Here is a 144,179-nt window from a genome sequence, read left to right as displayed (position 1 = left end):
CACCATGAATTTCCCAAAACTTGGCTGTTTAGAGGCTCCCTCCACCATGAATTGGTCCAAACTGGGCTGGTTAGAGGCTCCCTCCACCATTAATTGGTCCAAACTGGGCTGTTTAGAGGCTCCCTCCACCATGAATTTGCCCAAACTGGGCTGGTTAGAGGCTCCCTCCACCATGAATTGGTCCAAACTGGGCTGGTTAGAGGCTCCCTCCACCATGAATTTCCCAAAACTTGGCTGTTTAGAGGCTCCCTCCACCATTAATTGGTCCAAACTGGGCTGGTTAGAGGCTCCCTCCACCATGAATTTGCCCAAACTGGGCTGTTTAGAGGCTCCCTCCACCATGAATTGGTCCAAACTGGGTTTTTTAGAGGCTCCCTCCACCATGAATTGGTCCAAGCTGGGTTTTTTAGAGGCTCCCTCCACCATGAATTTGCCCAAACTGGGCTGGTTAGAGGCTCCCTCCACCATGAATTGGTCCAAACTGGGCTGGTTAGAGGCTCCCTCCACCATTAATTGGTCCAAACTGGGCTGTTTAGAGGCTCCCTCCACCATTAATTTGTCCAAACTGGGCTGGTTAGAGGCTCCCTCCACCATGAATTGGTCCAAACTGGGCTGGTTAGAGGCTCCCTCCACCATGAATTTGCCCAAACTGGGCTGGTTAGAGGCTCCCTCCACCATGAATTGGTCCAAACTGGGTTTTTTAGAGGCTCCCTCCACCATGAATTGGTCCAAACTTGGCTGTTTAGAGGCTCCCTCCACCATTAATTGGTCCAAACTGGGCTGGTTAGAGGCTCCCTCCACCATGAATTGGTCCAAACTGGGTTTTTTAGAGGCTCCCTCCACCATGAATTTGCCCAAACTGGGCTGGTTAGAGGCTCCCTCCACCATGAATTGGTCCAAACTGGGCTGGTTAGAGGCTCCCTCCACCATTAATTGGTCCAAACTGGGCTGTTTAGAGGCTCCCTCCACCATGAATTTGCCCAAACTGGGCTGGTTAGAGGCTCCCTCCACCATGAATTGGTCCAAACTGGGGTTTTTAGGGGCTCCCTCCACCATGAATTTCCCAAAACTTGGCTGTTTAGAGGCTCCCTCCACCATTAATTGGTCCAAACTGGGCTAGTTAGAGGCTCCCTCCACCATGAATTTGCCCAAACTGGGCTGTTTAGAGGCTCCCTCCACCATGAATTGGTCCAAACTGGGTTTTTTAGAGGCTCCCTCCACCATGAATTTGCCCAAACTGGGCTGTTTAGAGGCTCCCTCCACCATGAATTTGCCCAAACTGGGCTGGTTAGAGGCTCCCTCCACCATGAATTGGTCCAAACTGGGCTGGTTAGAGGCTCCCTCCACCATTAATTGGTCCAAACTGGGCTGTTTAGAGGCTCCCTCCACCATTAATTTGTCCAAACTGGGCTGGTTAGAGGCTCCCTCCACCATGAATTGGTCCAAACTGGGCTGGTTAGAGGCTCCCTCCACCATGAATTTGCCCAAACTGGGCTGGTTAGAGGCTCCCTCCACCATGAATTGGTCCAAACTGGGTTTTTTAGAGGCTCCCTCCACCATGAATTGGTCCAAACTTGGCTGTTTAGAGGCTCCCTCCACCATTAATTGGTCCAAACTGGGCTGGTTAGAGGCTCCCTCCACCATGAATTGGTCCAAACTGGGTTTTTTAGAGGCTCCCTCCACCATGAATTTGCCCAAACTGGGCTGGTTAGAGGCTCCCTCCACCATGAATTGGTCCAAACTGGGCTGGTTAGAGGCTCCCTCCACCATTAATTGGTCCAAACTGGGCTGTTTAGAGGCTCCCTCCACCATGAATTTGCCCAAACTGGGCTGGTTAGAGGCTCCCTCCACCATGAATTGGTCCAAACTGGGGTTTTTAGGGGCTCCCTCCACCATGAATTTCCCAAAACTTGGCTGTTTAGAGGCTCCCTCCACCATTAATTGGTCCAAACTGGGCTAGTTAGAGGCTCCCTCCACCATGAATTTGCCCAAACTGGGCTGTTTAGAGGCTCCCTCCACCATGAATTGGTCCAAACTGGGTTTTTTAGAGGCTCCCTCCACCATGAATTTGCCCAAACTGGGCTGTTTAGAGGCTCCCTCCACCATGAATTTGCCCAAACTGGGCTGGTTAGAGGCTCCCTCCACCATGAATTGGTCCAAGCTGGGTTTTTTAGAGGCTCCCTCCACCATGAATTTGCCCAAACTGGGCTGGTTAGAGGCTCCCTCCACCATGAATTGGTCCAAACTGGGCTGGTTAGAGGCTCCCTCCACCATTAATTGGTCCAAACTGGGCTGTTTAGAGGCTCCCTCCACCATGAATTTGCCCAAACTGGGCTGGTTAGAGGCTCCCTCCACCATGAATTGGTCCAAACTGGGCTGGTTAGAGGCTCCCTCCACCATGAATTTCCCAAAACTTGGCTGTTTAGAGGCTCCCTCCACCATGAATTTGCCCAAACTGGGCTGTTTAGAGGCTCCCTCCACCATGAATTTGCCCAAACTGGGCTGGTTAGAGGCTCCCTCCACCATGAATTGGTCCAAACTGGGCTGGTTAGAGGCTCCCTCCACCATGAATTTCCCAAAACTTGGCTGTTTAAAGGCTCCCTCCACCATTAATTGGTCCAAACTGGGCTGGTTAGAGGCTCCCTCCACCATGAATTTGCCCAAACTGGGCTGTTTAGAGGCTCCCTCCACCATGAATTGGTCCAAACTGGGTTTTTTAGAGGCTCCCTCCACCATGAATTGGTCCAAACTGGGCTGTTTAGAGGCTCCCTCCACCATGAATTTGCCCAAACTGGGCTGGTTAGAGGCTCCCTCCACCATTAATTGGTCCAAACTGGGTTTTTTAGAGGCTCCCTCCACCATGAATTTGCCCAAACTGGGCTGTTTAGAGGCTCCCTCCACCATGAATTGATCCAAACTGGGGGTTTTAGGGGCTCCCTCCACCATGAATTTCCCAAAACTTGGCTGTTTAGAGGCTCCCTCCACCATTAATTGGTCCAAACTGGGCTGGTTAGAGGCTCCCTCCACCATGAATTTGCCCAAACTGGGCTGTTTAGAGGCTCCCTCCACCATGAATTGGTCCAAACTGGGCTTTTTAGAGGCTCCCTCCACCATGAATTGGTCCAAACTGGGCTGTTTAGAGGCTCCCTCCACCATGAATTTGCCCAAACTGGGCTGTTTAGAGGCTCCCTCCACCATGAATTTGCCCAAACTGGGCTGGTTAGAGGCTCCCTCCACCATGAATTGGTCCAAGCTGGGTTTTTTAGAGGCTCCCTCCACCATGAATTTGCCCAAACTGGGCTGGCTAGAGGCTCCCTCCACCATGAATTGGTCCAAACTGGGCTGGTTAGAGGCTCCCTCCACCATTAATTGGTCCAAACTGGGCTGGTTAGAGGCTCCCTCCACCATGAATTTGCCCAAACTGGGCTGGTTAGAGGCTCCCTCCACCATGAATTGGTCCAAACTGGGGTTTTTAGGGGCTCCCTCCACCATGAATTTCCCAAAACTTGGCTGTTTAGAGGCTCCCTCCACCATTAATTGGTCCAAACTGGGCTGGTTAGAGGCTCCCTCCACCATGAATTTGCCCAAACTGGGCTGTTTAGAGGCTCCCTCCACCATGAATTGGTCCAAACTAGGTTTTTTAGAGGCTCCCTCCACCATGAATTGGTCCAAACTGGGCTGTTTAGAGGCTCCCTCCACCATGAATTTACCCAAACTGGGCTGTTTAGAGGCTCCCTCCACCATGAATTTGCCCAAACTGGGCTGGTTAGAGGCTCCCTCCACCATGAATTGGTCCAAGCTGGGTTTTTTAGAGGCTCCCTCCACCATGAATTTGCCCAAACTGGGCTGTTTAGAGGCTCCCTCCACCATGAATTGGTCCAAACTGGGTTTTTTAGAGGCTCCCTCCACCATGAATTGGTCCAAACTGGGCTGTTTAGAGGCTCCCTCCACCATGAATTTGCCCAAACTGGGCTGGTTAGAGGCTCCCTCCACCATGAATTTGCCCAAACTGGGCTGGTTAGAGGCTCCCTCCACCATGAATTGGTCCAAACTGGGTTTTTTAGAGGCTCCCTCCACCATGAATTTGCCCAAACTGGGCTGGTTAGAGGCTCCCTCCACCATGAATTGGTCCAAACTGTGGTTTTTAGAGGCTCCCTCCACCATGAATTTGCCCAAACTGGGCTGGTTAGAGGCTCCCTCCACCATGAATTGGTCCAAACTGGGTTTTTTAGAGGCTCCCTCCACCATGAATTGGTCCAAACTTGGCTGTTTAGAGGCTCCCTCCACCATTAATTGGTCCAAACTGGGCTGGTTAGAGGCTCCCTCCACCATGAATTGGTCCAAACGGGGTTTTTTAGAGGCTCCCTCCACCATGAATTTGCCCAAACTGGGCTGTTTAGAGGCTCCCTCCACCATGAATTGGTCCAAACTGGGGTTTTTAGGGGCTCCCTCCACCATGAATTTCCCAAAACTTGGCTGTTTAGAGGCTCCCTCCACCATTAATTGGTCCAAACTGGGCTGGTTAGAGGCTCCCTCCACCATGAATTTGCCCAAACTGGGCTGTTTAGAGGCTCCCTCCACCATGAATTTGCCCAAACTGGACTGGTTAGAGGCTCCCTCCACCATGAATTGGTCCAAGCTGGGTTTTTTAGAGGCTCCCTCCACCATGAATTTGCCCAAACTGGGCTGGTTAGAGGCTCCCTCCACCATTAATTGGTCCAAACTGGGCTGTTTAGAGGCTCCCTCCACCATGAATTTGCCCAAACTGGGCTGGTTAGAGGCTCCCTCCACCATGAATTGGTCCAAACTGGGCTGGTTAGAGGCTCCCTCCACCATGAATTTCCCAAAACTTGGCTGTTTAGAGGCTCCCTCCACCATTAATTGGTCCAAACTGGGCTGGTTAGAGGCTCCCTCCACCATGAATTTGCCCAAACTGGGCTGTTTAGAGGCTCCCTCCACCATGAATTGGTCCAAACTGGGTTTTTTAGAGTCTCCCTCCACCATGAATTGGTCCAAACTTGGCTGTTTAGAGGCTCCCTCCACCATTAATTGGTCCAAACTGGGCTGGTTAGAGGCTCCCTCCACCATGAATTTGCCCAAACTGGGCTGTTTAGAGGCTCCCTCCACCATGAATTGGTCCAAACTGGGTTTTTAGAGGCTCCCTCCACCATGAATTTGCCCAAACTGGGCTGTTTAGAGGCTCCCTCCACCATGAATTGGTCCAAACTGGGCTGTTTAGAGGCTCCCTCCACCATGAATTTGCCCAAACTGGGCTGGTTAGAGGCTCCCTCCACCATGAATTGGTCCAAACTGGGCTGGTTAGAGGCTCCCTCCACCATGAATTGGTCCAAACTGGGGTTTTTAGAGGCTCCCTCCACCATGAATTTGCCCAAACTGGGCTGGTTAGAGGCTCCCTCCACCATGAATTTGCCCACACTGGGCTGGTTAGAGGCTCCCTCCACCATGAATTGGTCCAAACTGGGGTTTTTAGAGGCTCCCTCCACCATGAATTTGCCCAAACTGGGGTGTTTAGAGGCTCCCTCCACCATGAATTTGCCCAAACTCTGCTGGTTAGAGGCTCCCTCCACCATGAATTGGTCCAAGCTGGGTTTTTTAGAGGCTCCCTCCACCATGAATTTGCCCAAACTGGGCTGGTTAGAGGCTCCCTCCACCATGAATTGGTCCAAACTGGGCTGGTTAGAGGCTCCCTCCACCATTAATTGGTCCAAACTGGGCTGTTTAGAGGCTCCCTCCACCATGAATTTGCCCAAACTGGGCTGGTTAGAGGCTCCCTCCACCATGAATTGGTCCAAACTGGGCTGGTTAGAGGCTCCCTCCACCATGAATTTCCCAAAACTTGGCTGTTTAGAGGCTCCCTCCACCATGAATTTGCCCAAACTGGGCTGTTTAGAGGCTCCCTCCACCATGAATTTGTCCAAACTGGGCTGGTTAGAGGCTCCCTCCACCATGAATTGGCCCAAACTGGGCTGGTTAGAGGCTCCCTCCACCATGAATTTCCCAAAACTTGGCTGTTTAAAGGCTCCCTCCACCATTAATTGGTCCAAACTGGGCTGGTTAGAGGCTCCCTTCACCATGAATTTGCCCAAACTGGGCTGTTTAGAGGCTCCCTCCACCATGAATTGGTCCAAACTGGGTTTTTTAGAGGCTCCCTCCACCATGAATTGGTCCAAACTGGGCTGTTTAGAGGCTCCCTCCACCATGAATTTGCCCAAACTGGGCTGGTTAGAGGCTCCCTCCACCATTAATTGGTCCAAACTGGGTTTTTTAGAGGCTCCCTCCACCATGAATTTGCCCAAACTGGGCTGTTTAGAGGCTCCCTCCACCATGAATTGGTCCAAACTGGGGGTTTTAGGGGCTCCCTCCACCATGAATTTCCCAAAACTTGGCTGTTTAGAGGCTCCCTCCACCATTAATTGGTCCAAACTGGGCTGGTTAGAGGCTCCCTCCACCATGAATTTGCCCAAACTGGGCTGTTTAGAGGCTCCCTCCACCATGAATTGGTCCAAACTGGGCTTTTTAGAGGCTCCCTCCACCATGAATTGGTCCAAACTGGGCTGTTTAGAGGCTCCCTCCACCATGAATTTGCCCAAACTGGGCTGTTTAGAGGCTCCCTCCACCATGAATTTGCCCAAACTGGGCTGGTTAGAGGCTCCCTCCACCATGAATTGGTCCAAGCTGGGTTTTTTAGAGGCTCCCTCCACCATGAATTTGCCCAAACTGGGCTGGTTAGAGGCTCCCTCCACCATGAATTGGTCCAAACTGGGCTGGTTAGAGGCTCCCTCCACCATTAATTGGTCCAAACTGGGCTGGTTAGAGGCTCCCTCCACCATGAATTTGCCCAAACTGGGCTGGTTAGAGGCTCCCTCCACCATGAATTGGTCCAAACTGGGGTTTTTAGGGGCTCCCTCCACCATGAATTTCCCAAAACTTGGCTGTTTAGAGGCTCCCTCCACCATTAATTGGTCCAAACTGGGCTGGTTAGAGGCTCCCTCCACCATGAATTTGCCCAAACTGGGCTGTTTAGAGGCTCCCTCCACCATGAATTGGTCCAAACTGGGTTTTTTAGAGGCTCCCTCCACCATGAATTGGTCCAAACTGGGCTGTTTAGAGGCTCCCTCCACCATGAATTTGCCCAAACTGGGCTGTTTAGAGGCTCCCTCCACCATGAATTTGCCCAAACTGGGCTGGTTAGAGGCTCCCTCCACCATGAATTGGTCCAAGCTGGGTTTTTTAGAGGCTCCCTCCACCATGAATTTGCCCAAACTGGGCTGGTTAGAGGCTCCCTCCACCATGAATTGGTCCAAACTGGGCTGGTTAGAGGCTCCCTCCACCATTAATTGGTCCAAACTGGGCTGTTTAGAGGCTCCCTCCACCATGAATTTGCCCAAACTGGGCTGGTTAGAGGCTCCCTCCACCATGAATTGGTCCAAACTGGGTTTTTTAGAGGCTCCCTCCACCATGAATTTGCCCAAACTGGGCTGGTTAGAGGCTCCCTCCACCATGAATTGGTCCAAACTGTGGTTTTTAGAGGCTCCCTCCACCATGAATTTGCCCAAACTGGGCTGGTTAGAGGCTCCCTCCACCATGAATTGGTCCAAACTGGGTTTTTTAGAGGCTCCCTCCACCATGAATTGGTCCAAACTTGGCTGTTTAGAGGCTCCCTCCACCATTAATTGGTCCAAACTGGGCTGGTTAGAGGCTCCCTCCACCATGAATTGGTCCAAACGGGGTTTTTTAGAGGCTCCCTCCACCATGAATTTGCCCAAACTGGGCTGTTTAGAGGCTCCCTCCACCATGAATTGGTCCAAACTGGGGTTTTTAGGGGCTCCCTCCACCATGAATTTCCCAAAACTTGGCTGTTTAGAGGCTCCCTCCACCATTAATTGGTCCAAACTGGGCTGGTTAGAGGCTCCCTCCACCATGAATTTGCCCAAACTGGGCTGTTTAGAGGCTCCCTCCACCATGAATTGGTCCAAACTGGGTTTTTTAGAGGCTCCCTCCACCATGAATTGGTCCAAACTGGGCTGTTTAGAGGCTCCCTCCACCATGAATTTGCCCAAACTGGGCTGTTTAGAGGCTCCCTCCACCATGAATTTGCCCAAACTGGACTGGTTAGAGGCTCCCTCCACCATGAATTGGTCCAAGCTGGGTTTTTTAGAGGCTCCCTCCACCATGAATTTGCCCAAACTGGGCTGGTTAGAGGCTCCCTCCACTATTAATTGGTCCAAACTGGGCTGTTTAGAGGCTCCCTCCACCATGAATTTGCCCAAACTGGGCTGTTTAGAGGCTCCCTCCACCATGAATTGGTCCAAACTGGGCTGGTTAGAGGCTCCCTCCACCATGAATTTCCCAAAACTTGGCTGTTTAGAGGCTCCCTCCACCATTAATTGGTCCAAACTGGGCTGGTTAGAGGCTCCCTCCACCATGAATTTGCCCAAACTGGGCTGTTTAGAGGCTCCCTCCACCATGAATTGGTCCAAACTGGGTTTTTTAGAGTCTCCCTCCACCATGAATTGGTCCAAACTTGGCTGTTTAGAGGCTCCCTCCACCATTAATTGGTCCAAACTGGGCTGGTTAGAGGCTCCCTCCACCATGAATTTGCCCAAACTGGGCTGTTTAGAGGCTCCCTCCACCATGAATTGGTCCAAACTGGGTTTTTAGAGGCTCCCTCCACCATGAATTTGCCCAAACTGGGCTGTTTAGAGGCTCCCTCCACCATGAATTGGTCCAAACTGGGCTGTTTAGAGGCTCCCTCCACCATGAATTTGCCCAAACTGGGCTGGTTAGAGGCTCCCTCCACCATGAATTGGTCCAAACTGGGCTGGTTAGAGGCTCCCTCCACCATGAATTGGTCCAAACTGGGGTTTTTAGAGGCTCCCTCCACCATGAATTTGCCCAAACTGGGCTGGTTAGAGGCTCCCTCCACCATGAATTTGCCCACACTGGGCTGGTTAGAGGCTCCCTCCACCATGAATTGGTCCAAACTGGGGTTTTTAGAGGCTCCCTCCACCATGAATTTGCCCAAACTGGGGTGTTTAGAGGCTCCCTCCACCATGAATTTGCCCAAACTCTGCTGGTTAGAGGCTCAATCCACCCTGATTTTCAAAACAAATGTTGGTGCCAACCTCAACTTACTACAAGGGCCAAATTCACTGCTGGTGACAAGCTCTCCTCACTGCAAGTGCCAAATACACATGTTTCAAGGTGTTTTCCTACTGTCAGAGAGGTGGTATTGAGTGTGTAAAGTGTGTAGTTGTTAGGCTGTGATGTTGGGGTAATAGAGGGTCTTTGGTGTGTTAGATGCCCCCAGACATGCTTCCCCTGCTGTCCCAGTGTCATTCCAGAGGTGTTGGCATCATTTCCTGGGGTGTCATAGTGGACTTGGTGACCCTCCAGACACGGATTTGGGTTTCCCCCTTAACGAGTATCTGTTCCCCATAGACTATAATGGGGTTCGAAACCCATTCGAACACACGAACATTGAGCGGCTGTTCGAATCGAATTTCGAACCTCGAACATTTTAGTGTTCGCTCATCTCTAAAAATGATTAAGATTAATAGGAGTGCCCAAACTTTTTTAAGGACTGTATATATATATATATATATATATATATATATATATATATATATATACTGTCCCTATATATCGGGAGGGCACCATGTACAGCTTCTGCATCAGCTAATGAGGGCCCCTGTGTGTTGAGGCAAAAGCATTGCTCAGGATCCCGTTCGGGCCCCTGAACAATGCATCTGCTGTGGCTAAATGAGGAATTAACAGTCAGGGGTCGGGGCCCACAGGGGGGATTCACCGGTTCTCCGGTGGGCCAGTCCGACTCTGGCCCCGACTGGTGGAGGGCTGCAGTGATAGTTGTCTTTGTGGAACTTTCTCCCATCTCCCTACTGCATCTCTGGAGCTCGGCCACAGTGACCTTTGGGTTCTTCATTACCTCTCTCACCAAGGCTCTTCTCCCACGATTGCTTAGTTTGGCTGGATGGACAGGTCTAGGAAGAGTTCTGGTCCTCTCAAACTGCTTCCATTTAAGGATTATGGAGGTCACTGTGCTCTTAGAAACATTGAGTCCTACACACAGCTAAAATAACAAAGGAGTAGTTTGGGAACAACTAAGTGACCATTCTTGACCGGCCCAGCCAGAGCCCTGACCTAAACCCAATGGAGCATCTCTGGAGAGACCTGAAAATGGCGTCCATGAACGTTCACCATCCAACCTGATGGAACTGGAGAGGATCTGCAAGGAAGAATGGCAGAGGATCCCCAAATCCAGATGTGAAAAACTTGTTACATCATTGTACGAGCTCAAAAGGGGCAAATACTCAATACTGAGCAAAGGCTCTGAGTATGGGGCTGAGTGTCCATTACTGAGAAATAAAATGAACTTTTTTTATTTTAGCAATGAAACAAAGCGTGAAAAATGTGAAGGGGTCTGAATACTTTTCATACCCACTGTATATTCCCTGCACTGGCAGAGGGTGCTCAGACGTCGAATCCCATGCTCCTGCACTAAAATATACACTGTTTATGGCCTGTATACAAATGAGTGATCATTTACACCATTAAACTAGTACAAATGACCCTAAATCCAGCTGAATCAGGGCATAAATGATCATCAATCTGGTAGCCCTGCTCTGGAAACTGTAGCCAGAAAAAGTTGCAATTTTGTTGCACAAAAACCCGAACTGTGACTTTTTTGTGCCCTGAAAACTGTCGTACACGTCATAATAAATCTGCCACTTCTACTGCCCATAGCCCAGATACATATAAGCTCAGCAGTGCCCATTGGAGTGCTCTTGGCGCCCTGATACCTCCGTGTGCACGAGGCTCTCATCAGTATTGTGTTACGTTAACACGCGGACTCGTCAAACCTCTCGCCTAAGTACGGCTGATAAAAGTAAACGTTCTGCTTTTAGTGCATATTTGTATGTGCGCTCAATATTAAAGGATAATAATGAATAAAACATTTGCGGGGAGATGTTTTGTGTTTGTCTATACTCAATTAGAAGAGAAATTGAACAAACAATGGAAAGAACTTGTGCAATTTACCATGGGCCGAACGTTAGGAAAGATAATGAGCTTATTATTCACAGCAACGTATAGGTCCATTGTCTACCTGAAGTGAAGCAAGACGTGACTCCGACGCATCCTGCCAGGCACTTGTTTCATTCTCAACAACATTAATCTGCAAAAAAATAGCCAGATTGGAGCATTATTTATACATGAGAACAGTAAGCCACTTAACGTCCAACACAGTGTAACAAAGCCTGGAGAGGGCCGCTCTATTACAGCAGAGGAGGAGAATTAACTAGACTATTAGAATAATAAACCACCATACACTGCATTCATCTTTGTGATTCTCCTTTGTTCTGACTACTCTTCAGGTTACTCTACTGTTCACAATCTCTTTGGTGACTGACTGTGTCATCAAGCCGATCTGGCTTAGGGTTACACTCAAGGGTATTGTTTATGTGGGTCCCCTGATTTTTCACCCTTTAACCCCTGTACAAGGATCTGGGTTTAGCTCAAGGGAGAACACCAGATTCGTACATTTTGGAGATAGTTGACCAGGCAGGTCAGAGATTATGGTTTAGTGTACCGAGGGATCAGGTAAAATCAGAGAGTGAACCCAGTCCAAGGTCAGGGCTGGCAGCACAGGTGTGGTGGTCAGGAATAGCCTGGAGGTCAATGCTAGGCAGGTCAGGGACTATGGTTCAGTGCAATGAAGGATCAGGGAAAAGAGAATATGAACATCATCCAAGGCAAGGGCTGGAAGAAAAGGTGTCATGGTCAGGAACAGGCTGGTGGTCAATGCTTGTGCTGCTATGGGTCAGTGAACTGAGGAATCGGGCAAAAGAAGAGATTGAGTACAGTCCAAAGTCACGGTTGGTAGCACAGGTATGGTGGTTAGGAACAGGCTGGAGGTCAATGCTAGGCAGGTCCGGGACAATGGTTCAGTGCACTGAAGGATCAGGCAAAAGAAGAATATGAACCTAATCCAAGGTAAGGGCGGGCAGAAAAGGTGTCATGGTCAGGAACAGGCTGGAGGTCAATGCCAGGCAGGTGAGGGACAAAGGTTCAGTGCACTTAAGGATCAGGCAAAAGCAGAGTTTAAATACAGTCCAAGGTCATGGATATTAGCACTAGTGTGGTGGTCAGGAACAAGCTGGAAGTTAATATCAGACAGGTCAGGAACTATGGTCCAGTGCACCAAGGGATCTGGTAAAAGCAGAATATGAACCTAGTCCAAGGTCAGGACTGGCAGACAAGGTGTTGTGGTCTGGAAAAGGCTTGTGGTCAATGCTTGCACTAGTATGGATCAGTGCACTGAGGAATTAGGCAAAAGCAGAGTTTGAATACAGTCCAATGTCACGGCTGGTGCAGTGGTCAGGAACAAGCTAAAAGTTAATACCAGGCAGATCAGAGGCTATGATTTAGTGCACCAAGGGATCAGGAAAAGCAGAGTCTGAATACAAGGTCAGGGCTGGCAGCAAAGGTGTGGTAGTCAAGAACAGACCAGGTCAAGAACAGATAGTTAGATTTGTGTTACAGTTCAGTAAACTGGGAACAAAGACCGGAACATAACCTGGGGCAGTTACACAGAAAATGAAGCTCCTTTGCTCAGGCAGGGTGTGACAGGCGAAGTAGACTTTTATACCTGCAGACTCACACACAATAGCTTATGTTGCATTCTGTGATAAGTTATGACATTGTAGCAAGTTATTAATGTCAAAATGAAGTTTCCAACATATGTACAGAAGTAGCAAAGTGCAACTTGACATTGATAGGACAGAAGACAACAAAAACTAAGGAAAAACAGTATCTCTCTAACAGTATATCTACTGTATGTATTATAACAATACTATATGTGTGTATGCTTGTTACGGTTCTGTGTATATATATATATATATATATATATATATATATATATATATATATATAAAAATATTTTTTTGAACAACAGCTGCAAGAAACTGCAGCGAGGTCCACAGGCCCAATGGTGGGCGGTGGTATGTCTGAACTCAATGTGAACTATTGCAAAGACACTGCAGTGCGGTACTTGATGTGAACAGTGTGTACTGTGCGACACTCCATGTAAACAAGGTGCAACTAAAACCCTGCCAGTTTAGCTCACTGGCCAAGTGCACCAGTACAAGTGAAACACACACGGCTGCCAAGGGTTAACACTCACCCCAGGCCAGCAAACACACACACTTACCCCTGCGACAGCTAGGGGCCACCATGGAAGTTTAGAACATTCTCCTGCACACAGCTTGGAGTTACCAGGGGAGTTTGCATGCTCTGCACACAGCTTGGAGCCATCAAACACCCATGCTCCCGCACACAGCTAGGAGCCATACATGAAGTCACACAGTACACATAGGCTATCTCAGAGACCATACCTGCTGCAGATCTACAAGCTGGAACGGCGTCTACCGCTCCTAGCCCTGGTGTAGATCTAACAGTTCAGGGCTTACAGGTCCTACCTAACAGCACCCAGGAGAAGCAGAGGAAACCCATGCAGAGGCCTAGTCTGAAACCTACCTGACTACTGGAGCCTATCCCTGCAAACTACTGTCATTCACTCCGTGGACTTGAGGAGATCTTAGTCAGTGTGAACACCCGGCGGGCGTCGGCTCACACTATTTAAAGGGAAGTCCCTGCCCAATAGGGGCGGTGGCCATGACCTCACTGCTCATGCTCAGTTGGGGGGAAATGGCACTTAGCTTAGAGCAGCTCCAATCCGTCTGAGCATGCTCAGTAAGGTGAAAGCTGGATGGTTAGACTGGTGGCACTGGGCACTATGATAGCAACCTGCAGGACAATGGTATAATGTATGGTATATTTTATGGAGGAGACAAATTTAGGCCTGGGTATGTGTCTTGGCGTGGGTCTGTCTGGTATTATAAGGGCTTTGGATGGGTCTTTGTAGTAAAATTTAACATGACGCATACTATAATGAGTTGAACAGTTACAGAAAACTTTTACTTGACCATTTCAATGGCTTTTGTTGTGAGTCATATTCATTTTTGCTATTTCTGTACAAAAAACAGTGCAAAGACTTCCCGAATAATATTTTCTTACTGCGATGTCGTTTCGTGCCAATTTTCTTGACTAGGACTCATTTCTTTGGATCACATAAGAATTAAATATATTCTACGCAGGGCAAATGGGCAAAGCCAAAGTACTGTTAAAAAGTCATTGTAACCTTGCAAAAAATTGGCTACTTATCAAAATCGCCATAATCATAGCTATTTATGCGTTTTGTTCCCCCACTACTCTGCCGGCATTACATTCAAATTATTTTATTGTAAAACACAATATAGTTGAGAAATTCCTAAAAAAAAAAAAAAATCCAAATCCTTCGGAGGTTACCCGTCATGTATGGAGACTGACAACGCAGAATGAGATGCTATACTGTAGCACTCAACAATACAATGCACTAAGCAAAGTCATGTTAGTCAATAGCAGTGGATTTGTGCTGTGCTGACCATAAAGCAAGACCATGAAATCTGTCCCAAGGCCCCCGGAGAGAGGGGGGCCAAGGGTTAAATGTCACCTAAAAAGACTCCCTAAACAACCAGGAGTTACAATGGAAATAGACAGCACAAATAGGCTAACTCTGAGACCAAACCTGCTGGCAGCACCACAGGCTGGAACAAAGACCATTTCTCCAAGCCCTAGTGTAGAGCTGACAGTTCAGGAGATTACTGGTCCTGACTAACAGTGCCCAGATAGACAGAGGTATCCCCACACAGAGGCCTAGTCTGGCAACCTGCCTGAATACTGGAACCTAGCCCTGAACTACTGTCATTAACCAATTTTCAGTCAAAGTGTGAGCACCGGGGGGGCGTCGGCTCACACTATATAAAGGCTAGTCCCCGCCCAACAGAGTGGTGGCCAAGACATCACCAATCAAGCTCAGTATGGGCAAAATGGGACTTAGCCTCTGAGCGGCTCCAAAATGTCTGAGCATGCTCAATAGGGAACGAATGGCACTTGGCCTCTGAGCGGCTCCAAAATGTCTGAGCATGCTCAGTAGGGAACGAATGGCACTTGGCCTCTGAGCGGCTCCAAAATGTCTGAGCATGCTCAATAGGGAACGAATGGCACTTGGCCTCTGAGTGGCTCCAAAATGTCTGAGCATGCTCAGTGGGCCAAAAGTTGGACTTAGACTCTAGACACCTCACTGCACGACACCGAGGGCGAGGGTTGGATTGGCCTGCAGGTGGCGCTATGCGCTGGACGGGAAGCCTGCGGGACCCCATCCTAACACCCACAATGACAGAAGGCATTCATAGTTACCATTGATATCAATAGGCTATCCACCCTCCAAAGCAATAGATGCTCCCCGTAGCCCCTCTCATTCTGGTAATGGATGAGGGTCCTGATCGAGTCTTTAATTATTTGAAAATGTTTTTCTGAACCAGACGACATTGAGGCTACATTAGGGTTGAGCCGATCTTGAGATTTCAGGATCGATTTTAAAATCCGATTTCCCAGCCGATCCCGATCCCAATCGTGAAATTTGCCTGATTGACGATGGGGATCCCATCTTTCCTGATCCCAATCGCTCAACACTATTCATGATATATACATGAATAGGGTTGAGCCGATCTTGAGATAACCTCTGACCTTGATCCTGCCGGAAAAGATCGGGATTGGAATTCCGATCGCGATCGTGAAATTTACTCGATCGCCAATCGGAATCCAATCTTTTCCGATCCCGATGGCTCAACCCTAGGCTACATTCATATATGTTGAAGTCTACATTTCAAGTCCCTGGAACAGACTCTATCAAAAATCCTGGACAAAAAAATTCCTGTAAGTCCAACTTTTTTCATTTGGTGATGTTATCACAGTGGTCCATACTAGATAAATCTGATGCCCCTTTAGACACATTGGGGGAAATTTATCAATCTCTCTGGGCTTGTTTTCTGACATAGAGGAATGATATTGTGGTGCACGTTTAGGCCAAGGCTTTTCTTGCATCAAATGCTTTCAGCAACTGCTATTTGGCCCCTCGCTCACCACATTGTGTGAATATGAGCAGGTCAGGGCACAAAATCACAACAAAACTACATCTGACTTTGTTCTCTAGGCAGTAGTGCTCCACGTGGCCTTGTGATCCCACTGATACATTCTCCTTGATCTAGGCCCAGTATCACCATTGTCCCTCTAGATCACATTTTCTGAGACTTTGTTCTTGGTTGATGATTTACATCAAAAACCTTTCCAATATTTAAGAAGTGTTCTTTTGACTCATACTGCCATGTTACTTGTCTCAGTCCTTGTGTGGGGACTCTTCACTTCAGATACCAAGGAGACTTGTGCTAGGATGGATTACCCACAGTCACTAGCAGGAGACCTCAAAGAACCCAGAGATGGCGCAGTAAAGTAAGCAGTTGTCATTTGTGATTGGTTAGTTTACATCACATGGTCAGTGTTAGGACTTGTGCGGCAGGTGCGGCCAAAGTATCGGGGTCGCAGCCTGTTCCACAGTAAGGATCAATCTAGCATACATGGGCTTAATTCCCTTGCAGCCGATGGGCGTGGTCAGTCTACTGACTGACAGTGGTGTCAGCCAATCGGCACCTGGCTTGGGCACTTGGGCTGGCTGATCAGGCCCGCTTTCCCTCCATTTAAGGAGGCAGGTTTGGGCCATCCGGTGCCCTAGCCTTAAATGCCATATGTGCATGTCCATGCAAGACACTAGTTTTGCAGCTATCTGCCCCAGTTAGGTAGGAAGAGAGAATCTCCACCTTTTTGGTTAAAACTGTGGGAAACCATTCCCTTAGAGTTGTGGGAATCTCTCCTTTATTTAGAATTGTGGAATCTCCTACCTTAGGCAGGATGCTACCTGTGGCAGGTGGCTGTGGTGGGTACGGCCCAGTAAGCTACTGGGAGCACACAGTCAAGTTTGTGTTTTTCTTGCAGTGCAGTAACTGCAAGACTTTATTATTCATTAGCAGCTGCTCTGAACTACAAGAGCTTTATCTGAGAAGCTATCAGAGAAGCACTCAGTCGGGCCTTGTTCACACCAGGGTGCCCTGCGGTTCAGAGTCCAGTTGGGCTCCACAGGATATTATTATTTAGGTTTTTTTTTAAATATTCTGCTGACCGTAACAGTCAGCGTTAGCTCAGTTCATGGAACTAAATGATGTAAACTAACTAGTCTTAGCTTAGAGCCGCCACTGCTTAGTTTACAGCACCAGTTGACATTGTGATTTCTGTACTGGAGCCAAAACTGGTGAGTATAATAAATATTGGGGTGTAAGTCTACTTATTTGGGTTTTTTTTGTTATCATTATTTTTTTTGACAGGCTAGATGGTTGGACAACTCCTGATTTGTCGGACTACTTCAATGACAGCCATTCTTTATTTTTCATAAAATGGTTAATAAACGACAGATTGGAGGCATTATTTCAATAAAAATATTTTTCACATATGCCTTAGTAATGCCCACTGTTTGATTGACATTACTAAGGTAGGGCTTAGTAGTAGCCAGTAAAAAGGCTAACACTAAACTCCTAATACGCTGGTGACTTCTCCAGGGGTACCAGGAAGAGCTGGGTATGATCCAGTAAATTACCATTAAGTGATGATCAGATACTCAGGTGACTAGAGATGAGTGAATACTATTTGAAACGGCAGTTTCGAATAGCACACTCCCATAGGAATGAATGGATGCAGCCAGCGCGCAGTGGATTAAGCGGCAGGCGCCGGCTGCGTCCATTCATTCCTATGGGAGCATGCTATTCGAAACTGCCATTTCAAATAGTATTCACTCATCTCTACAGGTGACCAAGCTGGTATTATTAGGGTAGCAATACCCAGAAACCGTGGCCCTTCCCTCTCTGGTTATTATTGTTTTATAACTGTATATTTGACTGGTTAAGAAAAATTGGGGGGCAGCAAATTATTGGGGGGTATCTCCATTATGGGGGTCTCTCCATTTTTCATGTTGTGTATAGCTTTCTGTGCTACTCATATTAAAGGGTTATTCCCATCCTGATATATCGCTCCTAAATTCCTACCCCTAGGATGGGACTCTTAGAGACACTAGAGCAGGGCTATATCTTGTATAGGGGTGAACGGGAGTTGCAAAAACAGTGTAACAGAGCAAGATTATAAAAATACAAGAAAAGTAAAACCACCTTTTTATAGAAACAAGAGACTAGACTCCCCTTTATACATGACTTTGTGATTCTCTTCCAACGAATGGGAGAAGGAGGGTTATATTTCTGTGATATTGGGTCGAGACTGGAGTACCCCTTTAAAAGCTGAAACAGCCAAATCATGACTCCTGTAGAAGAGAATGGAGAGAACCAAGTCCATGCGTGTGGCCCCCAATCTATTCATTCTGCGCTGCATCACCGGGTGGTACAAGGGATCTTAGGGGAGAACTCGGAAGTGGAACATTAATGGAATATTCTATGGATATGTCTTAATCTCTAGGTGAATACCTCTTCAAAAATACATTACAGCAGCAAACACATCAAACGATACCCGACACAAGAAGAGCCAAATACATCAATCCGCCTAAGACTGCAGCTAATTTTGACAACCAAGGAGTTAATAATTTCTTTCCACCCTTTCATTAATATATGTAATCTCGCCCTTCCACCATGCTAATGCGCCTTGTTCAGTAGGTATAAGGTCTTCTCCGTTACAGAGCGTTCAGTCTGGAGAGGTGGGGAACAAAACCTCTCGCCAGCATCAAAGGAAAAAAAAAAATCCATTTGAGAAAAGCATCACAAATTGCCTCCTTTAATAATTAAGCAACCATTAAACAATGAAGGCAATGTGCTATGTGGTTGAAGGCTTTTATTTTTCATCTCCAGAACATGTGAGTGAGAACTCCCCATTACAGGTACAAATCCTCAGCAATACCTCCCCTAGATGAATCAAATGCCAGTGATTACCGTCATAAATATCCGTGTCCCTAAGTGGTCGACTCCAGCGCCGCAAGGAGCCATTGTGTTTACTGCCATTAAGGACAGCGCAGAGAACTTCTACGTGCAGCAGAATTCAGGTTGCAGCATAAACATTATTTTTTTTGAGCAGAACATTATGAAATGCACTTTGATTCGATATTACAGGAAAAGCAATGATGGATGAGACAGGAGGATCATGATGAATGAGCCCTTGACACAGTCAATACCCCGGGATGATTGTCACAATGTACAGATGTATCACACCCTTTGATTCCTAGAGCCTTCCAAAGCCTTGCTAAGTTCTAAGAAGAAGCAATGAGGCATTTGCACTTGATTGATGTGTTTGCAAACTGTTCATTAGGGCGAATTCCGTGCAGAAATTTTCTACAGCTGACAATCTGTTTCATATATGTTAATGAGGATGTTGGGGGGCAAAGCACATGAATGTCTGCGTATTGCGGAATACGATGGTCATGGAATTTTCTGCAAAATATTGGACTTGGTTGAATGGAGCCTTAGAGGGGTTATTCACTTTCTAAGATTGATGCACTATCCTTAGGATAGGTCATCAATATTAGACCTGTAAGTGTAAATCTCCAGCTCCGGCACAGTATTGCTCCCGGTCATGTTTACAAAGTGTAGTGGCGACTTTGGGTACTGCAGTGCGGTTCCATAGACTTCGATTGGAAGTCTGTAGATAGTGGGGTTCCCAACATGTAGACGCTACCAGGAGCCAAGCTGTCCTGCAGCAGCTAATCTGCAGGGGTCCTGGGTGTCAGACCTTTGCTGTTCTAATATTAAGGATATCTAAAGATAGTCCTTCAATATTAGAAAGTGGATAAACCCTTTGAAGGAGTTTCCAGGGATAAGGGTTTTTAGGATACAGTTGGCCATCAATATATAATCAGTGGTGGTCCCCACAGATTAGCTAGTTGAAGAGGCCACAGCAGTGTCTACAACCAGCTGATCGGTGGGGGTCCCAGGATAGTTTATCAATATCTAAGAGTCATAAGTCCCACTTTCTTACAAATATAGTTCCACCCCCTTCACAGGTTGTGTATGGTATTGCAGCTCAATGGAGATGAAGTCAAAGACTAGACAACAAAGGACAATGCTTGTATAATCATGGAGAGCCCCAGCTGTCTAATTGGGCACCAGGCACTGGTGAAAGATGATTCTCCATTGTATGTGACATGCGCCCTAATTGTTAACGTACTCCGTTAGCCATGTGATCTAATAGGTAGGTTAGGTTGTGTCCCTCATGCCTTCTAGAACGAATAAAGCTTCACAAGATATATGACATGTTAACCCTTTATACATTTTTTTTACATTTCTACCTTTGGTTTAAAGGGGTATTTCAAAATAAATAAAATTTGGGACAAGAAGGGGCGGATGTCAAAATTCATAAATCTCTAATTATTGATCTGAGGCCAGTGATTGAGGCCAGTGAATGGTTGAGGACTGGGATTGGCTTAGGCCAGTGATTTGTTGAGGTCAGTGATTGGTTGAGGCCAGGGATTGGTTGAGATCAGTGATTGGTTGAGGCCAGGGATTGGTTGAGGTCAGTGATTGGTTGAGGCCAGGGATTGGTTGAGGTCAGTGATTGGTTGAGGTCAGTGATTGGTTGAGGCCAGGGATTGGTTGAGGTCAGTGACTGGTTGAGGTTAGTGAATGGTTGGTGCAAGTGATTGGTTGAGGCAAGTGATTGGTTGAGGCCAGTAATTGGTTGAGGTCAATGAATGGTTGAGGCTAGTTATTGGTTGAAGTCAGTGATTGGTTGAGGTCAATGATTGGTTGAGGCCAGTGATTGGTTGAAGTCAGTGATTGGTTGAGGTTAGTGAATGGATGAGGCCAGTGATTGGTTGAGGCCAGTGATTGGTTGAGGACAGGGAATGGCTGAGGACAGTGATTGGTTGAGGCCAGGGATTGGTTGAGGTCAGTGATTGGTTGAGGCCTGGGATTGGTTGAGGTCAGTGATTGGTTGAGGCCAGGGATTGGTTGAGGTCAGTGACTGGTTGAGGTTAGTGATTGGTTGAGGTCAGTGACTGGTTGAGGTCAATAAATGGTTGAGGCCAGTGATTGGATGAGGCCAGTGAATGGTTGAGGCCAGGGATTGGCTGAGGTCAGTGACTAGCTGAGGCCAGTGATTGGCTGAGGTCAGTGACTAGCCGAGGCCAGTGATTGGTTGAGGTAAGTGATTGGCTGAGGCCAGTGACTGGTTAAGGCCAGTGATTGGTTGAAGTAAGTGATTGGCTGAGGTCAATGATTGCTTGAGGTTAGTGATTGCTTGAGGTCAGTGATTGGTTCAGACCAGTAAGTAACTGCAGCACTCATGTGGGTAGTTGGTAGAGCCAGATTTGTTGCAAAATTTCCAAAATATTGGGTTTAGCCAAACCAAAATGTTACAGGTTTGTCACCCACACATCATTATTATACTCTGGGATCTGTTCAGACACTAAAGTATAATAATCATACGTCCTGGAAAGTTGCAGAAAAAAACCTCATACTCAACTTCCTCACCTTTCCTCACAGCAGTATCAGTTCTCCTTTCCCGGACGTCCCTGACGTCTTCTGGCCTCCTCTGTAATATCATTGAAGCCTGTGATTGGGGGACATCAACATCATGACCTTTTCATCAAAAGGAAGACATGACATCATAGCAGAGTCTAGGAAAGGTAAGTAATAGTGATCGTGATAGGTAAACCTTGCAAGGTCTGTCTGTAACTAGTAGTTGGAAACATCATTGTTTAATTGTTTGTTTATGTTATTTTGTTGCAACAATGTGACCATGTGACCTCTGCAGTCAATCACTGGCTTGGTCAGGGCACCTCTGAGGCTAGCGATTGGCTGTAGCAGCCAATTTCGTAGTCAGGAATCTCATCACTGCTGCTCAGACTGGTGAGGACTTGGGACGTTGACATGTTGGGACATATATTATTTATGGTCTCTTCTGCCCCTTACCTAATTTTTTTTATTATCTCGGAAAACCCCTTTAAATGGCGGAGCAGTTTACGTATAAATTCCCATCCTACGTGGGCTGTTATCCTGATCGTTCTGCTCGGGGACTTGAGGTATATAAGATTAATGAGTTGTGTAATGAGAAGGCGATATTTACTACCGCGAGATCAAGGAGGTGAGCGCAGCCCTGTCCCCTCATTAAGTGAAGGCGACAGGAGAAATTGAGAGGACTGGAGACAAGGAGGAATGAATTTCTATGAATTAAGACAACACCGAACACCAAAAATCATTGTTTTCTCTCGGCAGGGATGTCAGATTCATATCTTAGAAAGGACTGAATGTATAAATTTGCAGCATGGAAGGTATTGGTGACTCAGACAGAAGCTACATGTATCCTGCACAAGTGCACTGACAAAGCGGGATGTTTCCTGATAAGTCGTCTACACAAGAGCATCCATTAAAAGATTAAAGGAGTCCTTCATGTAAAGTAGCATTGAGTGAGTGCAATGTCTGCTAAGAAGATGAGCCTCGTATAGTCCTCGCGGTTTATCATAATTAAAGGGAATTGCAACGTACCGGGGCTAGCAGTGAGAAGAGGCCGGGCAAGAAGTGGCTACTCTCACTTATTTGTGTTATGGTGGCTTTGGGCCAAATCCTCTTGCAGACCCTGGGACAGCACAGTATGGTGGGGTTGACACTTGTGTGTCTGCTGATATTTTCCCCGGAGCGCTCCCTGCAGTCGGCCTCATGGGTTTCAGGCTACAAGGTTATGCCCATGGCAGTTCAGTTACAAGTATCATAAAGGTACAGGTCTCTTAAGGCAAACAGTGTCCAGACTCTACAACACTTTCCTCTAGTAGTCTTTTGGCCCTTTCCACTGTCAGGACTATGGGGCGACCCCAGGACCTTGTGTTTCCGCCACTACTAGGGTAATGCAGAACACATTTTGGCCATAGATACCAGGTTTCCTCACTAATAAGTAGTGGTGATGTGCTCTCAGCAATACAAGGGTTTCTTCTGCGAGCCGTAGGACTTGATGGCTTGGGGCAGCTTGTCTTGGCTAGGTTTGAGCAATCGGGATTGGAAAAGATCGGATCCTGATCGGATTTGTTCTAAAAATGTCTCAGTCTCGACTCCAACTCCACAGCCCTTGGCTCATACTTGCCTTGGCTCTGCTGTAGTGTCTGGTCTTTTCCTCCTGGGTGACTTTAGAGTTTGGGGGGGGGGGGGGATGATGAAGTCTGTGATTGGATGCCACTGGTCCTGTGGGATGTGTCAACCAAATTTTTGAGGAACCTCAATTTTGAGCTCGAACAAAGCCACAATTTTTTTTGAAAAACATTAAACAAACCCGTCTTCTTAGGATTCAGTTCGTCCTTTCCTAATCTAATCCTCTTTTCAAGTTTTTAGGCAAGTTGCCCTTTAAGAGGGGTTTGGTGTAATGAGATCCTCAGTGATTACACGGCTTTATAAACCATTAGCTCTTACACCCGGCATCTCGCAGGACTGCGGCTTTCCCTCTAAGCCACAACAACACTTCGTACATTCTGTTATATTGTATCTGACTTCTGTTTTTCTGGCTAATCCTTCCTCTTCCCGAACCTCGGGCGTCCTCTCATTAAGCCCTCTAAGAACATGTTGTTCTGACACCATATTGTTCTGACACCATATTGTTCTGCTGCCATATTGTTCTGATACCATATTGTTTTGACACCATATTGTTCTGCTGCCATATTGTTCTGATACCATATTGTTCTGACACCATATTGTTCTGACACCATATTGTTCTGCTGCCATATTGTTCTGACACCATATTGTTCTGACACCATATTGTTCTGCTGCCATATTGTTCTGATACCATATTGTTTTGACACCATATTGTTCTGCTGCCATATTGTTCTAATACCATATTGTTCTGACACCATATTGTTCTGACACCATATTGTTCTGCTGCCATATTGTTCTGACACCATATTGTTCTGCTGCCATATTGTTCTGACACCATATTGTTCTGCTGCCATATTGTTCTGACACCATATTGTTCTGCTGCCATATTGTTCTGACACCATATTGTTCTGCTGCCATATTGTTCTGACACCATATTGTTCTGCTGCCATATTGTTCTGACACCATATTGTTCTGCTGCCATATTGTTCTGATACCATATTGTTCTGCTGCCATATTGTTCTGACACCATATTGTTCTGACACCATATTGTTCTGCTGCCATATTGTTCTGATACCATATTGTTTTGACACCATATTGTTCTGCTGCCATATTGTTCTGATACCATATTGTTCTGACACCATATTGTTCTGACACCATATTGTTCTGCTGCCATATTGTTCTGATACCATATTGTTCTGACACCATATTGTTCTGACACCATATTGTTCTAACACCATATTGTTTTTACACCATATTGTTCGGACACCATATTGTTCTGCTGCCATATTGTTCTGCTGCCATATTGTTCTGAAGCCATATTGTTCTGACACCATATTGTTCTGCTGCCATATTGTTCTTACACCATATTCTTCTGACACCCTATCTGTACAATTCTCTATCCAATGGTTTGGGGACATATATTTTCTGTATGACTCTTTATCTCTTGATGCCTCTAGTGAAAGGACTTTCATTTGTGTTAAGTAAAATTACTCTTAAAGGGGTTGTCTGGTCCAAAATTGATTTCGCAGAGTGGTGACTTGTTCAGAGAATAGGTCTCCAATATGTGAGCTGTGGAGGTCTGAAACCCGAACCCCATACAGATCAGCTGTACCAGCATCCTCCAGTGGCCAGTTGAGTGCAAGCAGGGTGGCTCCTATTTAAATAATAGAGGCGGAGGTGCAGCCCTGTCCACTGTATAGTGGTAGCTACAGGGAATGCAGCACTCTTCCTATTAGGAACGTTGCACGCACTTTCCACCTACTAGCACCAGGACCCAGAGACTGTTGGAACAGCTGATCTGTATGGGGTCCCCCACATATCACATGCTATACTATGGGGCCAGCAAAGCCCTTTCACAGGGCAAATTTATGAATACCAGCATGCTCTAAAGCAACATGGCAGTGTGTAGTAAGTAATGATGGTGACTCTATATGGTGGCTTGGCACAGACACTGAGCTCCGCCATGTTGTACTGGGGTATTCACACCAACATCTCTACATGGCAAGTGGAAGAAACTTTAGTAAATAACCGCAGAGTAAAATCTGAGCAAGTTGCATGAATGACATCCCCAACATCGTGCCAGGAGACTGGAGAGACTGCATGAATAAGTCGTGTCCACAATAAGGTCTTAACTAGAGATGAGCGAACAGTGTTCTATCGAACACATGTTCGATCGGATATCAGGCTGTTCGATGTGTTCGATTCGAATCGAACATCACGTGGCAAACTCCAAAAAAATTAGATTCCCCTCCCACCTTCCCTAGCGCTTTTTTTGCACCAATAACAGCACATGGGAGGTGGGACAGGAACTACGACAACGGGGGCATCGAAAAAAATCGGAAAAAGTCATTGGCTGCCGAAATCAGGTGACCTCCATTTTAGACGAATAGTGGATTTCAAATCCGGGTCATATGAGAATGTGAACTTTGTGACTATGAGACAGGGATAGCTGTACAGGCAGGGATAGCTAGGGATAACCTTTATTTAGGTAGGAATGTTATTAAAAATAACTTTTTGGGGCTCTATCGGGTGTGTAATTGTGATTTTTGTGAGATAAACTTTTTCCCATAGGAATGCATTGGACAGCGCTGATTGGCCAGAGTACGGAATTCGACCAATCAGCGCTGGCTCTGCTGGAGGAGGCAGAGTCTAAGATCGCTCCACACCAGTCTCCATTCAAGTCCGACCTTAGACTCCGCCTCCTCCGGCAGAGCCAGCGCTGATTGGCCGAAGGCTTGCCAATGCATTCCTATGGGAATGCAGAGACTTAGCAGTGCTGAGCCAGTTCTGCTCAACTACACCGTGTGCCGGTCAGCCCATCTGATATAGCAGAGCCGAGTGTGCACACTCGGCTCTGCTACATCAGATGTAGCAGAGCCGAGGGTGCACTAGAACCCTTATGCACACTCGGCTCTGCTATATCAGATGGGCTGACTGGCACACGGTGTAGTTGAGCAGAACTGGCTCAGCACTGCTACCAATAGGAATGCATTGGCCAGCCTTCGGCCAATCAGCGCTGGCTCTGCCGGAGGAGGCGGAGTCTAAGGTCGGACCTGAATGGAGACTGGTGTGGAGCGATCTTAGACTCCGCCTCCTCCAGCAGAACCAGGGCTGATTGGTCGAATTCTGTACTCCTCCAGCACTGGCCAATGCATTCCTATGGATTCCTATATCCACACTCGGCTCTGCTACATCACACACTCGGCTCTGCTATATCAGATGGGCTGACTGGCCCATCAGATGTAGCAGAGCCGAGTGTGCACATCTGATGTGCCGGTCAGCCCATCTGATATAGCAGAGCCGAGTGTGCACACTCGGCTCTGCTATATCAGATGTAGCAGAGCTGAGTGTGCACACTCGGCACTGCTACATCTGATGTAGCAGAGCCGAGTGTGCACACTCGGCTCTGCTATATCAGATGGGCTGACCGGCACACTCGGCTCTGCTACATCTGATGTAGCAGAGACGAGTGTGCACACTCGGCTCTGCTACATCTGATGTTTCAGAGCCGAGTGTGCACACTCGGCACTGCTACATCTGATGTAGCAGATCCAAGTGTGCACACTTGGCTCTGCTATATCAGATGGGCTGACCGACAGGGTGTAGTTGAGCAGAACTGGCTCAGGACTGCTACCAATAGGAATGCATTGGCCAGCCTTCGGCCAATCAGCGCTGGCTCTGCCGGAGGAGGCGGAGTCTAATGTCGGACCTGAATGGAGACTGGTGTGGAGCGATCTTAGACTCCGCCTCCTAAAGCAGAGCCAGCGCTGATTGGTCGAATTCTGTACTCTGGCCAATCAGCGCTGGCCAATGCATTCCTATGGGGAAAAGTTAGCTTGCGAAAATCGCAAGCTGACAGGGATTTCAATGAAATAAAGTGACTTTTATGCCCCCAGACATGCTTCCCCTGCTGTCCCAGTGTCATTCCAGGGTGTTGGTATCATTTCCTGGGGTGTCATAGTGGACTTGGTGACCCTCCAGACACGAATTTGGGTTTCCCCCTTAACGAGTATCTGTTCCCCATAGACTATAATGGGGTTCGAAACCCGTTCGAACACTCGAACAGTGAGCGGCTGTTCGAATCGAATTTGGAACCTCGAACATTTTAGTGTTCGCTCATCTCTAGTCTTAACGGTAGTTGGAAGTAAGCCAAAGGATAATACGATGTGTCCTCCGTTATCTATACTCATGGCTGCACATGTGCAGATATATGTGAGAGAAGACAACACTATTCCATGGTATAGGTGGTTGGCCAGTACAGATGAGCAAACCCAAAGAGACCTAACTGAAAGGTGCAGGGGGGAGGGAGTAGATAAACTATGACATCACCTACTAGTGATGTAATAATGAGTCAGAGGTGTTATCTATAGAGGTGTTATTTTCTATTATAATCCTGCCTGTGGGGTAAATGAGGCGACTTCAATAAAAGAAAACTGCAGAATTTTGAAAGTGTTACTATATTATTAGGCTTAGTGGTCAAAGTGAAAAATGCAGCATATACTGTCTATGTAAAAATTGCAAAACAAAAATACAAAAAAAACATCTTTTAAAAGTAGGCCATTTTTGGTAAGATGTTCTTTTTGTAACTCTACTAGGGCATGTTGTGTTTCAATGCAATCTGAAATTAGGGCGGGGAAGGGAAACTCATTTTATGATAGTGTGTTAAACCAGAGGGGAGAGATGAGGGTCCACGTGGTGTTGTGGCATATTATGATAAATGAATGGGAGCAGAGGTTGTGTAATCCTCAGACACAGAAGATTGCAGATAGCGGCCGCTCGCTGCTAGAGCAGATTATTGTTTTGCAGAAGTTTTAGGTCACACCTAGTGCGGGATCACAGTGGGGAATGGTGAAAGCTGCACATGCATGTACGGCCACACAACGTGATAGAAGACCCCCTGGCATATACTAGCGGGGTGTATAACATAAGAGGGACAAGAAGCCAGCAGGAGAACATCATTTACAGTAGCAACGCACCAACCAAATCCAGAACAGGTGTAGAAGCCAAGTACAATTACTCAGGATGGGGTAACAGACGACCCCCGCCGAGCGCCCTACAGAGATCCTGGAGGCAAATACTTATTTCTACTGAAGAGCTTGAACTTGTAATGCTCTAATGGTAAGAGAGGACACCTGAGCATACTGAAGAGGTTACAACACAAGAATCAACACAAGACGTGCCCAAGGAAAAGCTTCTGTAGCTCGAACTCGTGAACAGAAACACTCAGGGTCTTACAGAGTTACACCCACGTCTAGAAAATCCCGGGGTTATAGATTGATCTTATACTTCTCTGCAAAATCTATACAGTATACAGATGGATGAAGGTATATAAGCCGTCTAGGCACTTTATGGGAACCTCTGTATAGTGGTTCCCTCTGCTATAGGGTGCGGCACGCCATGGTACCCACCACTATCATCAACACTGCACCCGTAGGAAGAGCAACCACTTAGCCCGACAATATCTGGAGCACTGCTGTTGTTGGACTGCTGGGTTACTCCTCTCTGGGCACTATGGGGTGGGGGTGACTGTCACTGTGCAATATTTCACCCAATACAGTAGGCACCTGGGGTACAGAGGTTGCCTTGAAGTGGCAGCCACCTATTGACCTGGTGCAGTATTGTGTGATGGCTGACTTCGCTGTAGTGCCTGTAGACTGTTGTGGCCCAGATCCTGGACCCATAGCTATAATTCTGTGCCGTGGTTGCGGCTGTTGCCATCAGGTGCTGCACCCAGTACAGTAGGGACCTGCTATGGATCTAATGGATCCTATTACATTAAGATGAACATTTTAAGATCTGTTCACATGGTTCAATGTTTTATGTTGCTGCTATTTTGGAAGTGTTGTGTGTTTGGGGGCTGGAGGCTTTGCCTGGGAACAGGGGTAATGTTGGGCTGCTGGGTCACCCCCTGTGGCCATTATTCAGCACACGTTGCTGCACCCAGTAGGGTGGGGTCTCCTTATATAGAGGTTTCTGTAAAGTGTCTAGTATACCCTATGCTACAGGGCTGCCAGGGGGCTCCTACTATGGACCCTGTATTGTGGTGGTGGTCACCATGTTGTGCTTCCGTTAGGGTATGGGCCCATTATACAGAGGTGGCTAGCGACAAAATGTACACAAGACCTTTGGGTTTTTTTTTTTTTGTAGCTCTGGATGACAAACCTGGATCATTGTATAATACTGGGATGTGGGGGCCTTGTTTCTTCTCCTGAGTTTGTTTATCTTACACTGTGATCGGGGAGTTTAGCGCTATTGGGAGACATTAAATGTTCAGCATTGTGTGCAAGTTGCTAACTATGGAGAGAAATGAGAGACTGAACCTGATGGAAAGAAACCAAAGGTGCAGCAGAGACCAGGAGGTCAGCCTATGGATAGAAGCCAGACCTTTATTACTATGAACAGGGACCAGATGTTTCAGCACTTTGGGCAGAGACAGGAGGTTCTGCATTGTGTACAGGGACCAGAGCTTCATTACTATGGACAGTGACTGGAGATTTAGCACATTGGACAGGGACCAGAGTCTCAACATTATGGACAGTGAGAAAAGTTCAGGCCTATGGACAGAGATGAAAGGTTCAGCACTATAGAGAGAGACAAGATGCTCAGCGCTAGGGACAGGGACCAGAAGTTTATTACTATGGACAGGGACCAGAGCTTCATTAGCAAGGGCAGTGACTGGAGGACTCATTTGCATATTTATTACTGAGAATTCTTAGTAGGAAATGTACGGTCTAATAAATCCCTGCCCCTGTCTCACCCTATTGAAAGACAATAGCCCTTCTCACCCACACCGAGACCCCTCACACAGACAGACAGCCCCCTACTCTGCACTGATGAGAGGCCGCTCCCTGGCTGTCTTCCTTCTGGAGGAGTTATACTGGCTTGGCTATTATTCCCAGGTTATGCCCTTAGGTTTCTTTGACAACCAGGTATTAATCTATAGGGAACTATTTTCCAAAGGGTGGCGCTAGGAGCAAATTCCTCTTTTTCACAATTGAGGTACTATTGGCATATTCATTATGGAGAGTGAACAGAAGTTCAGAAGTATGGACGGAGACTGGAGGCTCAGCACTATGAACAGGTGCCAAAGGTTCATTGCTGTGGCCATGATTGGAGGTTCAGCACTATGGACAGGGGCCATGTGATCAGCTCTAAGGACTGTGTACAGAGTTTCAAAATGATAGACAGTACATAGAGGTTCAGCACTAAGGACAGTCACTAGTTGTTTCAGCCCTATGGACAGTGACAAGAGCTTCTGCAGAGGTTCAGGTCTTTAGACAGTCCTCATTCAATGTTACTATACAATGTTCAATACTCAACATGAATCACTAGCAGCTAAGTAAGACGGCACAAATCTCCAAGGTTACTAAATATATGCACCCATGCTTCCATAAATGTAATAACCTCATCCTCCTATCAGGGTGGTGGACACAGATCTGTTTGCTGTGAAAACCAGTTCATGAATTTGTTCTTTGATGGGACCCTCTATCTTGTCTTTATATTCCATCGCCTGTGTACTCTGTAACCTGAGCCTGTTTTCTAAGTACCCTGTATCCTGGGAACCTTGTAATTTGTTCTTGTGCCAGGAATTTGGGGCTATGTCCTGTATGTCCTATAGCCTGGGGCTTTGCCCAGAGTGCTAAATATCAGCCTGATGTGACCCTGCTGAAGAGCACTGGTGGCCTGGTAGTCTTCCTGGAGGTTTTTGTGCTGAAAACACAGCCCTGCTATTTTTACCATATATCCGTTACTTATACTGGAGCCTGGACCTCTTCTCTACTAGAGCCTGGGCCTCTCCTCTACTAGAGCCGGGACGCTTCTCTACTAGAGCCCAGGCCTCCCATCCACTAGAACCCGGGCCTCTCCTGAACTAGAGCCCGGTGTCTCTCTTCTACTTGAGCCCAGACCCTTCCTCTACTAGAGTCCAGGCCTTTCCTACTACAGCCTGGGCCTCTCCTCTGCTACAGCCTTGGACTCTCCTCTACTAGAGCCTGGGCCTCTCCTCTACTAGAACCTACTCCTCTCCTCTACTAGAACCTTGGTTTCTTCTCTTCTAGACCCTGGGCCTCTCCTTTACTACAGCCTGGACCTTTCCTCTACTAGAGTCTGGGCCTTTCCTCAACTAGAGCCGGGACACTTTTCTACTAGAGCCTGGGCTTCTCCTCTACTAGAGCCCAGGCCTTTCCTCTACTACAGCCCAGACCTTTCCTCTACTAGAGTCTGAACCTCTCCTCTACTACAGCCAGGAACTTTCCTCTACTAGAGTCTGGGCCTCTCCTCTACTAGAGCCGGGACACTTTTCTACTAGAGCCTGGGCCTCTCCTCTACTACAGTCTTGCCCTCTCCTCTACTACAGACCAGGCCTCTTCTCTACTCTGAAATTTCCCCAATGTGGGACTATTAAAGGATTATCTTGTTTTATCTTATCTTATCTTCCTAGAGCCTGGGCCTCTCCTCTACTATAGTCTGGTCCTCTCCTTCACTAGAGCCTTAGCCTCTAATCTACTACAGCCCGGGCCTCTCCTCTACTACAGCCCGGGCCTCTCCTCTATTAGAGCCTGGGCCTCTCCTCTACTACAGCCCAGACCTTTACTCTACTAGAGCCTTAGCCTCTCCTCTACTAGAGCCTGGACCTCTCCTTCACTAGAGCCTTAACCTCTCCTCTACTACAGCCTGGACCTTTCCTCTACTACAGCCTGGACCTTTCCTCTACTAGAGTCTGGGCCTTTCCTCTACAACAGCCTGGACCTCTCCTCCACTAGAGCCTTAGCCTCTCCTTTACTAGAGTCTGGGCCTTTCCTCTACAACAGCCTGGACCTCTCCTCCACTAGAGCCTTAGCCTCTCCTTTACTAGAGTCTGGGCCTTTCCTCTACAACAGCCTGGACCTCTCCTCCACTAGAGCCTTAGCCTCTCCTTTACTAGAGTCTGGGCCTTTCCTCTACAACAGCCTCCTCCTACTCCTCTATCTGAACTTTGCACCTGTGCCTCACATTCTAAACCAAACACTTGCTGAGGCTTGCTTCTTGCTGTAGATTCATCTTCCTTGCCAACCGTCCTTTTGACTATCATGGACCTGAAATGTGTTTACAATCCTGTCAGGCTCCTCCTGTCTTGTGCATTTTTTTTTAAATACATTGTTCCCAATTTGTAATAAAATTCATCCCAATACTATTAAAGCCTCAGTTTTCGGAAACACATCTCACACCAGGACACAATGGAAATCCTGAACGCAAACTCCAATTATGTCTAAATCCAGGTAAGATCACAATCGCGACACAACGTCATGTCTCATCTACACTATCAGCACTTGTGTAAAACTTCCCAGGCTTACTTGTAACATTTTGCACTACAGGTAACTATTACAATGTATCATGATTGTGCTTTTTATATTTTGCATCTTTTATGTTACTTCATGGTCATTTTCTGTTGCATTCATGTATACAGGGAGGATAAATCGCACGGTGGAGACTGTGAAACCGGACAAGATCATAAGATACAGTTCACAACACTGTAATATTACAGAAAATAGAAGAGAACAAAAACTGTGGCTGATGACGACTGCAAAAACACATTTATTGCTACGACTTTGCTGCGTTTTTGCAGGTGCTGTATATAAGGGGGTCTCTATTGTATATAGATTGGCAGCTCGGCGTTACAGGGATCAGCACCATGGTCAGTGGTCAGTCCGCCAGCAATGCGCTGAATGAGCGCAGGTTCAGCACCAGGGACAGCGGCTGCGGAAGGATAAGGCGATCTAGACACGGTATACCGTGAGTGACAGCTCCCTCCGCCAATCAGCGCGCGCACTCCGCTCCCTCTTCGTTGTAGGCTGCGCTGACGCGGACGGATCCGTCACGGCCACGCCCAGTAGGCGGTGCGCGGGGAGGCGGCCGTGTGTTTATAGTGCGCGCCGCGGCCGCCGTGCACAGTCCCGGGCTGGAGGAGGCAGCGGAGCTTCTGGATTGTCGCCGGCATTGTTCTCTCCGCTTCTCCCTTTTATGTCTGTCCGGTTCGGAGTGATACTAGTTGTATTAGCGCTGCTCGGAGCGTCTGCGCCTTCCTGCCGCTTCTTCTTCTCCTTGTCGGACTTTTCTTGCTGGTTCTCTTTGCCTGGAATGGAGAAGTATCTGCCCCAACTCTTGGCTGAAAAAGACGCCTTGGACCCTTCTTTTACCCACGCCCTGAGGATGGTGACTGAAGGTGAGGAAACAACCCCTGCCCCTGCTTATGTCTGACCCGACTACAGGGTGTAGAGAGTGAGGGGGCTTCAGGATGGTGCAATAACGGAGCAGCACCAGACCCTGAGCCTAGGAGTAGTGCAGGCAATGTCAGGTGGGATGGAGACAGCCAAGGTGTAATACTCTGCATGTGAGCTCCCTGGTGGTCTCTGTTATCAGCCTTAGACATTAGGGGTCTCCAGGGTCTGCTCCATCTCAAGGCATTGGGAAGATCTGGGCAGAAGACTTCAATGCACTCTTTCCTATACAAGAAACTGTAACTTTGCCTCTATTGCTTGCACCAAAGGTTCTGCTGGTGTGGTTGGTGTGGTGAAATTCCTGTGGGCATTTATGTAGCAGAACCCCCCCACTATAAGATCCTGTATAGTCCTATGGGTATTTCTGTAGTAGCTAGAAAAGGTTCTTATTGTTTGTGTGCCTCTCATTGTGATCCTGTTTAGACCCTTACCCAAATTGTCTTCATCCCCTTCCCATTCATAATGTTTCAGCCCCTTCCCACTGATTTCTGACCTCCAGGTGGATTCTTCAGCCCCTTCTATTGCTGCCTGCCTTCCTCCAGTTATACTCCTCAGTCTCTCTCCAGTTATATTCTTCAGACATTGCTTTCCTGTCCCCCTACAGTATATCCTTTGGTTCCTTCCTATTGCTTTCCTGCTCCTTCTAGACTCTTTCCATGCTTTCCTGCCTCCCCTCCAGTTGGATCCCTCGGCTCCTTTCCTGCCCACTTCAGTTGCATTCTTCAATCCCTTCCTATTGCCTTCCTGCTCCTCTTCCAGTTATGCTTTAAGCTTTTATTTTCTGCCTCCCCTCATGTTATTTCCTTCAGCCCCTTTGCATTGCTTGCCTTCCCCTCTCCCACCCCATCCCATCTCATTGCTTTCTTGCCCCTCCAGTTATATATTTCCTCTCCTTTACATTGCTTTCCTACCCCCCCAGTTCTATATCCCATCTCTTTCCATTACTTTCCTGCCCCTCCAGTCCTATATCCCATCTCTTCCCCCTCCAGTCCTATATCCCATCTCTTCCCCCTCCAGTCCTATATCCCATCTCTTCCCCCTCCAGTCCTATATCCCATCTCTTCCCCCTCCAGTCCTATATCCCTTTGCTTCCCCCCCCCAGTCCTATATCCCATCTCTTCCCATTGCTTTCCTACCCCCAGTCCTATATCCCTTCTCTTCCCATTGCTTCCCCTCCAGTCCTATATCCCATCTCTTCCCATTACGTCCCCTCCAGTCCTATATCCCATCTCTTCCCATTGCTTCCCCTCCAGTCCTATATCCCATCTCTGCCCATTACTTTTCCCTCCAGTCCCATATCCCATCTCTTCCCACTCCAGTCCTATATCCCATCGCTTCCCATTGCTTTCCTACCCCCCAGTCCTATATCCCATCTCTTCCCACTCCAGTCCTATATCCCATCTCTTCCCATTGCTTCCTCTCCAGTCCCATATCCCATCTCTTCCCCCTCCAGTCCTATATCCCATCGCTTCCCATTGTTTTCCTTCCTCTCCCTGCCAGTTCTGTTCTTTGCCTCCCTGCCCCCTCCAGTTTTATTCACTACTGCAGACAGTTTCAATAGAATCTTGTTGTAAAATAAAGCCCCCCCCCCCCTTATGTGACACCTCCTTATTGTATTGCTATCGCAGGTGGGGTCTATATGGGATCATGACATCATGGAGATCTTTCGCCGGTAGATGGCTGTAACTGATCCTCTCTGGTTTTTGCATGTACTCTAGTTGGATGGGGAATATTTAATTTCTCGTTCCATTGTATGGGGGTGGAGGGGTTTCCTCTGATAGACGCTGTTAATAAGGCTTTCTTGTAAGTTGGCGCTGTCATATTCCCCAAGTGTTCTTGAGGCTGCAGTTTTAGTCTCATTAGTCTCTTATCTATGGCCGAGGTGGATAATTTATCACGGATTCTGTCTGTTTCCTATGCAGGTCCCTGCATTATATTGTCCGCCAGTCTTGTACCGTGCCAGCCGTGTCTGTTACTGTCATGACCTCTGGTGGGCTGTTTGTTACTTGGCTAGTAAAATTCCATAAGTATTTCTTGTCTGTGGACTCGAGTGAGCTTATAGGAAAACATCATCTCTAGATCTCCTATATTTCCACTGAATTTGTCATGAACTTGTCTCTATTCAGCAACAATTCTATGAAAAATCACATTATATGACAATTATGCCAGTTATCAAACTCGGCTCAGCTATGAAATGAGTGACTAATGTGTATCTAGGCCTGTTTTGATCGATGAGTGTCTTACGGTGCAATACTCAGTAGTTTTCCTCTGTATATTGTTGTTTTCTAATGTTTGATACATTGTATCAATCCTGCATTGTCAATATACATTGTATCTTCTCAATGTTACATATAATACACAGCTGGATCTTTGAGGCCACTTAGAAGATAAACACTGTGTAGGTATTATATGTAATCTGTATCTGATATGAGGTGGTAGAAGGTGTGTGTGTGTGTGTGTGTGTGTGTGTGTGTGTGTGTTGTCCAATATTTCACAGAAGATTCTTAAAATAAGTTTGGGTTTTTTCCATGACCCTTTACTGTCTATGGATTAAATGCACTTTCACAACCACATAGAGGTGCTGGCTACGCAGGCAAATAATCTGCCTTGCCTAATATTTTTGATGTAGCAGAGCAGAGTCTGTCATTTGGGAAATGTCTACAGTTCATGGTGTTATCTTCCTATAGGATCTCCTATAATCCACTATTCACTAATCCACATATAACTCCATATTAGTAACTTTCCTCTGAGCCGTCCCAGCGAATCAGAAGACAAATTAAACTCTGCTACATCTACATATTTGGTTGACTTCATCCCAGCCGTTTGTATTGTGTCTCTGCCCCATTATCTACCCAGCAGCATGTTGCCTTTCCCAATTTTGCAATTCTCTCTTCCTTCCAGCTTGTTTTACGGTGACGCCATTACTTCTGAATGTGACATTTGCTCTATTTGTCGATGCTTTACAGTATCACAGATGGAGGGATTTTAACTATGCAAATGAACCGCCTCTTGCCAGTTGAAAGCGACCTCTCCATATATCGTTTCCTCTGCCGTATTTTTGTGTTGTGTTCTTGGCAAGTTGCGAACCCTATATGAGATGTTTGGTTCAGGCGTCCAAATGTGCCATGTTGTATTTTCTTTCTGTCTGCCTTGTGTCTCCCCTGACGTTCTCATCAAGACCAGTTTATCACAAGTTGGAAAGGCTAAATTGGAATTTGTTGCATAATTCACACAGCCGCGCTTTCCTGCCTGCGCTGGGAATTTGAGGCTTGTAGACTCCAGATATGAGTCTGTGGCACCAGAGCTTAGAGTCCTGCACCATATGTCATAAGGAAAAGGCATTTAGGCACAGGGAGAGCCTGTATAACACATAATGGACAGTCTATGTCGTAAGGGTATGAAGGACCTCTGAGACCTCCATGAAAGAGGAGTGCAGATGTTTCATGGACCCCCATAGTGCAATCCAAGGTGGCCAACTGCATCCAGGTGGAGCATGAATGGATAAGCCAACAGTATGGAGACTGCGGGAGCTAGTAACATCTCACACAGTTGGGTTTGTTCTTCTGGGTCTGTCCCAAGGTTGAACTCGTCACTTATCCACAGTATAGGTGATAAGTGTTTGATGGCTAGATGTCCAAGCTCTGAGAACCCCATAATTGTAATAACAGGACCCCATATCCCTTTGCGTTGCTGTGTGCAAGTTTCTTTATTCAGAGTTTATGGGAATGACCCAAAAAAGTTGACTTCATACCTTGAAGATGTTCTGTCCTTCCATAGAGATTTACGTAGTGGCAATGAACATGCTTAGCGGCTGCTTCATTTGAAGGGGGACTTCGGACCCCTGTTCTCATGGTGGTTGGTGGTCTGTGGTCAGACCACCATTAAGGCATTTCAAACACAGGACGGCCACTATTCTATGCCCATTGCATGGGGCCACATCCAGCTGACTTGTTTTGCAAGAATCAAAGGTTAGGGGATTCCAATTTCCATGACTGGTCGAGGTACTAGAAGCTAATAAGCCAAAAAATAACTAAAGTGAGGATTTAAAGAGAAAGCTTGACCTAGATTAGCTGAATAACTGTAGTACATTGAGAAGTTTTGGAACAGCAAGTTTTCTAGACAGGTCTGGAAATGGGGGGGCCCCCAATTTTCAGGCATTTGGGACATAGCCTATGAGCTAATTTCCACAGTGGAAATCCATGAAGAGTATACGTTTTTCTGGGGAAGGGGTACTGACTGCTGGGACCACAAACAATCATAAGAATGGGGATCCATTAACATTTATGGGACTGGCTGCACTCAGCAATATCTCTCGGTCCCATAGATGGTACAATAATTTGGCACGCTCAGTATTTTTCAACAATGAGGACTTGGGGACCCCTGTTATTAGAGGGGTCCTAGAGATGGGACACAACCAGATATTTTCAAGGATAAGAGTGACTTAAAGGAAAAGCCCTGTAAGTGAATGGAAAGAGGTGAAATAACAGTGAAGCCGCTCTGTGAATTTTCTTGGTTGGGGATCTTACTGCTTTGTGTATACAGCTTCTATATGGGCTATATACCTGGTGTAGTCAGACCCTGACTATCTGACTACCTCTCCAAAGACCCGTAGTTTTGCAAATGAGCTGTACCCTAAGGTGCTTAATGTTTATGTTGGTTACAATGAAGCAAGAAAGTGTGTTGCAAAAACATCTACAGTCCTATGAAAAAGTTTGGGCACCCCTATTAATCTTAATCATTTTTAGTTCTAAATATTTTGGTATTTACAACAGCCATTTCAGTTTGATATATCTAATAACTGATGGACACAGTAATATTTCAGGATTGAAATGAGGTTTATTGTACTAACAGAAAATGTGCAATATGCATTAAACCAAAATTTGACCGGTGCAAAAGAATGGGCACCTCAACAGAAAAGTGACATTAATATTTAGTAGATCCTCCTTTTGCAAAGATAACAGCCTCTAGTCGCTTCCTGTAGCTTTTAATCAGTTCCTGGATCCTGGATAAAGGTATTTTGGACAAACAATTCAAGTTCAGTTAAGTTAGATGGTCGCCGAGCATGGACAGCCCGCTTCAAATCATCCCACAGATGTTCAATGATATTCAGGTCTGGGGACTGGGATGGCCATTCCAGAACATTGTAATTGTTCCTCTGCATGAATGCCTGAGGATTTGGAGCGGTGTTTTGGATCATTGTCTTGCTGAAATATCCATCCCCGGCGTAACTTCAACTTTGTCACTGATTCTTGAACATTATTCTCAAGAATCTGCTGATACTGAGTGGAATCCATGCGACCCTCAACTTTAACAAGATTCCCGATGCCGGCATTGGCCACACAGCCCCAAAGCATGATGGAACCTCCACCAAATTTTACAGTGGGTAGCATGTGTTTTTCTTGGAATGCTGTTTCTTTTTGGATGCCATGCATAACGCCTTTTTTTATAACCAAACAACTCAATTTTTGTTTCCAAAATGAAGCTGCCTTGTCCAAATGTGCTTTTTCATACCTCAGGCAACTCTATTTGTGGCGTACGTGCAGAAACGGCTTCTTTCTCATCACTCTCCCATACAGCTTCTATTTGTGCAAAGTGCGCTGTATAGTTGACCGATGCACAGTGACACCATCTGCAGCAAGATGATGCTGCAGCTCTTTGGAGGTGGTCTGTGGATTGTCCTTGACTGTTCTCACCATTCTTCTTCTCTGCCTTTCTGATATTTTTCTTGGCCTGCCACTTCTGGGCTTAACAAGAACTGTCCCTGTGGTCTTCCATTTCCTTACTATGTTCCTCACAGTGGAAACTGACAGGTTAAATCTCTGAGACAACGTTTTGTCTCCTTCCCCTGAACAACTATGTTGAACAATCTTTGTTTTCAGATCATTTGAGAGCGGGCTGTCCATGTTCGGCGACCATCAAACTTAACTGAACTTGAATTGTTTTGTAGAAAGAAATGGTCCAAAATACCTTCATCCAGGATCCAGGAACTGATTAAAAGCTACAGGAAGCGACTAGAGGCTGTTATCTTTGCAAAAGGAGGATGTACTAAATATTAATGTCACTTTTCTGTTGAGGTGCCCATATTTTTGTACCGGTCAAATTTTGGTTTAATGCATATTGCACATTTTCTGTTAGTACAATAAACCTCATTTCAATCCTGAAATATTACTGTGTCCATCAGTTATTAGATATATCAAACTGAAATGGCTATTGCAAACACCAAAATATTTAGAACTAAAAATGATTAAGATTAATAGGGGTGCCCAAACTTTTTCATAGGACTCTATCTATCTATCTATCTATCTATCTATCTATCTCATAGCTATCTAGAAGGGTACTATTTAGCTTCAGCACACTTATGCTCTTAATAGTCAGGTGGGTGGTCCTAGTCTTCAGCAGCCACAGGGACCACCCACTTAACAGTAAATGGCATATTTGTGCTGAAAGTAACAGCATTGATGGCTCAGGAACAGTGGGAGCTATAGAAAAAAATTCCAGCTGCACCAGATTCACTGGGGAAGTGTTGGTGGAGGTGGAAGGTCCTCTATAAAGGGGTTGTCACAGGGGTGGATGAGATTTAACCCCTTTCTTCAGGATAGGTATGATGGGTTTGATCCCTGGGATTGCCACTGATCACAAGGGTGTGTCCCTTGTTGATGAACCAATGCATTGCTGCACGCTTCCCCATCTCTGACAGTGATGACTTGTATGGGCCATGCTCATCACCCCCATTGCGGGTGTGGGTCACATGCCACTCCATCTCTATTAAAATAGGGGGTGCAGGATCCTCAGTCTTGTGATCAGGGTGTTTATAGCAGGGACCCCCAGGGATAGTCAATACCAGGATAACCCCTTTACAATCTCTCCACTGCTCATGAATTTTCCATCCTTCAGTCTTTGTCTTTGCTCTGTGCTGTTGATTTGTTCCGACCCTTAGTCTTCACTTTACCAATAAACAAGACACCAAGCTCCTTCTCCCAGTCCTCGCTCTCAGCAGTCAGTCTTCTCCACTCTGCTGCACAGCCAAATTCTGCAGCACTCCCCTGAGATCTCGTGTGTGTATAAAGATAAAACCTGCTCCTACCCTGCTATTAACCATCAGCGCCCCTCCACCAGTCTGGCTTCACTCTGCTCAACACGGCCGCTCTTTGCTGAATTCCCAATATCCCAAGGATTTTAGGTTGCATTTTTGTTTCCATTTAGATGGTGGAACAGTCTAGATGTAGCAGAGCTGAAGCTGTGATTTATGTCTCTTCACTCATCAGTATGTTCTATGGGGAGAGAAAATTTACTACCAATAAGGTGACAAACTCGGCTCTGCGACATCTGTGAAACTATCCAATCTAGTGCATTGTGTTCTGTCATTATTGGTGTTGTGGCCGGTGAATTAAAACCATATCCTTAATTATTTATATATAATTATAACATTTATTACATTTTTAAAGGATTTGATTGTCAAGGCTGTTAGATATAAACAAGGATCCATTATTTCATTGAACTGTCACTTGATAGATCTGTCCTCTACTTGGACACTGGTTTTGGTGAGACCTGTGTAATACTTCATTTTTCCTACGGAGGTGCTGTAGGAAAATTAAGTGGTGCTTATTACTGAGACTTTTAAAGTCTTAATAGGTTTTCTAGGTTAAAATGTTAGTGATCTATCCTAATGATGGGTCATCAATATCAAATTGGGGGATGATCTGACACCCTGGACTCCAATCAATCACCTGTTCACAGCAGCTGATATACAGAGAATGAAGCAGGAGGCAGACAGCACCGTTCTCTATGTAGTGGCCAGAGAAAGTATTGCAGATCATCTTCCAATCACTTGAATGGGGGTTGAGATGCAGGGATTTGAGTGAGTTTTCTGCTTTCCAATCTATTATCACCCCTCCCCTTTAATTTAAAGGGTTATTCCTATCTTAGATATTCATGTTTCTAAAGGATTTGGGTACCATCTCTGGGACCCAAACCAATTTCAAGAATGGCAATTCCCTTCCCCTTATGATTCCTGGTGAGGCAGCAGCTGTGGCCCTGCATGTGTGGCTATCTCCATACACTTCTATTGGAGTTGTGAAAATAGCAGTACACAACTCCTTCGGGGATATCCCTTTAATTATGAGATCTATTATATTAGAGGGATTTTTGGTCATTGCTTACTTCTCCGAATCAAAAATTTTAAGAAAAATCAAGATCAGTTTTATTAGTATAATTTTTAGGCTCCTTTTTACGCTAATATAATTCTATATCCAGATTTACTTTCTAGTGGCAGAGGGTATATCTCTGAGACAGAGCTCCAAATCCCTTACATAACTCTAGAGCTAGGAAGTAACATTCTGGTTGTTTGTACCAACCACTAGAGGGAGCCTTACTGCATACTGGTCATACGGCTTGCGTAATAACACAACACACTGCAAACTCTTCAGCTCCCTCTGGTGGCAGCTCAGAAACTACAGAGACTAGTCAGCAGATCAGGCACCAAAACTGACTGCACTGATTGCTCAGGAATGATGAGGGGTAGGGAAAAATTCCCAACTGTGCCCAAATGAGTGGGGAGAAGCCTATGAAGGAATTATAGAGCTTGAGTTGAGGAAGATGGTGAAAGGTTCTCATAACGTTTCCATTGACTTAACAGTTGCAGCCAATATTATCCTGACTTTGTTGTGTGCTATCTTACAAGTTATCAGGTACAAGATGAACGTTGCTTCATCAATTTGTCACCATAAATTTGAAGGGGAGTTGCCTTGTCTTTTGACAAGTGTACAATAAAGTTGCTTAAGTGTAGGGATGTGCTTGTTGGTGCAGCAGAGATGAGTTTGTCACTTGGCTCAGTTCATGATTGTATCACCAGTGGCCTAACTAAGGAGTAGCAGCTGCCACAGGGCAATTTGGTTTCTAGTCAGATTTTCCCTAAACTTTTCAAAAAATTCCTATTTGAGTGAGTCCATACTTTTTGTGGTTTAGTATTCACCAACTGAGAACAATTGGCCTGTGTGTGGAAGCATGGGGGGGGGGGGGAATAGAATGGAAAATAGAAAGGGAGAACAAGTTGTAGCCCCGAGCGGAGTCTTTTGTGGGGAGAGATTAGAGGGATAGGAGCGGCTCAGACAGTCAAAGATGGAGATGGGCAACAATACACAATACAATGTAGAGAAGTGCAGTGTTACATAACTTAGGACTGGAGAAGAAGACTGATTACATTGATGGTGTCGAGTCGCTGCATGTGTCTGTCGCACCGTTAGGCCAGTGATATGGGCTGTGTCAGTCTCCTGTGCTGCATCAATCTTGATCACAATTTTTAGAGTCAAACATTAAAATTCAATCTGTACTGTGTCCACAACCAGGAACGACTTGGTGACATGGCACATGTATCTGGCCATTCTATGTACAGTGTATACTACATGGTCAACCCAATGGGGAGGTTTATTAACAATTAAAGAAGGCAGGAATTGTCATGTGACCACGGCTCAAATTTTGCCAGACATTTTGAGATGCCACGTCACCGCTTTAATATAACTAGCCGTATCTTACAATATCTTACACATTTTGATACCCCATAGCTTCCAAGCATATCTATGAAAATTTTGCACAAGGTTTGGCACAATGGTTTACTATGTCTTAGGCATTTTAGGAGTCATGTGACTTACTAGGTGTCCAGTTTGGTGCAATTTGCTCAGTCCTGTAAGTCACCTGTTGTCTCCAGTCAATGACGATATCATACTGGCCATGTCCTACTAACCCCAACAGCTGCAGTCACCAGGTTACCTTTGCAGTCCTTGCTAATCCATCCTGTTATGTATATGCTATATACTCCTTACTGCCATTGGTTGTGTTCTCCGTTTCTGCTACTTAAAGGTCCATGTGCAAATTTACAAGCCCATCATACCTGAGCAATAAGGTTCTAGTCCTGCTAGTCTTCGTGTAACAGGTCTAATACCCAATCTGACCCAACCTGTGCTTGGACCTTTGGCTCATTCCTGTTTGCTGTACTTATCCAGCCTTTCTGTTTTGACCATCTTCTTGAACCAAACTTCTGCACCTTCCCACTTGCCTTGACCATTTACTCGTATCTTACCCTTGAACTGGAGCAATCTGTTCGGACTGGACCATGCTCTTGTTTAATACTTGCATCTTCATCTTTTGGTCCTCTGAGCTAGCAATGCAACCAGGTGTTGCACCAAAGTCCAGATCTTGGTACGGGGGCTAAAGAGTAAATTTCAGGGAGTTTCTGTGGACAAGACCCATAGAGTTGACCCAAAATCAAACCAGTTTGAAAGCACAGTGTGGACCTAAACCCTCCATCCTGATCGATAGATAAGCGGTTTGACACTATTCCTCCTTGGTCAGTTTGAGTGGTGCTGGTCTTATTACTGGGGATGTCTAGTGTGATGTTGTTATAAGTATGTTCTGTATGTTCTGTTCTGCTTACTTATTCTGCTTTGTCTGCCTAGCAACAGTGAGGTAGTAATGGAGGAGGAGCTGAGCTTAGGGGGAGGAGTTGTTAGACAGGGAGCCATGATGGAGCATGGAATAAAGTGTTCTGATCTACAAGAGTAACCATCTCATAGTGGACTTATTCCAGAAGACCTGCATCCTCACTACAACACTACAATTGGCGACGAGGATTAAGAATCATCAGCTAAAGGTATTTCACTGCTACAGAAAACTGTTTGCAAGACTGCAATCCTAGCACCAGCCATGGCCTGCTTACCCTCCTTTGCTGTATTTGATGTGCACCAGCCCCAAGCAAACTTAGCAGCATGCTGGAATAAATGGCTGAAACGCTTTGAGATATTCCTGCAAGCAATGAACATTACTGACAATACAAGAAAGAAAGCCATGTTATTACACTATGCAGGGGAGCAAGTCTATGATATCTTCACAACTCTGCCCAATACAGGGGAGGCCAGTGACTATGAGCTAAGCACAGCAGCACTAACTAAGCATTTCTCTCCAGACATAAATGCAGCTTTTGAAATTTTCAAGTTTAGACAGTCAAAACAGTCAGCAACAGAAACCATTGATGAATATCATGTCCGCTTAAGACAACTTGCAGCTTACTGTGAATTTGCAGATATAGACAAGGAAATTCTGATGCAAATCATACAAGGATGTGTGTCCTCTAAGTTAAGCAGACAAGCACTCAGAGATCCCACCATGACTTTAGCAAAGCTACTGGACATTGCACGTATTCATGATGCAGCAGAGAATCAAGCTAAACTTATAGAGAACACAGACTATATACCAGAGCAGCCATCTTCTGTAGCAAAGCTCACTCAGAAGCCACATGTGCCTCACACACAGGCTGCAACCTGCTACAACTGTGGAGGTCCTTATCCTCATCAGAAACCATGCCCAGCAAAGGGAGGAACTTGTCATAACTGTGGGAAACAAAATCACTTTGCAAAAGTCTGCAGATCAAAATCACAATCTTCTCTCTCTGCTAAACAAGCCTTGCCACAGAAAGTTCAGGCAGTGCAGTCAGTGTCCCCTGCGGATGAGCCCTGCAGCACCTGCTTATTCTCAGTGACTGAGGGGTCTCGCAATGTGCATGCAATGTCTAATCCCAAACAAGTCATCTTAATACATGGCAATCCGGTGGAGACACTGGTAGACACAGGGGCATCTGTCAATGTTATTAGTCATGCCACTTATAGCCAGCTAAAGAACAAACCTGCTTTGCAATGTACTAACCTGAAGATATATCCTTATGGTTCAGCTACTGCATTACCCCTATGTGGCAAATTTCAGGCATTACTAACGGCTGATGGGAAATCCATCCCGGACACTTTCTATGTAGTGGAGTGTTCTGCAGACACTCTTCTTAGCTGCAATAGTGCGGTATCTCTGGGCCTAGTGAAACTGGCAAACAGCGTAACACACTCTTCTGTCCAAAATGTTATGCAGAAATATCCTCAACTCTTTCAAGGCATAGGAAAGCTGAAAGACTTTCAAGTGAAATTACACATTGACCAGTCAGTCCAGCCGTCAGTTCAACCTCACAGGCGCATCCTATTCCATGTCCGCAAGCTAGTGGAGAAAGAGCTACAAGACCTTGAGACAGATGATGTTATTGAACGTGTCGAGGGCCCAACTCCCTGGGTCTCACCAATTGTTGTTGCGCCTAAACCTAAGCAGCCTGGTAAAATCAGGTTATGTGTGGATATGCGACATGCCAATCGAGCCATTCAAAGAGAAAGGCACATTACACCTACCATTGATGATATTCTCACAGATCTAAATGGTGCAAAAGTATTCTCAAAAATTGATCTAAAATCTGGTTATCATCAGCTTGAATTGCATCTAGACTCCAGATATATCACAACTTTTAGCACTCATGTCGGTCTAAGAAGGTTCAAGAGGCTGAATTTTGGCATTTCATCGGCTGCAGAAATCTTTCAGAATGTTATCAGGCAGGTTCTTTCAGGAATACCTGGAGTCCTCAATGTTAGTGATGACATCCTTATCTTTGGCACAACCCAAGAGGAACATGACAATCACCTAGAACAAGTCTTTCAGAGACTGCAAACCTGCAATTTAACTGTTAATCCATCAAAATGCGAGTTCAACAAGACGTCATTGAATTTTTTTGGCTACATTTTTTCTGAAAATGGTGTTTCTGCAGACCCTGAGAAAGTAGCAGCCATAACCTCTGCTAGCCAGCCACAAAATGTCTCAGATGTTCGAAGTTTTCTTGGTCTGGTCACATACTGTGGACGATTCATACCTGATCTGGCTACTGTTTCTGAACCCCTACGACAACTCACTAAAAAGGATACTCCTTGGTCATGGACAGTTGAACATCAATCAGCATTTGACACACTAAAGTCCAGTCTTTCTAGTGACACGGTCATGGCCTATTTTGACCCACTAAAGTCTACTGAGCTCATTGTGGATGCCAGTCCTGTAGGCCTTGGTGCAATTTTAACTCAGGTGTCCAAAACTGGCAGTATCTCCACAGTCTCCTATGCGAGCAAGGCTTTAACAGAAACGGAACAGCGCTATTCTCAAACTGAGAGGGAAGCTCTCGCAGTTGTATGGGGATGCCTTCATTTTCATCTTTACCTCTTTGGTTGTCCATTCACAGTGGTCAGTGATCATAAACCACTCATTCCAATCTTCAATAAACATTCATCAAAGCCACCCCCACGACTTGAACGCTGGCTACTCCGCCTGCAGAACTATCGCTTTCACTTGAGATATGAGGCAGGAGCTGGGAACCCTGCAGACTATTTTTCAAGACACCCTTCACCACAGTCTACCAAAGATGACTTGCCTGCCACTGTCTTAGCTGAGGAGCATGTAAATTTCATTGTTACACACTCTGTGCCAAGAGCAATGACCCTCGAAGAAATTAAACATGCGGTGGATTCTGATCCCCAACTTCAGTTGGTAATTGACACTGTTCGGTCTAAGAACTGGAACTCTTTTCTAGCTGACACTCGTCTTCAACCGCAGGGCCAAACAGCATATTTGCAGGCCTTCTTTAATGCAAGACACTCTCTTTCTGTATCTGACTCAAACATACTACTACGTGACAACCGCCTGGTCATTCCTCAGAAACTTCAGAGTAGAGTGATCGATCTGGCCCATGAGGCCCATCAAGGTATAGTTAAAAAAAAGCAATTACTTAGGGAGAAAGTATGGTTTCCTGGACTAGATAAACAAGTGGAAGCACTTATTGCCACATGTATACCTTGCCAAGCAACTACGGTGGACCATAGCCGAGCACCAGTACAAATGACACCTCTACCAGACAATCCATGGACTGCTGTGAGTGTTGATTTCTGCACTTTGCCAGATCATTCCTATTTACTGGTTGTCATAGATGATTTTTCTAGGTTTCCAGTCATTGAACCCGTTTCCACCACCTCTGCAAGAGCTGTCATACCAAAACTGGACAAAATCTTCTCTGCATATGGCATACCTGAAACAGTGAAGACTGACAATGGGCCACCTTTCAATAGTGCAGATTTTCAGTCTTTTGCAACTTATCTTGGTTTTAACCACAGGAAAATAACTCCTTACTGGCCTCAAGCCAATGGTGAAGTGGAGCGCTTCATGCAATCAATCAACAAAACTCTTCGGATTGCTACCATGGAACACAAGGATTTGCAGCAAGAATTGTACAGATTCCTTAGACAGTACAGAGCCACCCCACACTCTACTACAGGAACTCCGCCAGCGACTGCGCTTTTCGGCAGGCCTTTGCGCATTAAGCTTCCAAACATCCCAGTAGTTCACGTCCAGACTCCATTGGTCCTCAATGATTCCCTTGCCAAAGGCAGGATGAAAAGATATGCAGATAAGAGAAGTTGTCGCTTCAAACAGCTGGATGTGGGAGACTGGGTCCTTGTTAAAAGGCTGAGACCCAGTGACAAGTTATCATCCCCTTATCATCCAGAACCCTTTCAAGTCACACACGTCAAAGGTACCATGGTTACTGCTCAACGCCAGGGTCATCAAGTGACACGAAATGTCTCCCATTTTAAAAAGCTTTGTGACTACAATCCAGGAGCAAGTGCAGAGGAGACAGATGATGAGGAAATTTCACCAGGTACAACTGGTTCAGCAACACCAACAAGAGATACCGAAAATTCACAGACTGTTTCTGATAACGAGATGTCTCAACGCTACCCGACAAGGATAAGTCGAAGGCCACCAACGCACCTCAGGGACTATGTTCTGCAGTAAAATTTTCTTTTCAGTTCGGACCTTTTATTTATTGTTCATTTATAATGTTTGCATTTTATTTTATTTTTTTTTATAAGAAGGGGAGAGATGTGATGTTGTTATAAGTATGTTCTGTATGTTCTGTTCTGATTACTTATTCTGCTTTGTCTGCCTAGCAACAGTGAGGTAGTAATGGAGGAGGAGCTGAGCTTAGGGGGAGGAGTTGTTAGACAGGGAGCCATGATGGAGCATGGAATAAAGTGTTCTGATCTACAAGAGTAACCATCTCATAGTGGACTTATTCCAGAAGACCTGCATCCTCACTACAACACTACATCTAGCATTATTCAGAATCTCTCCTGTTATGGGTTCTTCAAGACATTAATGTAGAACATCAAAATAAGAACCCTACTAGTCCTGAGTGAGGAGTCCGCAGTGGTTCTGTGCAGAGCATTGAATCCTTCTGTTCACTTCACCTACGATAAAGGACTAGCATTTCCATTCTGGATCCAGCTTACTGTACTATAGTCACACCAGGGGACCTTATAGTATACAGTATTCCACTGTAGCTTACACACAGTATTGAGCACCCTCTAGTGGTGGCCACACGCAGGCAGTATTGTATACTTTATATGCACATTGAGTCAGCACAGCAAACTGCATTTAGTTATATTTTCAGACCATTCATGACATAGATCCCTGGGTCTGGTCCAGGAGAGTCTCACGGCCCACTGGTCTTATCCTCCCTCAGTTGACTGTAATGTCACATCAAGTGCCTCTTGACATAATTGGGAACAATTAGTAATCCATCCCTGACTTGCTTCTTTGCTCTTCCCCCTCTGTCCTGTACATGTAGTAGAGATCTTCAGGCCCCATTAAGTGCTTAATGTAAAGTTACCACTCGAGGTCTGTGCATGCGACAATAAGATTCTGTTGGTTATTGCAGAGATTTGCGTTGAATATCTTGACGCACGGCGGTATGCGCGATAAAGGAGGAACCACTAGAAAAGTCAAAAGCTTCTTCTTGTGTTGAAGAGATCTGACATCGCAATCATTCCTTTATAATTGGCTTGGCAGGAAGCGAGAACACTCTACATAAAATGAATGTCACTGGAAATCGAAAAATGTTTGGCTAACAAGATGCTCGAGACGTCTGCCGAGGAGTGGAATAAATGGATGCGGGATATTGGATTAGGGTGACGTCATCGGCTTTACCTGTAGGGTGACTTGGAAGGACCTTCCAGAATACGCCCAAACTCTAATCATCAGTCATTCACTTAAATATAAGACTTGACGCAATGAAGAGTCTTCAATCTCGGAGGATTTAATTTCTTAATTCATGCATAATATAAGAAACCATAATCTACCATATTGCAAATTGTCTTCATGCCAGTCTGTACATGGTTAAAAAATGCAGATGTGAAATCCGCACCTTGCAAATAAATTGGTTAAGGACTCCAATACAATATATTGTCATTCCATGGAGGCAAAACCCTTGAAAGGTTGCAATTCACATCACAAACACTTGGCAACCTGCATTGACCAATATATGCAAAGGGTGCAGAACTTGGGAGAGTCAGTGAACCCATAAGCAATGGCCTAACTATAGGAAACTCAGCTTAGACAGGGGCCTACAGGTCACCACCAAAATTCTCTGGGTGGAAGTCTGTGCATTGGAAATGTCCCCCCTTCTCTCTGGTGTAGTGGAATGAGAAGGTTTATGATACACAGCCTGCCACTGTCAGAAAGGGGGGAAAAATAGCCTTTGAATGGTAAAAGGAGCAGTTAGAGAGCAGTATATAGATAAGGTGGGATTCTGTGCAGGAGGCTGTGGTGCATGGTTACTGTATGGTGGACGCAGAGGATGGGGATGATGGATAGATTGTGTGCAGACATGTTTGTCATGGTGGTCTGGGCTGAATAGAGAAGGAAAGGGAAATGGAAATACAGCTAAAATGTGCAAATGGGAGGAGCAGACAGATCGAAGGAGAGGTCTAGACTGAAATTTTGCACCAGGGCTCATGAGCCTTTACTTGCGCGCGCCTGTGTAATCTACCATCAAAGTATTGTAAAATCATGTTTTTTGGGTTTTTTTTTTATCACCGCTGGTAATTTTGTGCTATTCATTTTAGACTATATCCAGCCAAGATGGAAAGGACACACCTGTATAGTTTTTCGAACCATAGGCTTACTGACTACGACTAAACATTGCGTCATTCATGTCACCTCCAACTGTCATGTGACCCAGTACATGTTCGCGGATTATACCCAGTGGAATACCGTTCTAGGTTTATTCTGGGTACGGGTCCATATTTCCATGTGTTCTATGTCACATCTTCGTGTTAGCTGAATCCTGGTAGAGGAGGGAGAGGTTGTTACACAATCAGGGAAAAGTCACTGACTTATGAAACAAATATATTTAGTTCCTCGGATGCTGAAGGGTCTGGAGATATCGTAGTTATTTATATCCAGTATAAACTAAGGCAACAAGGGTAACCTCAAGTGGAGTGCTGGGGAGCTGGGGGTGAATCCTGCTCACCACCACATGCCATCGAAGACCATGATTAACCCTTTCTTTGGTATCCATCAACATCTCCATCACTTGGAACATTCACTATACAGATGTTAGAGCTATTCAGACAAAGCAAAGGTAAAATACATATGACTCAAATAATCCAAGATCATGCTACCACCTACTCACCTTCCATCACCTATGCCGGGCTCCTCTGTGTCATCCGCTGCTTGTTCCCTGGTCCTCTTCTGACTTATGTGCTATCAGACTCCTCATGATGTAGGCGCACCCCAAATCACAACTGTGACCCAATAACTCCTCACTGTACCGTGACCTCACAGAAGAAGTTTATTTTATTACACCTCCCCAAGGCTCTCACCCATTATATACCAGGATCTGAAGATTCTCCCACAGTATAATAGTGATACATGGACTGGAAAACTCCAAAATGTTGGAAAAATTGTGACAAATACCACTCATCATGAACAGGTTTGATCATCTGCATTCCCTTAATGTATTAAAACGAAGGGTCCGTCTGTACTTTATGACCTTCACCATCCATCTCGGATAGGAATTGGAATTGTAACGTGGCTGGATATTATGCGGTGGTCACAAGGTGACTCGCTACTTTGTTTCCCGAAGGGAAGCTATAAAATCTCAGTGCGAGTCTGGGTGATCCATCACTTTTGTTGTGACTTATGGGTTACTATGTGTTTCCCTTTATTCCAAGACTTATACTAGATAAAAACTTACAACAAGGCCCAAGGAATTGTCTGAGACGGTTCAGGAAGCAAAGTCGATAACTTATATTTGTAATTATTTTGTGCTTGTTTCTTAATTATACTTCACATCTTAAAACCTATACCATCGGCCTATACAATAATGGAAGTCAGAGATGAAGAAAGTGAATTCTACAATTTTCACACTTTAAGATGATTTGAGTGTTCTTATTGAGTGAACTGTAAGTGCAGATGGACGGCGTCTTCCTTATTGGTATTAGAGTTGCCCAGTATAAGACTAGACTTTTGGGGATATAACTTTACATTAAATATTGACACATTGTGATATTTATTAGGGATAGAACTGGATTTACCCACATTTTACAAAAGTTTGGGGGTTGACCCAAACCTGGAATTTTTAGTGTTTGTGGCACACAATTAATAGGAGGACTATTACATAAGTGAAGGTCCAGGAGTGGTGAGTAAAAGGAAGTTATACTCGCCTTGTCTAACCTCATCTGGGCATCTGGTGGTCCCCTGGTTTCTTCTGGCCTCTCGCTGTTGTTACACTCCCTAGGGTTACCAATGAGACCTGTACGAAACTGTGACGTCAGCCGGATACGGGAAGAGGCCTGAAGATGTCGAGGCCGACCGGATACTACAAGGATGCCCGGGAGAGGTGAGGCACAGGAGGTAGATCTGTCCTAGAGTATAATAGCACTACCTGTGCCAAACAAGATTAGCCAAAAACTAAGTGGAGGACTGAACATCACAAATATTTGTTGCAATAAATCTTGTAATTAATATTTACAGTGTTGGCAAAAAGTATTGGCACCCCTGCAATTCTGTCAGATAATACTCATTTTCTTCCAGAAGCTATGGGATCATAATGGAGTGTCCTCCCCATGGGCTGATCCTGGAAGATGGAAGATCATCCTTCCACCCCCTACCAGAGTGGTGCATACCATAATACGCTAACTGCTAGGGTTGAGCCGATCTTAAGATTTCAGGATCATTCTTAAAATCAGATTTTTCAATCATTTTCCAGTATGATGGGACAGTATTCTGTGTCTATGGGAAGATTTAGCATTAGCAGCAGGATGTGTGGCACAAGATGGAAAGGTTTTGTGATATTCCGTCAGGAGTTGTCTATTGTCTACACATCGGTGGCCAGCCAATTGAAGTTGTAACTGTATTTGGGGTAAGGTAAGGGTGGGCACACCTATATAGGGCCACTTAATATGCGTTCCTAAGATTCGTCTAGGAAGTCCTTTAGATTTTTGTTTTGGTGCATTTATAACCTACAGTAGATCATAAGACGTCTTAGTGCAGATCTGCTGTAAATCTGACCGCTAAAGGTTTTTTATAATTACACAAATTTTTCATAGCTTCTGTATATTAAGTCGACTTCATTGCCCCAAGTAAATGCTCCGATTGTGCTTTTAATCCCCAGAAATCCATATATAGCTGGACATGCATTAGTAGTGCGGCCATCTAATGTCAGACTTAGGAATATGAGTAATATGGACCATTGTGAATTTTTCAGATCAATATGGCTTTCAAGGGAAATATGGCGGAGATCCTAAATGTCTACTGGTGGTGCCGCTAAATTTATCATGAAGATCATCTTGGATGGATCCAGTACAGAGGGGAACCCAAAGATAATCTCCAGCAAATACATTGAGGAAGGTTTACTAAGCTAAATGGGCCAAAATTCTGTCTCCATCCATGCCAAAACTGTCAGATGCGCCATTTTTATTTAACACTTTAGACACCTATTGTGACTCTGGACAGTTTTGGAAACCGTTAAGGAAAAGGGGATGTGACCGAGAGGAACAAGGAAAGACGAGAACAGTAACAAAGTGCACCAAATGTAGCAAATAAGTGGTCGTAAGTAAGCGGCCAACTGGTGTCCAATAACAACTATGGATCATCTTAAGATTGCCTAGTTTAGTTTTAAGCCACCCCCACTGTTCTTCTAGTTCCCCCAATGAATATTCCAGCTTCTGTTCTGTATTTGTGACCAATCGCAATTTGTTTGCCCCATATCTGGTAAATTTGTTAAATGGGGCCATACTTTATCACAAAATAGGAAGATTTGGCCCGATCACATCTATAGAAAGTGTATACCAGATTGGACAGAATTTTTAAGACCTTACATGTCGTCTTGCTCAGTTATATTAACCTATTGTAATATTGTATTCAATTGGTTTCAATGCAAATTGGAGATCAGTTAAGTGTGGATACATCTGTAAGACATGGATAGGAGAGGCTGCAGATTGTTCCCTGTTTATTAGCTTGTTATAGGCAAACCAAGCCATTGCAGGCATCAACAGAGGACTATCTGCTGTTTCCACCATCTATAGGGTGCACTATGGGCACAAGGTGCAATGATAAGAAACTGAGGGACAGCAGAATACACTGGGTAATGCAGATATGCAGAGTACACTCAGGGTATAATGGATTGGCCCAAGTACAGTCTGATATTTCATTGCTCAAAAACCCACAAGAGACAAATATGAAGAAATTCAGAATCCTTAGATTAAAGCAATTCTCCAATGGCGCAGCACAGCCGGTATATAGTGTATGGAACCGTCTGATTCCAGCTCTGTACACTGTGTAGCTGATTAGAGATGAGCGAACAGTGTTCTATCGAACACATGTTCGATCGGATATCAGGGTGTTCGCCATGTTCGAATCGAATCGAACACCACGTGGTAAAGTGCGCCAAAATTCGATTCCCCTCCCACCTTCCCTGGCGCCCTTTTTGCACCAATAACAGCGCAGGGGAGGTGGGACAGGAACTACGACACTGGGGGCATTGAAAAAAATTGGAAAAAGTCATTGGCTGCCGAAATCAGGTGACCTCCATTTTAGACGAATAGTGGATTTCAAATCCGGGTCATATGAGAATGTGAACTTTGTGACTATGAGACAGGGATAGCTGTACAGGCAGGGATAGCTAGGGATAACCTTTATTTAGGGGGGAATGTTATTAAAAATAACTTTTTGGGGCTCTATCGGGTGTGTAATTGTGATTTTTGTGAGATAAACTTTTTCCCATAGGGATGCATTGGCCAGCGCTGATTGGCCGAATTCCGTACTCTGGCCAATCAGTGCTGGCCAATGCATTCTATTAGCTTGATGAAGCAGAGTGTGCACAAGGGTTCAAGCGCACCCTCGGCTCTGATGTAGCAGAGCCGAGGCTGCACAAGGGTTCAAGCGCACCCTCGGCTCTGATGTAGGAGAGCCGAGGGTGCACTTGAACCCTTGTGCACCCTCAGCTCTGCTACATCAGAGCCGAGGGTGCGCTTGAACCCTTGTGCACACTCTGCTTCATCAAGCTAATAGAATGCATTGGCCAGCGCTGATTGGCCAATGTATTCTATTAGCCTGATGAAGTAGAGCTGAATGTGTGTGCTAAGCACACACATTCAGCTCTACTTCATCGGGCTAATAGAATGCATTGGCCAGCGCTGATTGGCCAGAGTACGGAACTCGACCAATCAGCGCTGGCTCTGCTGGAGGAGGCGGAGTCTAAGATCGCTCCACACCAGTCTCCATTCAGGTCCGACCTTAGACTCCGCCTCCTCCGGCAGAGCCAGCGCTGATTGGCCGAATTCCGTACTCTGGCCAATCAGCACTGGCTAATGCATTGTATTGGCTTGATGAAGCAGTGCTGAATGTGTGTGCTTAGCACACACATTCAGCTCTACTTCATCGGGCTAATAGAATGCATTGGCCAATCAGCGCTGGCCAATGCATTCTATTAGCGTGAACTGAGTTTGCACAGGGGTTCTAGTGCACCCTCGGCTCTGCTACATCAGATTGCTACATCTGATGTAGCAGTGCCGAGTGTGCATCAGATGTGTAGTTGAGCAAAACTGACTCAGCACTGCTAAGTCTGCATTCGCATAGGAATGCATTGGCCAGCCTTCGGCCAATCAGCGCTGGCTCTGCCGGAGGAGGCGGAGTCTAAGGTCGGACCTGAATGGAGACTGGTGTGGAGCTATCTTAGACTCCGCCTCCTCCAGCAGAGCCAGCGCTGATTGGTCGAGTTCCGTACTCTGGCCAATCAGCACTGGCCAATGCATTTCTATGGGGAAAAGTTAGCTTGCGAAAATCGCAAACTGACAGGGATTTCCATGAAATAAAGTGACTTTTATGCCCCCAGACATGCTTCCCCTGCTGTCCCAGTGTCATTCCAGGGTGTTGGTATCATTTCCTGGGGTGTCATAGTGGACTTGGTGACCCTCCAGACACGAATTTGGGTTTCCCCCTTAACGAGTTTATGTTCCCCATAGACTATAATGGGGTTCGAAACCCATTCGAACACTCGAACAGTGAGCGGCTGTTCGAATCGAATTTCGAACCTCGAACATTTTAGTGTTCGCTCATCTCTATAGCTGATCACTAGGGCTGCCAGATGTCGGAGCCCTTCTAATCCCGTATCTATCACCTATTCTAAGAACAGGCAGTCCGTTTGAAGACTTGAAGTGCCCCTTTAATTTCTTAAATCATGTCCATTGGAGAAATAATGAGTTTTAGTTTTATTCCTGCGTAGATTGGATACATAAGTATTGATTTGTCTTGTAATGAATTATTTTTGCAGGTTACAATAAAAGCTATTGAGGGCTTTATAGTAATCTGCCTTGTAGATCTACTGGATCACTTCTGATCTTTCATTTCTTATGGCTACCCAGTCATTGTGTTACTTGCCCGCTCCTGGAATATCATCCTGTTCTGCTGACTATACTGCATTGTCCACCTGATAGTCAGACATGTTTAGATGAAGCCCTCTGATACATTGTAACAGTCTTCCTCCTATTATATTATATTCATTACTCTTCATACATCACTGATCCAGATGTAGAAAGTTTAACAAGTTACATAAACTCTCTCATCATTGTTAATGGCTTTGTTGTGGGTTATGATGATGCAGCAAGTTATGGGATTATAGTTGACTACCTCTGTACACCTATATACAATATAGGGAACTCTGTCATAGGGATTAGACTGCTTTCCTTATCTTCACTCCAAGAATCTTGCCTTGGTCTCATGTTTAGGTCCTCATTGTAAAAATCTCAAACATCCCTTTAAGTGGTCGGTCATATTCTGGATACTTGGAGCTACAATGAGGGGGTTATTGGACCCAGACAATGTATGGAGCCCAGTAATATCTCTATAATACATACAGTAGGTGGAGCGGAGTCTAACTCATGACTGTGCTGAGTTCATTTACAGGTTGATGGTCCATCCTTAGTATTCACTATCAATCTGAGCATGGCGAGGATCAGACTCCTGGCACCCCTACAGACCAGCTGAGTGAAGTCCTCTTAAATGTTTACCAGGCAGAGCCCCATCCATTTTGTAGTGGTCATGTCTGGTACTGCAACTATCTTCATCTCAGTTGTGTTCTAGACACATTATGGTTTTGTGATATATTGTCTGTGACCACTATGTAGGGGATGAATTGCAGGCTTTTATCATGTTGTGATATTGTTGAATTGGTTTCAAGACTCTTTGACATACTTATCCAAATTGGAGATCAGTTATGCGAGGACACATCTGGAAAAATCAAAGTCCTGGAAAATGTTTTCGCAGATCTGATGTGTTTCAACCTCAGGAGCTAACCTGGTAATATCTTGTGATGGAAGCAATAATGTCTAACATATATGAAACAAACCTAAGATGAAGAATCTATTGTTATATTACATTCTGCATTGAGCTATGAACTTTTCTAGACATGGACAGCTAAGCATGCCCCTCCCCCCTCTAAACCCAGCATGACCCGGTGACCCCTGCACAGATCTTGTTATGAGATCTATTCTGATTAGAAGAAGTAAACAGTTTTGGTCATACAGTCTCTTGTAATAGGCTTATGTAAACTTAAAGGGGTTTTAATAGATTTGTAGATAAGTTAAAAAATTTTACATATATAAAAAAAACTTTAAAAATTGCAGCATTTTAAAGATTTTCTAACACCTTGTTGGTGACCTCTCTTGTCTTGATCAGTTGCCCATGGATATGAATGCAGGTCTATGGTCTGAGACTTGTCTGAAACCAAGCATGACTTCCTTATTGTGGTTGGTTTATCTTCTCATACATGTAGTGTCCTCCTGATAACCAGCCATGATGTCCTTATTGTGGTCGGGTTATCTTCTCATACATGTAGTGTCCTCCTGATAACCAGCCATGATGTCCTTATTGTGGTCGGGTTATCTTCTCATACATGTAGTGTCCTCCTGATAACCAGCCATGATGTCCTTATTGTGGTCGGGTTATCTTCTCATACATGTAGTGTCCTCCTGATAACCAGCCATGATGTCCTTATTGTGGTCGGGTTATCTTCTCATACATGTAGTGTCCTCCTGATAACCAGCCATGATGTCCTTATTGTGGTCAGGTTATCAGGAAGATACTACATGTATGAGAAGATAACTTGACCACAGTAAGGACATCATGGTTGATTATCTTCTCATACATAGTGTCTTTCTGATAACCTGTCCACAATAAGGAAATCATGCCTAGCTTTTTGACTTGTCCCAGACTATAGAAAGTCTCTGCAGTCTTGGCCCTATCCATTGACAACCAATCAAGGATGGAGGACTTTTTAAACATTTAGTTATTGGTTTTTCAGATAATTCTCACCCTTAACAGAATCTTGAATTTGGCTAAAAACACCAACTTGGGAAACAAATTCAATACTTGTGCCATTAGCCAAACCTTCACAAAGCAATGGGTATCGGTAAACGAATACATACAGCCTATCGCTTTGTGATACATTATCCTAAAACAATATTGTCTTGAAAGGTGGACCTTCCCTGTGACAGAGAAAAGGAAATGTAAAAATTAGGATTTTGGATTGGCTGTAAATAAATTTAAAAAAAAATAAATTAAAAAAAAAGAAATATTCAGTGATAAATAAAAAAATAAATAACACTTAACTATAAATAAAAAATACTTTCTAGGTGTAAACAAATAAAAAGAATAGCGTTTGGTTGTATAGAAAGTAGTCTGTAGCTGTAAATAAAAAATAGAACTTTTAGAGAAGAATAAAAATGTATCTTTAGCTGTAAATAAAATCCTATCGAGTTGCAAGACCAAAAGTCATGTTGTAAAGAATAAAAAAATAAAATGTTATAAAATCCTTTATTTTCCGTACAATAGAAGATGTTTCTTTCTCCATCTCTCCTGCCTCCCTTCCATCTGATATATTGTCATTTTTGACCGCTGTCATGGGAAATCTTTACATAGAACATTAAAGGTGATTGTGTCTCCATTATAAACAGTCGATCCAGACAGGACTGGAATTTTTTTTTTGAGGCCTGTTGAAAGGTGACATTGTGTGACTTACTGAAAAATGGCCTTTATTATGTCATAGATCAACTGAAACCTTCATATGCTCCTGTACCTCCAAGCAAGACCGACTCACATCCCGAGGAAGGTCTCAAATCAGACACACTTGACAGAGCTCGAGATCCTTCTGAGACCCAGCAGCCTCCTTTAATCAAGCATGCGGCGAAAATGATACTTACACTGCTGGATTCCATTACAGGTGACCGCTAACATACAACACATGTTATAACATGTCATATCACTAGGCAAGGACCCATGGGAATGACCAAACTCGCTGGCAGGACGAAATGTTTAAGTTAGGAATATATCATCCCCAATATCGCACATCTTGTCTGAAACCCTTACCCTGTCTTGTATGTACATGTGTATTTTGTCATATCTTATATCGTATACATAGGTGAAGCGTGTTTATTAGGGTTGAGCAATCGGGATCGAGTAAATTTCACGATCGTGATCGGAATTCCGAGCCTGATCTCTTCCAGATCGGCTCAACCCTAAAAGTGACTCTTCCCATAGAGAAGCATTGACTAGGGTTGAGCGATCGGGATCAGAAAAAATCGGATTCAGATCGGTGATCGAGCAAATTACACAATTGGGATCGGCTGGAAAATGATCGGAAAGCTGATTTTAAAATCGATCCTGAAATCTCAAGATTGCCTCAACCCTAATGTTTACATTTTAATAAATTGCATGTGACGATACTGTTGAATTCTTACTTTATTGGGTAACTTTGTATTAAACATTTAGTTTGACTTCTATTTCTACTGTCCTTCTTACCAGACCCATCATGTGTCCTCAGGGACCGACTGTAATGACTTGTTAGATGTGACCCCTTTACCAAACCCATTAAATGTCCAAGAGAACCAATAGTAACCATGTCCATTGTCCTTATTAACAAGCTCACCCTTTGTCCCGATGAACCAATAATAATGACCTGTTAGAAATGTTCCCTGAGACCGATCATAGGTCCCTTGGAGCTAATAGTATTGACGTGATAGCCATGTCCATTGTCCTTATTAACAAGCTCACGATGAACCCATAATGACCTGTTAGAAATGCCCATCAGACATTTCATGTGTCCGAGGATCGGCTTGTAATGACTTATTAAACAGTCCACTGCTCTTACCAGACCCATCTTGTATCACAAGGAAACGATACAATATGAATAGTCTTTAAAGAACATTACAGAATACATTTGTCTCTGAGGTCCATTGTGTCCCCTAACTGGTTTGACTGGGAATCTCTTCCAAGTGTCTTAGCTAAGTTCCCTCCCCAATATTCACCCTTTAACCACATTACAGTGATCTGGACTTTTCTGTAGGGAGACTGCAAGGTTGTTACCTCTTGTAGTGGTCCAGGTATAGATGACAGCCATGTGTAGAGCCAGGGGATAGGCAAGAGTTGTCTAATATGGGCCAAGTTCATGGACAGGTGGAAATAGTTCACGGTTGTAGACAAGCCAAATGTCAGGTTGGACTGCAAGGGTTCCATAGTCAAAGTCAAGCCAAGGTCTGTAATGGGTATCGGGCCGATGAGGATGAACGCAGTATGGAAAAAAGTCACAGAAAAACCATGTGTAAACCAAAAATTTTTGCAGGAGCAAGCTAAGCTGTGAATCAGTATTGCATAGGTGACTGCCTCTGGTCAAGGCTGCCTTCTATAACCATGATCTACGGGGATTGGCTGGAGATATGAATGTTGTTTGCACACTGGTCCTTTAAAAACAGGGAACGGCCAATTACATGGACATAGGACATCTGAGCAGAACGGGAAGAAGCAGGAGCCAGGTGCTCCAGAGAGCCATGAGGAGCAGGATTACAAGTGAGCTAGTGGTCATGGTTATCAAGGCATTAGCAATGCCATTGACTTCTATATGTCTATAGTCATCACGGGCATTAAAACTAGACTAGTAGAGAGTGTACATGTAATATGGGACAAAAGCAAAAGTTTGCATTCCAAAGATGTAATTCATGAGGCTTTTATGGGACCCTAAAGGGAACCATGGCAGATTGGTCTCATTTTTTTATGAACCTGTGCATGGATCCCTACTACAGACCTGTCGTAACAGCAAAGATGGTCATGGGGAATTAACCTGAGTATTGAGGGTCAATAGCACATGACGTTACAGACAGAACCGTGGTGGTTTTGACCAATATCAGAAGGAACCATATAGTCTTGAATGTTTGGACCCTAAACGTAAATTTCATAGAATGTTGCAACTATAAAATTTTGTATTGAAACCTTTAAAGTTTTTGGATATCCCTCCCGTGCTTTGATGTTTTCTGTCTCGGTTATGTGCACCATTTTGGCTAGAGCAGCTGTTCTCTTTTAGGATCCAAGGTCTGACCTACAGTAGAATCCTCCAAATTGTACAGTATGTGCCTCGAAGTAGGTTGTGATCTAGGCCCCATCCACAAGGCATGGTGTCGGTGACTGAGCCTAGTCAATGGTGGGAAGCTTCTGTGAAATGTCTATGCTCGTATGAACGAGCATAGACATTTCGTATGAACGAGCCCTTAGTCTGTTTGACATCCGTTGCCTCGTCTGAACCTCCGTGATTTTCTTGAAAGTTGGACAAAAAGCTCCTAATTGCCGAATAAGATGAGAATTTGTGATAGTTCCCCAAACCGAACATAATTACAGTCTGTTCTCGCCCCATGAAGATCACTGGGTTGATAATCATCCTTTCCTTTGATCTCAGCCTTGGTAATTAATTCTTAGATCATTTTTTATTTAAAGACCAACATTTTTCCAGACTTATCGGTCCTACCAGGTGGTTCGCCACCTTGAAAGAGTTAAGGCAGAAATTGAGACTTGACAATTAGTTTTTTTTATTTTTAATGAGTAGGATCTGAACAGAACTAATCTCTTTTGGATCATTACTTCACCTAATCACAAAGACTATTTTTTAATTCAGATCCGGGCAGAATTGTAATTGGTGGTTCTCCCGAGCTTGGTAATTGCGTACGATGTCTGAGCTTCTCGCTCTACACCTAATGGACTCTGCAATTAGGAGAGAAATGTAGCTTAACCCTTCAGGCTGATCTGACCAAAAAAATTGTATCGGTGTTCTCATTATTCAATCATTAAGTATCCAGGACTTGTTTTTGGAAGTTGTTTTCTAAGTCATCATTTTTTTTTCTTCTCCGGTTTGTTCTACATTTATATCCAGAGTCCAACAACTTCGCCGACAAAGCAAACGTCTCTTTTTGATGCACACTGCGTTTAACGATTCTTTGTCCACCATAGCCTGAAGCCATGGATAATAATGGAGAGATGCAGAGAACGATCTTGGTCCATTACTCCCATCTGGCTAGAATTTCTTAAGGACAGATGGAAGTAAAAAGTGTGACTGCAGAGTATAACCTTCCAAAAGTATTAATGACATCATATCTTATAGAATGTGGAGGTCACTTTGGTCAGTTAAAGACCCTTTACTACCTCCACCTCCAGCTTTACTACCTTCACCACCTCATCTTCACCTTTACTACCTTCACTACCTCCACCTTTACTACCTTCACTACCTCCACCTTTACTACCTTCACTACCTCCACCTCCACCACCTCCATCTTCACCTTTACTACCTTCACCACCACCTCCACCTCCTCCATCTTCACCTTTACTACCTTCACCACCTCCACCTCCACCACCTCCATCTTCACCTTTACTACCTTCACTACCTCCATCTTCACCTTTACTACCTTCACCACCTCCATCTTCACCTTTACTACCTTTACTACGTCCACCTTCACCACCTCCATCTTCACCTTTACTACCTTCACTACCTCCTCCTCCACCTTCACCACCTCCATCTTCACCTTTACTACCTTCACTACCTTCACCACCTCCATCTTCACCTTTACTACCTTTACTACGTCCACTTTCACCACCTCCATCTTCACCTTTACTACCTTCACTACCTCCTCCTCCACCTTCACCACCTCCATCTTCACCTTTACTACCTCCACTACCTTCACCACCTCCATCTTCACCTTTACTACCTTTACTACCTTCACCACCTCCATCTTCACCTTTACTACCTTTACTACCTTCACCACCTCCATCTTCACCTTTACTACCTTTACTACCTCCTCCTCCACCTTCACCACCTCCATCTTCACCTTTACTACCTTTACTACCTCCTCCTCCACCTTCACCACCTCCATCTTCACCTTTACTACCTTTACTACCTCCTCCTCCACCTTCACCACCTCCATCTTCACCTTTACTACCTTCACTACCTCCTCCTCCACCTTTACTACCTCCATCTTCACCTTTACTACCTGCACTACCTCCTCCTCCACCTTTACTACCTTCACTACCTCCACCTCTACCTTCACCACCTCCATCTTCACCTTTACTACCTTCACCACCTCCACCATTTCCAACTGTTTTCATTCTTCAGTAGGAGCCATTTCACTAACTCTGGTGGAGATGGAATTTTGTTTTTTAGCCTCTACCACTCTTGAATAGTCAACACTGTTAGTTTTCGAATCCAATACTGTCAAATGGGCTACACTAGGTTGTCTGCTCCAGCACAGGACAGTAGCATTTTGGGTGTTGGAACTAAAAGCAGTTATTGCTCAGGAACGGTGGGGACTATAGAAGAAAAAATCCAACTGCACCAAAATCAGTGGACCTAAATCTATTGAAGGGTACAAACAGTTGGAGTTGGTGGAGGTGGTGAAAGGTTCTCCTTGGTAATGGAGATTATTGAAAATCTCATGGACCACACTGGTCACTTTATGGGATTTGCATGTTTATGAGTAGGTCTAATTTTATCATGTTAAGATACTGTAATGTATTTACATTGTTTTTCATCAAATGGAGTTTGCCAATATTAGATGTATTAGTGCAACATAAAATACTTTTATATTAAACAGTTTGTAGAATTTTTTTTGTATCACAAGCCTTTTTGAATGTATAGAAATCTATTCTGGGATGGCAGAGATGTGAAAGGAAATAGAATTAGGGAAGTCCTGGTCTAACTGCTGGCATTCCCAGATTGCTTGATCTTGTACAGTTAAGCAATAAGCATTGGTTACATTGTCAACAAATGGCGAATATCAGGGGAATGAGTAGGTCACCCACGTGCCCCGTACCTTCTTGAGTTTGGCCATTCTAATAGCATTCATGCTTTCATACAACATGATTGAATGGACCATGAAAGTCACGAGATCCTGCTATCCTCACCTTGGCTGGCGGTAGAACATATGACATATGTTTTAGGCTAAGGCCCCACCTTGCGGAAACGCAGCTTTTTCTGTTGCAGATTTTGTTGCATTTTTTTTGGTAGCCAAAGCTAGGAGTAGATTAAGTAGAAGATATAAAGTTCTTATACTCTTACATCTCCCATTCCTCTTGTAGCGATTCTGGGATTTGGCTCAAAAAAACACAACAAAATCTGCAACAAAAAAGCTGTGCTTCTGCAATGTGGGGCCTCAGCCTTAAGGTAACACTTGGGATGGCTGGGAACTTATTTCCTAGTGTAGGGTGGGAGCGACAAGTGACATTGTTAAAGATACCACACAATGCTACAACCCATCTGCCATTGGACAAGACCAACAAATGGCGCCTTGTGCCTACCGTTGTGGAACCTCTGAAACGCAGTGGGGATATTTCAGGGTGTATTGTTTGCCCTCGTACTAGGACAAGATGTAAAATATTTAGAGAAGTCTTAAGGGAGACCTGTCCGCTTCCTCTGCCGCATTCACTGGTTGGGTGTCAGGATGGCTGAAGTCCTTCCATTGAAAATTTTTTGGTAACTTTTTTTTAAAGGATTGTTTCATGTTTTTGTTTTGACATGAGTATTAATCTCATCTAGTGACTCCATATCGAGCACACAAACCTAAAGTTTTTGCATTTGCGTAGGTTGATGCAGAGCTAGTCCGGAGGACGCTATGATATAGGTAGGTGCTATTGATGTTGACTTAAAGTGCACGATATTCCTCATCTGCCGCTCCACCAGTTTTGCCTATCCACAAAAGATACAACAATATTAGGTCTTTATCAAAACATTGGAGCTCAAGGGGACCCAAAAAGTCTCGTCTCACCTGAGACTGGTATTATTTATGGGGCAGGTCGGGACCCAGAAGCTTCAGGTTATTTCTCTCTCCGTTGCGAGCCTCCTCTGTGCTGTGACTGCTCCTACACTTACGTCTTATCTAAGGCTATGAAATAGACCTCACATTCTGTCATCCTCCGCTTGCCAGTTATGTTGAAGTGATGACATTCAATTTCACCGACAGCTATAAAAACGAATGCTTCTGCCGGATCCTTCTGCACTGCAGCTTGTTTGTCCATTAGGTATCTGTACATATGAAAATGGAAAAAAAAAATCATCGCTGGTTTCACCTGTACAGTAATCTTCATGATTTATTTTTGGTTTTCCATTTGTCTGTAAAAAATGTTGGCTTTCCGGGATTTTTTTTTTTTTTTTTAGTTTGGCTACTGTGGTTAAAGTGGATACTTCCAAAAATATTTCAGGTGTGGTGAGATTATACTAATGGAATTTCCTTACCACAGTAATGGTATAAGGATAAGTAGGCACAACCTTTCTACCAATATCTACTGTGATTTAAGGTCATTACAGTGCGTTCTGATGACACTCCCTTTATCACCCCAGTCCTGCAGATAGATAGGTTACTGTCACCAGACCCCAGCATATCACCCCAGCCCTGCAGATAGATAGGTTACTGTCACCAGAACCAGCATATCACCCCAGTACTGCAGATAGATAGGTTACTGTCACCAGAACCAGCATATCACCCCAGCCCTGCAGATAGATAGGTTACTGTCACCAGTACAGTATATCACCCCAGCCCTGCAGATAGATAGGTCAGTGTCACCAGACCCAGCATATCACCCCAGCCCTGCAGATAGATAGGTTACTGTCACCAGAACCAGCATATCACCCCAGCCCTGCAGATAGATAGGTTACTGTCACCAGTACAGTATATCACCCCAGCCCTGCAGATAGATAGGTCAGTGTCACCAGAACCAGCATATCACCCCAGCCCTGCAGATAGATAGGTTACTGTCACCAGACCCAGCATATCACCCCAGCCCTACAGATAGATAGGTTACTGTCACCAGAACCAGCATATCACCCCAGCCCTGCAGATAGATAGGTTACTGTCACCAGTACAGTATATCACCCCAGCCCTGCAGATAGATAGGTCAGTGTCACCAGACCCAGCATATCACCCCAGCCCTGCAGATAGATAGGTTACTGTCACCAGAACCAGCATATCACCCCAGTCCTGCAGATAGATAGGTTACTGTCACCAGAACCAGCATATCACCCCAGCCCTGCAGATAGATAGGTTAGTGTCACCAGAACCAGCATATCACCCCAGCCCTGCAGATAGATAGGTTACTGTCACCAGAACCAGCATATCACCCCAGCCCTGCAGATAGATAGGTTACTGTCACCAGAACCAGCATATCACCCCAGCCCTGCAGATAGATAGGTTACTGTCACCAGTACCAGCATATCACCCCAGCCCTGCAGATAGATAGGTTACTGTCACCAGACCCAGCATATCACCCCAGCCCTGCAGATAGATAGGTTACTGTCACCAGAACCAGCATATCACCCCAGCCCTGCAGATAGATAGGTTAGTGTCACCAGAACCAGCATATCACCCCAGCCCTGCAGATAGATAGGTTACTGTCACCAGATCCAGTATATCACCCCAGCCCTGCAGATAGATAGGTTACTGTCACCAGTACAGTATATCACCCCAGCCCTGCAGATAGATAGGTCAGTGTCACCAGAACCAGCATATCACTCCAGCCCTGCAGATAGATAGGTTAGTGTCACCAGAACCAGCATATCACCCCAGCCCTGCAGATAGATAGGTTACTGTCACCAGACCCAGCATATCACCCCAGCCCTGCAGATAGATAGGTTACTGTCACCAGACCCAGCATATCACCCCAGCCCTGCAGATAGATAGGTTACTGTCACCAGATCCAGTATATCACCCCAGCCCTGCAGATAGATAGGTTAGTGTCACCAGACCCAGCATATCACCCCAGCCCTGCAGATAGATAGGTTACTGTCACCAGAACCAGCATATCACCCCAGCCCTGCAGATAGATAGGTTACTGTCACCAGACCCAGCATATCACCTCAGTCCTGCAGATAGATAGGTTACTGTCACCAGTACCAGCATATCACCCCAGCCCTGCAGATAGATAGGTTACTGTCACCAGAACCAGCATATCACCCCAGCCCTGCAGATAGATAGGTTAGTGTCACCAGAACCAGCATATCACCCCAGCCCTGCAGATAGATAGGTTAGTGTCACCAGAACCAGCATATCACCCCAGCCCTGCAGATAGATAGGTCAGTGTCACCAGACCCAGCATATCACCCCAGCCCTGCAGATAGATAGGTTACTGTCACCAGAACCAGCATATCACCCCAGCCCTGCAGATAGATAGGTTACTGTCACCAGATCCAGTATATCACCCCAGCCCTGCAGATAGATAGGTTACTGTCACCAGTACAGTATATCACCCCAGCCCTGCAGATAGATAGGTCAGTGTCACCAGAACCAGCATATCACCCCAGCCCTGCAGATAGATAGGTTACTGTCACCAGAACCAACATATCACCCCAGCCCTGCAGATAGATAGGTCAGTGTCACCAGAACCAGCATATCACTCCAGTCCTGCAGATTGGTTATGGTCACTTGAATCAAGCAATGTTTTCCACTTTTGTATTGCAGTGTACATTTGAGATCCGTGTCTTTGTCAATATGCAGATGAAGCGCTTTGGGGTAATGGTAACTCCATCACTGCTCCAAAGAGCTTAATGACAAACATTATATAGGCAATGGAGGGAGCGATTCAGGAAGGAAAAACAGGTGACCCTAACATATGTATTAGCGGAGATGGGCTCATATTCTGTGTTCTGGTGACTCTCCCTTACAATTCCCTGTACAGTAGGTGACTAGGATACGTCTTATGTCTCTGGATATATCATCAGTTATAACAAATGTAACAGGCGCCAACTTTAATGTCGGACAATTCTGAGGATCAGGCCATGGCAATGATGCTATTAGATACTGTCAGATACACAACCTATAGAGATACAGTATGTTAGTTCTGAAGCTTCTTCTCTGTAATCTTATGTAAACTGACCTCTTAAAGGATTTATCTCAGTGGTTAGCATTGTCGCTTTGCCTTTGTCAGGGGTTACAATCCAACAAAGGACAACATCTGTATAGAGTTTGTATGTTCTCCCCATGTTTGCCTGGGTTTCTTCTGGGTGCTACAATGTTTATAAAGAATAGAATGGTACTAAAGTAGCAAGCTGAATACATCCCATAGTGGCATAGAGTGACTTTAAAGGGAAAGTGTACATAGAATCTTTATAGATTTTTCTCTTTTATTTTAACTTTCCTTACCCCTTTCTTTTTAAAAAAAAAATTTCGTTAAAATTCGTTTTTAAATCTAGAAAACTTCTCCCATTGACCTCAGTGAGTCGTCTCCATTCTATTGCTGCCTATGGCAATGACTGTGCTGTAAAGCAGATAACTAAATGCTGTGGAAAGAGCTTTTAGAGTGGGGAGCATGGAGGCAAGTTGGGTGCAGAGGCCGCAGTGTTCAGGCGAGATCTGCAGCCTCTTCTTGGAATACCATGAATGGCACCTATTGTAGGGACTATGCCTTAGTTTTGCAGCCCCCCCCCCCCCCAATTCACTTGAATGGTCTTGACCTGCTGCTGCTGTACCATGTCACCAATGAACACTGAGTGCTGCATCCTCTTCAAACAGCTGATTGTCAGGGTCCCGGGTGTGGAACCCCCACTGATAACATATCAATAGTTTGTTCCATGAGACCAGAAAATAGTCCTAGAAATGGCACCCCCATGTATCCAGACTATAAATGGGATTGCAATGGACTGAATCACGTGATCACAAAAACAAGTAATGGTCGAGTGCTGACGATTCTGGACACGAGATGGACCCATCCCCCATAGCTTATCCAACCCCTTCACTATATATGCCATAGGATCCTCCAGAGGGCCCAAGCACTAGCACAATAATGGTGCACCAGAAGATACCCAAATTTGAAGAGTCTTCTGGCCTATGTTCTTGGGTTTTTTGCAGAATGGGCCCCCATTCGATACTGCTCACCTATTCCGCACCGGGCTCTGATTGCCCAGTTCTTGCAGAATCTTTGTATAATGAAATATTTGGCAGTAAGAGGCTTATACAAATATTACAAGGGCTATGCCGCATTACATGGCGCTTTATTTAGCCATGACAGTGAGTTTTATCACTAAGACTAAATTGATTAATCTGGCTTACGATCCCGTTGCGGATCCATCCCGCCGTATTAATGTACAGTAGATATCGTGCGGCAGATACAGCATTTTAGGCTTCTAATTCCCTTGATCTCTTGCACGTCGCCCATGCCTATTTTCTATCCTAGCAGAAAATTCAATTTTCCCTTGTTTCTTCGGTTTTAATACGCCATAGAACATCTGCAAAGGTACGGAGGATTGCTGCTGGTAATACCCTAGGACAGATTAATGCCAGTGTTCTTGCCGATCCAACATCTGTATTTTAAGGTTTTAATCTTAACCTTTAATCATACATTTGACTTATTGTAAAGCATTCTGTGTACGAAAGCAACCTAGTGGGACAGAATGTAATCTGTGGATTAGCACAACACAAATCCCGCTCCCCTCTCAACCTTCAACATCTGATTAAAGAATCTGAGGGTCATTTATTCCAAAAGTAATTATACCGCCATATAATACAATGCCTTTGATTTATCAAATGTACAGGAGGGTTAGATAATACGGAGGACCTCGGAATAGCCAAGGATGTAGCAGGACCGGTCTATTCCAAAGCGAAGGTCCTTCGTGGTATAATGTAGCAATAAATACACTATCTGAATCTCAAAGACACTTTGTATCGGTGCGCTGTGATTTTATCTTCGCGGTACATTTTCGTTACATGATCGAGATGTTCCTGATCTGTTGTAACAGAAGCTGCCTGGATGGAGAAATACTAAGCCTTAAAATTACCTATGGGAGAGTTTAGTGAGCATGCTCAATCTGTGCTGCGAGAGGGAGGAGGTACTCTGTCTCCGTTTTCTATTATCTGCTTCCAGCTGTATTATAGAGGTGTTATCTTTCATTGTTATCCTATCTGCAACAAAAACTAGAGCTGTGACTGGACATGGGAATTTAAGGAAATGTTGAAGACTGTAGTGAGCATGCTCTAGTGCTGTACATGTAGAAGTCATGGTGCAGGGAGAGGGACAACGGCGGAGGTGATCTCTCCCTCTCATCTGATTTGCTTCCATCTTTATTATAGAGGTGTTATCTTTCATTGTTAGATCTACAACACAAGGTGCACAGATATTACTAGACATAGGGATTTAAAACTGAAAATTGACGGTGGTGAGGCTACTATATACTAGACATGGAGAAGTCATAGTGAAAATTTGAGAGGAAGGCAGAGGAGGTGATTTTGTCTTTATTATCTACTGTATTGCAGAGGTGTTGCCTTTCATTGTAATATGTATTGGGACATTGGACACAGCACAAGCTAAAAAGTAACATTAAAGACTATGTCCAGTGGCGTAACTAGGAATGGTGGGGCCCCGTGGTGAACTTTTGACAAGGCCGCTCCCTCCCCAACCGATGCTGAAGACCTTGACCCCTGAACTGACCCCTAACGCCCTCCCCCACCACATTTCTGCGCACACTATAATACCCCATATTGGCCCCAGTACACAGTATTATGCCCTATAGTGGTCCCAGTATACAGTATTATGCCCCATACTGGCCCCTGCACACAGTATTATGTCCCGTTGTGGACACACATGAACAATTATTATACTCTTGGTATACTCAGAGTATAATAATTGGAGACCCAGAGGGATACAAACATAAACTACTGTTACTTACCTATCTCCCAGCTCCACTGCATTCTCCTTCTCGGTCGGCCATCTTCCAGGACGTCATGTGTCGGGGGCTCTGTGTCGCGGGTCATATGACGTCATGCAAGTAGGCCAAAGCCTGGAGAGGTAAGTAACACAGTGTTTTATGTTATCTTACCTCTCCCGGGCCTCCAATCGTTATACTCGGGGTTCCGAAAAGACCCCGAGTACAATAGTACTTGTGGGGCTTGCGCCGTCACTTACCGATTCTGGCCCCTGCCAGGATCGGTAAGTATATACGGCCCATTACCGGCTGGAGTAACGGCCTATTTAAAAAAAAAAAAAAAAAAAAAAACGGCAGCAGTAGCAGCTGTCACCTGTCCCCTGCAAAATTTGCTCGTTCGCCGATCGGAATCCGATCTTTTCCAATCCCTATCGCTCAACCCTAGAAATGCTTCTCTATGGGAGTCGATCTTGAGATTGCCAAATCCGATTCCGATCATTTTCCAGCCGATCCCGAGCGCGATCGTGAAATTTGCTTGAGATCCGATCTTTCTCGATCGGCGATCAACTCTAGAGGTAATACAATAAAAATAAATCTACAAAAATGACTATGACTGTTTGCCTATAGGTGTCGTCTTATTACACAATATTGATTAAAAAACAAAAATACAATATTAATATAAAAACTTGATGTAGACAATAGGTCAATATTCTAATTTCCTCTGAATGGAATGAATTATCTTCTAGTCTCAATTATTTTACTAATTGAAACCAGATACAATGTTTTTTTTTTTTGTTTGTTTTGTTTTTTTTCAGTCTGTTTTAATTTCCTGATTGTAGATGTTTTAATATTGTCTGTTCCACATAATTATGGGATGGCCATATTTCCTAAGCTGAAGTTAACCAATAGTTGTCTGATATGCTGCGACAGAAGCTGCAAATCTCTGCCTGAACATAGGAATTATTCAGCTTCGGGGTTCCTACGAGAGTGTAGTGAGCATGCTCTGTACACAGAGGTCATTGCAGGGGGAGAGGAGGGAGGTAGAAGTGATCAGCGTCTATTTTGTATTATCTGCTTCCAGTTTTATAGAGGTTTTATCTTTCACTGCAATAAAATCTGTGATGTTAGGGCAACGGGACATGAGGGGACCCAGCGGCAGCCACTACCACTGCAGATTTATTTTGTCTTTAAATAGGCTGTTACCTGCTGGAGTAACCCCAACAGGTAACTGGCTGTATTTACTTGCTGGTCCTGGTTCCTGCTCATGGCTGCCGGCACTTTCCTTTCTGTGGAGGCAAGTGTGAGCTGAAGCCTGGATCGGTAAGTATAAAAGGGCCACTATGGGGCGTAATGCTGTATGCAGGGGCCACTATGGGGTATAATACTGTGTGCAGGGGCCACTATGGGGGATAATACTGTGTGCAGGGGTCACTATGGGGCATAATACTGTGTGCAGGGGCCATTATGGGGGATAATATTGTGTGCAGGGGCCACTATGGGACATAATACTGTGTGCAGGGGCCACTATGGGGGATAATACTGTATGCAGGGGCCACTATGGGGTATAATACTGTGTGCAGGGGCCACTATGGGGGATAATACTGTGTGCAGGGGCCACTATGGGGGATAATACTGTGTGCAGGGGCCACTATGGGGCATAATACTGTGTGCAGGGACCACTATGGAGCATAATGCTGTGTGCAGGGGCCACTAAGGGACATAATACTGTGTGCAGGGGCCACTATGGGGCATAATACTGTGTGCAGGGGCCACTATGGAGCATAATGCTGTGTGCAGGGGCCACTATGGGGGATAATATTGTGGGCGGGAGCCACTATGGGGCATCATACTGTGTGCAGGGGCCACTATGGGACATAATACTGTGTGCAGGGGCCACTATGGGGTATTATACTGTGTGCAGGGGCCACTATGGGGCATAATACTGTGTGCAGGGGCCACTATGGAGCATAATGCTGTGTGCAGGGGCCACTATGGGGGATAATACTGTGTGCAGGGGCCACTATGGGGGATAATACTGTGTGCAGGGGCCACTATGGAGCATAATGCTGTGTGCAGGGGCCATTATGGGGGATAATACTGTGTGCAGGGGCCACTATGGGACATAATACTGTGTGCAGGGGCCACTATGGGGGATAATACTGTATGCAGGGGCCACTATGGGGTATAATACTGTGTGCAGGGGCCACTATGGGGGATAATACTGTGTGCAGGGGCCACTATGGGACATAATACTGTGTGCAGGGGCCACTATGGGGGATAATACTGTGTGCAGGGGCCACTATGGGACATAATACTGTGTGCAGGGGCCACTATGGGACATAATACTGTGTGCAGGGGCCACTATGGGGCATAATACTGTGTGCAGGGGCCACTATGGGGCATAATACTGTGTGCAGGGGCCACTATGGGGCATAATACTGTGTGCAGGGGCCACTATGGGGGATAATACTGTGTGCAGGGGCCACTATGGTGGATAATACTGTGTGCAGGGGCCACTATGGGGGATAATACTGTGTGCAGGGGCCACTATGGGGGATAATACTGTGTGCAGGGGCCACTATGGAGCATAATACTGTGTGCAGGGGCCACTATGGGGGATAATACTGTGTGCAGGGGTCACTATGGGGCATAATACTGTGTGCAGGGGCCATTATGGGGGATAATACTGTGTGCAGGGGCCACTATGGGACATAATACTGTGTGCAGGGGCCACTATGGGGGATAATACTGTATGCAGGGGCCACTATGGGGGATAATACTGTGTGCAGGGGCCACTATGGGGGATAATACTGTGTGCAGGGGCCACTATGGGGGATAATACTGTGTGCAGGGGCCACTATGGGGCATAATACTGTGTGCAGGGACCACTATGGAGCATAATGCTGTGTGCAGGGGCCACTATGGAGCATAATGCTGTGTGCAGGGGCCACTATGGGGGATAATATTGTGGGCGGGAGCCACTATGGGGCATAATACTGTGTACAGGGGCCACTATGGGACATAATACTGTGTGCAGGGGCCACTATGGGGTATTATACTGTGTGCAGGGGCCACTATGGGGCATAATACTGTGTGCAGGGGCCACTATGGGGCATAATACTGTGTGCAGGGGCCACTATGGGGCATAATACTGTGTGCAGGGGCCACTATGGGGGATAATACTGTGTGCAGGGGCCACTATGGGGGATAATACTGTGTGCAGGGGCCACTATGGGGGATAATACTGTGTGCAGGGGCCACTATGGAGCATAATGCTGTGTGCAGGGGCCACTATGGGGGATAATATTGTGGGCGGGAGCCACTATGGGGCATAATACTGTGTGCAGGGGCCACTATGGGACATAATACTGTGTGCAGGGGCCACTATGGGGTATTATACTGTGTGCAGGGGCCACTATGGGGCATAATACTGTGTGCAGGGGCCACTATGGAGCATAATGCTGTGTGCAGGGGCCACTATGGGGGATAATATTGTGGGCGGGAGCCACTATGGGGCATAATACTGTGTGCAGGGGCCACTATGGGGTATTATACTGTGTGCAGGGGCCACTATGGGGGATAATACTGTGTGCAGGGGCCACTATGGGGGATAATACTGTGTACAGGGGCCACTATGGAGCATAATGCTGTGTGCAGGGGCCACTATGGGGGATAATATTGTGGGCGGGAGCCACTATGGGGCATAATACTGTGTACAGGGGCCACTATGGGACATAATACTGTGTGCAGGGGCCACTATGGGGTATTATACTGTGTGCAGGGGCCACTATGGGGGATAATACTGTGTGCAGGGGCCACTATGGGGGATAATACTGTGTGCAGGGGCCACTATGGGGGATAATACTGTGTGCAGGAGACACTATGGAGCATAATGCTGTGTGCAGGGGCCACTATGGGGGATAATATTGTGGGCGGGAGCCACTATGGGGCATAATACTGTGTACAGGGGCCACTATGGGACATAATACTGTGTGCAGGGGCCACTATGGGGTATTATACTGTGTGCAGGGGCCACTATGGGGTATTATACTGTGTGCAGGGGCCACTATGGGGCATAATACTGTGTGCAGGGGCCACTATGGGGCATAATACTGTGTGCAGGGGCCACTATGGAGCATCATGCTGTGTGCAGGGGCCACTATGGGGGATAATATTGTGGGCGGGAGCCACTATGGGGCATAATACTGTGTACAGGGGCCACTATGGGACATAATACTGTGTGCAGGGGCCACTATGGGGTATTATACTGTGTGCAGGGGCCACTATGGGGCATAATACTGTGTGCAGGGGCCACTATGGGGCATAATATTGTGTACAGGGGCCACTATGGGGCATAATACTGTGTGCAGGGGCCACTATGGGGGATAATACTGTGTGCAGGGGCCACTGTGGGGGATAATATTGTGGGCGGGAGCCACTATGGAGCATAATACTGTGTACAGGGGCCACTATGGGACATAATACTGTGTGCAGGGGACACTATGGGACATAATACTGTGTGCAGGGGCCACTATGGGGCATAATACTGTGTGCAGGGGCCACTATGGGGCATAATACTGTGTGCAGGGGCCACTGAGGGACATAATATTGTGTGCAGGGGCCACTATGGGGGATAATACTGTATGCAGGGGCCACTGAGGGACATAATACTGTGTGCAGGGGCGACTATGGGGCTTAATACTGTGTGCAGGGGCGACTATGGGACATAATACTGTGTGCAGGGGCCACTACGGGGGATAATACTGTGTGCAGGGGCCACTATGGGGGATAATACTGTGTGCAGGGGCCACTGTGGGGGATAATATTGTGGGCGGGAGCCACTATGGAGCATAATACTGTGTACAGGGGCCACTATGGGACATAATACTGTGTGCAGGGGCCACTATGGGGCATAATACTGTGTGCAGGGGCCACTATGGAGCATAATGCTGTGTGCAGGGGCCACTATGGGGGATAATATTGTGGGCGGGAGCCACTATGGGGCATAATACTGTGTGCAGGGGCCACTATGGAGCATAATGCTGTGTGCAGGGGCCACTATGGGGGATAATGTGGGCGGGAGCCACTATGGGGCATAATACTGTGTGCAGGGGCCACTATGGGGTATTATACTGTGTGCAGGGGCCACTATGGGGCATAATACTGTGTGCAGGGGCCACTATGGGGCATAATACTGTGTGCAGGGGCCACTATGGGGGATAATACTGTGTGCAGGGGCCACTATGGTGGATAATACTGTGTGCAGGGGTTACTATGGGGGATAATACTGTGTGCAGGGGCCACTATGGGGGATAATACTGTGTGCAGGAGCCACTATGGAGCATAATGCTGTGTGCAGGGGCCACTATGGGGGATAATATTGTGGGCGGGAGCCACTATGGGGCATAATACTGTGTACAGGGGCCACTATGGGACATAATACTGTGTGCAGGGGCCACTATGGGGTATTATACTGTGTGCAGGGGCCACTATGGGGTATTATACTGTGTGCAGGGGCCACTATGGGGCATAATACTGTGTGCAGGGGCCACTATGGGGCATAATACTGTGTGCAGGGGCCACTATGGAGCATCATGCTGTGTGCAGGGGCCACTATGGGGGATAATATTGTGGGCGGGAGCCACTATGGGGCATAATACTGTGTACAGGGGCCACTATGGGACATAATACTGTGTGCAGGGGCCACTATGGGGTATTATACTGTGTGCAGGGGCCACTATGGGGCATAATACTGTGTGCAGGGGCCACTATGGGGCATAATACTGTGTGCAGGGGCCACTATGGGGCATAATACTGTGTGCAGGGGCCACTATGGGGCATAATACTGTGTGCAGGGGCCACTATGGGGCATAATACTGTGTGCAGGGGCCACTATGGGGCATAATACTGTGTGCAGGGGCCACTATGGAGCATAATGCTGTGTGCAGGGGCCACTATGGGGGATAATATTGTGGGCGGGAGCCACTATGGGGCATAATACTGTGTGCAGGGGCCAGTATGGGACATAATACTGTGTGCAGGGGCCACTATGGGGTATTATACTGTGTGCAGGGGCCACTATGGGGCATAATACTGTGTGCAGGGGCCACTATGGGGCATAATACTGTGTGCAGGGGCAACTATGGGGGATAATACTGTGTGCAGGGGCCACTATGGGGGATAATACTGTGTGCAGGGGCCACTATGGGGGATAATACTGTGTGCAGGGGCCACTATGGAGCATAATGCTGTGTGCAGGGGCCACTATGGGGGATAATACTGTGTGCAGGGGCCACTGTGGGGGATAATATTGTGGGCGGGAGCCACTATGGAGCATAATACTGTGTACAGGGGCCACTATGGGACATAATACTGTGTGCAGGGGCCACTATGGGGTATAATACTGTGTGCAGGGGCAAACTATGGGGGATAATACTGTGTGCAGGGGCCACTATGGGGGATAATACTGTGTGCAGGGGCCACTATGGGGCATAATACTGTGTGCAGGGGCCACTATGGGGCATAATACTGTGTGCAGGGGCCACTATGGGAGATAATACTGTGTGCAGGGGCCACTATGGGGTATAATACTGTGTGCAGGGGCCACTATGGGGTATAATACTGTGTGCAGGGGCCACTATGGGGTATAATACTGTGTGCAGGGGCCACTATTGGGTATAATACTGTGTGTGGGTGGTGGTGGGGGGTGGTCTGGGTTGCCCATGTCAAAAGTTGTCATGGGGTCCTGCCTTTCTAGTTACACTCCTGCCCTTCCCCCAGTGTGACAAAGTGTCGACCTATTAGAGAATGTTACCTGTATAACAATGTAGCTAATGGGACATTATTCTAATGATGGGTTCCCTTTAAATGGCATTAAATCCCTCTAAATCTAGAATATTTTACTAATGGAAAGTTTTTTTTTGTGCAGTTTTTTTTTTTAATGTTAAGTTTCCGATTGTAGATATTTTAATAATTTTTTGTACATGATCACCATTGGGCCTAAGCTAATGTTAATGACGGCAGTGTGATGGTTGGGGGTCGGCAGCCCATGATCAGGTATTGATGACCTTGACAATCAGGAAAAACTAAAAATCCCGAGAACCGCTTTAAAAATACAGAATTCTTTACCAGATGTGATGTGAAAACTCGCTAGAATACAATGAATTCCTGCTGATGGATTCCCTTTAAGATGCTTCGGAGGTTTGTAAGCCTGGGCTGTTTTAAAGGTTTCACAGATTTCAGCTTAAGGAGTCACCATTTGTAACAGAGATGAATTAGCTTGCGATTGCCTCGAGACCTGTGTCATCATTTTTCTCCAGAATTGAGCTCTGTATTGCAATTTATTTATGTTTTTGGCAATTTTGTTTGAAACTTGTGTCAACGCTCCGGCACGCGGCTCTATTTCTCATGTCCCGGTGTCAGCGAGTGATAAAGTTCCTTCCTTTCTATTTGCTTATAACAATTATTTTCAGACCTCTTGTCCTCTTTATGTCTTGGCCGGCTGGAGACTTTTCCTTAGTTGTATACAATTCAGCTGTAGCTTACGGTAATGGGGTAGGGCGCATGGAAAGGGGTTTATGTCACTTATGTTCTAGGCTTGGGTAGATCGGTGGGGTCCAAAATTGAGACCTCTATACATCAGCTAGTTGAAGAGATTGTAGTGATTGGGTGGCCTCATTGGATACCAAGCACAGCGCCATACTTTGCATAGTGGCTGTGCTTGGTATTGGATGGGATTGAGCCTTCTGTGCCATGTCAACAATGAAAGATACGTCATCGGCACTGGAAAGAGGCCACCATGACATGTACAGCAATAGATCGGCAGGGTCCTGGATGTTGAAGCCCCTCTAAGGATAGGTCTTCATTAGTAGACTTTCAAGACTTAGTCTCTCCACCTGTATTGTCACCACAACTCCCAACTAACTGTATAGACATGCCGGGCGTTTCAGAATGGAGACTCTTCTTTTGCTTGTGGGGATTATTCTTAAAGTCTACACGGGTTCTTTGAGTATGTTACATTGTTACATTTGACTGACTATGGCAAAATGTTGGGGTTTGACAAGTAAAATGCGTCTGTCTGACTCCCTCTGAGCTATTCTATGTCACTTTTGCAACGGCCGATGTGTCCATCCTTGACTTACCTTAAATATGGTTAAGTTCTCCAATTTTCATGAAACCAAATCAATATTTGTTACAGGCTGAAATTCACAAACCAATGTGCAGCCACCCATAGACTCCTATAGCCCATCCTTAGGTGATACAATATCACAAAACAGTATTGTCTTGAAAAGCTGACCATCTTGTGAACAACATATCTGGACATAGGTGCAGAGGAAAAGTAAGAACACCTCTGTATTTAGTTCTTCAATTAATTTACATCCAGAGGTTGAAAACCATCACAATTATGGTCAAATGACCGTTGTGCGAGGTTTGTTGCATGTCAACCATTTAAACCAGTTATCCAGTCCCCTAAATAGGCAGAAAACATATCAATTCTCTTACTAATCCCCAGCCGATCCCATCCGAAATCTTCATGGAGTTGCCTTCCATTCTTTGCTTTTCTGCACCACTGACATGTGTCAACCCAGACATGTGACCACTGTAGTCACACACGTGTCCATGTTGGCATGTCCACGGTGGAGCAGGGAGGACAAAGACCAGTGAGGAACCAAGGAAAGACTGGAACAAGAGGGCAAAAATCAGCAAAGCGAGTATTACTATCTGATTATATTTTGATATATTAAGTTTTTATTTTATTTGGGGGGGGGGGGGGGGGTTAAAAAAATTCCAAAATTTGCTGCTTGAACCTGATTGGGATAGGCTTTAATTAAAGGGATTTTTTTTAGACTGATGACCTATCCTCATGATAGGCCAGCACTATTTGACTGGTAGGGGCCCATCACCCAGACCCCGTAACATTTAGCTGATCTCGCTGCCTCCAGATGGCATAGGCTGCTGCCATGGATGAGGATGGAAGCATCTACCTCTATTCGTGTAATGGGAATGTATACCGACACACTATAGCCATATAGATGTCACCAGGATACTACAGCTGTATACTTATTACTAGAATAGGAACAGAGTTGCTTCCAGCCCTGTTCACTCCCTTAGCGTCCGGCACCTGCTGCTATCCAGATCAGTTGTCAGTAGGGTTGAGCCGATTTTGACTTTTTAGGATCGATTTTTAAAATCCGATTTCTGATCATTTTTCATTTGAACCCGATCTCGATCCCAATTCCGATCCCAATGCAAGTCAATGGGATTTTTTTATTAATCGGAGATCGGATTTTAAAAGCAATCCTATTCACTATACAGCATGGAATCTAAGAATTGAACACTTTAATTGTTAGAATCCACGCTGTGTAGTGAATCACTAAGTAGCCACAGGATTTTTATTTTTAATCCTCTGGCTACTTAGTCCCCCCTGGTGTCCACTTACCTGCAGAGATGGCTGCTCCGGTATTCTTCTTCGCCTCGCTGCCGCTCCACGCTGCTCTTCTCCCCTCGCTGCCCCCTGCCTCCCAGGTTAGGAGAGTGTGGACGGGTACTGGGAGGGGAGATGTCACGTCTCCCTGCCCTGTACCTGCCCACACTCTCCTAAGCCACAAGCCCCGCCTTCCTAGCGCTTTAAACACTAACCTGGGAGGCGGGGCAGCGAGGCAAGAAGAGCAGCGTGGAGCGGCAGCGAGGCGAAGAACACCGGAGCAGCCATCTCTGGAGGTAAGTAGCTACGAGAGATGTTAGTTTAGTCTCCCATTAGAATGAATGGAGGCAGCCGGCGCACAGGGGGTTAAGGCTGTGTGCTGGCTGCTTCCATTCATTCCTATGGAACCGCAGCGGAGCCTTCATACTGAGTATACACTCCACTCAGAATGAGCGGATCATATACTCAATGTGAAGGCTAAGCAAAGCATTGTGGGAAATAGTACCAATCTCGATCCCACCTAAAAAGATTGTGTTCGTAATTCCGATCGTGAAATTTTCTCGATCGCCGATCGGAATCCGATTTTTTCCGAACACGATCGCTCAACCCTAGTTGTCAGATGAGGGTCTGGTTTTTAGACCCCCACTATGGATATGTTATATAAACATGTTGTAGGGGGGTAGGAAAACCCCTTTAAAGCACAAAAATATAATAAGATAACCTACTATGGGGAAGTTTATTTAACTAGAAGCCCCCATTTAATGCCCCATGTTGTACCAAATGACAAAGTCAAGTTTCTTACATTCACGACCACAGCTCGGCTACATTTCCTTATTTACTAGTAGACTGAAAAATGGCCACCTAAAACGCCAGACGAAGAAATCTATACCATAGTGGATGTTAAGGCTTTAGGTTAACTCTCAGCATGTCTCCTGTTCTGCTCCATTGGATTCAGTAATGTAACTTCGCACTTAATCAATGAAAACAAATCCCGCGCTGGCATTGTTGGGAGAATGTAAATGAAGTTGGGCGCAGAGCGGCAGCACTGAGTTTGTTATCCTTTATACCCTGGCAGATTGTTATAAAGTGAAGCCTGCTAACGGGAGACAATCCGCACCGCTGTAATACAAGGTAACAAGCAAGAACACGGGCTTAACCATTAGGCTAACAGGCAGGCGTGAGTGGCTCCTTGGAGGATAGGGCCACAGGGGCTCTCCTGGTCAGGTCAAGGTTCATAGAAGTCAAGATACTCGGCGAGGGTCTCGTCAACAGAATTAAGTAATGGAACCTGTCAGCAGAGATTTGGTTATGAAGGGATTGCTCTAATGGAAAGAGATTCTCCTGGACTCTATTGGTCACTTCTCTTTTGGACAGGTCATCAATAGTTAGGCAAACCTCTCAAGATTCATTTCGGGTCTCCTTTTGTCTGTCTGTCTGTTTGTCTGTCTGTATTACGGCGGACACAGCACTGATATTCTCCCTCACTCCTATCCATCATTCTATCACTATCTGCCTGTAATTGGTTACATTTGACCAAACTTTGATCTAATTCTCCTACTCCTAAGATTTTCTACCTATAGTGTAAGCTTTGCCGTACTCTGCTCTATATAATACACTGATAAATAACACATCCATCCTTTACTTCTACCATCACTGTAATGCCTCGTTGTCCAGCCACACAACCTTATATAATGTATATGACCTTGGCATTGTAAGAGGTCTACCTACCGCTGAGTATTGGCTGACCATTGCAGTTAGTCTCAGACAACCGAACATCTATTTGGTTTCATGAAAAGCTGAACAATTTGGAATGCAATTAGGTTGCACCTGCTTCAGGAGAAACCAGCCTGTTCATTTCTAGTCATCAATATTAGATCACTGGGGTCTAACACTAACCTCCCCCCCCCCCCCTCCACAGATCAACTGACTAAAGGGATTGCACTACTTTGATCAGTGACGTAACTACCGGGGTAGCAGCGTTAGCAGCTGCCACAGAGCCCGGGACAATAGGGGCCCCATGACAGCCAGTAACAGGCCCTACTTACTGATCCTGGCAGGGGCTGTGATCGGTAAGTGATGTTGCGGGCCCTACAAGCTCTATTATACTTGGCGGTCTTTTCGGACCCCCGAGTATAATGATCGGAGGTGCAGGAGAGGTAACAGAATATAAAAAACTGGGTTACTTACCTCTCTGCGCTCCAGGCATGCTTGGGGCCTACTTGCGTGACGTCATATGGCCGGGTCTGCGTCCTTATGCGTCACGATGCAGGCCCCCCTGGTCACATGACGTCTCGGCCCTCATTGAAGATAGCCGACAGCACCGGAGGATGCAGTGGTGCTGGGAGATAGGTAAGTAACAGTGGTTTTTTTAAATAATTTTTTTTTATCCGTCCCTGGTCTCCAATTATTATGCTCTGGGGTCTGAAAAGACACCAGAGTATAATAATTGTTCATGGGTGCCCACATTGGGACATAATACTGTGTGCAGGGACCACTATAGGGTACAATACTGTGTGCAGGGGCCACTATGGGACATAATACTGTGTGCAGGGGACACTATGGGACATAATACTGTGTGCAGGGGCCACTATGGGACATAATACTGTGTGCAGGGGCCACTATGGGGCATAATACTGTGTGCAGGGGCCACTATGGGGCATAATACTGTGTGCAGGGGCCACTGAGGGACATAAAATTGTGTGCAGGGGCCACTATGGGGGATAATACTGTATGCAGGGGCCACTGAGGGACATAATACTGTGTGCAGGGGCGACTATGGGGCTTAATACTGTGTGCAGGGGCGACTATGGGACATAATACTGTGTGCAGGGGCCACTACGGGGGATAATACTGTGTGCAGGGGCCACTATGGGGCATAATACTGTGTGCAGGGTCCACTATGGGGCATAATACTGTGTGCAGGGGCCACTATGGGACATAATACTGTGTGCAGGGGCCACTATGGGACATAATACTGTGTGCAGGGGCCACTATGGGGCATAATACTGTGTTCAGGGGCCACTATGGGACATAATACTGTGTTCAGGGGCCACTATGGGACATAATACTGTGTGCAGGGGCCACTATGGGACATAATACTGTGTGCAGGGGCCACTATGGGGCATAATACTGTGTGCAGGGGCCACTATGGGGCATAATACTGTGTGCAGGGGCCACTAAGGGACATAATACTGTGTTCAGGGGCCACTATGGGACATAATACTGTGTGCAGGAGCCACTATGGGGCATAATACTGTGTGCAGGGGCCACTAAGGGACATAATACTGTGTTCAGGGGCCACTATGGGACATAATACTGTGTGCAGGGGCCACTATGGGACATAATACTGTGTGCAGGGGCCACTATGGGACATAATACTGTGTGCAGGGGCCACTATGGGACATAATACTGTGTGCAGGGGCCACTATGGGGCATAATACTGTGTGCAGGGGCCACTAAGGGACATAATACTGTGTTCAGGGGCCACTATGGGACATAATACTGTGTGCAGGAGCCACTATGGGGCATAATACTGTGTGCAGGGGCCACTATGGGACATAATACTGTGTGCAGGGGCCACTATGGGGCATAATACTGTGTGCAGGGGCCTTAAGGGACATAATACTGTGTTCAGGGGACACTATGGGACATAATACTGTGTGCAGGGGCCACTATGGGACATAATACTGTGTGCAGGGGCCACTATGGGACATAATACTGTGTGCAGGGGCCACTATGGGACATAATACTGTGTGCAGGGGCCACTGAGGGACATAATACTGTGTGCAGGGGCCACTATGGGACATAATACTGTGTGCAGGGGCCACTGAGGGACATAATACTGTGTGCAGGGGCCACTGAGGGACATAATACTGTGTGCAGGGGCCACTGAGGGACATAATACTGTGTGCAGGGGCCACTATGGGACATAATACTGTGTGCAGGGGCCACTATGGGACATAATACTGTGTGCAGGGGCCACTATGGGACATAATACTGTGTGCAGGGGCCACTATGGGACATAATACTGTGTGCAGGGGCCACTATGGGACATAATACTGTGTGCAGGGGCCACTATGGGACATAATACTGTGTGCAGGAGCCACTATGGGGGATAATACTGTGTGCAGGGGCCACTATGGGACATAATACTGTGTGCAGGAGCCACTATGGGGGATAATACTGTGTGCAGGGACCACTATGGGACATAATACTGTGTGCAGGGGCCACTATGGGACATAATACTGTGTGCAGGGACCACTATGGGACATAATACTGTTTGCAGGGGCCACTAAGGGACATAATACTGTGTGCAGGGACCACTATGGGGCATAATACTGTTTGCAGGGGCCACTAAGGGACATAATATTTTGTGCAGGGGCCACTATGGGGCATAATACTGTGTGCAGGGGCCACTATGGGGCATAATACTGTGTGCAGGGGCCACTATGGGGCATAATACTGTGTGCAGGGTCCACTATGGGGCATAATACTGTGTGCAGGGGCCACTATGGGACATAATACTGTGTGCAGGGGCCACTATGGGACATAATACTGTGTGCAGGGGCCACTATGGGGCATAATACTGTGTTCAGGGGCCACTATGGGACATAATACTGTGTTCAGGGGCCACTATGGGACATAATACTGTGTGCAGGGGCCACTATGGGACATAATACTGTGTGCAGGGGCCACTATGGGGCATAATACTGTGTGCAGGGGCCACTATGGGGCATAATACTGTGTGCAGGGGCCACTAAGGGACATAATACTGTGTTCAGGGGCCACTATGGGACATAATACTGTGTGCAGGAGCCACTATGGGGCATAATACTGTGTGCAGGGGCCACTAAGGGACATAATACTGTGTTCAGGGGCCACTATGGGACATAATACTGTGTGCAGGGGCCACTATGGGACATAATACTGTGTGCAGGGGCCACTATGGGACATAATACTGTGTGCAGGGGCCACTATGGGACATAATACTGTGTGCAGGGGCCACTATGGGGCATAATACTGTGTGCAGGGGCCACTAAGGGACATAATACTGTGTTCAGGGGCCACTATGGGACATAATACTGTGTGCAGGAGCCACTATGGGGCATAATACTGTGTGCAGGGGCCACTATGGGACATAATACTGTGTGCAGGGGCCACTATGGGGCATAATACTGTGTGCAGGGGCCTTAAGGGACATAATACTGTGTTCAGGGGACACTATGGGACATAATACTGTGTGCAGGGGCCACTATGGGACATAATACTGTGTGCAGGGGCCACTATGGGACATAATACTGTGTGCAGGGGCCACTATGGGACATAATACTGTGTGCAGGGGCCACTGAGGGACATAATACTGTGTGCAGGGGCCACTATGGGACATAATACTGTGTGCAGGGGCCACTGAGGGACATAATACTGTGTGCAGGGGCCACTGAGGGACATAATACTGTGTGCAGGGGCCACTGAGGGACATAATACTGTGTGCAGGGGCCACTATGGGACATAATACTGTGTGCAGGGGCCACTATGGGACATAATACTGTGTGCAGGGGCCACTATGGGACATAATACTGTGTGCAGGGGCCACTATGGGACATAATACTGTGTGCAGGGGCCACTATGGGACATAATACTGTGTGCAGGGGCCACTATGGGACATAATACTGTGTGCAGGAGCCACTATGGGGGATAATACTGTGTGCAGGGGCCACTATGGGACATAATACTGTGTGCAGGAGCCACTATGGGGGATAATACTGTGTGCAGGGACCACTATGGGACATAATACTGTTTGCAGGGGCCACTAAGGGACATAATACTGTGTGCAGGGGCCACTATGGGACATAATACTGTGTGCAGGGACCACTATGGGACATAATACTGTTTGCAGGGGCCACTAAGGGACATAATACTGTGTGCAGGGACCACTATGGGGCATAATACTGTTTGCAGGGGCCACTAAGGGACATAATATTTTGTGCAGGGGCCACTATGGGGCATAATACTGTGTGCAGGGGCCACTATGGGGCATAATACTGTGTGCAGGGGCCACTATGGGGCATAATACTGTGTGCAGGGGCCACTATGGGACATAATACTGTGTGCAGGGGCCACTATGGGACATAATACTGTGTGCAGGGGCCACTATGGGGCATAATACTGTGTGCAGGGGCCACTATGGGACATAATATTTTGTGCAGGGGCCACTATGGGGCATTATAGTGTGTGCAGGGGCCACTATGGGGCATAATACTGTGTGCAGGGGCCACTATGGGACATAATATTTTGTGCAGGGGCCACTATGGGGCATTATAGTGTGTGCAGAAATGCGGGTGGGGGGTAGTGGTCAGTTGGTTGAGATCTTTGGTGTCGGTCGGGGGGGGGGGGGGGGGTCATGTCAAAAGTTCACCACGGGGCCCCGCCATTCCTAGTTACGCCACCGGGACTGACCTGAAAATAGCCATGTGATAAATATACGTGATGTCACTGTAAAAGTGGAGGACGTGAAGCTCACTCATGCACCACAAGATTTTCAATCCACTGATCTGAGGACGTAAGATCAGTGATGAGATTAAAGAACTGCTCCTGATCCAGAGGACCCTCTGACACCGCACCAGAGCAAATTTTTAGTTATGATTTTGTTGGGTTGTGGTAGATAAAATTTTTTACTTTGGAGTGTAAGGAATTTCTAAATTAGTTAAGTGTGGGATCACATGATAGATTGTGGCATTATAGGGAATAGATCAGCATTTTGTATTAGAATCAGATGGTGAAATATTTCACTTGTATAACTTGTTTTTTTTTGTTCTTGTTTTGATTTGTTTTTTGTTCTATTCTCTGTCTATAATTATGGGGGTTTCCATTTTGGCTTCTCCTCTGCTCTGTAACAGCATTTAGTGATATATTTTTTGGAGCAATCTCAATAGAGAGAGACTGGAATTGACTCATTGAGTTCTATGGGGGAAATTTTTTAGACCTCTATTGTCAGTAGTGAATGTCATCTATAGAGGTGTTATCTTCTATTGTAACCCTGTCTGTGATGTCAATGAGGTGACTGCTGTGTCAGTTTAGTGTTGAGCTGTGACCAGAATCTGTAACATGAAAAAGTTAATCTAATTGTGTATGTAGATAATCTCCTATATCGGTAATGTTCTGCTGATTCCTTTCCTATAAGTGAGTTAATGACCTGGACTGAGACCCCTCTGCCGTTTGTCAGTTTAGTTTTTGCTTTTCTGGCCTCCAGTTCCGGACCTCTTGGGCTTTTCCATTGCATGTACTGTAGGTCTGCAGAAAAGACTAAATAATTCAGAACTAAATGTAGCAAAGGTAACACCGACCATTCCCGAATCTCGTGATTTCACTGTAGACATTAAAAAAAACCTTGAACAAGCAGAATTGCCGGGGAAACACAGAACAACTTGCATTACTTATTCATATAGCTCCAGCGGACTTTGCAATGCCGTACATAGATTGCGATCACTTTGCCCCATTCACACTTTTGTAGAACCAGTTTTTCTAATCTTGAACAATCGCTTTCTTCTTCTATTCTCATGTTAGTCCAGAAATTCTCAAGATTTGGAGTCGAGCTTCAATAGTCAATTTGTTGTAATGTTGAGGCCTCACTGGCAAGGAAATGCAACCATGTCGTGGCAAATGCCTCTATGCTGTATACATAACAAAAGTGGCAACCAAATACCGCAGTAGAGCAGCCATAGTCATAGCAATGCCAAATATCACTTTGCAGCACAAAACATCTCCCTAGCAGCATTCAGATTAAAGCACCTCCCAGAAGAGCAAACTCCACCATGCACCACTAGTGGTGGCACACACATACCACAATGGAGGAGTAAATATTAGGCACCATTGTGTACCACAACATCTTGTCCTAGCAGAGCCAGTTCAGCACACAATACCTGTAGCAACACCCAATATCTTGCAGCACAAAATATCTCCCTAGCAGCATTCAGAATAAAGTCCCTCCCAGAAGAGCGATCTCCACCATGCACCACATATCCCCCTGGCAGTGCCACACATAGGCTGCCATTGACGTTGCGGTTTCTGTTTCCCTGCTTTCTGCTGAAGATGATGCTGGCAGGAGCCTTACCAGTCAGTAACATTAATTGTATGGCTGCTACATCTGTACATGCATAGGGGAATGTGGTGGGCAATTACTGTGCCATGTGGTATATACCAATCACCACTACAGCCAGCAATTATCACATGATCAAGCTTAATATGAACATTATATAGAGGTGTCTTCCGTTACCTCTTAGCTTGATATGTCCAGATAGGTGGATAACAAGTTATGCAACTTTTCTAAATACGACATGGTTTTGTGACGTTATGAGTCATCTGCTAACTCTCCTCTGTGTCTATATGTGACCACCCGGTGGGGTAGATGAGTTGCGGCCGGTGATATAGTGCAAAGCTGCTTTCATGAGGAATCGTGTTAGTTGACTAAATTGGTGTTAAGTAGGGTTGAGCCGATCTTGACTTTTCAGGATCGATTTTGAAATCCGATTTCCGATCATTTTTCATTCGAACCTGATCTCGATCCTGATTCTGATCCCAATGCAAGTCAATGGGATTTTTTATTTACTAATCGGAGATCGGTTTTTAAAAACAATCCTATTCACTATACAGCATGGAATCTAACAATTGAACGCTTTAATTATTAGAATCCACGCTGTGTAGTGATTTTTTTATCACTAAATAGCCAGAGGATTTTTTTTTTTAATCCTCTGGCTACTTAGTCCCTCCTGGTGTCCACTTACCTGCAGAGATGGCTGCTCCGGTGCCGGTGTTCTCGTTCTTTGCCTCGCTGCCCCTTGTTTACCAGGTTAGGAGAGTGTGGGCCGGTACTGGGAGGGGAGACGTTCCGTCTCCACACCCTGTACCCGCCCACACTCTCCTAAGCCACAAGCCCTGCCTTCTTCCTAGCTCTTTAACACTAACCTGGTAGGTGGGGGCAGCGAGGCGAAGAAGACCAAGAACACCAGGCACCGGACCAGCCATCTCTGCAGGTAAGTAACTACTAGAGATGTTAGCTAGTCTCCCATTAGAATGAATGGACGCAGCCGGCGTGCAGGGGGTTAAGGCTGTGTGCCGGCTGCTTCCATTCATTCCTATGGAACCGCAGCAGAGCCTTCACACTGAGTATACACTCCACTCAGAATGAGCAGAGCATATACTCAGTTTGAAGGCTAACATTGTTAGCTTTTCCTACAATGCTTGGCCAGTAGCAAAGCATTGTGGGAAATAATCACCGATCTCGATCCCACCTAAAAAGATTGTGTTCGGAATTCCGATGGCGATCGTGAAATTTTCTCGATTGCCGATCGGAATCCGATCTTTTCCAAACATGATCGCTCAACCCTAGTGTTAAGTGTAGACTCTTCTGTAGAGTGAAGGTTATGAGACCAGTCAATGGTAAGACATGGAGTTCAGGAATATACAGTATTTTCCTTGCATCATATTAGTAGGTTACGATCACTTTTGTAAAATTGAAAAGATAACTTTTTCCTATTTTTTTGTATAGAAATTGAGAAAATTCAGAAGGGAGATGAAAATGAGGACAGCACCGAAGACCAATACATTGATGTCGTGATCAATAAGAACATGAAACTGGCACAAAAAGTCCTAATCCCTATTAAACAATTTCCTAAAGTAAGTATGATGGGAATCTTTGCTGGATTAGATTAATTTATAGCTTCAGATTATAGATGTTGTTAAACCATAGCCTATACAGAATTGATGACTTTATTGACTCGTCTATAGACATTGGGGAGAGTTTATTATCCTAATATAGTGACAGTGCCGGCACATGAGCCAGAATTAAGAGACTCCAACCTCTTATGATTCTGAGGAACCTTCAGAGCCTGGTGTAGATTTCAGGTATAACACACCAGTATTCTGATGTGCTTTAGAGTAAACCTATCGGGCCCTGTCATCTCCATTGTGGCCAGTCTTAATCCCAGTTCTGCACCATCCACTTTTATCAATACTGTTCAAGTCAGAAAAACAGAGTTGTGTATTTTTGGTGCATTTTCCGGCCCAAATGATTGTATGTACTCGAGTATAAGCCGACCGAAATATAAGCCGAGGCCCCTAATTCTACCACAAAAAACTGGGAAAACTTATTGACTCGAGTATAAGCCGAGGGGTTTAATGCAGCAGCTACTGGAAAATTTCAAAAATTAAAATGGTCGGAGTTTTTGGGTGCAGTAGGTGCTGGGGAAGGGGAGGGGGTGTTTTGGTTGTCTGTCTGCCCCTTCCCTGAGCTTGAGGACTGTTTTTTTTTTTTTTTCTCCTTCATTCAGCCTGGCTGTATATAGGGGATCTGCAGTGCTCCTATTAACCCCTTCCCGATGGAACAGGAGCACTGCAGATCCCCTATATTCAGACTATAGTAGACTGGACACTGTCAGACACAGGGATACCTAATGTGTATGTGTGTCACAGTCATTTTCTACTTTTATATGTATTCTAGGGAAAGGAGGGATTTAGAATTTGTATTTACTTTATTTTTTTATTCTATATTTTTTATTCTTTTTTTTCCCCCCACTATTTTATGGGGGATTCTATACATTACTAATGAGGCTGATCATAGAAAAAAAAAAAAAAAATAGCTCGACTCGAGTATAAGCCGAGGGGGGCTTTTTCAGCACAAAAACTGTTCTGAAAAATTCGGCTTATACTCGAGTATATACAGTAATTTGTGTGCTCTCTGCAAGATTTCAACAAGACAGCTTGTCTCATGGGTAGTCTCAAACACTGTAGCCAAGTTATTTTTCGATTATCAGAAGTCCAACCCTCCTGGATTTCTAGGTGCCCCATTAGTTCAATGTTGTGGCCCCAAATTGCTGTGCAGCCATAAAACAATAATATAATAAATCCAATAAGCCAACTTTTTGTTGCTTATTTTTCTTTCCTATAGTTTAACTTTGTTGGAAAACTCCTGGGACCGAGAGGCAATTCATTGAAAAGATTACAGGAAGACACACTGACCAAAATGTCCATATTAGGAAAAGGATCCATGAGGGACAAAGCAAAGGTAAGACCTGGAAGATACATAGAACTTATGTATCAGTGGGCGCAGTCTTTGTCTTTTGTTGACAAGCCTCCAATTGTTAACGTTTTTGGGTGCAAGAGTGTAGAATAAAAAAACGTAAAGATACTCAAGATATAGCTATCCTCATGGGGTATGAAACCCCAGACCTATATAGTCCAATAATATCAACTTTCTGTTGAAATGCATAAAAATCCAAAACCGTAGATCAATCCCAGATCAACACACAACACAAACATACACACATTGACCTTTTTTATATTTGTGCAGGTGTGTGTGGATTAAAAAAAAAAAAAAATTGCAGTGATTGCACTAAATCCCCAGTGTAGTCAGCCCAGGATATTGTTTAAAGGGGTACAAAACCTGGATTAGATAGTCAGTGAAGGGAGTATAGATAAGGAACGTTAGCAGGATATATACCCTGGGGGATGGGTGCCCAGAGAGGGAGTCAAAAAGTGACCTTATATGGCCAGCTACTCTAGGAAACCCTAGTCCCGCCTCCATCTGCAATGAATAAATCGGCCCCCGATAAAATAACGTTGCCACTTTTACTTACAGGAAGAAGAGCTCCGAAAAAGTGGAGAGGCAAAATATTTCCATCTTAATGACGACCTTCATGTACTTATCGAGGTGTTCGCTCCTCCAGCAGAAGCCTACGCCAGAATGGGACACGCCCTGGAAGAAATTAAAAAGTTCCTCATTCCTGTGAGTTCCCTTTATAATTTGTTTGGTTCACTCTTCGGCTTTTGTGTTCTCAGGAATTGACTTTTTGGCCAAAATCATTTAATGTCAAAGCGAAACATGTCAACTAGAGATATTCGATGGAATATCAGGCCGTTCGAGGTATTCGATTCCAATCGAATACCATGAGGCAAACTAAAAATTTGTATCCCCTCCCACCTTCCCTGGCGCTTTTTTTGCACCAATAACTGTGCAGGGGAGGTGGGACAGGAACTACGACAACGGAGGCAGTGAAAAAAAAATCGGAAAAAGGAATTGGCTGCCGAAATCAGGTGACCTCCATTTTATACGAATGGTCGATTTCAGATTTGGGTCATATGAGACTGTGAGACAGGGACAGATGTACAGGCAGGGATAGCTAGGGATTACCTTTATTTAGGGGGGAATGTCACTCACCCAGCTCTTTGGGGCTCTATCTGGTCAGGATCCCTGTCAGCTTGCGTTAGGCGGGAGCTGACTTTTTCCCATAGGAATGCATTGACCAGCGTTGATTGGCCGCATGCCATACAGAGTACAGCATTCGGCCAATCAACACTGGTTCTGCCAGAGGAGGCGGAGTCTAAGATCGGTCCACAGCAGTCTCCATTGTGGTCTGATCTCAGATGTAGAAGTGCTGAGCGCAAAGCTCTGCTACACCAGAGATGTAACAGAGCTGAGGGTGCGCTGAGCTCTGCTACACACGAGATGTAGCAGAGCTGACCGTTCGCTGAGCTCTGCTACACCAGAGATGTAGCAGAGCTGAGTGTGCGCTGAGCCTTGCTACACCAGAGATGTAGCAGAGCTGAGTATGCACTGAGCCTTGCTACACCAGAGATGTAGCAGAGCTGAGTGTGTGCTGAGCTCTGTGCTATACCTTTCTACTGTCAGAAAGGAGAAAAATAACTCTTTAACGACAATAATGGCAGTTGCTCAGCATATGTCGAAGTAGGGAATCTGTGGGGAAGGTCGGGGTACAAAAGTGGACAACATTACTATGGGGGGGCACTGACAGATGTTAGGAGGGATGGGAAGCTTGTCTGTTTCATGGCTGCCTGGGGCTATACAGAGTAGGAAAGGGATATGTAAATGATACTAAAATGTGTTGATGGTTGAGAGGTTGTGCAGGGGGGGCGCTAGCTGAATTTTGTTCCAGGGCCCCTTCGATACCCCCTGCTACATCAGATTGTTACGACTATGAATTGTTCCTTGTACTGTCTCACTATTTCTTATTGGTTCATGCAGCAGGTCTTAGAGCAGAATTAGCACATGTAACGTGCCATGATATTGACATTTGCGTCTCTGGAATTTGCATACTGCATTTAAGACTTTTTGATAAAAGGTTTTGTTCATTTGGCTCGCAGTAAAGCCTTCGCCTGGTTCCTACCCAGGTAGATCAGGAGGAGCCCCCGCTGTGAACACTTCTTTGAAGACTGGGTTCTGATTTGCATGTAAAGAAAAGCTTTTAAAAGTGAAATCTACGTCTACATTTACTCAATAAGATTTCAGAGACTCCAGTATTATACACCGGTGCTGTACTAGGACGTAGAAGACGGCTTTCAATCTAATGGCCACGGGAGGTCAGGCAAATCCAAATAGACTGCTTGACAAGCTCCAAAAGCTCGGAAGTTTTCAAAGGAGACTTCATTTCATCTTGACAGAGCCACTGGTCTGAGGAGTAAAAAATAGAGTCCAGGCACAATCCCGACAGGGTGGTTTGGTCTGTAATGAAATTTATTCCTTCTGAAGAGATCTCGGAATTTATCGGTCTTATCAGAACTTGACGTTTAAGTTGTCCTTGTCTTACAATGTAGGAGGCAGAAACTGGATCCATTGACATGGCGGATATTGTCTTGCCATGAGCAACGATTGAGACCATGACAGGTTGCTTGGTCATCGTTGTGGGCTACTTGTCCATCCTACAACCATTTGTTGGTGGTTTTGGATGGAGCCATTTTACCAGATTTCACTTCGTTATTGTTGATGATTTTTGCATCGGAATGGCGATGCAAACAAACATTCAGTCTTTCGTCGCTTGATGGGCTGACACATTATAGATCATTGGGTCATCAGTCGGGAATTAAGACATAATAATGATAGATAATACTGTAGAAAGCAAGGCATGCAAAGTACGGCAAGGTCAACCTAGTGATGGCTAAAGGGAAATAACAGGTATACTTTGCTGGCCTCACTGTTCATGGGTGCATGGTGATCCCCACCCTCTACAGGTCTCTGACAGCCTCTAGCTGACATGATGCACCCCAGGGTTACCACTGTGGCCTATGATTGGCTCACATGGGGCATGCCAATGCCATGGTGCTTTTACCCAGCTGTGACCTCAGAGACCATAATGGTACCGAAGAGGACGCTGGGTGACAGCTGGATGCCTAGGAGAGGTGAGTCAGGGAGAGTATGACTGTTTGGTATTTTACTCACCTCCCCGGACCCCCACTTATTATAAGGAGACCCCAGAGTATAGTAGAACTTCTGGTTCATGCCAAACACGTTAGGCCCAAAACAAACTAGAAGGCCGATTCTCATATTAATCTTTTGAGTTTTGCCCATCTGTAACACCTGGTGTATCTACATGATAGGCAAACCAAAAAAATAACGAATTTTGAAAGAGCATAGGTATCTATTCAACTAAAGGTATAGGCAGCCGTGGAAGGTGCACGGTAAGAATTCAGAAATAGAAGGGTTTATGTTTGTCAATTTAACAGTGAAGAAAAGAGAAATGTAAATTGTCAATATTTGGTGTGACCTTTGCCCTTTGCCTTCCATCAATTCTTGTCAGTACTGGCAGGCAGATTTTGGCAGAACTGATCAGAAGTATTAGAATAAGTCCATTGCAACCACCATGGCAAAAAAAAAAAAATTGCTAACAAAAAATACAATGGACTTATAGCTACCATGTACTTGTATGCATGCAGACACATGACAGCTGTCAATCACTATCTAGAAAGATGGGTAGAGCACTGCCTTCATGAGTAGAGCTGCGGTGTTTGTTACCAAGGTCCACACGAAGTAATAGGTTTATGTACTGAACCCATAATCCTCCAATTCCAGAGCTCCCTGGTCCTCAGCTGGACTCTATGTCCTGGTTTCCAGCGATGACCTGGACATGTGACCAATGCAACTAATAACTGATACACAAGTGACATCATTAACGCTGACAGGTCATTGCTGTGGCTTGTAATTGGCTGTAGTGGTCACACCTGTGTCCAGATGCCTTTGCTGAAGAATAGAGACCAGCAGGGAACCAAGGAAGTGTCAGGCTGGGAGCAGATGGGGATCAGTAAGGTGAATATTACTACTTATTGTGTTTGTCATATTCTAACCAGTCTTGTAAAACATTTGCATGGCTGGATGACCCCTTTAAGCAGGAAAGTATAGTGTGGTGGCGGGTCCGCTTTAAGTGAACAGGATTGAGCTGCGGTACTAAACAATGGACACAAATATTTTGGTTTTTCTTGATAAAAAAAACCCCCAGAAACTCTTTGAAACTCCAGACAAAACACCGGAAATATCGTCACGCATACTTAAACTTTCCCTGAATAATCCCCCATCTATCCTCGCGTACATTTTTCGCATGCTTACAATCTAGCCGTAGTATTCCCTCTCCTGCTCCAGAAGAATAAAATAAAATGAATGATTCAAGGACGGAACATTTTACTCTTCAGAACGTGAAAATTCATCATTCAGTGGGTTTTTTGCCCTTGAAACGTTGAACGCTTTTACCAAACTTCCTGGGGCTAGTATTCTATAGATACAAATAAGATTATACAAAAATATTAAAAATTATTTGAATTTATTTTATTATATTGTCCTCAAGTATAGAGAACATCTGTTCTACCAAGAGGTTGTTTTTTGTTTTTTTTTGTCTAATAAACTAGTTGTTGGTTTGACAATGGCTTCTTCGTCTTCTCTATATCATTCAAAGCAATAAACAAGTATGGGCAGAGGGGTTAATATAAAACAGACTCTACTCCTATAGAGGTGAATTAGAATTAGGAATCGCCTGATGACAATGTTGGAAGCCCCGGAACTTCTCTTATACCGAAACATAAGTTGACACCATTTTGGGCATCTACTGTATATAGCAAGATGTTATAATATAATAGAATACAAAATCGGGGATAAAAGCAGCTCTAGGCCAATGTATGACAAGCTCCATAGACTTCTATTTAGAAGTAGGGACTTGTATAGAGCTATATTAAGTCCATTGTCATAAAACCTTAGTAAAATTGTCTTGTGGCCCCTAGTACAGGACATGTTTGTAATAAAACTAATGCAAACTATGGTAGCGGTCCTCCGAGTACAGAAACCATCAACAAAGCCTTAGGCTGGTCTTACACGACCGTAGTTTAAGACCGCAAATGGTCCGCGATTGAGGGTTTTCAATTGCGGATGCCTTATAGTCAATGCGTCCTCTTACACCACCGGATATTTTATCCGTGGTGTGGCCGGGCCACAACCGAGGTCCGCACTTTATAGAACATGGCCGTAATTCACGGCACTGCACGGATTCACCCATAAAACTCTATGGGCAAGTGCGGCAGTTTACAGGCATCTGCGGAGTGTATGTTGCCGATCAGCAACTTGCGGACTGTAAAAGCATTACAGTCGTGTAAGACCAGCCTAAAGAGTACAATACAATCTAAAATTGCTGTAAGTTTTTCCTATTTATCAAAGATTGAACACTTCATAATAAATTTGGAAATCTCAGTGTAAAAAATGTAATATTCGCCTGTTCTGAACCTGAATAGATCTGCTCGACAATGTGAGCAATTTTCAGACTTTCCTCTAATAAATGTAATCATTTATTAAATTAATAATTTAATAAAACTCTCTCCTTGAAGGGCACCCCCTTTAAAATTGCAAATTTTTTAATTTTGGCAAGTCACAAAATTTTGTGCCAATTTCTCACCGAGCATTTCCAACATTTTTGGTACAATTTATGATAAAAAATCTATGTAAATGTGAAATCTATAGAAATTTGGCCATTGTATTCTTTATGCCATATTCTTCTAGAGTGGAATAACTTGTCTGCAGAATCAGACTACACAGGGTTGGACTGTAGTCTGTAACCATGTATACATACTGGTCTATATAGGCGCTATATACACAACCTGGTAGTATCTATTTATATACAATGCTTTCATTAATATAAGACAATGTGATAAAAAAAATTGACTTGTATGTTTGAGTCTATCTGGAGGCTCAAAAGAATTTCAGGTGCTCTATAAATTCAATTGCTAAAAAAAAATGTATTCTTGCCCATTGGGCGTTGAACCTGGTCTACTGTTGACCGTAGATGTTGCATTGAATATTTAGAGCATGTTTTATTGATTTATGCCTGGGAGTGAAAGTAGAACACAACCTGCGTAATGCACAAAGCTTGCTTTTAGATAATCTTAGAACGAACGGTAAGAAAAGGAAATTTCATCAAAATACATTGTAAGCAAGCGGAATTGCCATGTCAAGTTCAGGTCTCGTGTTGAAATTTACGGTTGTTCTGTTCTACAAATCGGGAAATAAGGTTTACATTGCTGTAACGTTGCGTCTTGTTTACTCTTGCCTACGTAGGATTACAATGATGAGATCAGACAGGCACAGCTGCAAGAACTCACCTATTTGAATGGTGGCTCTGAAAATGCCGAAGTCCCAGTAGTCCGCGGCAAGCAGTCAGTCCGTGCACGGGGAGCGCCAGTCACTGCATTGTCCAGGTAAGATTTGGTCTATGGAAATAATAAGCAGGGTCAGGTCCATAGAAGCCGTGTTTATAGACAACCTTTGTATCGTCAACAAAAGTAATGGTAAGACTATGGCCTACGAACATACAAGGGGCTAGCATGCTGGCTATATTTGCTCTGTGGATGTTTCTATTGTATCGTTTTCATTTGGTGTCATGATGGGTTTACAACCAGGTTGGCAATACTTATTGCGCGTGCACCAGAGATGAGCAAATCTGAACCAGATTCAACCCCATCGCAACCCATTTCTTTTGTTTTTATGTTTAGCCCCGGCCAAATCATTAAAATTGGTGACAGGATATTTAGCAAAAAAGAATCTGGCCACCATTAAAATCCGTCATGCGATGGTATCTCAAACTAAACAGAGTGCAGGGATTCTTTGTTTTGCAAGGCTTTGACTGCAGGGACTCCTTCTGCTGGCTCAAGTAAGCAATTTAACATGATGCGAATCAGCCAATAGTTATTAACCGGTTCATTACCAACATTTATTAAGACAGGGGCTTTGTGTTGGCCAGTAAAAAGGCTAAAGCCCTATTTGTATGACCAATGTTAATGGCTGTGTGCCTTAATTTAAAAAAAAAAAAAATGTAAAGGCCATGAAATGGCTTCATTAAATTCAATAGATGTAAATGGGACTATTCACATGACTGTGTTTTTAATGGCCTGTTTTAATGGATAATAAAAAAAATAAGTCATATGTATTTATGGACGTTTTCAAGGATCACTCAAGTAGACTCAAATATATGAAAAGTGGCTTCTTTCTAACTCAAAATGGATGTGAAAGATGTCCTGCTCAGGGCTGTTTTGTCCATTGGTTATCTGAATAGAGCTTAACACAAACTGTCCACTATTGCTGTAGTACCTACTGCCAAAAGGGGGACTTGGGAAGAGCCAGCTACCATCTGATATCATCTGAAGTGATGGTTTGGTACGAAGATGACCAGAGGCTTCTGGTGTTAGGCAGAGTAGGATCACAAACCACGGTCCTTGCCACTCTGATAATACCAACCTGCTTCTGGTATCTCAAAATGTGTTAATAAACAGCCAGATACAACAAGCAGTAAGCTGGAATTCTCAGGTAAGACCCACAGTTTTTGGCTATTACCAGCCACAAAATAACACTGTATCCAGTAAGCTCCTGAGACTTACCTACTGGGTGTTGTCATTTAAAACTATGAAGGGGGTCGAAGTTCTGAATTAAAAAATGGCTCCGTAAAGTGTGTAGCAAATATTAACTTGATGTCAGTCCCACCTCTGGGACTCACAACTACATCTAAAATGAGACCCCGAAGACTCTGTTCCCTGCTAATTACTTGGTCGCAACTCTGCTGAGAAGATTTTCATCCATGGTCAGGTTGTAGGGAAAAAGCATAGTTAAAGGCCAACTATGGCTGAAAATCGTCCAAGTATCAGGGCCTAAACACTGGGGGGCCTTATTTTGGCATAGGTGGGACTCCCAGAGGTGGGACCCATATCTATCAAATCCTGTAGATATGCCATAAATGTCTTTCGTGGGGAAAATAAAAAGTGTCAGGTTAAACTTGGCTACATCCAGTGTGCAAATAAAATCGGCTTAGAATATTACACCTAAAAAGATTTAAGTACTAACAAATGGACCTGCCTTTAAGTTAACACGCCAAGGACAACTCATATTCTGGCCGCTAGGCACTTAGCAGACAATGATGTAAGAGAAATGTCCTTGCTATTGATTTCTTTCTCAGGCTGCATTGCTGCTAGAGATGTGATCCTGGATTTATTTTTCCCAGGAAAAGACGTAGATTGTATCTCTGTATTTGTAACTGCTATACGCCCTGAGATCGACAAAGTGCCCCTCCCCCCCCCTTTCCTTCATCTGGTTCTAACGTCATATTGTTGGAGAGAGCGATATGTGGAGAATATGCCTACAGGCTGCAAGAATAAGCAGTGCCATAGATTCTCCTGTCCCTCTGTGTGTATCACCCCTTCCCCATATCAGTCAGAGAATACTTCATTCATATGCCAGGACAGAGATGGGCACTTGTGCCTAATTGGGTCATTCACTGACCCCACAACCAAGGTGTATGACTGTCTGAACTGTGGTATCGAATCAGTCGTCGTAAATCAGGGGCACGCCCATGCATAGGAATATAGATCTACACCCATTGAAAAAAAACTGGGGTTCCTACTCAGCTTCCAAAAAGAGCCATGTGCCGATTGGGCTCCACTATCGCTCCTCTATCCCCGGAAACTGGAATAGAGGGATTGATAAATTTCACCTATTTAAACCATTTCCAAAAATTTTTATTCCAAACCTGAGGTTTTGGGGATTCTCCACCCACAAATCACTATTACTGTATCCAGAGTATAATATGCAGAGGCCGCCACTTGTCTTTCTCTTATAAAAGCTCTACAACATAATTCCGTAGACCCAAGAGACCATCCTAGGGGTAACTATTCAAGTAAAATCAAAATAATCATGTAATAAGGACTGATTTTGACCGTAAAATAGAATTTTCATGCAATTGGTCTATGTTTGCTACAAAGTTGCATGAGGGTTGTGTGTATTAATAATTAAGATGTGTTTTTGTACACGCTATGCTGTGTGCCTTCATAAAATATAGATTCTGGTAGCGCAGTAGCTGCTTGCAGTGTGCAGTATATATTTTGAACACATTTGTGGATGTCGGCCAAATATTTCATGGCTTCTATGTCATTGTTTTTGAGAGCTTGAGCCTTTGTGGATGTAGATACTTGCGGTATATGTGAGACTTGCACACCTTCACATATTATTATTTTAAATTGGTTTGAGTCTAAATTTCTTCTTGGAGGTGAGGTCTGTGATCCTTGTTTTATTGGTAATTTTGTAACACTTTAGGCAGATTTTTGGGCTTTCCGATTCTGGTGCATTCATGAAGCTATGTGTATGTAGGTATAATGTACGGCTGTATATACACTCTGCATACTGTACATATGAGCTTTTATTTTTAGCAGATGGTGTTATAACTTTCTACTGGTCACATTTTAGCCACTGATATCGACCTTTATGCAATTTTTATGAAGAGTGACACTTTGACGCAAAGTTGCATGAAGTTACTTGTGATACATTATGATAATGTGCCAGGTGTCTATCAGAATATATAGATATGATTTTTACATGATGTAACTTAGACTTTTAGTACACCTGAAAATGTGAACATGGTTGTGGCTGAGGAAGGTGCAGGGTCCAATGAAAAACCTCTGTTTGGGTGTCCTGCACTGTAGACATATGGTTATGTATAGTTAGACGTAGGTGATGCCATCATTCTATACTGTTGGGCTGAATTATTCTTTGGTTTAATATTTTATAATGTGTTTTATTTCTGCATAGATATCCTGGGGGGAGGGGGTGTTACACAAGTGGGTGGTTACACCGTTAAAACCGCCCCCTAGGTGTCCATAGCCAGCCACCACTCTCGTGAATGATAGAAACCAATGAGCGAGTCAATTGATGGGAGAGCTCACGGGTTACTGACAGAGCCCAGGGGGTGAGCAGTTAATAATATTCTCAGTTCTCACCAATCCCAGGTGTTGCTCCTACATAAGCGACCAGAGACTGAGCAAGGAGTCCTCAGAGCGAGCGTGGTACTCACTAGAGCCAGTATACTTTGTAGGGAACTTAAGGGGCAATATACTGCATGGAATCGCTAAGGTGAGCACTATACTATGTGTGACACCCTAGGCAGAGTTATACTGTGTTGGGGAACACCTCCCCCCACAATAAAACCCAATAAGTCCCATGATACAATGTAATCTCATTCTGATCTTTGTTTTGCTGCAGGGGTCGTGGAGGAGTACCACCACCATCAGCAGGAGTACCAAGAGGAGCTCCAGCTCCGAGAGGTGTAACCCCAGCAAGGGTGCCATCCACAAGAGCTAGAGGACTTATTGCCACAAGAGCAAGGGGAATACCCCCTCCAGCGGGCTATCGACCCCCGCCACCAGCACAGGACACTTACGGTGAATATGTGAGTATTACAGTTGACTGCTCTTATAAGTTCTTGCGACTCTTTTCCTCTGACCATTGTTGTCTATGAAAGGTCAATAAACTTCTGTTGAATTGTCCTGACAGTCATAACACAGGTGTAGCAGAGCCAACCAAACAGGTGTAGCAGAGATGAGGGTTTTTTTTGGCACAGCTCATGTGAACATGACAATTAGTTTTTTTCTGGTTTTCCATGAGACTTCCATAATGTGGCCCTTACATTATCTTAAAGTGGATCCTTCACCAGCTCCAACTTATTGAATTCCTGAGGGCTAGTGCACACGGGGTACGGGACGACGTATTTTGGTCCTGATTCTGATAAGGACCAAATTGTGCCTGCCACTACTGTCGCGGCTTCCGACAGTCGCGGCTCCCCCCTCCGGAGTAGGCCTAAATGAATGGGCCTAGTCCGGAGGGTGCTGCCGTGAAGTGGACGCAGGGGCTGAATCGGCCGCGGAGTCCGCCTGAAGAAAGGGCAACTCATTTCTTTTTTCCGTGAGCAGGAACACTCACTGAAAAAAGAAATCTAGCGGAATACATAGACCTCCATTGTGAGGGGGCGGATCCCGAGCTGCATTCGGCATCAGAATCCACCACCTCTTGCCATGTGTGAACGTGCCCTGAATATGTCTCTTCACTAATTCTGGCTCAGATCCCCCCTCCCCCAATACCACACCACTCCTGAGCAATCATTGCTGTTTCAGCATCCAATATGCTAATTAGGCTCTCCACGGCCAGATGGGTGGTCCCAAGCTATCTATTGTCAGATGGGCAGTCCTAAGATAGAGTTCCTAATTAACCTTTTGGGTGCTGAAAGTAAAAGCACCAATTACTCCGGATCAGTGAGGGGGGCTAGAGTAAACCTTCCATAATTGGCAGAATTGGTGAAACAACATCTATTGTAGGATGCAGAGGAGTGAACATGCTGGAGGAGATGAGAGGTTCACCTTAAAGGGATTGACGTGATGAGACGACCCCTCTATAAAGGTCAGCGTTCCCTGTCCTATTTAAAGGGTGTGATTAATGAAACACAACTTTCCCCAGAATATCCTCCGGTCATATCGTCACGTCTTTAACTCACTCTATATCTCACTTTCTGAATTTGAGCTGAATGCTAACACATGCTAAGTTATGGAGACTTCAGGCGGTGTGACACTGGGAAATATGCAAATAGACCTTCTGCAAAGTGAAGAAGCGAAAGTGCCATTTACATGGCGATTCTGTCAATCAATGCCTCGTTCCAGGGGGAGTCTTAGAACAGGACTTCAGTAACTGGAGATGCCTCATATAGCGCCATCCCCGCTGTGCACTAATGAGGCCCCAAAGGCCAAAACATCATGTTCACAAATGGATACCTCCGCTTGGCTAATGTCCAAACTGTCTTTGAAGAAACCTTCCAGAGAGAAGCGCGGGCTACACCGCTGATGTGTTCAGTTAGTTTGTGTGTTATTTAACCTGATGTCTGTCTATCATATACATTTATATACCTGTCTCTATTCTATTCTATTCTATTCTATTCTATTCTATTCTATTCTATTCTATTCTATTCTATTCTATTCTATTCTATTCTATCTATCTATCTATCTATCTATTATCTATCTATCTATCTATCTATCTATCTATCTATCTATCTATCTATCTATCTATCTATCTATCTATCTATACTATGCTGCCATACTTGTCCCATTGTACATGTATATAGCTTTTCTGCTGCTTTTCTGGTGTAGATATATATAGAAGAGCTTCCCACAGCTGTTTTATCTGTAAGGGGTCGTTCACACTACTGTTATTACTATCTTGTCATAGGCAGACAGTAACAAACATGAACTGTTGCAGAGTAATGGACACAGATAAGAGCCCCTCTCTCTGTTCTGGTTCCCATTGACTCTAATGTAAACAACATGATGGATGTCTCCTCTTGTATCTTCTTTCTTCCATCATGGTTTTTCTACTTTTGTAAGAGAAGGACATGCCTGGCATTCATGACTTCCTTATTTTAGAAAAATAAAAAAAACCTGACGCTGGAAAGCTTCGGTCATGTTTGTTACATTGGGGTGAATACAGACCTGGACGGCAGCTCTGTCAACATCTGTTACTTAGCATCCATTGATCTCATCCTGTGACTAGGGTTGAGCCGATCTCGAGACTTCAGGATCGTTTTTAAAATCCGATTTTCGATAATTTTCCAGCTGTCCCCAATCATGAAATTTGCTCGATTGCCGATCGGGATCCAATCTTCCCCGATCCCGATCGCTCAACCCTATTGACCAGTAGCCAAGTATTGTGGGAACCATCGTCAGACCTTAATCCCACTGAAAAAGATCGGGATCGGAATTCCGATTGCCATCGTGAAATTTACTCGATCGGAATCTGATCTTTTGCCCAACCCTACCTGTGACGTAAGAGAGCAACACAGTGACTAACCATGGTGTGAATGTGCCTTAGTCTAACAGAGTAACCCTTTGTATGCTTTGTAATAAATGTGAGCCTGCAGGGTAGGGGCCATATATAAGGAATCGGAGCCCTGCAGTATTATGGCTTCTAGAACTCTGCTTGTTGTTAGGTTGATACTTTGTATCATGTACGTTGCATTAGATATCTGTGCAATCTATAGAGGACGTTATGGTCAGATAATGTGACATTGGCCGTGTGGGGTTTATATTGCAGGGACGTTGACCATTTTATTAGGTATCCAGGCATTTTGGATCCTGTGCAGTTCCTTTCTCCCGGTCTTGGTGTATCTGCTGCATTATGAATATATTTAACCTGTTTACTTATGTTTTTTTTCATGGGCCTATAATAGCCTCCACTTTACTCACCATAAGGGACCTAGGGAGCAAACACACATTGTTAGCTTAACTTCTTATTAGACATGCCCAGGGATATTGAAACCTCTGGTTACCGACTAAAATAGCTGCAGCTTATGAGCTTACTAACTTGTTTACTTGTCGAAGATGGAGCCAGGATCGAGGTTATTGTACTTTTCTGCTACTACTTCATACAGTACTTGCAGTATTTTATACGCTATTATTTCATCAATGTGTTTGTTTTATTTTATTTACATTCCATTAAAAACAATTGCACAAAGCCGGGTCGGCACATAGACTGTCCACTTACATTACAGATACCAACCATCTTTTAGTCATTTGCAGATATTTCCACGGCTACCTTAGCTTGAATTAAAGGGGCATTTCAGTAACAAGAAATGATCCCCTATCCAAAGAATAAGGGGTAACTTGTTGCTGATTGGTGGATGCCCAACACATGAGATCCCCACTAATTGCAAAAACTGGTTGTCTGGCCTCTTCTGGCTTCCTAGGTGATGTCACAACCCCATGACTTTATCCCGCCCCCTCATGACCACTGAGGCCCAATCACAGGCCTTTCTGGGGCAGCTGACTTCACCTTGGAGGCTGGAAGAGGCCGGAGAACTGAAGATGCCCACGAAGTAGAGCCAGACCCCACAAGGGAGCTCAGGAGAGGTGAGGGAAGATGGGCATGACTACTATTTCTCTGCACCTCTCCTGGACCTTCACTTTGGATTTGTGAGTAAAACCAAACCACAGATTTTTGGAACATTTTTACCAAATTTGGCTCGAATTTAACTAAACTAGTGGGCTTCCTCACAATTCCTCACGATTTGCAAAACGAATCACAAGGTGTAAAAGGATGTCAAGTTGCAATTCACAACATAACCAAAGGGTGGCCTCACACAGACAATCATAGGATAGGTATCTTGTGATAAAATTGCATATACTATTGTTTTAAAAAGCGGGTCATCTCGTAGCACACGTACAGTAACGAGACATGTCCAGTCAAAAGGAAAGTTGAGAAAGGACTTGCCTATATTTTGTGGCTAAGAATGCAGTTGCCAGATAAGTGGCCATGGATGTTCTTGACTGTCTGTCTGATGTTGCTTGGTGATCTTGCATGTAATTGAATTATCTAACACAGGCTACAGTAGACTTGGTGCTGGCCAATTTTTTTTATTTTTTTAAATACTGCAGGTATGTGGGAGTATGTAGAAACACTCTTCCTTTAAAATGTTTAGATGTCGGCTTGCTTCTTTAAAAAAAAAAAAAAAAAAAAAAAATGATGTAAAACATAGAAGACAAGGCTGAGGGGGAAGGAGGGAAATGCAGCTGCAGCCTCTGATTCATTTTCCCTGCTAGGAGTTGTGCCATCAATACAAGGACAATAAGAGATTGAATATGCAGTTGTAATAGCGCCCCCTGTTATTCCAAAATAGATGTCTATTCATACCATTCTAGTCAGGCTTAGATAGGCACACATAAACAGCAGAATACAGTACAGCTTCTGCCCCATCCTCTTAGGAAAGGATTGATATAATTTATGGTATTTCAGCCTCTCCTAAAGAGAGCCCAGCCTAGGCAGTAGTATTTGTAACAGATAGGAGCTGACCCATACTTGCCAACTCTCCCAGAAACTCCAGAAGGCTCCCACAAAGATGTTGACCGCTCAGGTTGCTAGAACAATGGAAGAATCTCCTGTTATAACTTTATATTTGACTTAAGCACTTGATGTGCCAGTCAGGTCGGAAAAGGGGGCAAGTTCATGTATTGCCAGAATTGGAGGAGTGGGGGCTATATCTATATTCTTTGTGGCTTTGTCTGAGAAATGTTCCAGCTATTCCCCATCCAAATGTTGGCAGGTTTGGGTAGACATCCTGATAGGGATTCCAGGCAGTGAGGGGAAGGCAATTCGATAAGCTCCTCACTACTGTTTTTGTCCTGAAGGATGATTCTTATCTGTGATCCTGTTTTTGATGAGGAGGAGAGCAGAAGCTGTACTGTATTCTAATGGACATACATGGCCAACTGAGACTCACTACAATGGCATACACAACCCTATATATTGTAAACACCCAGGGTGCTATTACAAGAAGATTATTGTGATATTTCCACAAGGGACCTTTTTTAAAAAAATTAATAACTTGAGATATGTGAACTAGTTTGGATTGAACCAGATTCAACTTGAATTTTCCAAAAGTTTTGAGGTCAACTCAAACCCGAGAGTTTAGGAGTTCATCCATGAAATTATTGTATGCTAGGGTCTCTACAGAATGTAGCGTGTATTAGGTTAAGCATCAAGCACTTTCTTTGGGTCTTCTTTTGGCCCCTTCCATACCATCCACCCTGGGCTTACCCAGGTGGACCAATCACAGGACTCGGTTGATGATCCCAGGAAGCAGATGAGGACTCAAAGTGCTGGATGTTGAAAGTAGGCTCAGAAGAGCCAAGGGAAGGTGATTAGAACTGATATTTTTTACACCTCACTTGGGCCTCCACCTATTATACCCTGGAGTCCAAAGAGTCCCCAGAGTATAATAATGTCACTTCTGGTCCTCTCCAAACAAGCTCAGGCTGAAACGGATATCTGGACCAGACCATCTGAACCCAAAATGAAAGAATCTTCAGAGGTTCTCCCATCTCTATTAAAAACATTTGTATAGATCTCTTGGTGGTTCGAGAAGTGGGCCCCCCGAACATTGATCACCTGTTCTGTAGATATTCATCATTGTAGGGGGCCTGATGGTTGAGGGAGAATTGTTTTTTTTTTTTTTTTTTTTTTACCATTTTCACATTTTTCTTAATCCTTGAATAAACCTTTCTGAAATACCATCACATACAACGTAGAAATAGCAAAACAAAGTTCTCCCACTACAAACAAAGCTCCGCTTGTCAATATCTTGTATCTGAACTGCTGCTACTTCTTATTTCAGAACTTTTTTGTTTTCATCTTATTGGAATGTAAGATGAAGTAACTTCTCCCACGCTGCCTTTTTTTTTTTTTTTTTCGAGCCAAGTGCAGTATTATAAGAAGGTCACGGTAATAAACAAGAAACTTGATGTCTACAGGGAGTTGTTACATCTGAATGGAGAATGAAGGAAATGAAAACGGCTCCTTTGTTTGACACAGTTTTTGTGTAAATTCAGCTGCAGAGGGAAGCGGGGGCAGCGGCTGATGTGAGTCAATACATTTCCTGGAGCGATATAGCTATAGGGTGTGAAGAGGTAACAGTCACATCTGGACCTGGTTGCCCGAGGTGGCCCAAAGGTCCCTTAGCTACATTGTTACAGATTTTCTCCAGGGGCCTGGAAAGGTTCAAGATATCATATAAGTGACGCGCTCTCATGGCATTGATCCCGTAAACATATTTCTCTTTAATTCTAGGATTACGACGATGGATACGGAACGGCCTATGACGAACCGAGCTATGATTCTTATGATAACAACTATAATTCACAAGTACAGAGGTGAGTTGGCCGTGGACGGGCTGTTCTCGTATTTCCTGATGAGTGTGCGGTTTTGGGTTATGGAGGTATTTGTTTTCAATAACTGTTTCTTTGCAAGCATTGACGTTCATTATCATAATGAGAACATATTCCAACCTGCTTTCCGAGCACTTTCCCTTATAGCTCCGGTGCTCTTGGGACGTCTCTGAGCTATTGAACTGTGGCATTCATTGGAAGAAAAAACTGTCGAGAGTTAGAAAACAGATTCTCACTGTGGCCTCTTTTTACTTAATCAAACATGAGACAATTTTCCAGGACAAAAAACTAACATTTAAAGGAACAGTAATCCTCAAACCAAGGATAAATCCAAAAAATAACTTGGCTACGGTGTTTGAGACTACCCATGAGACAAGCTGTCCTGTTGAAATCTTGCAGAGAGCACACAAGTTAATTTTTTCCTGATACTTTTTGGGTTGACAGGCGATAAGGAGCTTGGAATTTAAGGAAAAAATGAAAATGTGGAGATTAGCATGCTTGATCTTATTGCAGACAGAAAAGTGGGGGGAGGCTCCTGCTGCAGCTTTCCGTACAGCCAGACACAGGTTTATGAAATGACTGCTCTATTGGGGCACATACAATACTGGGCAACAATTATTTTTTTGTCAATGAACAAAATGAAGTGACTGGAGACAAGAAAAATATAAATCCCATCCATACTTGGTGTGACGTTCAACCTTTGGAGAAAGAGTCCCGGAAGTGATGATATGACCCCCACTGATTTCATCATCATCCAGCCTGTCTGGGATGACATGAAGAGACAGGCAGATTGGAGCTTACATCAACAGAAGATCTGGGCTTAGTTCTCCAAAATGGCAGCAGGAACAACCTCCCTGCCCAGTTCTGCCAAAAACTGTCTACAAGTACCAAGAGGAACTGATGGAAGGCAAAGGGCAAAGGTCACACCAAATATTGATGGGATTTAAATTTCTCTTCTCTTCATATTCATTTTTCAATTTTGCTCATTGGCATAATTAAACTAATAACACTTGTATTTTTGAAAGTCTTCTACTCCATGTATGCCTAAAACTTTTGCACAGTACTATACAGCATAAAAAATTCTTGAAATATTTGTTCATTTTGATTTTGGTTTGAGACTAGGACTATTCAATCAGATAAGCCCGGCTGTAATAAAACATAATGGAGGCGATCTTGCGGATACTGGACGAGGTGCCGCACTAACAAGATCCCTACTCCCAATGCAGACCAGAAAGCATCAGAGGAGCAGAACTAACCCGATACTCCACATAACAATACAACTAATATGGAGCCTATGTGTTTCTTGTATGAACAGTCTAGGGGTCAGATTGGGAATTTTTTCCCTCCCCCATATCCATTCCCCAGGACCAATGGAAAGACGCACTGGCTGGAATTTTTAGAAATGTTTTTGTGTATTATCTACATTAGAAGTCCTTGCATAGTATAAAATGCTTGGAAACAATGTAAGTGTTCTTCCTCAGTCATTGTACCTCGCAGTGCTGAGTGATGTCAGGCTCTCTATTGGTCAGGCCATCTGTTGTATAGAGTTTGTAAAATATCTGAGCTTCGAGTTAGTGGTGATGTCTCTGCCGTGTGCAGTATTTCTATATCACTTTATACATTACATTGTTACATTGTCACTCTACTTCTCTCTTATGGTCCGCTGCATAAACTACAGGGCTCACTTTCATCAAGGTGACTGGCCAGAGTTTAGACTCTGGGGCATACTAGTCCCACACCAGGGCATAGCAAGGACATGTCCAGTCCCATATACATCACCTCTCATCTTTGCATGGATGCCTCTTCAATCTACAGGATGTCACCTCATGAGTGATGTTGTTAAATGTTGTTTGTCAGATCAGTGGTCATGGATCTTATATATGGAGCCATGTTCCTTTGTGTTGAGACTATTGTGTTCTTATCCATCATTTAAGAAGGTTTTTTGTTTCACCAATTGGATCTGCTAGTTTTTAATAAAGACAAGAGGTAGATTTATTATCATGCCTAAATTCTATGCCGGCTATGAGCTCATATGGGTTTTAGGTGAGCCCATAGCCTGTCAGAGGGTGCACCCGACTTAGATGACTTCACCTCATCATCAATCAGGACAATCCTCCGGCAGCGCAGTGCTCATCATTCCCGCTATGGTCTTATCCTTTCTACAAAGTGTTGAGGGTTTTTGATTAGTTGCGCTGAATCGGGTCCACAATCTGAGTGCCAAAATAACTAGATACTGCATATGCAAATAAAAATACTACTTACCCCCCAAATTAATTTAGAACCCGGAACTTGGATCAGTCCTCATATACTTGCTGATCTTGGGTCCTCTTCACTTCTGCTTGCTGCTTCATTTAAGTTCCAGACATTGGCCAGCTTCAGGATGTTCTACGCACCACATCCCTATTAGACACATGAACTGAAGGGTCCCACTGCCCCTGGAACACTTAAAAAGCAAGTCATACATGTTTGTTAGATGTATGTTACAGTATAAGCGTGGGATGGCTAAAGTGGTTGGTGGTAAGATGCCCCATGACCTTAACTTTAGTCAACCCATTTGGATAGATCAGGCTATTAGGTCTCTTGACAAAAGCCTGATCATACAAATCCCCCTTGCTGGGGCCTTCACGGGTAAATATAGAATAAGCATTTGATTTCCCTGCAGTGCCTCCGCAGGAGAAAATGAAGCATTACACTGTCCTTTCAACTGAATGTGTATTTAATGCAAGTCAGGACAGGTCATCCAGGGTGAGAGATACTTTTTGCAACTACTCTCCAAAAGATACGGGGATCCTGAACAGGGTCTATTAACCTAGAATTCACTTCAAGAGTCTGTGAAAATGGGTTTTCTAAACGAAGTCCAGAGGACTCTTTCCTCCTGAGTCTCCTTTAAATATTCCTTTGTGTAATATCATCTTGTAGCGAGGCTCTAAAGCTGTCACATTGTAGATAACAAGGGTTTGTAGACCATATTTCACCATTGTTTGATGTAGTATATATTCTGCAGCAGACATAGTCTGTAAAGTCTGCCGTACGGCCACTTCTGATTGATTTACGTCCCATTTATGTAAGCCGTATGGACCTCAGTAACAGAACAGAAGTGTTTGTCTACTTTCCATTTTATGTTTTCTGGAAGATTTATATTGGATGGTTTGAAAAATTGCTATACAAATATGAAGCCACTAGAGATCTGCACTACATCATTTGGATTTAGCATCGCCATCTGCTTAATAGCAGTAAAATGGCTTCAGAGGCTCTTATAATCGGCCATTCTCAGACCTGACAGATGCTGTCGAGTTAACATGTCATGGTGAGGACCCTGTCAAGAGGATGTAGGTTATATCACAAGGTTGTTAAAAAAAAAAAAAAAAAAAAGGAAAAAACTGAAATATCGCAAAATTCCTTTATTTTTATATTCTTAACAAGATCGGTTTTTCATATTGGATTAATTCTTTGTAAGGAATCTGAAGGTTTCATCTTTGTTTCTTTGCTTGAATACATGTAACATAAATGAGGACCTTAAGGGTATATCCTGGTTGCACCAACCTTCTTAGTTTTTGGGTAGTGAGGACATGTGCAGGACTGTTTTCCTGAAGAAGTGCACTGCTAAAAAAACAAGGCCCCAAGTAGGGTTAAGTGAACAGGATAGATCGGATCCCGATCGGCAATCGAGCAAATTTCACGATCAAGATCAGCTGGAAAATGATCAGAAATCGGATTTTGAAAGCTCAAGAACAGCTCAACCCTACTGTATATATAATATACAATAAGGGTTGAGCGATTGGGAAAGATAGGATCGGTGATCGAGCAAATTTCACGATCGGGATTGGCTGGAAAATGATCAGATTTTAAAATCCTGAAATCTTAATATCTGCTCAGCCCTAGTCCCAATTATCATTGAAGGGGGTGCTGGAAGAGACAAAATTCCTAATAGGGGATATTGTTTGACATCTACTATAGGGCCTCTTCTTTTTTTTGTATTCTATGGATGTAGAGATGTATACAATAGAATGCATATTAAAAAACTGCAGGTTACAAAACAGTCTACAGGTGTAGCAGTACCAAGCAACCATGATGGGCAACTTTCTAAATGGGTTATACTGGATTATACTGGCAGCACGTTGGCTCAGTGGTTAGCACTGCAGCCTTGTAGCACTGGAGTCCTGCAAAGGACAACATCTGCAAGGAGTTTGTATGTTCTCCCCGTGTTTGCGCAGGTTTCCTCCGAGTACTCCGGTTTCCTCCCACACACCAAAGACATACTGATAGGGAATTTAGATTGTGAGCCCTATATGGGACAGTGACTGTCAATGTCTGTAAAGTGCTGCGGCATATGATGGCACTATATAAGTAAGCATAATAAATAATAATACTGGATTTGCCTAAGCACAAAGTCCATCACCTAATCTGGCCACTGATGTATCTGTGACCTCTGAAGGTCATCACTGACGGAAATGTAGTGTTTAGCTGTATATTGCTCCACATTATAATAAATTCAAGCGAAAACACAACACGTGGAGGGCAGAGTTGTTATATAGATACCGGATTGGCTTGGACCATGACTCTGGAACCATCATAAAGCATTAGTATAGATTACAAAAAATTCCTAAATTCATAAGCCCATTTCAAGTTTTCACCTTAACTTTCTCATAATTTTCAGAGGTTTTTTTTTTTTCTTATATCAAAGTTCCATGTATCCTTAGCTTGGATCATATACAGAGTATGATTGTTTTGTATTGACTTCAGCAGTAAAGCATATCTTATGCCTGAGTGACTATATGGAGTTCTAGATTCTGGTTTTCTTTTTCTTTTAGCACGGGAGATTATTATGATTATGGACACGGACTTGGAGAAGATTCCTATGACTCATATGGTGAGTAGACTCACAATACACATTGGTGCTCCGAATGTTAGTGGTGACCTTATAGATTGCTTCATTTTTGGCTTTTGCAAAAAAGTCACAAAGCCAAACAGCTGCAAATTTTTGAGAAGTGACATACTTTAATACTCGTTTGAATTTTTATTTCATGACTTTTGAAATAAAATTATATATTCTACTATAAGGAGACTGACCAATTTGAACACTACCGATAAGGAGCAGTTTCACTGTTAACCAGGTTATGTTAAAGGGCTATACATTAGTGTCAGGTTTGCCTGCATACAGTTTCAAATGCTTTCTGGAATTGCTGTCCGATTGTCTCCCCTTTAGCTTTAATTATATCAGGGAAACACACCAAAGCCTAATGATGATAATTCCAAAAAGTTGACAATAATCCACGTAAATAAGAGGCATACTCTACTCTAGGCACTGGCTCAGACAAATACCAATGAATCATTCAATAGGTCACCAGGACTCAACTGACATACAGTGGTACAAGTAATTATGCAAACCAATTTAGGATTTCTTACCATATATGTTGACTGCTTTTGGATTCTCACCAATGCCATAGAGGTTGCTTAGAGATGCAAGTTCCTGCCAGTTGTGCATTGGTCACAAGAAGAGATCCAATCAGAATAAAAAAAATCAAAAAAAAAAATCACGGGCCTTTAGAAAGTTAGGGAAGAGATCAGCACTTTGATATTCCCTAAAAGGGACCCTAAAATCCCCTAGTGCCCTAAAGAGCTGCCAACCCAAATGCAACCTTACCCTATAATAAGCTAGCTCTAGCACACCCTTTCTAAATGGTTCCTGTATAGAGTCCAATGTCTAACATGACATGTTCTGCCTGTAATGTAGGGGCTCATCAGGGGAACTGGGAAGAGTCAGATGAAGTCAAGTGAAAGAGTAGAAAGTGCATTAGAAAAACGAATGTGTGGAGTATAAAATAGCCAATACAAATTCCACTATAGGTAGGCAGAAGGTGACTGGAGCTACCCAATAAGCTAGCACTGTAGGGAGGAAGGAAACAATAGGTAAAAAGTAGCAAGAGTCCGCTAAAGTCTGCAAGAGTAGTAGTAGCAGCAAGAGTCCTGTAAAGACATCTGGCTTATTTGAATATCCTTAGAGATGACTCTCTGCATTGCTTGATTATTTTGTGGTGGCCTCAGATATGTTTCTGCTCCCCATACATGGCACCATTACCAGTTTGGGAGGATTCTGGCTGTCAAATTTATTTTAATAATTTTAGATTCTTTTAATACATTTCTACTTCAAAACTTTTGTAACTTGGATGTCAAACCTTTAAAATCCTTCTAATGCATAGGGATCAGACAGGTGATGGGTAAATTATTTTTTTCTTTGTATTTTTTTTTTCTATTGTCTATGTATTTGATTTTTCTATTTTTTTGCATTGTCCTTTTCGATATACAATTTCCCTAGCAGGGTGCAGTGAGTAATAGGGCATAACTCTGCTTTGTATGCAGTTTCAAATTTAGGAAACATCAATGCACAATGCCAAGAACAGAACTAACCGAGAAGAAAAAAAATACTTTTGGTCTTGCAAAAATAGCATTTTTTTTTTTTAAAAGACATATAATTTCAAGCAAATTCAGACATTTTAGTTAATGGACTATGACAGAGGTGCTATGCCAGAGTCACATTAGTAACTTGGTGAAAGTGATTTTTATGATGACCTTGTGTTTAACAAAAAGCTTTGTGGGAATTCCAGCTGTTTTGCTCAAGTTAAAAGCTGCATTAAGCGTTCCTTATTATACTCTATCGCTTACTGCATTAGAGAGTCACTATATAGAAAAGTTTGAAACCGTTTAACAAAAAGTACTGGAGGGTAGAGGACACAATTGTTAAAAAAAAAATATATATATATATATATATATATATATATTTGCATATTGTAAAGTGGTCGGTGAAGTGTTAACGTCAAATCTCTTAGAATAGATTCCTGCAATAAAAAAAAATCCATTTTTTAAAGGTTTTGTTATAAAAAAAAAAAAAGCAGAGAGTATATAAACTCTGACACACCACTGTATTACAAATGCATAGCGTGAAGCCCTGCATTATCTATATGCCGATGGGTCCTTACCTACCTTTAATGTTGGTGGAAGTAATCTTCGGGTTGAGTGGTTTCGAGATGACCCGCTTTAGAAAAGCTTTTGAAGTACTCGTGAAGTACAGCACCAAAACGCAACCGTTTTCTTTTAAAGCTAGTCATCTTGTGCCACTTATCTCAGGCTATCGAAAGCCAAGAAAGAAGATAAGGAAGAACACATCAATGGGCTGACTATATTTGCCCTTCCAAAAATGGCTACCTTTAAAGGTTTTCTATACAGCACTGTGTTTAGAAAGAAAATACTGCCTTGACCACCTTTCAATATTGCTTTACATTTACCATATATAATTATTGAATTTTTTGAAAATGTTTTTGAAAAAAAAATACTGAGAAAAATTGTGATAATTCTAAAAAAAATTCTTAAATCCAATTAATTTTTTTTTTCTTTAGGACAAGATGATTGGGCAAACTCTAGACACAAGTCTGTTTCCTCAAGAGCCACAAAAGGAGCCTACAGAGATCAACCATATGCAAGATACTGATTGTACAGTCTGACGTGAATTATGCCCTCTTCTCCAGCCCTGTTTACTGTTCAAAGTAATTTTTTTCTATGAACGCTCATTACCTTTTTATTAAAACCGTTCTAAACGTGAATGAATGGATGGACTGAAACTAAACAGTTTCTTTTTTTTTTTTTGTTTTGTTTTTAAATTTTTTTGATTTATTTTACCATTGAAAGACCAAATGAACCAAACAATTGTAAACTGACCTTGTTCTCTCTACGGTAGTCTGTTTTTGAAAATTAGGTGGTCAAAAGGATGAATTTAACTTTTAACTAGTGTTAAACCGGTTAGATCGACTAAACATGTTAATCCATTCGTTAACATAATCGTAACCTTTTATTTTAAAGGTTTTTGACCAACTTAAGTTCTCTCAGCTTTATTTTAACTATTTGCTACTTTTTTTTTTTTCTCTTGTAAATCTGCATAAATGAAAAAAGACAAAAAAATCACCAATGGAAATAATGTGGTATCTTTTTGTAACGAGTCTTGAAATGTACTGTAGTGTTGAGCAAAGTTTTACTGTTGCTTAATACTAATAAACTTTTTGAAAGAAAAAAAAAGTTGTGTGTGAAAAGGTAATTTTTTTTGTAAAAACCAAATAAATAGTTGGTAAACAGGGAACATTCTTAACAGTTGACATTTCTAAAAGGTTCACGCTAAACATTGTTCGACTTTGTCTTTAAAATTTGGTCTAAAATTTAAAAATCTACATTCACGTCGTCGCTTTAGGATTAAAGGCTGTATAAATGGTATTGATCTGCTTAAGGACCATCTTAAAACCTTGCGACAACCAAATAATGTATTTTTAAAATGGTTTTAAATTAGATTTTGAAATGTGAGTTTTTCATTTTGTTGAGCATTTTGTTCACTAGTGCAACTTTGGAATTTTTAAGAATTTTGATTCCATAATGAGAACTTCGTACCGTGATGGGAGCAATTAGCACAAAGCTTTTAAAGACTTTCTGACATGACTAATTGAGGTCGCTTTCATCCGTGGCAGAGGATGTGTAACCCTTAAAACGATCTTCATTTGCAAAGGTAAATCAATCCAATAAGATTTTAATATTCGTTAATTTCTCTTTAATATAAACGATAAAAAAGCAGGTACTCTACAAACTAGAAAGTTTCATTTTTTTGTGACTTTAAGGCCCCTAAATGACCATTTTAAACTTTTTTTAATTTTTTTTTTCTAATTACTTAAAAAAAATAAGCTTCAGTGCTCTCCTTAAAACCATCTGTAAAATTTCATAACTAGCTGTTTGAAAATTTATTTTGTCCATAAACTTTAGTAATCAACAGAGTTAAAGTTTAACTTCTAAATTGACTAATTATATTTTTTCTGTAATTTGGGTAAAATGTTATTGGTTAACTTTTTGTTTTTTAATTTTTTTTTTTAATACATTTTAATCAATTTATTTTTTTCCCAGGAAGCAGGTAAAATATAGAAGAACAGGACTGAAGGTTAATGGGCCTTTTGAATTTTAGGTAAGTCTCTTTCGAATTGCTGATAGATAATATAACTTGAGCACGGTGCACAATTGTATTTCTGTGTTACGTTTAGTTGGCCAAGTTCCATTCATTTGGACCCCAATATGAAGGTAATATTAGTGAAAACGAAAGAAATCTGTGTCCTGTTCTGTGATAGGTGAACCTCACGATTTGTTTTGTGTTCCGGTTCAGGTCTTTGATTTGTTTAGGATCGAACAAGTTCGGTATGAACCACATCATAAATTGGCTTAAATCACAATGTAGAACACTCTTAGGGCTCCTAGAAATCTGTCTAATTTCTATCTCTCTAAGGCGTATACAGGCAAGGTGTTATGTCAATGTGAAATTGACATTTATTATACTTAGAATAGGTGGAGGCCCATTGGAGGTGCACAAATAAAAAAAATCGTACTCTTTCCATTATCTCTTTTGGGCTTTTTCATTGGATCCAGTTTTCTTCTGGTGCTCTTGTGTGGGACTATCGGCCTGAGGGGTCACGGCTGAGCCCTGTGATTGGGACTCCAGTGGATGGTCATGTGGGCGTGCTGAGCATCGTGACTTCATGATGCTTGACATGTCCAGGTCACTGCAGAGGCCCAATCACGGGCCTCAGTGCTGAGCTGGATTTGATGATATCAGCAGGAGAGTGCCTCTCTCCTGCTGATGTCATCCTTCACCTATTTTACTTTGGAATCTGAAGAGACCCCAAGGTGTAACAAAGTGTCCATTTTAGTTCCCAAGAGTTGAATCTCAATTTGGAAATAGATGTGCAATAAAAACAGGAAGGTATATCTTAATCATGAGTACTGAACAATATCAAGGTGTAAGTGGCCTAGCAATGTATTAGTGACTCCCTCAGTGGGTCCAAGTTCTTACACAATGCTGAGAATCCACCAGGAGACAATGCTCACTGGAGGTGACTTAAGTATCAATCCCTTGCTTCTAAGGATCTGTTCTGATACGATTTACAAATATCCTGATCTCATTAACAATCTGTCCTGTGTGTGTAATGATATCAGTTTAGCTGGAGGGTAGCCCCCATTTCATTCTGCTGGATGGTGGCCCCTATTTCTTGGGGAGGGTGGCCCCAATTTTCTTTATAGGGTCCATTATGGAATTTTAACACTGTGTAGACTGTTTTCTTTAATAGTCTGTCCTTCACTTAATGTTTTTCCAAAAATAGGAAAAACATTAAGTCGCCCCAAAACCCACTCATGCGCTGGGAACGATCAGCCATTTTCTGCCAAATCTCCTCACGATGCTGTCTAGTGTAGGAAGTCTGTTGCTAAAGTAACAAGTCAAACCTCAATTTTTTTTTTCCATTCCACTAGTAAAAGTGTTTAAGACCTGTCAGATTGAAGATTGGTCATGAGTGAAAGCTGTTTTCATCTCCAGTCATAATTTCTGAAATGGGTTGACATCTGGGCTATAATTTGGCCACTCCAGAACATCAGCATAGATGTTGTGTAGATAAGTTATTCAAGTACAAGGTCTAAGGTCTAAGGCTTTATTTTTATTTTTTAAGTAACATTTTTCTCGTAGACTGCTGGAATATTCCTTGCTGAGTGAAATTTCCTGTAGATAGAAGTTTTCTATTATATTTTGGTTGGCATTAGGTGGGATCAATTTCCACATAGAATCCCATATTTTGCCTCTTAAAGATAAGGATGTATTTACATGGAGCATTACTATTGTGATTATACAGTCATGGTATGGCGACAATGTGTTAATATAGCCCAATCCTTCAGAGTGCTTTCCCTCCCATTAGCAGCTTCTTTATACCGTCACTAAGGTTTTGAGGAAAATCATCTTTAGGCAGATGTATAGCTGTGCTTCATCTTGTCTTCATCTGGTTCGTAGTTTTATTGGACTGAACTTTCTAGGACAGCCTGGTCTGGTCAAGATGGCAGTTGTTTGATATCTCAATTTTTTTTTTTTTTCTCCTGACCAATGGAATTTTTGGTGTCCAGTTGTTTTGTCCTCTTAATTCTCTTAGCTGGCTCATAGACATTAATAACCTAATTTCCTAAGACTTTGGGGAGATCTTTGGATCTAGGCATGGGGAGGCCACAAGTTTCAGCATCAAAGAGCAACCTATAGAATGCCGTAAATGTGTGAAGTGTAAGTAAGGCCAATTTCTCCATAATCTTCTAAAATCATACTCTAACTATAGAGATTTAATACGGTGACCTGATTTTAAATGTAGGACTTTCAGGTAGAGATAAAAATTATATGATATTTAGAGATGAGCGAACACTAAAATGTTCGGGGTTCGAAATCAGATTTGAACAGCCACTCACTATTCGACTGTTCGAATGGGTTTCGAACCCCATTATAGTCTATGGGGGGAAATGCTCGTTTCAGGGGTACGCAACATTCGATCAAATTCTACTTACCAAGTCCATGAGTGAGGGTCAGGCTGGATTCTTCTCCCTGCGCAGCGTCCCCGCGTCCTCTTCCGGCTCTTCATTCACTCTGCTAGGCATCGGCCTGGGCAGAGCCGACTACGCATGCCTGCACTACAAGCGGACATGCGCAGTCGGCTCTGCCCAGGCCCGATGCCTGGCAGAGTGAATTCAGAGCCAGAAGAGGACGCGGGGATGCTGCGCAGGGAGAAGACTTCTAAAGGTAGGAGAAGAACCAGCGTTGATTGGCCGACTGTATAGCATTCTGCCAATCAACGCTGGTTCTGCATCGAATCTTAACTTTCGAACAGCGAGTGGTACTCGCTCATCTCTAATAATATTGGAAACAAATAAAATCAGTTTTCTATTTATATACAGTACAGACCAAAAGTTTGGCCACACCTTCTCATTCAAAGTTTTCTGTATTTTCTTGACTGACAATTGTAGATTCACACTGAAGGCATCAAAACTATGAAGTGACACGTGTGGAATTATATACTTAACAAAAAAGTGTGAAGCAAGTGAAGATATGTCTTATATTCTAGGTTCTTCAAAGTAGCCACCTTTGCTTTTGCTGGTTCAGTATGCCTTCAATTTTAAATAAATCCCCAACAGTGTCACCAGCTTGCCCCCCCCCCCCCCCCCACACACACACACACCATCACACCTCCTCCTCCATGCTTCACAGTGGGAACCAGGCATGTAGAGTTCATCTGTCCATTCCTTGTGTTCTTTAGCCAAGTGTCTTCTGCTTGTTGCCTGTCCTTAGCAGTGGTTTTCTAGCAGCTATTTTACCATGAAGGCCGGCTGCTGCACAAAGTCTCCTCTTACCAGTTGTTGTAGAGATGTGTCTGCTGCTAGAACTCTGTGTGGCATTGACCTGCTCTCTAATCTGAGCTGCTGTTAACCTGCGATTTCTGAGGCTGGTGACTCGGATGAACTTATCCTCCGCAGCAGAGGTGGCTCTTGGTCTTCCTTCCTCATGTGAGCTACTTTCTTTGTAGCGCTTGATGGTTTTTGCAACTGCACTTTGGGACACTTTCAAAGTTTTCCCAATTTTTTGGACTGACTGACTTTCATTTCTTAAAGTAATGATGGCCACTGGTTTTTCTTTACTTAGCTGTTTTTTTTTCTTGCCATAATACAAATTCTAAGAGTCTATTCAGCAGGACTATCAGCTGTGTATCCACCTGACTTCTGCACAACACAACTGATGGGCCCAACCCCAGTTATAAGGCAACAAATCCCACTTATTAAACCTGACAGGGCACACCTGTGAAGTGAAAACCATTTCCGGTGACTACCTCATGAAGCTCCTCAAGAGAATGGCAAGAGTGTGCAAAGCAGGAATCAAAGCAAAAGGAACCGAGACTATAAGACAGATTTTCAGTTGTCACGCTTTTTTGGTGTGTTACTTAATAGTTTTGATGCCTGGGGAATGGAGGAGCAGTTAGGGAAGAAGGGGGGGGAGCGGGGCGCAAGGTGGGGGGGCCCGGGGGGCCATGGGCGCAATGGTGTGGGAAGGGCCCGCTGTGGCCACAAGACAAAGGTGGGAAGCCAGGGCCACGCTGCAGGTGGGTCGTGCAGGGGGTGAAGGGTCCCCGGACTAAGTCTCCGGTAATGCTACTATATAAATTTAATATTTGCGTTTATGAAGCTTCTTATGGGGTCTTTATTTTTTTCCTGTAGTTTTTTTTTATTAATAACATTTTGGGGAATCTGTTTTATAAAATATATACCTTTTTTTTAAAATAGCTGTATATTTTTCCATCGCATAGAGCCAAAGGGATTCCAGGTGCTTCTCTCCCTGCTCCATAGACGTGACTCTTCATCTTTCCGACTGGTTTTAGTTTTGTCCATATCTCATAAAGCGTATTGTCACGCTATCATCTTAATGCAAAACGCAGTAAATATATTTATGGTTTGTGTACATCTCACAGATTAAAGTTCCATTTCATGTCTACATCATGCATCACTTGGGACAAAGGAAGAGAAGGCTTTTTATGAATTCAATTTTGAGAATATATCTCAAAATTTCCCAGGAGGCCATCTGGCTGCTGCATTATTTTGTATTACGCCTATGACATTTCTATCACATTTTCCATTAAGGCAGCAGTAGTAATATTAGCAAAGTTCTTGGCGCCATCTATTAGATGCTCCGGCTCGCTACTTACATAGACCTTTCTAAGTTAAAAGCCAAAAAGTCCTGAGGTTTGCTTGAATTTCAGAACTTCAGAAAATAAATAGAAAATCTTAATATCCAGGAAAGTTGTGCCAAATACAGAAGGGAAAGTCGGAGACACTTCCATCCCTACATAGAAAAGAGCTACGGAGTCAGATTAATGTATACTGGGCTCTTTAACCACTTCCCATACTATTGTTACCAGTGGCGTAACTAAAGTCTTGTGGGCCCTGGTGCAATCTTTTGTCCGGGGCCCTACCCCATGCCTATAGCAAATTCTTGATAGTGATGGTTACGGGAGCTAAGGCGTTCAATCCACCTTATTGTGGTTAGTATAGTCTATGGGATCGCCTTGTCTTAGGGCAAGATGGAAGCTGTAATCTCAATACTTATGCCATTGTTTATGGGCCCCCTAAGGCTCCCGGGCCCCAGTGCAACTGCATCCCCTCAAGTTATGCCTCTGTACATTGCGCTGACCATCTAGTTTGCATTCAGCACCATAATAGTAAGGCACATTATTGTAGGCAGACATAGAAGTTGCGCTTTCTAGACTGCATTCTTATTGTATAATATTACAGCTTATGGACTCTGGATTTTAAGGACACGTTGAGCCAGGGTTTTTATACTGACTGTCAGATTTGGAGTCGGGAAGGAATTTTTTCCCCTGAAATGGGGCAATTGGCATGAGCCTCATGGGTTTTTTTTGCCTTCCCCTGGATGAACACTGTAGGCATTGTAGGGTTATAGGTTGGACTTGATGGACTAATGTCTTTATCCAACCTCATCAACTATGTAATGCATCTGGGACATGGGAGTAGCTGCAGGAGTCTGAAAATGGGTTAGTCCATTAGATACCATAATCGCTACTGATCATGGCATCGGGGTGGGTAGACAGGGGGCCCATTTTGTCATCTTGGTCCTTGATGGAGAGATTGTGATGTGCAGAGAGGTTGCCATATAAAGATATATACAGTATATAATAGACCTGACCCACATACTGTACACATATAGTAAAGTACCATATGCTGAAATACAGAAGTCATGCAGTATACTGTACAGGGGGTAAAGTGATATTGTGTTTAAGTTCCCTTGTCAGACAGTAATTATTATTATTATTATTATTATTATTATTATTATTATTATTATTATTATTATTATTATTATTAATATTATTATTATATAGCACCATTATTTCCATGGTGCTGTACATTATTATAGTAATCTCATGGTGATGTACATTATTATATTAATCCCATGGTGCTTTACATTATTATATTAATTCCATGGTGCTCTGTACATTATTATATTAATTCCATGGTGCTCTGTACATTATTATATTAATCCCATGGTGCTGTACATTATTATATTAGTTCCATGGTGCTGTACATTATTATATTAATTCCATGGTGCTGTACATTATTAGATTAATCCCATGGTGCTGTACATTATTATATTAATCCCATGGTGCTGTACATTATTAGATTAATCCCATGGTGCTGTACATTATTAGATTAATTCCATGGTGTTCTGTACATTATTATATCATTCCATGGGGCTGTACATTATTATATTAATTCCATGGTGCTGTACATTATTATATTACTCCCATGGTGCTTTACATTTGGGGGTTACATACAATACACAGAATATACAGGTAGATATAATACTAACAATGACGGACTGGCACAGTGGGGTAGAGGGCCCTGCCCACGAGGGCTTACAATCTATGGGGAAGGGGGTAGAGACAGAAGGAGAGGGGGAGACTGTACAGATGGCGGTGCGGTGATAGTGTTATTGGGGGGAGTAGGCCTTCCTGAATAGGGGAGTCTTCAGGGCCTTCTTGAATCCTGTGATTGTGGGGGTCAGTCTTATGTGTCTTGGTAAGGAGTTCCAGAGTATGGGGGATGCACGGGAGAAATCTTGGAGACGGTTGTGTGAGGAGCGGATGAGAGAAGAGCGGAGTAGGAGGTCATTGGAGGATCTGAGGTTACGTGTGGGCAGGTAGCGGGAGATTAGGTCAGAGATATATGGAGGGGACAGGTTGTGGATGAGGTCAGAGATATATGGAGGGGACAGGTTGTGGATGAGGTCAGAGATATATGGAGGGGACAGGTTGTGGATGGCTTTGTATGTTAGCGTTAGTAGCTTGAACTCTATTCGCTGGGCTATAGGTAACCAGTGGAGGGACTGGCAGAGGGGAGCAGCTGATGAAGATCGGGCGAGAGGTGGATTAAGTGAGCAGCGCAGTTTAAGGTGAACTGGAGGGGGGGCGAGGGTGTTTGCTGGGAGTCCATGGAGAAGGGTGTTGCAGTAGTCTAAGTGGGAGATTATGAGGGCCTGGACGAGCATCTTCGTAGTTTCCGGGTTGAGGAAGGAGTGGATTCAATGGATGTTCTTGAGCTGGAGGCGACAGGAGGTGTTGAGGGTTTGAATATGTGGCTTGAAGGATAGGTCAGAGTCCAGAGTTACCCCAAGGCATCGGGCCTGTGAGACAGGGGTAAAGGGTAAGTAATAAAAGTGTGAAAAAATAAAAACATAAAAAAATAAATAAATAAATATTCAAAAACTCCCATTTCAAAAATAAATCAAATAAATCAAAAAAGCAAAAGTTATAGACCTCAGAATATGGTGCCCCATCCAAAATGTATGTTTTTGTAAAATCGTGTTTAATTTATTAAAAGTAGTAAAACATAATAAATCCAATTTTAATCTGGTATTTCTGTCATCGTAATAACCCACATGAAAATTGTGGTTGTTTTTTTACTGTAGTGGGAAAGCCATAAAATAGGGAAAACAATATAATAAAAATTATTGAATTGTCTTTTTTCCATTCAGTAACCCATACATAACCCCAAACTCATTGTAAAAAAAAAAAAAAAAGCCCCGTATGGCTGTTATCAGTAAAGTAAGGTTGTGAATTTCAGAAAGTCCTTGAGGCTTGGTGTAAAGGGTTGAAGGAGAATTCCAACCAACCTCACTTCTAGGGTGTCATAAATAGCGGACAATGGGGTCTAATATCTGGGACCTCTGTTCGATGGGAGGACAGATACCCTGAACTCCTCTCGATATTGGCTGGTGGTGGATATGGCAGGGAGAATTCTCTACTATAATATATACACTCATCGGCCACTTTATTAGGTACACCATGCTAGTAATGGGTTGGACCCCCTTTTGCCTTCAGAACTGCCTCTTCGTGGCATAGATTCAACAAGGTGCTGGAAGCATTCCTCAGAGATTTTGGTCCATATTGACATGATGGCATCACACAGTTGCCGCAGATTTGTCGGCTGCACATCCATGATGCGAATCTCCCGTTCCACCACATCCCAAAGATGCTCCTCTATTGGATTGAGATCTGGTGACTGTGGAGGCCATTGGAGTACAGTGAACTCATTGTCATGTTCAAGAAACCAGTCTGAGATGATTCCAGCTTTATGACATGGCATTGCATTATCCTGCTGAAAGTAGCCATCAGATGTTGGGTACATTGTGGTCATAAAGGGATGGACATGGTCAGCAACAATACTCAGGTAGGCTTTGGCATTGCAACGATGCTCAATTGGTACCAAGGGGCCCAAAGAGTGCCAAGAAAATATTCCCCACACCATGACACCACCACCACCAGCCTGAACCGTTGATACAAGGCAGGATGGATCCATGCTTTCATGTTGTTGATGCCAAATTCTGACCCTACCATCCGAATGTCGCAGCAGAAATCGAGACTCATCAGACCAGGCAACGTTTTTCCAATCTTCAATTGTCCAATTTCGATGAGCTTGTGCAAATTGTAGCCGCAGTTTCCTGTTCTTAGCTGAAAGGAGTGGCACCCGGTGTGGTCTTCTGCTGCTGTAGCCCATCTGTAGCCTCAAAGTTGGACGTACTGTGCGGCGTTCAGAGATGCTCTTCTGGCTACCTTGGTTGTAACGGGTGGCTATTTGAGTCACTGTTGCCTTTCTATCAGCTCAAACCAGTCTGGCCATTCTCCTCTGACCTCTGGCATCAACAACACATTTCCGCCCACAGAACTGCCGCTCACTGGATGTTTTTTCTTTTTCGGACCATTCTCTGTAAACCCTAGAGATGGTTGTGCGTGAAAATCCCAGTAGATCAGCAGTTTCTGAAATACTCAGACCAGCCCTTCTGGCACCAACAACCATGCCACGTTCAAAGGCACTCAAATCACCTTTCTTCCCCATACTGATGCTCGGTTTGAACTGCAGGAGATTGTCTTGACCATGTCTACATGCCTAAATGCACTGAGTTGCCGCCATGTGATTGGCTGATTAGAAATTAAGTGTTAACGAGCAGTTGGACAGGTGTACCTAATAAAGTGGCCGGTGAGTGTAGATATTATGGAAATCGCTAAGCCGTTCTCTCTAACTCCTACTGGGTGTATTGGAGAACAATTTTTCTAACCTCTTTGGTAAGGTTCTATTTCTGACTATTTTTCATGGATCCTTCATAGAGTCAAGTCATTGGGAAATCTGTAAAAATGGATGCCCCAGGAGTATAAGAGGCATCAAAAGAAAAAAATAGACAGTTATCCTTATTTTTCGCAACAGTTTTTTTTTTCTTCAGATGAATGATGCCTTATAAAGACTGTGGGAAGAATATGCTAATCTGTCTTCCATGATGTAATTAGGAAGTCAGGTGTCTCAGTGTTGCAAACCAATAGAGGGCGCTCACTGGAATGTGCAAGCCTGTCTTCCCTGATGTAATTAGGAAGACAGAATCTCGGTGATATAGCCCAATAAAGGCTGCTCCCTTTAACATCATGCTCGACCTTGCAAGAGGCCTTTGTTTTGCAATGATGCTGGGATTATTACCAGGTATAGTCTCTCAACCAAGGACGGACGTTTCGAGGTTATTGCATCTCGTCAGCCCGGTATCCCCCTAACCTTATAAAGACTGTCAATAGAACTTCGAATAGAGTGTAAGGAGTAGGCCGTCTTCACCAACTCCATCTAAAGGACAAATAGGATGTCAAGATCTTTTTACATGGGCAGAGAATGGTGACGGTTATCAGGAACAAGTCTTCCCATTCCCGATAATTGCCTTGTTTAATCGTGCTGCCGATCAGCTGACCAATGAGCCGGAGTAAGCTTCAGTGCCGGTATAGGGTCAGTTACAGGGTGCACCTAATTTATCAGGAGGCAAAGATGATTTGAAGACAGTCTTCATAAATCTAACCCATAGTTTTGACCAATGGAGATTTTTTTTTTGTTTACTAGACAGCCCCATACCTTAGCAGCAGTTTGACCTACCAAAACTGTAAGTACAGAGCTGTGCCTGAATGAAGGTGCTTGCTGGAGTACCGTGACCTCTTTAGTCATCAGATTGAGAGGGCTCCTGAGAACCTCTATTGAGTTGTTGGTCTATTCAAAGAGTCCCCAATGGTTTATTTTTAGGTAACCCCATTAAAAAAAAAAAGAGTCTGTCACCACAACCCAACATAACCCAACCTACATAAAATGTGTTTTATTTTTGTGAATGGACTCCTCCATTGTCTAATGTGTTGCTGTTTTTGTCACTATGCAAATGAACTCTTTGGAGCGACGATCATGTGGCCCCTTGCCTCCATTAAGCAATGACACTTGCCGCCCTAAAGAGCTTATTCGTCTATTAACAAAAACAGCAATATCTCATCAATGGAGGTGCCGACTCCGATTTGATTCATTTGGCTCTAACTTATCTCTCTGCATGACTGGGTTGATATACCGGGTTGCGATGACCCAATTCTAGTCCAGCTATAGTCTTGTAAGAAATATTTTCTTCAGTATTTTCTGTATCTCTGTAGTGGAGAAGTTCAACCTTTCTGCCGCCTCTGTCTGTGATGTATTTTTTGTAAAATAATTCAAAAGTTTAACCAGGGAAAAATCTGACAGGAAAAGTTCCAATGTCACTTCCTAATATATACATGTATATATTTTTGCTGGCTTAATTTAATCTTCCCGTCTATGATGTGGTTTAATGAGACCTCATGAAGACACATCTTGCTTTGGAAGGGTTAGGTTCTTGCGTGCTTTTGATGTAGCTTGAAAGTAACCTTGTGTCATATATCTTCGTTGAGTTCCATTGAATGTGTGCATATATTATCAGAATGCAGAGTAAATTACCTGAGCACTTCCAAGGCCTTTCAGCTTTATCCCCCTTTCACTTTTTGTGATTGCAGTTATTTGTAATTAAAATGTTGTACTAAGTGCACAAGTTCCAACAGAATATATAATGTGCACCTTCCCAGATGTCCTCTACATTCATCTCCTAACCTGGGATTTCTTTAGAATTTCTTTAATTTGGGCATATTGGTATTTTTTTGTACGTGAGCTGTTCATTTCCAAACATGTAGGAGAATCAAGTTTGACTTTGCCAGCCCCCTCTTCCCTAGCCCCCCTCTTCCCTAGCCCCCCTCTTCCCTAGCCCCCCTCTTCCCTAGCCCCCCTCTTCCCTAGGCCCCCTCTTCCCCTAGCCTCCCTCTTCCCTAGCCTCCCTCTTCCCTAGCCTCCCTCTTACCCAGGCCCCCCTCTTCCCCTAGCTCCCCCTCTTCGCTAGTCCTCCTCTTCCTTAGCCCCCCTCTTCCCTAGCCCCCCTCTTCCCCCAGGCCCCCCTTCCCCAGGCCCCCCCTTCCCCAGGCCCCCTCTTCACCAGGCCCCCTCTTCCCTCAGGCCCCCTCTTCCTTCAGGCCCCCTCTACACTCAGGCCCCCTTTTCCCTGTGCCTCCTCTTCCCTAGGCCCCCTCTTGAAGTACTTCTGCTTACTGATGTTAGTGAGATGTTGAGGTGTCTTGGTTTTAAGTACCACATTCATGGCCCTATGGTAGACTTTTTTTAAATGACAGTCCTTAGCCCTTTACAAAATGTCTATTCACATGACTATTTTGGAATGAACCATGAAATAGAATGTTTCAAACATCAGGTGGATCCCTCAGTAGTCTCAAATCTACGAGGGATCCATGAAAACAGATTCTCTTGGATCTTCATTGACCACAAAAATGTCCAATTTCACAGCCCCGTATTATATGTCTTATATTTTGCAGTTTTAGCAGTTTTCCCTCTTTGCACTCTTTATCTGTAGTTTGCAGTTCTCCTTGAGCTGGTCACTGCACACAGGAAGTAGAGGAGAGTCTGCTCCCTAACGCTCTCACATTTTGAAACACATGCAAAACATATACATGGAGGTACTGCCATATACTGTTATGAATAAAGCACTCGGACTGTATTCACATTACCAGGGCCATTTAGTGACTGATATAGGAGTCCATTTTTGAAGGCTGTTTTGCACCTTTTTTTATGGACCTCATTGATTTGGGGACCCCTTGACCATCAAAACGGTCAAACTTAGCTCATGCCATAGTTTTGATAGCCTCTTAAAACGGACCATCAAATAACCTGTAATGTGAAGAACCTTAAATCCCTGTTATAAAAATAGCCGTGTTCCCTGCTGTGTGAGCAGTCTCTGCGGAGTCCATATATCTGATTTTGCTCAATGTGCCTCTCCATTTTCTACTGATCACTTCTCCACTTCCCATCTACATAAATTTCTATAGACTTGTGTAATGAGTAATATAACCTGCATTCTGCCTTGAGATGAATACAGCAGAGATTTCAGAGTGGAAGTCAGTTTAGCAAAGAAAGCATCAGTTAAAAGGTGATATGCAAGGACAGTGTGTGACTACTACAGTCAAACCCTGGGTGCAGAACTTAACCTTAGTGGTGAATGGGCCCATGGATTGTATGAGTGTCTTATTGCATGGCCATGTCACACATCTCTTCGGCTAGGGCTACAGGGCAACTTTGGGCAGCAACACCAGTCATCCAAGCAATCACTATTTTGCCCTGCAATGCTTGCTATTTTTGAGAATAAAAGTTTCCCTTGTCTATTTGCCCCCTTATATCCTTGCTAATGTTGTTTTCATGGCCCCGTACTCATGGGACTTCTACTGGCTGGGGTCTCACCCCCTGCCCTCTGGTTCACAGCCGAGGCCTGTGTGCCATTGCGCCTTTGTTTTGTTTTTGTCTTTTCTGTTGTTTTTGAAAAACTTAATAAAATCAGATTAATCCTAAGTCAGTCCTGGAACCCTCGGGTCACATTGCAATGCCATTCACTTACATTGTTGATGGAGTCGGAGGGCGACATGGCATTGGCTAGGTGATGGTTGCAGCCAAAGTAGCCAATGATCCCTAGTCTTACAGTATATATCCGAGTGCATGGAGCTATAATATATTGCCGCCTGCTTTAATTGCTAAGAAAAAATCCAGCATAACATTGTATGAAAATCTGATGTACCGGCGCTGAATGTGTCTTTGTGTACAGATGATATTGTACTCCGAGTCCTATGGAACGACTCGGATCACTCATTGTGTATCACAATACATTGAGTAAAAGACTCGTCTGCTCCATCTGTATAATGATAAAATATTTAAAGTCTTTGTGTTATGCATTGCACAATACGTCCTGATGTATGAGTCAGACGACATAATAAGACTATTAGAACGCTCCCTATGGTTCCTTATACAATTCTACATTCAATGGGAAAGTGCACCCACCTAATAAAAGGGCAAGACTGCAGATGACTAATATTCCCACAGTATGGGAATGGCTCGAATGTGCCGGCCACAAGGTCCTGCCGAGTGCTAATGGTCACGTATTAAATTCATTGTTTAACACCTTAGCTCCTGGATTACTAAAGTAGAGGGAAACCTTCATTGAAGACCCCATAAGCCATAATATGGTGCAGGGTCATATATGCCATAAAAGAAGTGGATTCCTCACTGGGTAGAGATGAGCAAATTGGCAAACCATATATCCCCGACCCATTTTCGCACTGTTCAGTACTTCTCTATAACATCCTCCATCCTACCGCTTCTTCTTAGTAAGAGTGTTAAAGAGCAGAGTTTCCTTTTTACGCTGGACGCATTTCGTATTGAGAGAAACCCACCAATGTAGATTGTATAGAGATCTATGGTTCAGTCTTCTAGGTCTAATATGGGTGAAATTAAGCTCTGTAATGAGAAATTTGCTCCCTTTGCAAAATTTCGGCAAAATAAATTTTGCTGATTTCTACCATGCTGTAGCCTGGAGCAGTAATGGGTCTTATGGGTATGTTCACATCTGTCTGATTTGTTGCATATATTTGAATGTGGTTTATATTTTGGGTGGACATACACTTCTGCAAATGCTATTCAGATTAATGGGGCATAGGAGAAGATCGAACAGTCGATAACCTTGATGATTCGCCAATTTGTTTCAATATTCGAGAGGTTCAGCCCTCGAGTTTAGCTTTTGGCACACACTGAAAGTGATGCTATTACATTCTGGAGTCTCCTCAGACCTTAGAGTATAACAAGTGAAAACCCTCACCTTTCTTCAGCAGCATTCAGAGGTCCCCCATAGTCCCCTTCTGGTCTTTGGCTGAAGTCATGTGCCCCAGGGTCATCGCTGAGACCAGTGAGACCGGGGTGCATAGACATCATGATGCTGTGGTGCATAACATCAGCCAGAGGATACAAGAGGTGGAAGAGGACAATGTCCAGGAAAGGTGAGGCAAGGTGAGTAGAACCCTGGTCACCAACCCTGGTCCTCCACTTATTACACACTAGAGACTCTTCAGACTTCAGAGTATAATAACACTTCCAGTTCAATATGAACAAGCTCGGTCCAAAACACATTCACTGAATCTCTGGTGGAGTTTAACCATCTCTACGTCTTGCCTGTTGTATGGCGGCTGGCATTACTATCATAATCAATCATATAATCTTCCATAGTACAAAAATCTACCTGTAAACATGGGGGAGGAAGAAGGAGGCAGATCAACTAGGGTGCCGGCTGCTGGTTCCAATCATGTGATCTGGGGTCTGAATGAGCCCAGAAACCTAAAGTTTGACCCAAATATAGACAGCTGGGTATGTATGTTTGAAACCGTGTCTGGTTAACCCCCTTTATGGTATAGATGTAGCATTATCTATGTGCAGGTTATCTGTGTGGCATGACCATTTTGAGTAAATGACTGGCATGCTACAAAGTGGAGTAAGCGTGCTACATTAATGCCGTGGCACGCTCACTTGGTTATATTGATGGCCGCCACATCTGTAGCCCCAGTCTGGCACTGGTGACACACAACCTCTTGATGCAGGATCCAAATGATCTACATAAGTTTAAGACTTTTATATAAAATACATTTCTTAAAGTTTCAGCTCAGGTTCTGGTGACCTTGTCAACGATTTTGAAGATTCACAACTGGTATTTTTAAAACATGTTCAGGTAAAGGAACCCTCTCATTGTATTGCGTAGAGTGGTGGAAATTACAATTGGCAAACATGGTGATGCCAATGAAATTTGTGGAATGGTAATGATGGAGTGGACACATCTGTATATTAGCTGTGAGATTGGAGAAATCCAAGACTTATGAAAACCTGTTTGAGTAGTTTCACACTCGGCTCTTTTTTTTGGCCAGTTTTTTTGGCAATGTTCCATTCCTTCTTTTGATCCAAAGCCAGAAGAGGATTCTAGAGCAATTGGAAATGTAGACAAAGCACTTCTATCTTACCTTCCTGCTGCATACACTTCTGGATTTGGCTCAAAAATTTGCATCAGAAGCTGCAGGGGCACTTTTCCTAAAAACACAAAAATAAAAATTGCCCTCAAAGGCTTAAGCAAATCTAAATGGGCAGAATAATAATCTTCCAGATGTGAAGCAATAAATCACTGGCTGTCTTGAGACTTCATTTGTTGCAATTGTGGATCTAATGAAACTTGTCTCTAAGGCCTCGTTCACATCTGCGTTGGTCATCAGTTGGGGGGAGTTCACATGGGGACCCCCCCACAAGCAGACTACCGAAACGCATTTGCAAGCTCTGTGCAGTAAAAGCCCACTTGACTCCATAGACTATAATGGGGTCCGTGTGCTTTCTGCACAGTTTCCGCAGGGAACTTGCGGACAGGAACGTAGTTCACAAGCTAGTTTTCTGTCCGCAGGACTCATGCGGAGATCTCGCGGCAAGCACATGAACCCTATTATAGTCTATGGGGTCCATGCGCCTTCACTGCACACTGTTTGCAAATGCGTTCGGTAGTCTGTTCGGGTGGGTCCTCCCCGAACGGATTACCAAACGCCGATGTGAACCAAGGGTCACCAGCCACCACTGACATAGGGAACACAATGTGGATAATATATGAAAAACAGTCTTTAATTTTGTAATTGCAGCTATTGTATAAGTCACCTGGTATATAAATACTGGAGTACATCCAATAAACAATACACATCAATGTTGTATTGTATGTCACATATATGTTCATTATGTCATGCATAGGGATTCAATTTTATTCATTAGTCTACTATGTGTGTGTGCAGATGGTATAAAGGACTATAGTGGGTAAGAGTCAACCATCAGACTATTCACAGCCTGATACTAGGTTAGCCTGGGCTCACATGAGTGTTGGGCGCCCTTGCACTGAGGGATCCATGAAAACGGGCAAAAATTAACTGTCAGAAAATCAGTCATGTGAATAGCCCAATTCAGACAAGGAATTTAATGGGTCTATGTGACGGCCGTCTAATAAAATAGTTGCCATATAGCCGGCTTGGGCTTAGGTTTCATGAATACAACCAAGTGTTCATCCCAAGGCTGCTTCGATGCAGCCCAAGGGTCTTCCAATGCTCCATTATGATCTTCTCTTCTGATAGTTATCGCGCAGGTCCTATGAAATATCGCAGTGATATCGGAATACCCGGAGACTGCTCTTGGTTGTGTAGTTGAGGTCTCAGAGTACGTACTAACAAACATACAATAACAGGCACATGAGTAGGAACCTAGTGATAGTTTCCATGGAACAACTGGGAAATCACGACGGCTATTAATGGTTTATGGTGTCACCAACTCATTACTTTAACATCACGATTTATAGTCCCCTATAGAAACCCATAAAAAGAATGATAGATCATCAATAGCAACTTGTTTACGCTTTTCAGGTAGCAAGCGGACAGCAATTTCATAGGGTTGATCCATTGAGCGAGTCACCAGGGGAACACCAAAAAAATGTCTTTGGCGACCAAATGAATGGTCAGTTGAGTGACGTGGTCACCTTCAGTCCAGAGGTCACAGCCCTTTATTGTTATTTCCTATGTTCTCTATACAGTCATTAAATCCAAGGTGCTGTATAATCTCACTTTCATGGCACTGGATCTCTCGGTGATTTTTGTATATTGTGAATTTTTGTTTCCCACTGGGGTATATTAGATGTTTTGTTTTTATAATAGTCAACCAGGAAGTTTATGTGGGGACAGCATTAGGTAAAGGTTCAATGCATTGGTGCTCTAGAGAAATTCAGAATTTTGTCATCAGTTAAGATGCCAATTATAAAGAAGATATAAGAATATCAATTCTTAGGATTTATTTTAGGGATAATATTCCATGGTAAGATGGTTACCACAGAGCATTTTTCAATTCAGTGGTATCCCCCCCCACCAAAAAAAAGTGGGATATTATACATGAGGTTGAGCCGATCTTGAGATTTCAGGATCGATTTCAAAATCCGATTTCCGATCATTTTCCAGCCAATCCCAATTGTGAAATTTGCTTGATCGCCTATCGGGATCTGATCATTTCCGATCCCAATCGCCCGACCCTAATTGTACACTACTGCTCTTGGTGTCCCCTGTGCCAACAGGGGTTACACTTGGGTAATAAACAGGCAGAGATCTAATCCTGAATTAGGTGCATCCTCCTTGCTGGTGCAGATATCTGCTGTCATTTATGATCAAAAAAGTGGTAGACCTAATGTCCCTGCCCATGACCGCACCCATCCCCTATAAGAGAAAGAGGTGGTGTGGGTATTTGTGCCAATTGTGACTCTTTAAAAAGTTGCAAGTGACTGATTCGTGACTTTTCTGCTAAAAATTTGTCATAGACTCTTAGTCAATCTGCCCCAATGTGTGTGAGACCACCCTTAACCAGACCTAAATTCTCGCTATTTTTCCTAGTCTACTTTTTTTTATATAAATTTCTACAGTAGACTAGTAAAGTTCAATGGTGCAAAGCTCTATGTTTATCTGGGGGATATTAAGGATGAGAAGTGAGTTTTTGCGATGATCTGTTGACATTGATAGTAATCCATTGCCTAAGGTTCATCTTCTCTATATTTTTTTTTTTTTATCCTGTGGAATACAAACTATTGGTCTTATCTGTATCGTATTGTGGAGATGTTGACCTTGGTATCCTACAATGGAATGACTGACAGAAAGTCTATGAATCTCCCAGCTCTCTGGTCACTGGTCTGTCATCTCTCCAGTGCTGAAACCCCCCAGGAAGATTAAAATCAATGTGTGGCTACTAGTCTTACAATGCCGTTATTGCACTTTTATAAGCTATAAATTTAAACAGGGTTTTTAGCAATTTTTTAAATGTCTGTTAGTGCTATTAATGGGTTAATAAATGCACCCATATACCTTTAGCCGTGCTTTGAGTGATTTCTGGCTGTCTCTGGGAGCTCCTGGTATCTTCTGCATTTGTTTACTTAGTTCAGCTACCTGCTGTATAACTTCCACACTAATCCTCCTCTCCTGTCTCCCATACACCCCTCCCTGTCTCTCTAGCTATTCCACCCACTACTAGCCCTTTCCTACCTACTCATCCCAACCCCCATTATTTACTTACCTTCCAGGCTTCTTCCTGCAGGACAAGCTCCTCCTTACTGATTCTGTCTGTGCAAACTCTTCTCCCAGCACTGCTCCATTCTCTGCAGCGATGATCCACCTCTATTGCACATGCGTGGGAGCTGCACAGTAGAGGAGGACTATCGGCAGCATTGGGAGAAGAGCGTGTGCCTGCAGAATCAGTAAAGAAGGAGGGCACTTCCCACAGGAAGAAGTCTAGAAGGTGCATATGATGGGGTGAGGGAGTAGTAATGACAATCTGTTTCTGGTAATGGAGAAACGGATCATCACTGGATAAGCAGAAAATGCCCCTGGGGTGATCACATGACTGTCCGAGGGATATAGGTAACTGTAAATTTTTGACTTATTTAGAAAGTAGAAGGGGGAGGGGGGCTGTTTAGACTAGGTAGGGTTTTCCATTTATCCTGGACATCCCCTTTAAAGCATCCCCAGAATAGACCATCAGTGCTTGATGGGTTGGGGGTCTTGCCTCAGCTCCTCCCAGTTGGCACAGGAAGCATAGAGAATTTTTCCTGAAAGTTCAGCCGTCTGATATCTTGCAATTCATTCAGTCAAAAGAATGCTCTGGCCAGTCACTGCCCAGGATAGGAGTTCAGAAGAAGAGCAGGAAGGTGAAATGTACAATATTAGGCACTGTTTAATCCCTCTTCTGTCCTGTAATGGTGTTGTAGGAAAATCGTCCACCTGCTTCCCCTAGAGATTAGACAGAGTTACTTGGAGTCATTTGGAGTTGGGTTACTTGGAGTTGGGTCATTTGTAGATCTTGCCAATTTGGACAATACAAGTCACCCATCTATTTCCATGACCTGCTTGGCTGACTATCAGTCCACATATGTTGAGAACAGAAAAGATCAGGCATGTTCAAAATTCAACATGCCCAACCCTTTGTTTTAAGGAAGAAAATAGGTCACCCCCCCCCCCCCACCGGAGGAGTCTGGCAGTGGTTTATTTGCCTTTTACCATTGAAAAACATGCTGAGCCAAACCAAGCTTATTTGTATGGGAAGTTTTTTAAGGATTTTGTTGCCAATTGAATGTGTATGACCTATATGAGTATCGGCATATTATGTAACCAATTAAATAAATAACTAAATAAAATGTCCGACTCTTTCAATGTGTAGCGTTCCTTGAAGACTCTACACAGAGATGTCCAAGTTCACTCTGACTTTGTGTATGTTGTATGGATCCGGAACAGGAATAGAATCTCTGCTACATATTTGCACTCTCCAGGTTTGTCTTGTAATATTCTAATATGCTAATCTACTTCTTTGTGTTTTCTGTTTCAGGTCTTCTCATTCTACATACTGCTCAGATGGCTGCAGAACTGCTCAGTATTCACCAATGTGCCTACAAAGATTACATTGCTTGGGAACGATGCCTCATTATTTATGGTTATTAATATTTTCTTTCCTGTAGAAAAGATTTTCAGACCAGTAACTTATCAATGATAAACGGCTACAAGTGGTTTGTGTTCTAAAAACCAATAAATTCCTTCTTCTCTATGTTTCCGTTTGGAAACAAAACTTTTGTGTTTCGGTCATTTTTTTTAATTTAATACTTTATAGTTATGTTTGACCCGAGTCTTATTTCCGATCTGTGTCCTGCTACATAAGACAATGAACCTTATTCTTACAGTCTCTCAATGCGTCACATACAGAAGGTGATTTAGAATAAAACTATAGTTATTAGAGATGAGCAAGTAGTACTCGATCGAGTAGGTATTCGATGGAATACTACGGTATTCAAAATACTCATACTCGATCGAGTACCACTCGCTATTCGAATGTAAAAGTTTGATGCAGAACCAGCATTGATTGGCTGAATGCTATACAGTCGGCCAATCAACGCTGGTTCTTCTCCTACCTTTTGAAGTCTTCTCCGTGCAGCGTCCCCGCGACGTCTTCCGGCTCTTCTTTCACTCTGCCAGGCATCAGGCCTGGGCAGAGCCAACTGCGCATGTCCGCTTGTAGTCGGCTCTGCCCAGGCCCGATACCTGGCAGAGTGAATGAAGAGCCGGAAGACACCGCGGGGACGCTACAAGGAGAAGACTGCACGGAGGATCCAGCCCGACCCTCACTCGTGGACTTGGTAAGTATAATTTGATCGAACGTTGCCTACCCCTGAAAAGAACATTTTCCCCCCCATAGACTATAATAGGGTTCGATATTCAATTCATGTAGTCGAATATTGAGAGGCTACTGGAAAGGAATATTGAATCTCGAACATTTTACTGTTCGCTCATCTCTAATAGTTATACAGTTGGAACATGGGCAAATATCAACTATTGCAATTGGAGATGTCAAAGGCCAAATGGAGTGGAGATACGAACAAGGGAAGGGTTACATTTTTTTGTTTGTTTCCTGTGATTTCTTTTTCTCTGTGTTCTGATACAAGACAATAGAAATATTTTGAGGACTATGAGGTTCCACCAGTTGGGTCCGAGGTTCATCTAAGACGACAGATTTGAGAGAACTCATCTTATGTTTTGGAGAACATTCTCTGGTTGAACATTCTTTCCATGAACAATATTTGTTTTTACTTATTTTGTTCAGGGGCAAATTAAAAGAAATTGAGATAAATTTATCATTTTTTCTTTGACTTCAACAACTAGCAAAGTCTACACATCCATAAAATCTAGGTTCAAGGTTGAGAAGTCCCGGACTAAAGAGATGAGCATAATCTTACTATTGTAACTCAAAGCGAAGTACCAAGGGAACTCCCCCAGCTCGCTATAGAGACTGAGCAACCATATCCTTTCATATATATATATATATACTTTGCCTCTTTCATATACCTATGTTCTTATTAATTAGTTAGTTAGCAACCGTTTAAGCCTCCATACCTGGGTAATCCCAAGCATTTTGTTATGTTCTTGTTTTGCATTACATATTTCTCTACAGCCTATGGACTACTGAGGACTGTATTTGTGCCACATAGTGCCTACCCTGAGCCTTTCCATGGACAATGCCCTATTGCTGAAAGAGACTCTACCCACCTATTGGCATTATGTTTCTACTGTTTATTATGTTTTGGTTTTGCATATAATCACGGAGTATCGTTCTTGTACATAAGTCATGTCACATTGTTGTTTGCCATTATTCTGTTTATTGTTTCTCAGGTATCCAGCCCTACTACCTGTGCGCATCCCATCTCTCTAGGTTCCTCCGCGCTAGTTAGTCGCCGAGGACGGCTCTTTTCTTAGTGGGGGTGTATGTAATGTCCCGGTACTGCTAGTCCAATTCCCTCTAATGCAGACCGAGATAGCATGGACATTTTCATATAAGGTAAATATTTTCCTCCCCCTTCATTCCTTCTATATATTTCTATTCTTCCAGAGCCAGCACACAGGGGGTCTATTAATGCGCCATCTTGTGGATGTTTTTGTGAACTGCACCTGCCTATACTTTGCCATTGTAATTTGAGTTGTAACTGTAAAGGGAGTGTCCATTATGATTAGCTGACCTCCAGGACCAATGAGGCTCCCTTGACTGGCCTGGAGGGAGAGTTGAGTGACCACCCTCTCTAGAGGGGGTTGGGGACGTTTTTGGCTGATGTCTTTTGTGTGGGGCTACAAGTGTAGACACAGCTGTGAGACAGAGCACATGGAGCATGGATAATGGCTTCCGACTTATCAGGGTGCACCAAGCAGAGATGTCTTCTTCCCTATCTTCAAGGCCCTTCTCAGAGAGCGTTTTCCTCTGAAGCTCTAATCTTACAAGTGCTGAAGTTGATGGACCTGGTTATCCATACATCTGGGACCCCCCACGTATATCTCTATCCAAGTAAGTCTTTGGGACAAATCTATATTTAAAGAAGCCCATAGCTAGTCTGGCAGAAATTGAGAATCTCCCGCTGCTAAGAAAAATTGTATTTGTTCTTCTACATACGTGTACCCAGTTTGTTGAGGACTAACCCCCTGGATACAGGCCATCTTTACAAGTATATACAAGTTAACTGCCAAGCAACCACTATCCAAAGCATTCTGCCCCATCCTCCGCTAATTGGACACTACCTGCAAAGATCGCTGTATTGTATGTGAAGAAGTCCTCCATATGTACATGTGTATTACTTTGTCCTGCTAGTAAAAAGAAAAGCAACGATTACCCCCGAAGCCTGGTTGTCTGTTGTCATTGTCAGATATCACGCAGGGGAGGGTAGTCGGGGACATCAAAAAGGGAAATTTTGTGCACATTCGGGACCCAGGGACTCCCTGCAAGCCGGCCACATCTGATATATTACCGTGATACCAGCCCTGGCCCTCCTGAGTGTTGCAAACCCCAATTCCATCCCACCATCAACCTGACGCTCAATCACTCCTTCTCGGAAATAAACTTCCTAGACACAGTCATCAAGATACAGGACAACAAAATTGAGACATCACTGTATCGGAAGCCGATTGACCGACCAACCTACCTAGGATGGGACAGCTTTCATCCGAAACACATAAAGAACTCTATTGTGTACAGCCAGGCCATCAGATACCATCGCATATGCTCTAACCCTGCAGATAGAGAAGAACACCTCGGAGTCCTCAGAGACACATTCTTGAAGCAGGGTTACCATCCAAGAACGATTGATAACCAAATCACCAGAGCCACCAGGATACCAAGATCGGAGTTATTAAGATACAATACCAAACAGGAGAACAACCGAGTGCCCCTGGTTGTCACTTATAACCCCCACCTGGAGACGCTGAGAGGAATCACACGCAAACTACATCCACTACTACAAAAAGACAACCGTCTAACATCCATATTTCCGGACCCCCCTCTCCTGTGCTATAGACAGCCACCAAACCTCAGGAATATGATGGTCAGTAGCTCACTAACATCCCCAACCAACGCAGGAACATTTCCATGTGGGAATAAGAGGTGCAAAACCTGCCCCCACATACTGACCACTGACAGGATAGAGATACCAAACTCGAACAAGGAATATAACATTCCAGGTACCTTCACCTGCAGCACATCCAATGTAGTGTATTTAATTATGTGTACCAAATGCTCCACTGATAATCTGTATGTTGGAGAGACCGGACAGCAACTTAGACTGCGCATGAACTCACATCGCCATACTATTAAAGAACAAAGATCTGACCTTCCCGTGTCAAAACATTTTTGCAGGGGGGACCACAACATTACCAATGACATGAAAATTCTGATTTTGAGAGGGAATTTCAGATCTAAGAGAGAAAGACGCATACATGAATATAAATTCATGACATTGTTTCGGACACTAGAGTGTGGGATTAATGCATCACAGGGGTTCATGTCTTTTTACAGTAGTGTGTGATCTGACAAGGACCTGTAAGTGTTTATATTGTCTCCACCAATTACCACATTGTCTCTAGCAAATGTCTCCACCAATTGCTTACATTGTCTCACCAACTACTAACAACCCCCCCCCTCCTCCTGAAATCTAACACCCTTTGTGCCTGCTCTGTGTATATATATATATATATATATATATATATATATATATGCATCCTTCAAAAATGTTTTTAAATTTGCTTTGACAAAGGAGCCTTGCGCTTCGAAACGTTAGCCATTTGTCATCATTATGAGTTAGCCATTAAAAAGGTATCAACTACTGAAGATTACCAAGTTTTCGTGTTTTTTTATATTTCCAACCCACTGGCTAACACGGTACAACAACGAACATTTCCCTTTATTGTAACTCAGAGTGATGCCGTTCTGTTCTGAGTTCAAGTTCATAAACCAAAAATATTTGGATCTGGGGGGTACAAAGAAGAGCAACATAACCAATAAAGATCACAGAGGATCGTAGAGGATTTTGTTACGGCAAAGATTCAATGGATTGTGTTGATATAGTTTTGAGACCTATAAAGCGAAGGGTTGAATTTGTGTGATTTATAAATGGCCAATAAAAAAAAAAAAAAAAAAATTGTAAAGTTGGTCCAAAAAAACGTCCAGGCCTCTCACTTTTCCAGTTTGAAGAGTAAGGGTAGATCCTGCAAAGAAGAGGAGGCTTCATTACTGGATGTTCGGAGAAGCTTAGAACTATAGTAGTTGCTTACAAACTGGCCACACAATGAGGTAAGAAACAAAATAACATGAAGCAATGTGTCATCAAATAGCAGCTCAATGTATCACATTCTTGTATGAAAATTGCACCAATCTAATCACCATTGGAGGTCAAGAAGGTTTATTTATTCACCCATGTTAAGGAAATTTCCTTAATTCCAACCATACTTTGTATCTATATGGGGCCAAAAATAAATCCCTCTCCCTTATTTCATCCACTCCTTTTTTAGCACATGCCCATATAATAAAGTTGTTCCATTTCTTATACCTTCACTCGGCTCAATGTATCCTGATGTTTAGTGCAAGATAACCAGATTAGAGAATCACAAGACTTCCTATCCTGGGTGTGGCCGCCTTGAATTTATTGACTTAGCATTGTGAGAAAAAGGAGTTTTTAACAAAGTTCTTGCAATGTTAAGGGTTGGACACGTCTTTTTCGGACATATCAAAGAGACCTACTGATGTGTTCACAGAGATACAAGTATATGCAGGGCCGGCGTCAGCGCACGGCATAGTCGGGCAAGTGCCGGGGCCCACAGAGCCTCTGGGGGCCCCCCGGCACTTGCCTGTCAAGATTTCAGCTCAACGGCGTCCGTCCACCGATGAGCTGGAATACATACGCGATTAAAGCAGGAGCTGTGAGTTCAGCTCCTACTTTAAAGCTCCGGCCCGGCTTGCGTGTGTAGGCGCGATGACGTCATCACGCCTACACACGCAAGCCGGGCCGCAGCTAAGCAGGAGCTGAACTCACAGCTCCTGCTTTAATCGCGTATGTGACTGGAGAGAGGAGCGTCGGGGGATCGATGGAAGGTGAGTGATAGAAGGTGAGTATAAGTGTTTGTTTTGTATTAAATATAAAGGTGGAACATAATGAAGGGGGCCCATGAAACTGGGGGGCAAATGAAGGGGAGGGGGGGAACGGCATGACACTGGAGAACATGAAGGTGGTGGGGAGAGAACGGCATGAAACTGGGGACAAAGATGGAGGGGGCCCAATGAAACTGGGGGGCAAATGAAGGGGAGGGTGGAACAGCATGACACTGGGGCAGATGGGGGGGTGGAACAGCATGACACTGGGGCAGATGGGGGGGTGGAACAGCATGACACTGGGGCAGAGACGGGGGACATGAAACTGTGGGCAGATGAAAGGGGAGAACGTGATGAAACTGGGGACAGAGATGGAGGGGGGACATGAAACTGGGGGCAAAGGAAGGGTGTATATGAAACTGGGGGAGAGATGGAGGGGGGGCATATAATTTACGGGTGACTGTAGGAGGATTGTACTGTGTGGGAGCACATGATAAATGAATGAGAATGGGTAGAATCAACAAAAGTGGGTGAAGCCAAATTTGCGTTGGCGTTGGTGACGCCACACTCCTGCATGACGTCACTCGCTTCATCTGCGACGCACAGTGTCTCGACTCCCCCGCCTCCTTTACAAGGGGGCCCACTGAGGCTCTGTCGCCCAAGGGCCCATAAAAACCTGGAGCCGGCCCTGAGTATATGCCTTCTTTTCACTCTTTTATTTTTGGAAAAATGAAATTCTCTTAGGGTTTTCAATCCAAATCAATGTTACCATCTTAAACTAAGGTATATTGAAGACAAATCATGACATTAGTAGAAGAAAGTGTTGAATATCATAACCTAGGGCATCGCGTATGGATTCCAACCCCAAGATATTTCAAGGTTTGAGATGTAGGATGAAGACGACCAGGAGTGGGGTGACCAGCCAGGCCAGTACTGAAAACTGGAGTCATGTCAAAAGCATGAGATCATTAAATTAAGGGGTCGATCGCTCAATTACCATGCTGGACTTTAGGAAATATGGATGCCAATTATAATCCCCTGTCTAGCCCACCAATAGCGCTTGTTACTCCTCTCCTTTTACAATAAAATATTCTTAAATATTCTTCAAAAATTCTAAACCTCTTTATAACATAGACAATGGAGACTGTTGTGGTCTGATATTAGACTCCGCCTCCTCACAGACGAGCCTCCAGCAGAACCAGCGTTGATTGGCCAAATGCTGTACACTGGCCAATCAACGCTGGTCAATTCATTTGTATGAGAATAAGGCAGCTCCCTCGTAACAGCAAGCTGCCAGCTCTCCCGACTAGCAAGGACGAGCCTGCTGCAGAACCAGCGTTGATTTGTCGAATGCTATACACTGTATAGCATTCGGCCAATCAACGCTGGTTCTGAATCGAATATTTACTGCGAACAGCTAGTAGTATTCGATCGAGTACGAATATTTTGAATACCATAGTATTCTATCCAATACCTACTCAATCGGATACTACTCGCTCATCTCTACTGATCATTTAAAAAATACCACACACAAAAAATACCACTCGTCTTTACTATCATTTGCCAATTTATACCCCATGTTCTATCCAGCCACTTCTAATCAGACAATTTTGCCGCTTATGTTGATGGTGGATTTCTCATGAAATTTCCCACATTTGAAACATTTATTTTTGGTGTCCTTTTTATTTTAGATTTTGAGGGTTTTTTTTTTAGTTCTTCTATGGAATTTTTCAAGTCTCGTGAGGCTATAGGAATACTGTTGCATTTTTGGAAGATAAAGCTACTAACCTCAAAAAATGCTACGGACATGTCACAAAACGAGATGCTTTGTACAGTATGTATTGTGTTATGTATTTTACTATAAACATTAAAGTACAGATTTGTCCTACTTTACTAATGACGACTGAAACACAAGATTCATTTTTGTAATTATGCATGAGGTCACCTGAAAAATTGATTTGTACAGAAGTGCAATGACTCCAGGGTCTCTTCGTTCCCGAGGGGATACAAAGTACAGAAAAAGCCTTTCCTCACCTCTCTGGGGCTCCATTGTGCTGATCAGTCCTCTCATGTGCCATCTTCCAACCTCCACATGTCACTGGCCCCAGGGACCATTGAGACCAGTTATTGGCTCGCAGCAATCTCATGGGGTGTGGCAATGTCGTGACACTTTGATGGAAGTGTCTTGGTGTCATTGCATCCCATATCCCAACATAGGCCCAGTCACAAGTCTGGGAGACAGGTAGGTCACCCAGAAAGTCAGATGGTGTATTGGGGGTCCAAGATTTTTT

At 44.1% G+C, this 144,179-nt stretch overlaps 1 protein-coding gene across 3 annotated transcripts; it reads left to right on the top strand.

The window, feature by feature from the left end:
* The first annotated feature begins 33,039 nt into the window (after window positions 1-33,039).
* KHDRBS3 (KH RNA binding domain containing, signal transduction associated 3) lies at window positions 33,040-136,529 on the top strand. 3 transcript variants are annotated; one of them, XR_012715434.1, is made up of 12 exons: window positions 33,040-33,294; window positions 58,638-58,811; window positions 89,495-89,622; window positions 90,893-91,009; window positions 91,583-91,729; window positions 97,328-97,467; window positions 101,291-101,477; window positions 107,690-107,772; window positions 112,599-112,657; window positions 115,182-115,328; window positions 116,722-116,779; window positions 136,324-136,529. XR_012715434.1 is itself a non-coding variant. In XM_075270084.1 (10 exons), the coding sequence occupies exons 1-10, from the start codon at window positions 33,093-33,095 to the stop codon at window positions 115,271-115,273; spliced, it is 1,329 nt and encodes a 442-aa protein (XP_075126185.1). In that variant the 5' UTR covers window positions 33,040-33,092; the 3' UTR covers window positions 115,274-115,794. The 3 variants fall into 3 exon arrangements, 1 of the variants encoding a protein (XP_075126185.1); XR_012715435.1 differs by lacking the exon at window positions 58,638-58,811 and having other exon boundaries at window positions 136,324-136,528; XM_075270084.1 differs by lacking the exons at window positions 116,722-116,779; window positions 136,324-136,529 and having other exon boundaries at window positions 115,182-115,794.
* The last annotated feature ends 7,650 nt before the right edge of the window (window positions 136,530-144,179 follow it).

Source organism: Leptodactylus fuscus, chromosome 4 (genome assembly GCF_031893055.1).
Source record: "Leptodactylus fuscus isolate aLepFus1 chromosome 4, aLepFus1.hap2, whole genome shotgun sequence".
Lineage (NCBI taxonomy): Eukaryota > Metazoa > Chordata > Amphibia > Anura > Leptodactylidae > Leptodactylus > Leptodactylus fuscus.
The sequence above is the reverse complement of the archived record's forward strand: the minus strand, read 5'-3'. Positions and strand labels throughout refer to the sequence as shown.

Coding starts and splice junctions, on each gene's coding strand:
- KHDRBS3 (XM_075270084.1), top strand. CDS start 33,093: ATGTCTGTCCGGTTCGGAGTGATACTAGTTGTATTAGCGCTGCTCGGA. Junction 91,730..97,327: donor TTAAAAAGTTCCTCATTCCT/GTGAGTTCCCTT, acceptor TTGCCTACGTAG/GATTACAATGATGAGATCAG. Junction 112,658..115,181: donor AGATTCCTATGACTCATATG/GTGAGTAGACTC, acceptor TTTTTTCTTTAG/GACAAGATGATTGGGCAAAC.